This window comes from Sabethes cyaneus, chromosome 3 (assembly GCF_943734655.1).
Source record: "Sabethes cyaneus chromosome 3, idSabCyanKW18_F2, whole genome shotgun sequence".
Taxonomy (NCBI): Eukaryota; Metazoa; Arthropoda; class Insecta; order Diptera; family Culicidae; genus Sabethes; species Sabethes cyaneus.
Genome location: NC_071355.1, coordinates 14134392 through 14278570, shown reverse-complemented (window position 1 = coordinate 14278570; position 144179 = coordinate 14134392). Strand labels below are relative to the sequence as shown.

General features: G+C 39.3%; 4 protein-coding genes, 1 non-coding gene and 1 pseudogene across 5 annotated transcripts; 1 reads left to right on the top strand and 5 right to left on the bottom strand.

Moving 5' to 3' along the window:
- Positions 1–5060: 5060 nt before the first annotated feature.
- Positions 5061–6889, bottom strand: LOC128739298 (uncharacterized). The gene is made up of 2 exons (XM_053834776.1): positions 6296–6889; positions 5061–5879 (listed from the first exon to the last, which is right to left on the bottom strand). The coding sequence occupies exons 1-2, from the start codon at positions 6887–6889 to the stop codon at positions 5061–5063; spliced, it is 1413 nt and encodes a 470-aa protein (XP_053690751.1).
- Positions 6890–17094: 10205 nt separating this feature from the next.
- Positions 17095–17176, bottom strand: Trnas-aga (transfer RNA serine (anticodon AGA)). The gene has a single exon. It is a non-coding gene; the product is annotated as a tRNA-Ser (tRNA).
- A 63820-nt stretch (positions 17177–80996) lies between these two features.
- On the bottom strand, positions 80997–82098 carry LOC128739297 (trypsin-1-like). The gene is made up of 3 exons (XM_053834775.1): positions 82059–82098; positions 81345–81865; positions 80997–81284 (listed from the first exon to the last, which is right to left on the bottom strand). The coding sequence occupies exons 1-3, from the start codon at positions 82096–82098 to the stop codon at positions 80997–80999; spliced, it is 849 nt and encodes a 282-aa protein (XP_053690750.1).
- A 23603-nt stretch (positions 82099–105701) lies between these two features.
- On the bottom strand, positions 105702–106385 carry LOC128743128 (B2 protein-like). The gene is made up of 3 exons (XM_053839652.1): positions 106252–106385; positions 106037–106183; positions 105702–105969 (listed from the first exon to the last, which is right to left on the bottom strand). The coding sequence occupies exons 1-3, from the start codon at positions 106309–106311 to the stop codon at positions 105757–105759; spliced, it is 420 nt and encodes a 139-aa protein (XP_053695627.1). The 5' UTR covers positions 106312–106385; the 3' UTR covers positions 105702–105756.
- A 5374-nt stretch (positions 106386–111759) lies between these two features.
- Positions 111760–116576, bottom strand: LOC128739296 (uncharacterized; annotated as a pseudogene).
- Positions 116577–122919: 6343 nt separating this feature from the next.
- On the top strand, positions 122920–125016 carry LOC128742917 (juvenile hormone esterase-like). The gene is made up of 4 exons (XM_053839413.1): positions 122920–123187; positions 123254–123514; positions 123576–124615; positions 124670–125016. The coding sequence occupies exons 1-4, from the start codon at positions 122972–122974 to the stop codon at positions 124956–124958; spliced, it is 1806 nt and encodes a 601-aa protein (XP_053695388.1). The 5' UTR covers positions 122920–122971; the 3' UTR covers positions 124959–125016.
- Positions 125017–144179: the final 19163 nt, after the last annotated feature.

Below are 144179 nucleotides of genomic sequence, written 5' to 3'. Positions count from 1 at the left end.
TACGTCAAGTACCAAAACGTTTCCGTGGTAATAACAATAGCAGCATAACTGGTTCTTCAGTCATAATAACATGCTATATTTGGTTCTGTCATGTAACAGAGCGTTTTTTGTACAACTGCAACGATCTCTATTGCTTGGATTTACTCTTGAATTTTGCTTAACTTGTTCTTTTAACGACAAAATCGATCCGGCAATCATGAAAGAGCATTTCATTTTGAATTGCGCAGCGGATAGCTTTCAATGAAACACGCAATATTTAAATACTTTACAGCAGACAACTCGTACACAAGAGTGACAATCTTGATGTAATAAATACCGCTTTTTATCTTGTAGACAAATCAATCAAGCAACCCACCAAGAATTCAAACAGTTTTACCGAAAACATGAAACAATGCTGAAATAATCAATACGCACTTTTCAAATCGTTGTCCAGACAGCTTTTTGCGTTCACATTTAACGTAACAAAAATTAACATTTCCTTTGAAAATCGAAGGTGCGTCAATTTTGACCGGCACGTAAAAACGATCGTCGCGACATTTTTGACACTGGCGGGTGTTATGGGAAACTGTTAATAACTGTCCATTTGTTACGGGGTAGGTTGTAGCACGGGCCCCCATAAAGCCCGTATGATACTGCCCTACGAATTCTCTTGCTATTGGGGATAGACGACGCAAACAAAATCTGGGAGAGCACCTTGTAGGCGGCGTTGACCAGCTTAATGCCGCGGTAGTTACAGCAGTCTAGCCGGTCGCCCTTTTTGTAGATGGGACAGACTACGCCTTCCATCCACTCCTCCGGTAGTTTCTCTTCTTCCCAAATCCTTGAAACTAGCCAGTGAAGTGCCGTTACTAGTGGTTCTTGGTCATTTTTGAACAGTTCTGCCGGGAGTCGGTCCTTTCCGGCGGCTCTATTATTCTTCAGCAAACCGATTTCTCGTCGGATCTCTTCGAGATCGGGAGCTGGTACACTGTTGTCGTTTGTAGGTACTCCGAGGTTAACTTCCATTGCGTCTCCTGCTGCTATATCGCCGTTTCTTTATTTCTTTCTTTTCAAGAAGGGAAAAGCCCGCGGAAGTGGAACTTTGTTCGACGCTCCTTCTTCCGTAGGCACAAAACCTTCATTTTTGCACCAACAGTTTACACCAAATGATACAATTATAAGCAGTTACATAATGAGGACTTAAATTATAACACAAAGTTCCTTATTATCTATGAGTTGATGACTAACACTATACATTTTGCACGTGATTTACTTCAAAGCATGCAGAAAATTATTTTTAAGGACAGAACGGGACAAATGGAAATCAAACACATTAAAACAACGGTTGAAGACGCGAGACATACTCGAGAGAGGCTCGTTTTGGCCATAATTGGTGCGTGAAGCTGGAAGATTGAGAAAGGGGTGAGATCGGAGGGATCGCCGACGGGTATTGATGTTTAGTTGTTGGAGTATATCTGGGCTGTCAATTTGAGAGTTTAGAATATCAGAGATGAACAAAGCCCTAGCAATATCTCGTCGTATAGCTAAAGAGTCAAGCCCGATCAGATTACAGCGGTGTTCATAACTAGGAAGATTTGAAGGGTCATTCCAAGGGAGACGGAGAAGGCGTAAGGCGTATCGAACAAATTTTCGTTGGATAGACTCAATCTGTTGGATGCTGTTATGGTAGTACGGTGCCCATACAACTGCAGCGTATTCTACTATTGACCGCACTAAAGAACAATATAGTGTTTTTAAACATTGGATATTGTTAAAGCTCTTAGTAAATCTAAATAAAAAACCTAGATTTTTCGAGGCTTTGGTAGAAATATAGGCCACATGTTCTTTAAAAGATAATTTTGAATCGAGCAGAATTCCCAAGTCTTTTACACATGTTTCCCTTTTCAAGGATGTTCCAGAGACTTTGTAATCATAGCACACAACTGATTTCTTGCGTGTAAAAGAAATGCACGAACACTTAGAGGCATTCAGTACCATTCTATTCGTTGTGCACCAGTCGGCGAAATTATCCAGCTGCGCTTGCAGAAAATCAGTGTCTGTTATTTCTGATAACGGCAAAGAGTTTAAAATCATCGGCATACGATGATTTCATGCATTTCAAAGCAAAATTGATATCGTTCAAGTAGAGGAGGAATATATACGGGCCTAGATGACTGCCTTGGGGCACACCAGACGTGACGGGGAATGGCGAAGAGATGATGCTACCTACTTTGACAGACATGAAACGTTCAGTGAGGTAAGACTTAAGCCAACAAAGCATATTACCGCTCACTCCCAGTTGCTGAAGTTTGGCGACTGCAATCTGATGATTTATTTTATCAAAAGCTGCTGAAAAATCGGTGTAGACTGCGTCAACTTGAAGATGTTTTTGCAACGAGGGGGCTATAAAGGATGTGTAAGACACCAAATTGGTACAGGTTGAACGCTTGGGCATAAAACCGTGTTGAGTATTATCGATGTAGCCGGAAAAATTAAACGATAGGAACTCGAGAACTATAAGCTCGAAAAGCTTCCCACCTGCACAAAGCGAAGCAATCCCACGGTAATTGGCTACGTTCTGCTTTGAACCTTTTTTGTGAATCGGAAATACGTACGACGACTTCCAGATGGTAGGGAAAACACCCGAAAGCATGGACGTATTGAAAATTTTTGCCAACGGGCTGCATAAAGTAGAGCAACATTTTTTTAAAATTATTGATGGAATGCCGTCGGGGCCAGGGTTCGATGAGCTCTTCAAGGTAGAGCAAGCATTCAGGATAATCTGGGTTGAGATGGCAGGGTAGGATCCAATAGCTGCCTTGTCTGGAACATTTGAGATGGCACGCGAAACTTGCTGACTGCTAAGTGTCTCATGAGAGAAAACTGCACTAAACTGAGTACGAAATAATTCACATATGTCCGAAGCAGTGGACGCTTCCGCATCACCGAGCATCATGGTAGTGGGTAAACCTGATTCATTTCTTTGCTCGTTAACATAATGCCAGAACTTTTTGGGGTTACTACGTAGACATTGTTGCATACGGTTTTGATACGAGTGGAACAGTTTCTTGTTCAGTCGTTTATAACGAGTGTTGAGGGAAATATAACGACATTTGAATTGATAAGTACCATGTTTCGAGAATCTCCTTAGAGCCATCCGTTTAGCAGATTTATAACTTTTGAAAGTGCAGGTAGACCATGGGGGATGTGAGGGTTTGCAGAATAGTCTCTTTGGAGTAAACTGATCGATAGCATATAGAAGAATGTTTGTGAAATTTTGGACCGCTAAGTTAGTATCCGTATTCTCTAGTATTGAGCACCAGTTCACGTCTAACAAAAATTGGTTCATTTTTATAAAATCGGTCTTGCGAAAATCATACGATTGACGATACGAATCATACGTTGAGGTGTTCATCGAAGAACTGCTTCCACCTGTCGACCACCTCGCACTCGTTTGTGATTAGATCCCCTCCCTCGTCCCTACACATGTCAGGATTTGGGCCTTGCGAGTTTGGTTCACCTTCTCGTTAAACTTGCGGGTATCATTAGTCCGGAATAGTTGTTCAAGCTCCTCACGATCTGTCCTCCTTCTGGCGCTTTTTCCTTCTCAGGATCGTGGTCAACTCATTCCTCGCTCGTCGATACTTGGCCAAATTCTCTCTCGTGGATATGCTCAGATAGTTTTCCCAAGCTTTTTTTTCTCTCTATCGCTTCTTGGCATTCCCCGTCAAACCAATCATTTCGTGCACTCGAGGTTTCTACACCTATCACCGCGGTTGCGGCCTCTTTTTCGAGGGTCGACGCATCTAGCTTACCAGAGGAAGGCAGAGCTTCATCCAGTACGCGCGCGTAGTTTTCGGCAGTTCGCGGATTGTCTAGTTGCCGAATGTTTAGTCGAGGAGGACGACTTTGTCGCGAGGTATAAACCGTCGATAGTTTTGAGCGCACATATACTGCTACTAGGTAGTGGTCCGAGAATATCCGCACTCGTTAGGGAGCGTACGTTGGTGATGTTCGAGAAAAACTGGCCCTCGATGAGAATATGATCGATTTGGTTCAAGGTTCGTTGGTCAGGTGATCTCCAGGTGGCCTTGTTGATATCTTTGTGAGGAAAGAAGGTGCTTTTGATCACCAAGCCTGGTTTTAACCCAAGTACATTGGCACAAAACTTTTGTACATTGCTAAGATTTGGTTTGTTGGGCAAATTCCCATAGTTGATCCGAAAAGTATTTAGTCTTCCCATTTTCGCACACCAAAATCGGCGGCAAGACAATTGGAAAGACTTGCAACAATAAAAATACTCGTATACTAGCTTGTGTAGCTTCTGTGCAGCGTAAGCAAAAAAGCGTCTGTTCAGCACAGAAGTATAACGCTAACTTACAACAAATCGATCACTTTACTTCAAGTTTACAACAAAAGTGATATGTATTGCTGTATTGATAAATTGATTGATGTAAATGTATTGTATTGATAAACTTCTAGGTTAGGTTTTTTGATACCCTTCATGAATTCCATAACTGACAACACTATTATAACCATAGCAACCACACTTGTTGATTATAGTCACGTGTAAACTGGTATATTGAGCATCATCGCGTTGTAGAAATTTTATAATTTTGTGTTCAGAATGGAGGATGAAAGCTTATCTAACCAACCACAATCGAAAATTCAGCGGAAACCTCGAAAGATCAATACCAGTTGGACTGAGGAACAAATCAGAAAACTAATTGAATCCGTCGAAAAAGAGCCGCTGTTGTGGGACGCATCGTTGGTAGAATATCGGAGCAAAGTGAAGCGTGATTCAACTTGGAAAATGATCTCCGAAAGTATTTTCGATGGTTCCATTGATCCAAATGATTTAAATAATAAGTGGCAGAGCCTACGCTCGCAATTTAAAGATTATTCTAATAAATTAAAGAAGAAAAAGAGTGGACAAGGTTCAAATGAAAATGTAAAAATAAACTGGAGATATTTCGACCAAATGAAATTTATTGAAGCTGGTGAAGGAATGCCGTCGTCTGTTTCTACAATTTCAAACATTTGGGTATGTGTTTTGGACTTATATTCTATTGTAAACTATTTTAAATAAATTTATATTGCCATGGAACTTCTCCATCTGTAACGAAGTAATTTTCAAACTCTTCTCTGATTCGTTTGGCATCATTCGGCACGTTAGATGGAGGAATTCTGTTCATCTCGATCATGCTTCCCTCTGGTGTTTCGTTTCTCCATGAACCTTGATTTATTGTCCCATCGCTATTTTCTGTATCGAATGTTCCAGCAGGTGCATAAAGAGTTCTCGATTCATTTCTGCACATTATGAAATTGTGTAAAGCACAGATACTTAGGGTCACGAATTTCACGTTTTCAATACTCAAAGCTAGTGGTTTTCTTAGTACTCGAAACCGGGCAGACAGAATTCCAAAAGCATTCTCAACTACTCGACGAGCTCGAGATAATCGATAATTGAAAACTCTTTGTGTACCGTTCAAATTGCGAAACGGATAAGGTTTCATCAAATAATGCTTCATCGAGAAAGCATCATCCGCAACGATCACATATGGTACTGGTACGTTTCTATTGGGCAGTGCAGTTTCCTTGGGTACATTAAGCGATTTTTCCTCAAGAGCCTTTGACAGAGTGCATCTGTTAAAAACACCACCATCTGAAATGCGACCTTGGCAGCCTACATCTATATATGTAAATTTATAAGCTGCATCGGCCAACGCCATCAACACTATGCTATTTGTGCCCTTGTAATTATAGTATAAACTTCCACACTTTGGTGGTGCTTGCATTACTATGTGCTTGCCATCCAATGCCCCTAAGCAGTTTGGGCAGTTCCAAAGTTTGTTGAACTCTTCAGCTTTTTCTTCCCACTCAGCAGAAGTTGCAGGTATCTAAAATAAAAGCATTTTTTTCATTTCTCAGAATTTCGAAGATAATCCGATATCCGATCCGAGTACAACAATGGAAACTTCGGAAGCACCGTCGAAACGGAAGAAATCAAGTACGTTGGAAAGATCTTCAGTGGACAGGTCAGAGGCGATTAACACTGCATTGAATGCACTATCAAGGTTACAAGACGAATCGCAAATTTTTGGCGATTTCATTGCAAGTGCACTACGTGAACTTCCTACTACAGAAAATCAGCAAGAATTGAAACGAATTCTAACTCGAGCTGTGGTTAACTATCAAGACGCACATGCACAAGTTGTGACTGCAACTTACGTGATTTCACCATCCGAAGTGCCAATCATTGCAACGCAAGATGATATGTTCGTACAAAGTGGAGTATGTCAATAAATATACTTACACTCATAAAGTCGTCTTTTAGTACATTAAATATAGCTCTGCATACTTCTGGAATTATGGTCGAAACAGTGTTCGATGGAATCCGGAATAAGTACATAAGAGATTTATAACTATCGCCAGTTGCCAAAAATCGGAGAGTTAAACATAATCTTTCTTCAGGTGAAATGCTTTTTCGCAAAATCGTGTCTTGTTTTCGTATGTATGGTGCGACTCGTTGCAGCAAATAATTGAAATCCTCAGATGATAATCGAACAAAATTTCTATATAGACGAGGGTCTTCTTGTTGAATTTCTCTATAGAGTGTTTGCATAAAGCCTCTTTCACTTCTTTTCAGGATAAATTCACGAACCCAAATCTTGCGCTTCTGTTTCAATTTCCTTTGATTTCTTTTTTCTTCTAAACTTTCCAATTCTTCCAGTTCGCAATGAAAAATTATGGCTGCAGCCAACCTGGTTACACGAGCCATGATTGGTAACTGAAGCCCGTAGTTCATGTTTTCTTGCCACATAGAAAAACATTGTGCCATATTGATTTCTGCCACTCGGTCTGATTTGAATTCCATATGACTGCCATATGATATGGCAAAATCGGCCATAGTGTTATATGACAGTGTTCTGCCACCAAAAATGTGGCATTCGTGGCAATCTAGTGTGACTGCCATATTTTTTTCTGCCATATTTTCACCAATTTTGCCATACCAAAATATGGCAGTTTGCCATGTAGTCTGACCCCGGCTTTAGGCTAATTTTTTTTTTGCATTAGAACGTATATTGTTTATTATGACCATGGATTAAAATTCTCTATATTGCGGATGAAATATAGTAGCAGAAGTATAGCCCGACGTAAAGTTTTGCGGTATTGAATTTTGTTTTGATAATAAGATTTGATTTTTTTTTTTTAGTGTAATAATGTGCTCTGTTCAAGAAATTTTTATGAGAATATTTCTCAACCTTTTTATTAATTTTCAATCTATACCCGTTATGATTATTGTCGATTCCTCCGAATTTCGGTTTATCGACAATGCTGAAATCTGTATGAATGTTTTCTTGGATGCTTCAAACTGCGTTTCGCGTCTAAATTTTGTTTTCTTCTAGCATCTAAAATCCTGTCGATATGCAGTATGGACCATACTTTTGAAGCGGTTTATCCAACCATGTAAAAAAGATATCCCATAATTAAGATTTTCTTCGTCAACTTAAAGATAAAATTACTGCATTCAAAAACAAATATGCACCGCAACAAAAGAACATTTAATAAAAATATTGCCTTTTCTCTGCATAATAATTTAATCCATGAATTCAGTGTCCTGATAAACACAATTTTTGAAAATTTTAATTTCGTATCGGTATTCACTGGACGAAAAGAAAACACTCGAACTAAAATTTCATTTTACAAAACTATTATTTGGATTATTTGAACATACAAACTTAAATCTTGGTGAGATATTGAAAAATCTCTAGCAAAATATCTACATTGACAATATCCTAAATGACAGCTTTTTTCTACCTTTTCCTTAGGAGCTTATTTCATGAATATTTCAGCAGTAAGTCGAAAACTAGCACAGGGTCGAAGACTAGATTTCTTACCCTATAGGGATGCGAAATTATAATCAATTGATTAACTAATTAATTAATCAACGAAGCAAAGCACATTTTATGTATCTGGTATGATGACTTATTACGATGCTGTTTGACTAGTGGCAGCCTTTGTGGCAAATAAAGCCTGCGGTTAAATTAAACGGATACTGATAATCTTCTCTCTTCGAAAGACATAATATCGATACATTGTTTAACTTAAACATCGCTTTGATTTTGTTTGAAAAAGTAGCAAAAGTCTAACATATATAAATAGTATACTTTATCGAATTTTTCAAGGTTTTTTTTTTTTTTTAAATAAAATATTAATACTAAAGATTTATAAACTTCAAAAAATTAAAGAATTATGATATAATTATAAAAACTATGGCCGGCATAGTACAGCATCAAATATAGCATAGGCCGTGTGCGATCCGATGCACGATGTGAAAGTATGCATTATGCTGTCAATATAACCGAAAGAGCGATAAAAAGTTATCTGCTATAGCTTAACACACATAGTTCAATAACAAAAAAAAGTGTTTGAATGTTTTTTAGGCTTAGAAATGACTAATCCAATTCCGAGTGATAATTTTATGCAATTAAAACGGTGCAATGGATTGATTTACACGAATTACTATTGCAAGAGTGATTTCATTTTCAAACACAAAGTTTGTATTACTTTCAGTTGCATAACGCTGATCTATTTTATTTTTTGTATGCTGCATAAGATATTTTAGGTTATTTCATATATTTTGTAGGTGCTTTCTTAATCCAAAATTTATTTTTTTTTCCCATCTCCAGAAATACATATATATAAAAAAAAGACATTTTGAGTGTGTGCTTAAATGTAACTTTCATGCACTGATACTTTTATTTTATTTTTTTTAAGAGGATGCCATATTTTTTTTATTTTTATTAACAAAACTCATAGTCAAAAAAATTTCTGTTTCTTCTTTCTGGTTTTCATTTACTGAGAAAAAAAAGATATTTAACGACAATGTATCTCTATATAACAGACAAAGAAAAAGAATGTATGACAAACCGAAGCAAACTATTCTTTATGTACAGGCTACTGTATTTTGACAAAAACAAAGATAAAAGGGAACAAAATCGCTATCAACAATTGATATGCATAAAGTGACTACCTGACACAAGAGAATTGGGAAAATGTAATGAGATACAAAGAGAAAGAAAAAAAAGATAATAAAAAAATAATCGGTTCAAAAAAATGACATGAAAGACAATGCAAACGTTTACAAACGGCAAATTATGATAAAGGACGTCGAAAGGAAAAATAAAAGATATAAGGTATGCGAACAAGGGGAATTGATTGACCTATATTATGAACAAAAATAAATGTTATACGGAAAAATTGACATCGACAAAAAGGGGGAAACAAAAAGGATGGTTCATAATAACCAAAACTAAGTATTTAAAAGACGACTGAATAACAAAAATATACAAAACGTATTATGAGGGATATTAAAAGACATGCATGCACAAAAGATGAAAAATGAAAATGATTATGGTAATGACGAAAATGATGGTGATAATGACGAAAATAATAACGGAAATAATGAAAATGGTATATGCTGATAATAATGACGACAATAATGATGATGAAAAAAAAAGGAAAAAGGTATAAGAGACAAGTAAAAGACAACGAGAAAATAAAAATGAAAGATTAGTACAAACTGACATAAGAAGGGAAGTTGGCATTCAACGAAGATATAATCAACGAGGATAATTAGAAAGGATAAAAAGCGTGACAGACAAAGTTAAAAAAAAGACGGGGAAAAAATCGAATTAAAAATACAAGGAAGGATGAAACGAGGTATAGAGACAGTGTCTCAGACGATTATACAAAGTTATTAAAAAGCATGGACATACTCGACATAGGGACTCGAAGATAAGAATTCTACCATTCTTATAGATAGTGATCTAGATAGATTGTGGGAGAATGATGATCATTTACAAAACAATCTACACTATCAGACCGACAAAGGGCTTTAAAATAAACATGACATAAAAAAAACAATATTGAGGACCTTGGAGCGAAGAATTTGGACACGGAAGCTAGGGGAGTTACAGAAAGTAAGAAAGCGGAGATAAATGCAAAATGGAACCAAACACATGGAGTAACAGTGTTGTGGTAAATGACGAAAATTAGTTAAGAAACTTAAAAGGAAATTCAAGTAGCAGGCATGACACATTGGTAAAACCAGACACGGGGTATAGAAAAATAAAACACATTTAAACTGAGTAAAATTGACATAATGGACATTGTGAGTGAAACGTTATTTGACAAAGAAAAGATCGACAAAAATATTAAAAACGCGTATGACTAAAAAAATGAAATGTATTATGACTTTACTGAAATCAATGATAATAATGAAGGGAATGAAATATGACGATGACGACAATAATATGATGCTAAGAAAGAGGAAAAAGTTAAAAAAGAAGCATATGAAAGGCTACAAAAAGGTAAAACAAAAAGGGTGATATCACGCATGTTAGAGACGAAATAAGACTGTATAATTCAATGGACATGCAGGACGCATTTGGGAAAAACTTGACAAAAAAAAAAAGGGAATATAGAAACAATGCCACAGACGATAAAAAAAAAAAATTATGGACTCAAGAAAATTATAAGCAATGGAGAAGTATAAAAGGCGAAGACCTGAGAATCGAATAAAAGTTATATAAATGACAAGGCGTTGAAAGTAGAGGTTAAAATGACGAGAAGAAAATTAGAAAACGAAAAATGGTAATGAAGGGGTACATACATCACAAATAAATAAGATTTCCTAAAGACAATGATGAATAGACTTTTATATTGCCAGCTGGATCATCGAAAGAATAATTGTTAGTTAGTAGAACCTTCGAGAGAGCGGAAATAGTGAAAAAAATAAAGAAAACATGAAAAAATACTGATTATTTTCGGAAAAGTGAAGATAAGGTTGTAGGGATTGGCCATCCCGCCTGTATGAATGGACGAGTGAGTGGAGGAGCGACAATTTTCTTTTTTTTTATTCTTTTCAGAAAACCTGCAATGGTAGGCGTACCATTTTTCAATCGAAGGGGGGAGAGGAATATGCAGTTACCTGCATATCTGGTTAAAGGGAAGGAAGCGACTCGCGCGGCAATCGACAAAAAAAAGGGACTATCAAAAGGACGACAAATAGACTGGAGATGTTACATCGGGAATCACTAGGCAACAATTTAAACAATCGAAGTATCGCGAATTAAAAAAAAGGAAAAAACGTGTGGCATGGTAATTCATTTCTTTTTCTTTCTTTCTTTTATAATCTCCTCAGAAAACCAGGGAGGAAGCACCACCATCGGGAGACCTCTAAAGTACCTTTAAAGACCACCCAATTTTATTTTTTTGTTTCTCTTTCTTACCAATGTATTTTACTTTAATTCCCTATTGGGTCATTATCAACAAGAAAAAAAAAGAGAGGACATTGATTTTAATTACATTCAGATTTTTTTTGCTAGACTTAGTAGATGAAAAAAAAAAGAAGAAACTAGTTAGATGAGTTCATTGGGTGTAGCCGGTCTTTAAAGGGTTAAACTTATTATATAATTTACCATTTAGAAAAATTAGAAAAACTGTGACAACAGCAGTAGGGTTATCAGCTTAGATTCTTTTCTTGTATTTGAAACAAATAATCAGACCTATTAGCGTCGGAAGGATCGGAGGATGTGCTGTATCCAGGCACCAACGAGCTCACAGTTATGGAGCTACACATATACATTGCCAAGATAGCAACGAACTTCAAAACCCCGCTCGACTCTTGTTTACCCGCGCGTGAGCCAAGAAAAGTCTGATCGTAATTGAGACAACGACAACACAAACGACGGAAAACTTCCAGAAAATGGAGAAAATCGGAAAAGGTACATAAGGTGTCGTGTACAGATGTCGTAATAATTTTTCTGGTAAATTAGTTACCATGATAAGCCAAGAAATACAGTCTACTGCCATTCGTGAAAACTCGTGGCTGAAGGAATTGCTGCGCCCGGACATAGTTTCGCTTCAGGGTGTTCTGATGGAGGAAAATAGATTTTAATTGGTATTTGAGTTCCTATCAATAGATTGGAAAAAGTACATGGACTCATTGCCAGCGAACTTACCAACGCAGGTTAAGTGCGTTGAAGCTGATTAAGTAGGGGCGGATGCAAAGCCACTCATTCCTGATTATAAAATTTATGGCCTGCCTCATAGGAAAAATAGATCGTCTTGTACAAACGGAGTTTGTCGAGGACCACTATGCAGGTGGAAGAACTCCAAAAAGCAAGCGAGCACTGTATGTCGCTACATTTTTATTACCAGCTATGTCGCCGCGATCGCAGGATGACGAGTCGTAATAAAAAAAGAGAAAGGGCGGATAAGACCCTAATAAGTTATAGGCTAATGGCATCCTGCCAAGCGTAGTCACAGGATGAGGGAGCGACGGAATAAAAAGACGTTAGCTATCAGGAATAAATTATCGCTCTGCGTAGGAGGATAAGGAATCGAAAAGGCGACGCGAGGCGCTGAGCGTGAGAAGCAGCTGATAATTATTCCACCAGCGGTGAACGGGCATCTGGATATTATCACGTTGAGTTACGATCGCCCGTTTGGGTGATCGTTTTCGGGGAATCAACGAAGGCAGCGAGGACCAAGGCGAACACGACTAGGCGAGTTAGGTTCTTTTCTTTCCTATTTCAGGAATTTAGGGTTTTCCTTTTTATTTTTATTAGAATTAGGTTTTGATAGGCTAGGGTATTTTTAAGTAGATCGTGTAGAAAATAGGGAAATATATTTAGTCAGTCGGGTTTCAACCCACAACGAGAACAGTCGTGTTTTTTCTTCAAAAAAATACTGTATCACAAACCTTTTCTTATTTTATTTATTTTTGGATCCCCGCACAGGGATGGAAGATGACTTTAACCTCGACAGCATGTCGCTGGAAGGAGGACTCTCGGCTTCATCCCTGATCCTGAATTCACCAACAGGGAATGCGGAGAGTGACGCGGATAACCTTCCCGATCCAGCGACGCCACCTGAAGTCAAGCGGCAACCTGAGACTTCCGGAGTTGTGACCAAGCGTCTCTCCAATTCTGCGATGGCAGAAGTGGTATCGTAGCAAAGGCTACTCAAAGGAGGAAGCGGAAAAACTTGCCTTTCTGTCGGCCGGCCAGCCTAACCAGCGGGACCTGGTCGTTACAAAAAGGCAACGATCCGCTGATACGGCATCGCCGAACATCAGCAACAAAGGTCCCACTAAAAAGAGACCACGCAGTTGAGCTTGCGCGGGTCCTTCGACACCAAAACCATCCTCCGGGTGCACCTACAGGGAAATGGTGCATGCTTTCAGTGTAGCCATAACTACGGCTGGTTATCCCGTTTCCCTGCTCACTACGGATCAGCTCCAGACTGTCCGCGCCGTTCTTCTGGATCAAATAGCTGACCAGGATACTCCAGACATTAGACCCAAGTTCAGGAGCTGCCAGTTCAAGAACGGCTACTTGATAATGGCTTGCTCTGACCAGAACACGGTCAAATGGCTGGAGTAAACGGCATCTACTCTCGTCCCGGGGGAAGGAGCACAACTACGGGCCCACGACACGAAGGACCTGCCGAAGGCTCACACCTTCATAGGGTATTTCCAGGACAGTGTCGGCACCAAGGACGAGAAAATCTTGAGATTCCTCCAGAATCAACGCAAGCGTGGCAGATACGCCGTCGCATTGTGCGTGGAAAGACCATGGAACTGTTGAAGGAGGTTGACCAAAAGTCGGCAAGTCAGATCGCTGAGCAGCGCTTTATGCTAAATTTTATGTTCGGCAAAGCAAGCATGCGACAGGTTGGCAGAGGTCTGATCAACACAGGCGCAACAGTCTCTGCTGCAAAGTCGAGGAAGGTATGAGCGGAACTCCCTTCTGGGAGTGCCCCGCCACCACCAAGACAATGCAATCCTGCAACGGTAAGACGTAGTCCTACGGCAATAAAATATGATTGTTCAAAACATTTTATTACTGTAAACTTTTTTTCATGAACACACTGAGAGCATCATTTTTTCGTCATTTAAAGCTTGTATGCGGAAAGTGACCGATATTTCTCGAGTAATTTTTCAAATAGACCTATGTGACAATGAGAGATTCTCTTCGTGTCCCCTCTCTTCCGCTTTTTACGGCGATCCTAATGCATTTTAACACATCAGTTTTGCATGAATCGGTTGCCGGAGTCACTAGTTAGCTAAATGGTTTAAAAGTTTTCTTTTCTATGCATTTATGTAGCCGTTAAAAGCGGAAGAGAGGAGACGCAAAGAGAATATCTCATTGTCACATAGGTCTATTTGAAAAATTACTCGAGATTTAAGCATATTTTTGGAAGCAAAATATTGTGTGTTGCCAAAAAACGGATACTTTTGTTGCCAAAATCGAGGCATGCCAAATTCGAAATCCCACTGTACACCATAGCAAGGATCTCAGCTGCATTCATCATGATCACCAGTATATTTGTTTTTCTCATCTCCAGCTCTGAAAGCTCTTACAGGGGTTTATGTTTCAGGGGCAAAGTTTTCGAACGGTAACAACATAATCGATCGTCTGTAACTGTTATATTTCTCAACGCAAGCAATAAATGTACCTACATGATCTGATATGAGGTTTGTACAGATCGCGACAAAGTGTTTGTTGCTTACAACTGCTGATGCCAATGAATCTAAGGTAAGGTAGTGTAATATGCCCCCCTTAAGAATAAATGGATATATCTCAAACAGGTTTCCCAAGAATAACGCTACAATTACGAATATATGTTACTTTTTGAGCTGAAAATCAATTGCAACTGTTTACTTCCTTTAATATTGCGGAATAAAAATGCTAGGAATTATTTAAGAACAGCGTCAAAAAATTTGGGTTTCTCGCTTGTGCTGGCAATAAGCCCCAGCTGCAGTATAATATGCTCCACGTTGTGTTTCGATTACTTTTGAAATTGATATGCCTATACTATTTTGTTGAAAGTTAAACTTGTTTAGCTATTCTCAAACCATTGTGTTTTCACATAAAATAAACCTAGTTTCGGTCTCCTGCGTTAACTTTTCTTTTTTGAATGGGGCATATTATACTGCAGCTGAGGCATATTGCCCCGCCTAGTTAAGCAACTTGTAATTTGGACGTGGTAGATGAATTATTCCTAGCACTTTCATTCTACATTACTAACTGAGGCTAATAGTGGTAATAGACTTTCACTCATATCTATTTATTAGTATTTATAGCCAAATTTGCAATAGAGTATATTGCACCATCGCAAGTGGGGCATATTGGCCACATTCGACATGTTGGGAAAAATATTAAATAATTACATAAACATAGCGTTTTCACCTGGTTTTCGCCTGAGATAATACGATACGAAGATAATACGGAAACGACGCAAAAAATTACATCGGAAGCTGTTAGAAGACAAATTTATTTTTCTTTTGGTTTAACAGCTAGTGACAATTGTCAAACTTGCATAGCAGGCTGGTTTCATCGTTTTTAAGGTTTCTCGTTAGTTTTGCAGTTTAATTTGTGCTAGTTTAGGAATAAACGAACTGGGGCGTAATGCCCACCTGTGCCACATTATACACATGTCCCCTAAATGTGATCGCTCTTATGTTCTTGATTGCTAGAAGTGATTTTTTCAATCCCTGCTTCTGGCTGATTCCGACGATTGCAGAGAATGCGATTATGGTCGCAAGGTTTTTGAATTGGATCGCGATTTTCCAGTGAAAATCAGTGCAGTGTGAATACAGGTGTAATCACGAATGAAACTTAAATTATGTAAAATACATATGATCTCAATTTTCTTGTTTAACGGCATTGTCCACTAGAGAGTAACGCATGTTTCTCTTCCTTTATTCGACCTTTAATGCACGGAGTGCAGTTGCAATAATTATAAATTATTTTTGAGGGTGTTAATAGAATCCCCGAATCAACGAGTATGGAAACTAGAAAATGACAATTTGGCAGTACCTTATGAGAACGTGCCAATTTTCAACCAAATCGGTGAAGTCGATTCCAAAACCAATTTTTTTTGTCTTTTTATAATTTTTCCATCTCAAACAGAAAGTCACGCACAAGTCGCTGCGCTGCCCCTGACGAGATTCACTGCCCAGGCGCTGAACGAAGCGGCAACCGAGCATCTTCACCCCTACTTCGACTGGCTGGCGCGGTCGGTGGATGGGCCGCCTACTTTGACCATGCGCCCCTGGTTGGGATTGTTCATTTCTTACTCTCACGCTTACGCTGCTGCCAATGTGACCACACGAATACCTGTTCTGATGAGGTGAGTTGATAATGTCGAACAGCTGCTAGCTACCACGCCTTCCAACTATTATTTCCGTTTCGCTTGTAGTATGGCGTCGCTCGGCAGCAGCGCCGGTGTGACATGCGTGCAACGGGTGCCGACACCGTACGGTTCATCTGCTGCGAAGCGTGCGCTCCTGGTCGATGGATTCGATGAATCCGCGTGGCTTAGCTAAGAGGCGTGAACCTAGGGTACCCCAGTGGACACAACCCTTGAACAGGCGGCGGCGATGGCAGCTAGGCACCGGTAAGCACGTTCCGACAGTCCCAGTCTAGCTAATGGTTGGTCTCGGGTGGGCGGAAAAAGAGGCTGGTTTCGTTATCATTCGTACGCGTGGCACCTCTTTGCACCCTTCTTCGATTTTCGGTTGGTTGCGCTTTGGCTCGTTGGGTTTCTACGGGTGGGTGCCGAAAAAGCTCGAGGGTCTCTCGTGCGACTATCTGCCCTCCGGGAGGTCCAAAAGCAGTGAATAACCACTCATTTACCGCCTCGCACACGCTCTGTCTAGGCCGCGGCGATATGACGTGACTCAACATGTCGTCGTACTAGACAGAGGATGCCATGAATCGGAGAAGCGAAGATCTTTTTCTAGCCGGCTACTGGCAGCAGCAACCCGTGTGCGATGTGATGGCTTCGGCTTTCCGAGAGTTTCAAGACTTCCCCGGCGCGGTGTGAGCTCGTTCATTCGCGCCACATTTCCTTCTTTCCTATTAGTTTCGTGGATACGTTTTGTGAGACATTTTGTTTTTAACGATTAGATTTCGTAACCGTTTTCGAGTTTTGATCCGATCTCGGAAGGTAGTCAAAAAGAAACAGCTTCCGCCTCCTGGCTTTCGATTTGCTGTAATCGAACAACGCTACAACAAAAAAAAGATAGTTTCCTATTTTCGCAGCCGGTAGGATTCGAACCTACGCTCCCAGAGGGAATCTGATTTCTAGTCAGACGCCTTAACCGCTCGGCCACGACTGCCGGGTGCTTAAGCCGCTCGGTAAAGTCGGTTTTGTTTTTGACTGGTGGACCGGCTATGCTGCTCTTCGTGGTACGACAAAGTAAGCCGCTTAACTTTCGAGTAAGTTGATTGAAACTGTTGTGCCTTATTGGTGCGTCCTAGTAGCGTTCGTAATTGGAGCAGAGAAGAGTGGTTTTGGTTGTTGTCAGTCTAAAATAGCCAACAATTATCATAAACAGTGACCAAGTTGCTTTTGTAATTCAATTTGCTACATTTTCTAAAAATGGCACATGCATTCTACCCTGTAGTGTCCGGCTTCCCAATATGCCGACTGTATGCATTTAATTTGAATTGTAAATATTTATACCTAAAATGGAAAAAATGAATTGAAAATATCGAAATCATTTATCATTTTGCTTCAAGCTACAACAAAAATTGGGTTATTTCGGATTGTTTGGTAAATCTTTAGAATTGCAATAGAATTGTTTGGAATTTGTCTACTTGGATTCGTACAAACAAGTACTTCAAATTACCTAATGGGAGATATTTGCAGTTGCAACAATGCTAGATGTTTAAAAATTGTAGAATAGTTTTACTATCGAGGTTTAGCATGTTTTTGTTACGAGACTGATATTTTTAGGGGGTTTTATGCTCAAAATTTGAAAAAGGTGCATGTAAAAATTGTTTATTTTTATCGAAAATCGGAACAAATTAATTGCTTTAGTTACACAAAAACATTTTCGATAAAACTCAGAGACGAAACCACCAATAAAAATAATCTACTGCTGAACAAAGTGAGTAATTTGTGCTCTTTGACAGGAATTAAGCGTTTGATATTTGATTTTGACATTTTCGTTTTTCAAAGCATGCAGCATCCAATGATAAGCAAAGGACCGTAGTTGAGCTATGTTATTGTTGGCTCTTTCCTTTCTTTTAGAAAATTCTATGTAAGTATGTACCGTTCTGATTCAAACTTAGAACAGTCTCAAACTTCGAACACTTCAGAATAAAATGCTCGTTAGTATCGCTAATTTGATAAAATATTATACTTATTGTACACCGCCGTTTTCGTTAGAATGTCCTCTATCCGGTGAGATATGACATTGAACTGTACGACTCCTTGTAAGAAATCAGCAGGCGCTGGAAAAAAGTGAGAACTCAGATTTTAATTTCGTTCGCATACTCTTAGCGTTTCGTGCAAAAGTAGCTATTTTTTCCCAAGTTTAGAACATTTACCTTCGTACTTCGCGATTATTAGGTAAGTGGATATATATGTACTAAAGCATAGTTAAAATACAGTATTTCATGCATTATTTCAAAGATATGAGATAAATAAAAAGTGTTCGAAGTTTGAATCATGTTTTGAGGTGTGATTCAAACTTCGAACACCCACGAATAATATCCGGTTTTTCCTGATTTTCCTTCGGGAAAATGAATTATCTGCATTGTAAAGCTGTATAAAGTTAACTTGCTTTAGATATGGTACATAGAGTTTGAAAATATTAGCAATTGACTACAGAAGCATGGATTGAAACTAATTATTGTGTGAAAATTTTAAATCATACTGTTAGGTGGTTAGAAAAAGGATGAAATTTCACTTATTTAAGTTGAATGACACTAAAAGCATTAATACTTTTCAAAGAAATACAAGTGTTCGATGTCCATGAAAGTGTTCGAAGTTTGAATCAAACCCGAACAACAGTTTTTTAGTGTTTTCAATGTAAATTAGCATTTTATCCTCATTTTGAAAATTTTAACACGAAAATAATTAAATTGTCATGCAATTAAACCATTTATGGGAGTAGAATAAAGATGTTTTCAAACATTTTTCTTTGAAGAAAGTTTCAGCATAGCTTAAGTGTTCGAAGTTTGAATCAGAACGGTATGTACGATTGCTCCTAATGTAATGGCATCGATCATTACTGTACAAGAACTTAATTCTACTTTAATTAATTTAGCTATTTTTACCGTTCAATTAGGTACTACTTTCAATTTTTTTCAGTGTGGACAGTTACGGATTGCACAATTATCGTTAAAAAATCCACGTCCAGTGTCCGAGTGCCATGTAATCGACCATCACGGATTTAGACCAAATTTTGCCAGATTGTTCGTTATCAGTCAGAGACTAAAAATCCAAAATTTGGTGCCGATCGGACATTTCCTCGACTAATGGGAGCACCTCCATTTTTAAGGAAAATGCCCATTTTTGTCAAAACCGCTTATTTTCTTTTGCTTAAAACTGCGGAAATATTAGGTTTAGAAAGACACTATTTTCACATTTTCAAAGAAAATTACCCAAAGAGTTCGAAAAAAATATTATTTTTGAGCACCAGTGCTGCCAAATATTTTTAAACTCAATTTGAAAACTAAATTTACATTTTTCTCTTAATGAAGACAATTTGATCTCAAAAATTTTAACTTCATCGTGTTTTGTAGATTTTTTTACATAAGAATCATTTATCGCCCTGAGGTAATCGTTTTCGATCCCGAGATACAGCGTTTTAAAGCAAAAAACCCCTCATTTTTAATGTAAAACTAAGTGCAAAATAACTTTTTCTTGAAGCAGTGATTCTCTACGCAATGTAAAACTATTTTGCCATATCGGGAAAGCATTTATACAATGTATAACAGTTTTTCTTAACAGTGTTGCCAGATTTTCAGTTTTTCGTTTGATTTATAGTACTAAATGTGGAAATATTGCTTCAAAAGGTGTAAAATGAACGTTAGTTGTTTGATTATAGCCTCGTAAACTGTTTTTCATCTCAATAATAGACATGAGTTCTTTCCTTACTTGTTTATTGCGTTTATTGTTGCTGTGAGACTAATAATAATTAATGTAACTAATCATGCCGGAAACTGAAAAGTTGGCAACACTGTTAAGAAAGGCAGGAAGGAGGATGCTATCGACATTGAAGGTGATGTTTATTTTTGGACAGACTCGACGACAGTGCTGCGCTGGTTACAGGCTGTACCGGCTATATGGACGACATTTTTTGCCAATCGAGTGGCAAAAATACAAAATATCACGGAAGGTTGATTTTGGAAACATGTTCTAGGTACTCGAAATCCTGCGAATAAGACGTCACGCGGTATATTTCCGGAAAGCATAATTGAAAACCGCGTTTGGTGGGAAGGTCCGGAGTGGCTGGCCTTAGGCGTTGATAAATAGCCAGTACAACAATTCAATAGAAGCAGATCAGGGGTGTAAACGGCCGGCAGTTGGGGCAGTTGGCGCTTGCAACTTGCAACTTCAACGATTGGTATTGATTCGGCAAACGGCATATTGCCAGTGGTTTATTAAAAATTTTCGGGTTAAGTATCAAATTGGTCGATTCGTACCGGCAAGAATAACGGCATTGACGACAGCAGAATTACGTACGGCAGAGTTGACAGTGACCTGACTCGTTCAACAAAAAACTTTCAGTAAGGAATACCTAAAATTGCTCCATGCAGGACCTCAACTTTTGTTAAGTAGCGTTAGGGAAAAATTCTGGCCGCTCGGAGGACGGAACGTGGTAAAACAAATAATCCATCAGTGTCTGCGTCAGTTTATGGCAGAACTTCCGGCTTCTCGTGTTACAGCAGCTCAGGCGTTTTCAACAACTGGCGTCGATTACTTCGGCCCAATATACATTCGTCCGGACTATCGTCGAACGACAGTGAAGGCATGTGTGTCTGTGTTCGTCTACTTCACCATAAAGGCCGTGCACTTGGAGCTAGTCGGAAGCTTATCTACGGCATGTTTTATTCAAGCGCTGCGTAGGTTTCTGACAAAGCCAGGTTTCTGTTCCAGTATTCACTTTGATAATGGAACTAATTTTGTTGGGGCCAGGAATCAGCTATAGGAGCTTATGGAAAATCTCAAAAGCAAACATCATCACGACGTGGTGGCAAGGGAGTGTGCCAAGGATAACATCCAATGGCACTTTATTCCGCCAGGTGCACCTCACTTCGGAGGATTGTGGGAGGCAGCTGTGCGTTCCGCAAAACATCATCTGCGAAGAGCATTAGGGGACATACCTGTTTCGTACAACTTTGTCTCAGGTGGAAGCCTGTCTCAACTATCGACTCTTGACCTAGAACCACTAACTCCAGGACACTTCCTAGTGGGTGATTCTCTCCCAGCGGTTCCGGATACGGATTTTACTAATGTACCAACGAACAGGCTCAACCATTGGCAGGCAGTGCAGAAGAAGGTGCAAGATTTCGGGCGAAGATGGCGTGTCGAATATTTAACTCAACTTCAAGGACGATCCAAACGTTGGCAACCACCTGTAGCAGTTGAACCAAGTAAACTAGTAGTTATCCAAGAGGATAATGTGCCTCCGATTCGGAGGTGCACGGGGCGCATCCAACACACTCATCCAGCAGCTGACGGAGTCGTGAGAGTAGTTACACTCAAGACAGCAAAGGGAGGCAAACTGCTTGGAAAAATTATCTAAATATTGCCACTACAGAGAACCTGGCCAAATACCGACGAGCTAGGAACCAGTTGACCACGATCCTGAGGAGAAAAAAGCGCCAAAAGGAGGACAGAGATCGTGAAGAATTAGAGCAACTATTCCGAGCTAATGACACGCGCAAGTTGTACGAGAAGGTGAACCAAACTCGGAAGGGCTACACACCGAAACCAGACATGTGTAGGGACGAGGGAGGGAAGCTAATCACAAATGAGCGCGAGGTGGTCGACAGATGGAAGCAGTTCTTCGATGAGCACCTCAATGGCGAAGTCGCAGAAGGAAGCGGAACGGAAATTAACCTAGGAGCGTCCATGGAAGATAGTAATGACCTAGTGCCTGATCTCCAAGAAGTCAAACGAGAAATCAGGCTGCTGAAGATGCTCGCAAAGGCTCTACACTGGGTTATTTCAAGGATTTGGGAGGAGGAAAAGCTCCCGGAGGAATGGATGGAAGGAGTGGTTTGTCGCATGTACAAAAAGGGTGATCGGCTAGACTGCTGCTACTATCGCGGTATTACGCTGGTAAACGCCGTCTACAAGGTACTCTCCTAACTCCTATTACGCAGGTAGTCACCGACAGCACAAGGTTTCTTAGGGAATTATCAGGCGGGTTTCATGGGGGTTTGCGCAACGACGGACCAAATTTTTACTATCCGACAGACCTCGCAGAAATGTCGGCAGTACAACGTGCTTACGCATCACATCTTTATTGATTTCAAAGCAGCATACGATACAGTCGATCGAGACAAGCTATGGTAGATAATGCTCGAACACGGTTTTCCGGGACAAACTGACGCGACAGATCAGAGCTACATTGGATCGAGTGATGTGTTTCGTACGCATCTCTGGGACACTCTCGAGTCCCTTCGAGACGCGGCGAGGGTTGAGACCAGGTGACGGTTTATCCTGCATGCTGTTCAACATCGCTCTTGAGGGGGTGATCCGATGAGCGGGCATCGAAACGAGAGGCTTGATTTCTACCAAGGGTAGCCAACTTCTAGGCTATGTAGATGACTTCGACATCATAGCCAGGAACTTTGCGACGGCGGAGACAATCTACGCTAGACTGAAAGCGGATTCTAGGAGATTTGGAGTAAAAATAAATGCGTCGAAGACCAAATACATGAAAGGAAGAGGCTCAAAGGAAACAAACGTGCGTCTCCCACGGACGGTAACCGTTGAAAGCGACGAACTAGATGTGGTTGAGGAGTTGAGTATTTGAGGAGTATTTGGGATCGCTGGTGACCGCGGACAACAACACTAGTAAGGAGATCCAGCGGCGCATCCAAGCGGGAAATCGGGCCTACTTTGCCCTTCGTAAAACGCTACGATCAGGAAGCATACGCCGTCGCACGAAGCTAACAATGTACAAAATCCTTATTAGACCGGTAGTTCTTTATGGACTTGAAGCCATGTCGCTGCTAACGGACGACATACGCGCCCTTGCCGTGTTCGAGCGGAAAGTGTTGCGGACGGTATTTGGCGGAGTACAAACTGAAAGCGGAGAGTGGCGGAGGCGTATGAATCACGAGCTACAGGGACTGCTTGGGGAGACTCCCATCGTACATCTAGCGAAAGTTAGCATGCTACGGTGGGCCGGACACGTCGTAAGGATGCCGGACGACAGTGCGACGAAAATAGTTCTCTTCAACAACCTCACCGGCACCAGGAACAGAGGGCCCAACGTGCACAATGACTCGACAAGGTCGAAAGCGATTTGCGACATCTGAGACGACTAGGAAATTGGCGACGAGTGGCCCAAGACCGAGTTGAATGGAGACGAGTGCTTGAAACAGCACGAGCCGCCCCGGCTCTATGCTGCTGAAGAAGAAGAAAGAAGAAGAAGATGGCAAAGGGAGTTTTTCAGCGACCTGTGGAACAAATTTGTCAGTTACCGGTTGCAACAGTGACTGAGGACGGAGTTCCACAAATTTAATAGTATTTCAGAAATTTTCAATTTCTGCAAGGCTCGGAATGTTTGATTGTAACCTTACTATCCGAATGACCCTCGTTGTCAGTAGCGTGTTATCAGCATTAATCGTTCAACGAATAGGCTTTTTGATTTTCCCGCGCTCGATAGGCGATAAGGAGTAAATTTACATCCATTTTGGAATCATCATCATTATTATATCTCGAATCAACTGATCAGTTATACCACATTTTTTTGTATCCTCTATAATTATAATTAGATATTAAAAATGAAGTTATTAGTCGTTAGTTGTTTCGGATTTCACCGCCACATCGGAATTTCGGATAGTTCCGATGAAACTACCAGTGCACCCTTAAACAAAGGGTTTGTCCATAAACGCTTCATAGCTAATTTCAATGAAGAGATACAGCTATAATACATTACGCTGTAATGCAGTATTGTAATGAAATGTTGTTGAATATGTAGCTGTATCAAATTCTTACGAGACGTAATTTATGAATAACAATTCTTTAATAGCACGAAAATACGATTATAATCTTTTTGTTCTACCAAGCTCAATAAGATAGAGCTTCCTGTCAAACAATCATAAGAAATCATAAGATTAGCTGAATTATATCTACTCTGCCTTTTCAGAGTCATTTAACATCGTTTGTGAATCTCCAGAATGTGACCAAACTGTTTGCTCCCTCATAAGCCATGTTAATGGATTTTCTGTTTGGGTCCTCTTGGCTTAGTCCTGTTCGGTTTTATTTCAAAGCTTTACCGATATAAATGTTATGTAATTGAACTGTAAATGTTCTGTAGTACATCTAAAAAATGTATTAAGATATGAAGTTTTGTTCTAAAACACTTTATTTATATTAGGTCACACTTGCCCCGGGTGCTCTGAGGTGCCGGCCTTATTTCGACCCATTTATTTAATGCCGTTTCTCAAATTAATCAAATAGTTTTCAGGTGTAACTTGTTAATACACTCATTATGTTTACCTACTGTCAGAAAAACATGTACTTTTACGTAAAACCAGTGGCCAAAATATCATTTATAGAACGGTGCGTCAAACTTACAACGCAAATTGCAAATGACACCCACATTAAAAGTTCAATTTTGGTGTTTTGAAAGCCAATTATAACTTTTATTTTAATGTATGCGTTAGAGTTGCATCTTTCATTTCTAGAAAGGTTCAGTTGGAGAAAATTAGGTTGAAGTGAGTTAGGAGCTCCGTTCCCACTTACTCCGTATTCCCACTTGGCCCACTTGGTACCTTTATCAAATGAGCTCAACATATTTAAAAAAAAATATAAGAAACCGACAGGGTTTAACAGTCGCTTTTTGCACGATTTATTAAAAAATTTGTAACCTTTCTTTTACGTAAATACACTTGCATACACATACTTGGCTCAATCCCAGTTGGTCTCCAAGTGCGACGCTGGTTAACCAAACCAGTACTCGCATGTTCGACTTGGAACTCGACAATTTTAAAAAATATCCACCACTCTAGCTCGGCTGGTGGCACCCTATGCGCGAAATAAAAATAAGAGTCTTGAACTTTCCAGAAAAGAATAAGCGCATAAGAATTAAACCACATCGGAGAAGCTTTAAAATTCGTTATTTATTCTTGGAATTGCTGTACATTCCGAAGAAACGCAAAGTTCTATCAGATGTGTCCAAATAGACATGAAATCTGAAAAAGTGCAAAACGTACCTATTCGTTTTTGCCAATAAAACAATTTACACTAAGGATTAATTTTTGATCAGAATAACATACATCCAATTAAAATGGAAATTCATATTCAGAAAATTCAGAAATTCAAAACTTACCACACAATTTTAGTCTTATATTGTATTATAAACTATAAGGAATGCACTCTACAAAAATCTACATGCTTTAATATCTTTGAAAACGTAATGAACACTCACTTATTTCAATTAAACACAAGCAGCAGATTAAAAGGAAGTACTCAGCACCCAACACCCAACATTGACTCAGCTAAATGTAATAACTTGCGCCACTAATCCCTGAATAGTCTTTATTTAACCACAAAAAAAACTGTTGCTTAAGCTGCTGTTTATTATTCGTATGTCAAAGGAAATGAATTAAAATCTGGCCATATTCCACAACAGTGACGAAACACAACATCCATAAAAATTAGGAAACAGTAACCAGCTCCGTTGCATGCAACCGTTGCACCGACCGCACCGACGCGACCGGGGTTCCTCCGATAGTTGCAAACTACCAGCCCGCCTGCAAGCACGTCTTCCAATGCTTAGCTCTTGGTTAGGTGCATCTCTTTTGTAGCGCTCAGTTGCCGCACGTAGTTCGGCTGTCTGTCTGTGGTGCTGCAGTAAAACCGTTTGTCCGGGAAGGGATTCTCGGCACCGACTACGGCCGATTCTTAGTTCCGACCCGGGGGCATCGGAGCGATAGTTTTGACCGGATAGTTTTCTACTAGCAGACCTCGTTGCAACTGCGTTCCAATAACCAAGCAGGAGGTAGTTCGGCTATAGTAAATACAAAAACTATCACTGAAGGGATCCTATGCCGTCGGAGGAGGAGAAACTAACCGTTACCAAACTAAAACCACGCTTTCAAAACTAAATAAATAAATAAAGCTTCGCTGCGGGGCCGAATGGAGGCCCCCGGTTCGGTCGCTTTTGTTGGCGAGAGAGAATATTATATTTCTGCAAAATTCAAACCAGGAGGTCAGGAATAGCGGAAATCACTCCGTCGCCGTCGTCGTCGTCGTTGCACGGAACACGATCCGTGAATGGAGAACTGAAACCTGCTGGAATCGGGCGGTTACCGTAAGCTCGAGCTCGAGAACTCACCGCACAGCGGCAGTCGAGACGAAGCCAACGTTTTCACAAGAGGCCAGCATGCCACTTGACTGAGCTCCACCGACCGAGGCGCAGACAAATGCCCACAACCTGATCTTTTTGTCATTCAATCGGTGTGGAGTGCATTCGTAGGTGCCTGCCATAAGTTGTGGAACCGCGATGGAAACGGCAAAAGCCCCCGTACCTAAGGAATCAGGTCGGGAGTGCAATATCGGAGCCAACTTTTTCACCGGATAGCATCACTGCAACAGGTGGGATTGGCCACCAATAGCGCACCTCCCATTAGCCGGAACGCGACCGCTTTGGGTGGTCCGGTTTGATGGCATTAGCATCAGCGTAGCATAAAGATTTGACTGAATAGAGCAGAGCTTTTTTACGAGCGATGACTGATGCGCCACAAAAGATAGTAAATGCTATTATGATAATGATGAGCCCTTAGTTTGAACGGAAAAGTGAATCTATGAGATATTTAATTAAAAAAGGAAAATGTGATAAACTAGTTTTTTTACACAATCCTTGAACTATGCTGTGAGTCTGCAATATTTTTGGTTAAATTTATACAGAATCCTTTTGCATTTATAAATCAATAGCTGAGAGCCCGATCTTACTCGGGGAGCCTTTGTCTCACAGCCACTTGAACATCGGTTATTGTTACCGAAATAGTTATAATGCAAAAATACAACGCTTGTTCCTCTTTCGGACGTTCCTCCCCATTTGCCAGGTCCACCTCTTTTATCCACCCGGCCACCTGCACATCTGTTTTCTTTATGGAAATCCCTATAGAACCCTATAAAGAAAGAAAAACAAAGCCATTTTTCCTATTTGCACCTTCCGCTTTTAACAATGGTCACCCCACCCAAAGGAAATAAATAGTTTTGTTATTGTACTTTTCTAAACACAGCTTTTTATTGATTTATTGGTGTAGTATTACATGCTATCCTAATAAAAAAAAGTAGAAGGTGCAACAGTGTTTCTTCCATGGATACAACAAACCTGTCATTCCTTTCATCTCACTTCAAGACAAAACTTGTTTGTAAACAATGTTTTTAGTTTCACCACCAGGAGCAAGTATGCACAAATCATTAGCTGAGCCCACTCTGGAGCATGCCAGAAAAAGTTTACCATGGGAAAAACGTGATGTTCTCAGATGAACTCCACGCTGTTTGAATGATTACCCCTGTGACTCAAACAGAGTATCGGCTAACAACAATTAGCACTAATGATCGAACACTTTTTATACAGGTCACTTTGATTCGATGCATAATTACACTTGACAAATCTACAGCTGCGAGCATTGCACTCTAGTGTTTCGTATTCTGATTTTTTCTATTGCACGGATGAATTGTTACAGTCATATAGGCGTTACTCCCCCTTCTCGTCAGCAACCTCCGGTCATCAGCTCCTCCGTTAGCCCTACCGTCACTTATGGGAGAACCGTCTAAACATTTCGGTCCCCCTATTGCCAACCCCTTCAGTGCTGATTCTCTTATGTCAAGGAACATGTGTGCCAAGTTCGATGAAGAACGGTCAAGCCGTTTTGGAGTTATGGCCTCCCCCCTTTTAGGGATCCTCCCCACCCATTGCGAATGTCCCTTCCTTTTTTTTGTTGACCCCCCAGTGCTGATTCTCTTATGTCAAGGAACATATGTGCCAAGTTTGATGAAGAACGGTCAAGGCGTTTCGGAGTTAAGGCCTCCCCCCTGTTAGGGACCTTCCTCTACCTATTAGGGAACCTCCACCCCCTTTATGTTGACCCCCCAGTTCTGATTTTCTTATGTCAAGGAACATGTGTACCAATTTTGATGAAGAACGGTCAAGGCGTTTCGGAGTTATGGCTTTCCCCCTATTAGGGACCCTCCCCCACCTATTGGGGAACCTCCTCCCCCTTTTTGTTGACCCCCCAGTACCGATTCTCTTATGTCAAGGAACATGTGTGCCAAGTTTGATGAAGAACGGTCAAGGCATTTCGGAGTTAAGCCCCCCCCCCCTGTTATGAACCCTGTTATGAATGTTTGTATGTTCCACCATAACTCCAGAACGACTTGACTGATATCCACCAAACTTGGCACACATGTTCCATCATATAAGAGAATCAGCACTAGGGGGTTGACAAAAGAGGGGGGGTTTTGTCAACCCCCTAGTGCTGATTCTGTTATATGATGGAACATGTGTGCCAAGTTTGGTGGATATCGGTCAAGTCGTTCTGGATTTATTTATTTATTTATTTATTTATTGGTTCAAATCCATCCGACCTGCTAGGTCTCCATGGAAGATTGGTTTTGGACGGGGAAAAGCCAAATAGAAGCCATCCTCTTGTAGGCATAAAAACCCCGTCATCTTTTAATTATGTACAAATTCAAATTACAAATAGCACATTACATATCACTTATCAAATAAACATGTCCATGGTCAAATAATAATAACAATAATTGAATATTAACTAGATATAGCAAATTGCAGTCATTTATAAAATTCTACTGTTAACTACCTTATTATAAAAAGTTTTTGCAGATTCACCGAATTCAAACAAGTGTTCCACCAAGGAAAACGCACGGATACAAGCAGCGATAGGTTCGTTGAATCCAAATACAGTACGGTGCGACTGAGGTTGCAGTAATCCCGCGGAACGGAGAGAACGTTGAGGAGCACGAAAACCAAGCATCGAAAGAATGTTCGGAGAATCGATTTCTTCGTTGAGCACTTTAGCGACAAATACAGCCTGCTGAATTTTCCTGCGTCGTTCTAAGGTATCAAGACCGATGAGGCGACACCGATCAGGATACGACGGAAGGTTCACAGGATCACGCCAAGGAAGATCACGTAGTGCTAATCGAATGAATCTCTTCTGCACTCGTTCAACTCTCAGGGTCCAGGCAAGTTGATAAGAAGACCAAACAAGGCATGCATTTTCCAGTTGCGGTCTCACCAGAGAGCAATACAGAGCTTTCAAACAGTATGGATCTTTAAAATCCCTTCCAATTTTGGAAATAAAACCGAGCTGCCGGGTCGCTTTGGAAATGACAGTCGAGCGATTAACGTTAAAACTGAGCTTAGGGTCCAGAACAACGCCCAATCGTTGACCTTATCGGCTCTCTTGAGTACATGACCATCAATGTTGTACTCGAACAATATTGGGCTGACAGTTCGGTGGAATGTCATAACCTGACACTTTGTCGTGCTTACGATGAGCCAGTTCTTACGACACCAGTCAACGAAAATATCCAGCAGCTTTTGCAAATAACAGCAGTCTTCGGTGGACCGAATGGCAAGATATAATTTTAAATCGTCCGCGTACATTAATTTACATCCATTGCCCAAAAGTAAAGTTACGTCGTTGAAGTACAACGAAAAGAGCAGAGGGCCCATGTTACTACCCTGAGGTACACCCGATTTGTTGACGAATGCGGAGGAAAAACATGAGTTAAGCTGTACACGTAGCGTTCGATCGCTTAAGTAGGAACTCAGCCACTCCACGAAATGTTCCGATGCACCGAGCCGGGAGAGTTTCCGTAAAAGTATTCGATGATCAATGCGGTCAAACGCAGCCTTCAGATCGGTGTAAACTACGTCGATTTGGGATTTCTGCTCCATAAGCGAGATGCACGTCGACGTAAAATGCAAAAGATTAGTGCAAACGGATCGTCCTGGCATAAATCCATGCTGATCGAATGAAATGTAGCTTTTCGTATGAGCAAGAACAACAGCGCTTACAATTATTTCAAAAACCTTACACGATGCGGAGAGGCTAGTTTACCACGATAATTTCTAACATTTTGCCGGTCGCCGCTTTTGAATACTGGGAACATGTAAGATTGCTTCCAGATCGCCGGAAATTTTCTTTGATCGAACGATTTATTAAATATACAACATAACGGTTCAGCCAAAACATCTGCGCAGCGGCGGTAAACAATTGCTGGAATCCCATCTGGACCAGCAGAGAACGAGGATTTTAGTTTTTTTGCGGCGAGAACGATCATATCCGTCGTGATTTCAAATGTGCTCAGATCAACCAAATTAAGCGGTACAGATTCTGAGGCAATCTCAGCTTCTAAATCAGAGGTGGAACATGCAAACATACTCACGCTCACTTTTATATATATAGATTTTTCTGTGTTATGACGACTCATTGCTCCCTAAACCTTCAGAAGGCGATGAAAATATGACTAAAATACGTATAAAAGACAACAAAGAGACGACCAGAAGACTGCGGTAAGATGACAATAATGTGATGATAAGATGACGGAATAGTCATAAAAAGATTGCCAAAATGCGATGAAAAGTTGACGAAAAGACGACACAAATCCAATAAAAATAACGTGAAAATACAATGAAAAGACGCCAAAACAGTGACAAAAACCGCAGAGTTACGTTTAAAATGTGTTTTGTATGACACAAACGATAAAACATGCAAGAAGTATGACGAATAGATGGCGAATATACTTCAAAAAGACGAGAAAACTGCTACGAAAAGACAACTAAAAGACAATATTTTTTTATCTTGACCACAAACACGACGAAAGATGATATAAAGATGACAAAAAACGTTGATAAGACGGCAAAATGTCAATGAAAAGACGCTATTTTAGCAATAAAAACAAACAAGAAGCTGTCGAAAACAAGCGACCAAAAATGCTAAAAACAACGAAAATATAAGAAAACCCGAATTAATCCACCTAGCGGCGTGACCTAGCCTTTCTACTGCCACAATAATCATTATTTAATTTCTCAGGAACATCTATGTATAATTAACTTGACTATATTTTTAAATGTCCGTTCCGTATTCCTGAAAATTCTTATTTGCCAGTAAAATTACCAACGTATTGCGTAGAATAATTAAATTTTCTTTCCTTGGGTGCGTAAATACTTGTAATACCTTATTTAGTTTTATAATCGGTCGGCCTTAACTTTCGGGCTTCAGAGCCACATACGAAACTTGTTTTGAATTGACAATATGAAATATGTGGTTATAACAGATTTTTTGATAATTAATTAATACCATGCGTTCAAAAGTGAGCATCTTTGAAAAACAAGAGTTCAGAAAAATTATTATTATGCTTCGCTTTTGAAGACAAAGGATATCGACAACAAAATGATTAATCTCAAAATTTTACTATTAGTTTGCTTGGCTTCAATTTTGCAATATATTTGAATTAGAAAAAATAACTGAATAGAGCATTAGATATGAAAAAGAGAAATTGAACTTTTTCTTAGCTGGCGCTCCTTCAGATAATTATTTTGCATGAAAATCAAAACTTAAGCTTCTTTTGAATGTACTTTCATGAAAAGATAGTCATTAGCTTGATCGCATCGTTTTTACAATGTTAGAGGGTTAGGAAAACAAGATGAGGTCGAAAAATAGTGCAAGCTGCGCCTTAAACATGCTTGAGAATGGGAAATATGATCGATATGATTTCCAGTGCTTGTCATTTTTGATTTATTTGTTCAAACATGATACATGGCATAAGACATCTGTCCTTTAAAATGTCATTAACGAAAACAAATCCTAAAAAATTACTACCGTGCAAAGTTTACTTCCTATTTTTCATATAACATTTCTAAGCTCCAGTATCTATTGATTAAAAAGAGCGTCTATTGATGCGTAAAATTTGTTTGAAATTTGTATAAATTTATTTGGAAAACTCATTAGTATTTTTAATCCTATACACCACTATACCTACATGCTTAAATTAACTGCTTCTTTTCGCTGTTTGCTTTTCGTGTACAATTGTGAGTAACAGCAAGTGAACAAAATGACAATTGAAATCTGAAATCAAAGAAAAGAAATAGCTTTTCGATTAAATCCCACTATTTAATATTTATTTGCAACAGATACGTAGTTCGTCTACGACGTGCAGGCTTCATCAGTGTCTTATTTCAAAGCGTATACGTATTTGTCACAAATAAATATTAAATTGTGGAATTTAGTCGGTAAAAGTTTTTTCTTTTCTTTGATTTCAAATTTCGTATTCCACTAAGAGGCTTCAAAAACTTCAGACAATTGATTCACAAAAGTGAGAAACATCTTTTCTTGAATTTCAATGCAAATTTAAAAATTGCAAATTGTCATCCCAAATAACTATTTGAGTTTTATTACACTCCTATGATGGCATTCAAGACCAACATTGGTCATGAAAACCACCACAAGAGTACAATCAAACTCACATTGTTGCTTGGGACCACATACACACACACATACATACATACATACATACATATATACATACATACATACATACATACATACATACACACATACATACATACATACACACATACATACATACATACATACATACATACATACATACATACATACATACATACATACATACACACATACACACATACATCAAACACATTGACTACAATCAACATTTGTTTTGATTTCACGCGTTTTAACGGTTTAATATACGGTGCTTAAGTGTTAAAGTTTAAATAACTTTTGAATGAACCGTCCGATTTTTAATAACTCGGTTTCGTTTGATAGATCTCAGCAGTAATTTTCAAATAATAATAAAATGTGTGATGTTTTTCATTGAATTAATGTTTATATGTTTCAAAAATATGTTTTAAATACTATTTTTTCACATTTCTTTATGTAACTTTCAAACTACAAGCCCAATCGTCATGAAATTTGAAAGTTAAGGGTTTGCAAGGCTCCTCTTTCATATGCAATCAATTTTGTTCAAATCGGTTAAGGGACCTATGAGATAATGAAGTCCCATATTTTTCATATTTTTATACATAACTTTTGAACTAAAAGTCCGATCGGTATGAAATTCAATAGCGACCAATGGGACACCTAGACCTTTCATTTGACACTAAGAACATTAAAATCGGTCCAGCCATCTCCGAGAAAAGTGAGTGAGATTAAAAGCGTCACATACACACACACACACACACATACACACACACACACACACACACAGAAAATGCTCAGTTTTCGAAACTAAGTCGAATGGTATATGACATTCGGCCCGCAGGACCTTCTTTCCATTTCCGGTTTTCCAAGTGATTTCTATACCTTTATACTATATATTTATATAGTAGAAAGGCAAAAAGGTGGCCATGAAAAGCCAACAAAAGTATGACATAGAAATGACAAAGAGGCGACGACGAGAAAATGCAACAAAGAGATGACAAAAAACAGACGAAAAGCAACGATAAGATGACGATAAGAGACGACGAAAGAGCGACAAAAAGACAGTAAATAAGCAACAAAAAGACAACTTGAAACTGTGTATTCTTGAAAGAGAAATTATACTCTTAATAAAGAACATTATAGCGTAAAAAACTAATCTGTCAAAATGGGCGTCTGAACCTGGAGCAAATTGAAAAAAATATGAATTTTTAAACGAAAATTAAGCACTGTCCAATATTTTGAAAACTCTCACATGAATAATCAGTGAAGTCACACAACAATGAAGATGTCAGGACCTACTGAATTTTAATAGGACGGTACCGGTGATGATGCATCAGTGGTAGATTTGTATGTAACTAGATAAATTTGGTTCGATTGTCTTTTGTCGGAAGTGGTGCGGGTTTCTAGAGTTGTTCTAGAGGTCCGTGTCTTTGTTTGAAAAATGTTAAAGGGTTGAAGCAGTTAAAGCATATTTTTTATAAGCGTAAGTAACGATAAAGTAATGTTAAAGAATAAAAATTCTGTAGACACTTTACGCATGGTTCTGTCGTACAGTTCCCGTTAAATTTTTAAAATCAATTTATACTGATACATGACTGCCGTACTTTAAAAATATTATGTTCAATGGAAGTATTTGTATTCTCCAGCACAAACAACACAACAACTTCGTTGACGTTTTCTTTCTTTATACTAGAATGGTTATCTTGCAAAATCTTGCTGTCCTTGCGTGATTCAAACAATTCTTACTCAAGCGCAACTTGTCTTTTTCAAAAATACAATAAGTATAGATGAACTTATCGCCCTCTTGGAAAAATGTTCTTTGTCTTGTGTAAGAAATGTTACTCTAATAGGAGCTTTCTGGTTTATTTAGATAAAACCATTGAAAAACTGGCGAACAAGGCTGTTTTGATTACTTTTGAAGTTGTAGACAATCACATATGGGCGTTTATAAATATGATGTAATGCAGTACCATAAGTAATTCTTATCTTTAAAAATAAATGTTTGGACATATAAAAGGTTTTTTGCTGCAATTTGTTAAAAATGTGGTAACTGAAATTATTCAACTTTTAATATGAATTAAATTTTTCAATAATCTAGCAAAAATCACCGACGCGTTAAAATTTTCTAACTTTCATGTCACAAAACATCGATAAACTGAGCATGGTTTGAAAAATTTCTCATTAATGCGCAACAAAACAGCTACTTTTATTATCATATTTATTTTCACTTTTCATTTCTATCCATTTTGGAAAAGAAATATCTCTGGATGCTTTTGGTCAATAGAAAAAAATTTAAGGCTGTGGAAAGTGTATAATGTCTTGCAAGTGTTCTTTGAAAAGAGAACCATAAAACCATCAACACTTGTGGTGGTTTTCTTTTAGTTGCAAGCGACTCTTGGAAGTCATTATAAATAGATAGCGATAAAAATTACAAGTTTTAAAAGGACCGTCGGAAATATTCTTGAGAACTTTCTTTAGTGTGGGCCTCCAAAGTTTTATAAGGGTTTTATGGTTGTTTTATCGTAGTTTTGTAGAAATGCTGGAAACCTCTTCAAGTGCACCTTAAAATTGAATTTGTTACTTGGGTCATGAATATACAGCGAAAAGACAACGAAATAATGACGAAGAAGTGAAGACCAGTTAGCGAAAAGACGAGAAGCGGTCGACGAAACTATGCAGCCCACCCTCTCCTCACCTTTCCGTTCTTTCCCCTCTTTCATCAAAAAATTTTCATTTCTTTCTCTACCGTCCCTTCATCGATTGTAGAACCACCGTTTCAAAAAAATATTGTGTGACCACATTTCAAGCTCAAGGCTAAAAACATGAGATTAGTATAGACAAAAGGCGAATGACGAAAGTCGAGAGTACGCGTCCTTGAATAATTTAGGGAAAATTTGAAAGTTGTCATTAACTGATTTGATTCAAATAAGTATTAATTTCCTTCAAATAAGTAAAATCGAAATACGTTCATAACACACTGACTTTAAAATATCAATCAAGATAAAACATTTTCACATGTTGTGCAAGATATATCTAGGCGGAATGAAATTTGGCTTATCCGTGTTAAAAGGAACTCTAGTATATCAGAAAACTATACATATCGAAATCTGTGTGCACTTTTAAGCAAAAATAATAAGCCCTTCAATCAAGCTAACCTTTAAATGGAGCATAAATTTCGGTTAAACTTTAATTTAAACCAAAAATTTGATTAAATTTTGCCTCTTTCTTAGCTTAATGCAGAATTGTGACACTTTCTTCTGTTATAAAAACAAATAGTAAAACTGTGGATTTTTCTTCAGCAAAACCTGACATATCACTGTGTCCAAGTTGGTTTTGGTACCTACTTATGCCATTGCAAATCATTTTAAAAGTTTTTGTCACCCCCCCCCCCTTGGAAATCGACTTGAAAGAACGGTGGGCAAAAAAATAATTTGTAGGATATGAGTTAATTTTTTTTTAAATCAATTGTCTGTGGGCTCTAAGGCTACAGCCTGAAAAGCTTGTAAAATGCGTGTACGAGTTGAGTTAACGCTTCTAGCATGAAATAGAAATGGAAATTCAAACAGCGGAATTTGTTTCGTAGACTTTTGTAAGGAAATTAACAACGTATATATTAAAAGCAAGAATAGATTTGGTTTTCACGTTTAAACTTAGAATAAAAATGCCTAAAATCCATATTTTTTTTGCTCGATTAAAAAATTCTCTTCGTTTTTTTTTCGACCCCCCCCCCCCCTTCAGTGGCCCAACACCGCACAGTGGTCCAAACAGCGAAGTACGTGATCGTGTGATATTGCGCCAAAACGTGAAGTTTCTCGCATATAGTGACTTTAGGAGCATTTCTTGGTATAACAAGCCCTTTCTTGTGAGAGAAATCTTTGGGCGATTAATTCCCATAAAAGTGAGATACGAAATTTATTTACTCGTATATTCGAGAAACAGGTTTTGGTGCTTTCGGCAAAGTTGTAGTAAATATCAATACAAACAACTTTTTCAAAGACACCATGCTTGTATCTCATCATGGAAATTGTCTATGAAGCGTTATTCGTGGACAAATCCTTCAAAACAGTTTTTAAACCCTGGCTTATTCTGGTCAACTTTTATGTGTTCATAGTGTTCTAGAAAGTTGTTTATCTTGCTAAAATCAACGTTTTTGTAGAACATTATTATACGCGATTTTCTGTAGTTTCGGAGATTTTGAGCATTTTTGATGAAAAATAGTACTGCTTTGAGCTTAAATATTTCCCAAGGTGGCAAATGGTGGCAGATCAAACGACTTTTGCCCCCCTTGGGTAATATTTAAGCTCAAAAAAATACTATTTTTCACCATAAATGCTCAAAATCTTCGAAACTTTAGAAAATAACATATAATAATGTTCTACAGAAACGTTGATTTTAGCAAGATAAACAACTTTCTAGAACACTATGAACACGTAAAAATAGACCAGAATAAGCCAGAGTTTAAAAACTGTTTTGTAAGGTTTGTCCACGAATAACGCTTCATAGACAATTTCTATGAAGAGATACAAGTATGGTGTCTTTGACAAAGTTGTTTGGATTGATATTTAATACAACTTTGCCGAAAGTACCAAACCTGTATCTCTAATATACGAGAAAATAAATTTCGTACCTCAGTTTAAAGGGAATTAATCAACCAAAGATTTCTCTCACAAGAAGGGTCTTGTTATTCCAAGAAATGTTCCTAAAGACACTATATGCGAAAAACTTCACGTTTCGGCGCGATATCAAACGATCACGTGTTTCGCTGTTTGTACCACTGTGCACCGGAGGGACAAAAACTTTTTTAAATATTTGTAATGGCCTTACTATTTGATTCATCTCAATACAAATCAAACTAATCAGAGAGCAGTCAAACGCTGCCTATTAGTTAGGCCATTACAAATATTTTATAAAGTTTTTGTCCTTCCGGTGTTGGGCCACTGAAGGGGGGGGAGGGGGCGGGGGCTAAAAAAACAAAGAGATTTTTTTAATCGAGAAAAAAATATTGATTTTAGGCATTTTTATTTAAAGTTTAAACGCGAAAACCAAATCTATTCTTGTTTTTAAAATATACGTTATTATTTTCCATGCAAAAATCTACAAAAAAAAGACACAAACGAAAGAAAAAGTTTCGGAATTCGTTGTTCGAATTTCCATTTTTGTTTCGTGCTGGAAGCATTAACTCAACTCGTACACTCCTTTTTGAGTTTTTCAGGCTGTAGAACCCACAGACAATTGATTTTATGAAAAAAAAAATTAACTCATACCCTACAAATTATTTTTTTATTACCCGATTTTTCAAGCCAATTTCCAAGGAGGAGGTGACAAAAACTTTAAAAATGATTTGGAATAGCCTTATTTATTAAATATGTACTTAATTTCGTAACTAACAATTAACAATAACAAATTGTCGGAAATTGCGTGGAACTGGCGTGGAATTGCAAATAAAAATGCTAGAAAATCCTAAAAGTCTGTCTAGAAGAGCTTCATTCATTCACTCAGGTGCAGAAGTATATTCGAACCATTCGATTCGAACCGAGCGCGCCAGCCGCCAGCCAGTCAATTACATTCAACAAAAGTAAAGCAAAGTTTGCACCGAACCTTGTACCGAAGTTGCCGCCACACACACGCCGGCCAACACATCCAGCGTGCAAGCATGCGCGCCCAAGCGCACCGCATCGCACACGTGTGCGACTGCGAGTCAAATCGCCCAGCAAGCGAACCGAGCGAGCAACCGAGCAAGCGAGCACCAACCAACCCAGCAGGCGAGTCCATCTGCTTACCTACCAACCTACAGATATTCATCGTCGTCAAGTTCGGTTCGTATACAGCGGCGGCGCGCATCGTCACTCGACGAGCACCTTTCAGTATGCGCGGTACGGACCAGGCGCACACGCGCCGCAGGAGTAGTGCCACCAGTTTGGTTCGCGCGCGCCATTCGAATAAAACGGGTTTCGCGCGTAAATTCCACAATCTACTAGCAGGATCGCAGGAACACGCGCAGGTAGGGCCTGGCCGGGGCGCGCGCGTTGCCCTTCATATACACTACATCGGTGTCTGACTTGCAGGAAAAGAGAGCATATTCGTCGTCACGTTTTCGTCACGTCATAAGATTCTCTTTTCCACTAGGGGCGCAGCTGTGCAGGAGCCGTTTCGGTGGGACTACAAACGAACAAGCTTCCGACGGGGTGGGTTTCTTAAATATCGCTACCATCCAATATACTCACTGGTGGCATGGTAGAAGAGGCAATATTTTTCTATTCCACCGCAGAGCCGTGGCGGGCTTTCAAGTTCAATATCACCAGGTAAGCGGGTGATGTAGGCAGGGGAGTTACATAAGAGCCCGTGTTAGTTGGTTGGGGTGGGCTCTGAGCTTCGGAATCAGTTCGAGGTCGCGTTCAAGGAAACAGTAGCCTCGACTTCAGGGTTACGTCAAAGTCATCAATGGTCGTCTCGGCGCGCCGCGGCTGTGACGCGTCGGTTGGCCATGAGCTACTTCTTGACCATCCGATTGCGGTAATCTGGGCGAATTTGGTGATTTTTTTTATTTCACTTTCGTTTTCTTGTTCCTACCGTCGGGTAGACACTGACCAGGCCGCCATAACCGGCGAGGAGCACCCGTTATGGGTCGTTTGCACTTTTACAATGACATGGCAATGTCCTTGGATGGAAAACGGTCGTCCATACCGGGGCCGGATGCGTATCGGAGGTGAACCGGCGCAGAGGGCAGTCAACTTTGGTCTCTCTCTACTGCTGCTGCTGCTGCTGCTGCTGCCTGCCTGCCGAGGTACGCTTCGCATTTTGTGTACGTAGATTATAGCGTACAGATACGGTCCATGCCTACAGCGCTGCCGGTTGGCTGTTTCGTGTAAACTCGGCTCAGGAGGTTTGTTGATTCAATACGACCGCTCGGAGTCTACTGTTTTGTTGATGGTGTACATTGCTAGCCGCATTCAGCAGGGGTAGATGTTTAAATGTTGTTGTATAACATTTGTATTGTTACGCTTAGGTTAATTTTTGCGTTTTAGTTGCTCAACAATTCCATGAGAAAAGATATTTAGGGAAAAGTATATTGAAACAGTGATTCAAGGCGAATAAGGCCATTGCAAATTATTTTTAAAGCTTTTGTCAACCCTCTCACCCTTTGAAATTAGCTTGAAAAATCGGGGGGCAACAAAATAGTTTGTAGGATATGAGTCAATTTTTTTTTATAAAATCAATTGTCTGAGGGCTCTACAGTCTGAAAAACTCGAAGAATTAGTGTAAGAGTTGAGTTAACGCTTCTAGCACGAACCAGAAATGGTAATTCGAACAACGGAATTTTCGAAAATTGTCCAAAACTTTTTTCCCTCGTTTTGGTTTTTTTTCGCAGGTTTTTGCATAGAAATGCGAGTCACCTATGTTGCCAAAATCAAGACCCTTTTTTGATATGAAAAAGTTGAATGTAAATGCGTTAGAAATTGAATTGGCATCTGGGAACTACGCAGAATCTACTTAGCTACTCAATAGAGTATTACCGGGTATGGCCGTGTGGAGGCGCTAGACAGGAGCTTAGGCGGGAAAAACTATATTGGTCGCTTTCTCGCTTGCCCATAATATTTGAGAACGAAATAATTTAACATAAAACTGAAAGTATTTTATATGGCAGAAAACATCGTCGTTAGCACCAACGCTAATATTGTCCTTCTAGAAAATTAACAAATCTTTCTTTGCAATGATCAAATTACCCAGCATAATTAGAAAGAATAATTAGTTTTAGTCATGTTTTAGACAAAAAGAGTGAATGCATGCATCTTTCCTTAAAAAAATGCGATGCAATAATGCGCAGATTTAGGCACAGATTTTTTATTCATGTTTCAAATTCTGCGCAGTAAAGTATCCTACGAAAAAATCGCAAAAGAATACGCAACCTCACCCAAATGGCTGAGGTATAGAGGCATGAAAATTCAAGTAGAATCTTTAACTTGCATTGATTGGAATCCTGTGCTGTGTCTCGAGGTCCGAACCTACGAGCGCCAATTCATGAAACCATGTCTTCTAGTTTTTTAATGTCCAACCTCATGTGGCAGTCAGAGAGTGGGGAAGTGGTTTCTATATGAAAACACAATTTTTAGTATTAGTCTAAAGTGTAATGTTCAGTATGCAGAAAACCCAATTCAATTCGCCCTCACGTTATCGAAAATAAAATACCGTCTGCCGGGGTGAGATTGTGCCAAAAAAGCATGCCTTTTCGTTCTTTAGCTTGTTACACACACAATTTAGCAATTAAATTGACTCAAAGCCTGTCAATATATACTTCAATGTTCAGTTAACACTTGCCGTAGAGATGGTTTAGTTACAATGGATTCTGATTATATTATAAGTATATGAACTTTGGCACAATCTCACCCCTTCTAGGGGGTGACATTGTGCCAAAAACATAACATCATGTTAAATACTTATAAAACAACGTAGAACAAGCATCTTTGTACAATACACATAAATAATATTGTGAAACAGTTCGTATTGGGCCGTCCATGAGCTACGTGGACTATTAGAGATTGGGGGTCGGCCAAAAATAACGAAAATTACAAATCAATACCTGAAAAAATGAGTTTCTGTTTGAATTATCCTTATGGACTCAAAAACTACTGAACCGATCGGCGGGAAAATTTGTATACATAGATTTTTGGGGCCGGGTTCTTATGATGGTTCCAGACCTCTCTCTCCTCTGGAAGGGGAGCCCCATACAAATGAAATATAAATTTCTGCATAACTTGAGAACTAATCAAGCAAATGGAACCAAATTTGGCATGTTGTGATTTTTGGAGGTAAGGTTTTTTTCTATGATGGTTCGAGACCACTCCTCCCTCTGGAAAAAACGAAGAAGAAACGAGGTGGGCGAAAAATCTTAGAGGACTTATCTATTTGATCATTTCAAAAGGTTAATCATGTAGAATTCGTTCAAGAACATGCAGACACAAGACAGGTGATTGCAAACTCCCTTGAAAACAGTCAGTGTATATAAGGTATAACAAATTTCGCTTATTTTGAAGAGTTTATTCTGACCCTTCTAAACAAAAGTTAAATTACAATGAAACATGCCTTTTTAAGCAAGTTTTATTAATGATCAACAAATATTAAAAGATAAACAGAAATTTACTTCTATTTTTTACGTCTGGTAGTCATATTCAGCTGTTTCTTTGGGGGTTCATTCTCCTTATTGTGACCTTCTTTCGTTGCCGTACGGCCACCAGGATGAATTTTCAATTTCTTCGGACGTTTTGGTGTGATGTTCTGACCCTCGTTCTTCCGCTTTTCGTACTCATGGATCTCTTCAGCCGTAATACTGGATACAGCAGGGATGTCGAACTTCTTTCGTCTCTTCCGTGTTCCACCCTCCAAGACAACTACTCGCTTCGAATTCAAAAACCCCTTGAAACTGTCTTCGATGGCAACAGGAGAACTGGATACAGCATTGATACTTTTCAGCAGAGGTTCTACGCTGGTTGGATAAATGCCACATTTCTTAAATCCGGCCTGGAGATTGACTTTTTGGTTCTCCTTAAGGCTATCTAAGAGTTTCTGAAGCAAGAGTGGGAAATCTGCCTTTTGGAGGGTCGATGCAGAAGAGTTATTTTGTTCTTTATAAGCCCGCAAAAGTTTTCTCCAGTTACGTTTCATTGTCCCAAAGAATGCTTCATCGAGTGGCTGTGTGAGGTGGGTCGAATTCGGGGGAAGACACGTGAAGATTATATTGTTCGATTCGCATAGTTGAAGCTCACGTGGCGAGAAGTGAGAACTAACATTATCCCCAATCAGAACTTTTTTCCCGTCCAGTTTCTTTAGGAGGGGGAGCATATGAAATTCAAACCAGTTTACGAAAGTCGCTCCATCGAACCATCCACTTTTCGAGTTGTTATATCTTGCTCCAGGCGGCCCGTTCTCAACCCAGGTGTTCCAAAGCTTAGCTGATTTGTAAACCACGTGGGGAGGGTGCAGGTCCCCTGCCGCACTACCTGACATCATTAGTGAAATACTGCTTTTTGACGTGTTCAAAATATTTCCCGGATATTTAACACCTCTTTGCACAATACACTTCCGAGCACCAGGATCGTCTGTCAGGTTCGTCTCATCATAATTGATGATGTTTTGTGGGGGAATATCGGCTGTCACATTTCTTAAATTATTAATGTAATTCGTCAAGATTTCCGGTGTAATAGCTGCCCGACTTTTTTTAATATTAGGAACGAAGCGTACAGAAAGGTCGGAATGCCGATTAAGGAACGATTTAGCCCAATCTGGGCCAGGATAGTTGTCTTTGAAGCGATCAATGGTTCTGCCGACCTTAACGAGGTAGTCCTTGACAATATGCCGTAAATCTTCCTCGTTCACAGGAAATCCCGTGTCACACATAGCTACCAAGCATTTCACAAAAATGTCTTCTTCCTCTGGTGAGAATATAGTTTGACCACCGAACAGTTTGTTACGATTACCGTGAAGCTTGTTAAAAATGGTGCTCCTTGGAATTCCGAACTTTTCGGCCGCTTCCCGGTGAGTCATACCATTTTTGATTGCCTTAAGACACAAATCCAACTTGTCCTTGGGGTAATTTTGGTAAGACCGTGACCCAGGAATGCGCCTATGTTTGCGAACCATTCTCTGTAAGTTAAATGATAGTTTTAATTAATATAATTAATATAGTACTTAGCAGACTTACGACGCTGTTTGCTCTAAAAAAGATAATACAATGTAATCTGTCAAAATATTGTGCTCGCTTGTAAGCCATACGAGTGTATTAGTGTACGCCGGCGTATTTTTGTTGTGCGTATGAATTCCATACACTGGGTGGCTCATTATAGCTTGGCACAATCTCGCCCCAGTGAAGCGCGGAAAGTGCATAACATAGGAAAATGTTTTTTTTCGTAAACAAAAGCCAACTAACGCATAATAACCTTTCACTACATTATAAATGAATACTTTATATACATTCAGAATAGCAAGTTGATGCGATTTCATATTTGAGTTTGTTTATATGGGACATTTTTTGGTAACGTTTTTTTCGAGTATTTTGACCCTGAACTTTGAAACACTATTTACGCCAAATCGTTCGTTAATATTATCTGTGTTCCTTTCCAAGTTATTAATTAATATGTTATGTTTCAAATCATCTTGAATTTGAGTCCCCAATTTTCATGGTTTTAATATATTTTCTTAAAGAAACATTTTCGGTTTTTGGCACAATTTCACCCCCGTGGCCCAATGTCACCCCGGATGGCGGTATTTAAAGTGAGGCAATCAAAATGATAACAATATTCCTTTGCCACCCGGACAGCACAAGAAGGTCGGATCATGGATTTAATTATGGTAGGGCAGATGCTCCAGTAATGGAGGGATTATGTCAAGGGGTAGCATTTAAAGACAATTAGAATGCTCAACTTACCAGTTTCAATTGAACTATATGATAATATTGTGCACCATAATGTTGGCTTTAAATACATGTCAAAATTATACCATTCTGTTGGTTAATATATCTAAAATATTGCTTTTCCTGACGTTAGTCTGTTACGTTCGCGTCGCCACTGTTACGGTTCGCGTTCGGAGGTGACCGAAATGATGAATGTAGAACACGACCCGTACATTAAACAAATTAAAACTTAACTTTATTGAAATATAACGAGGTACAATTGTGCGAGTCTCATTTTCGCGGTAAAACGGAACAGGAATATGAACGTCCTGTTGTCAGCACTGGCGAGCATCAACTGATGACAGCTGTCACTGTGACCAGAGAGCTTGGCCGTAACGATGTTACAAATGTCGATGTCTCCGACAATAATGATGTAGGGATGTCCACGTCTCCAACATAGTCTGTGCTCCTAAATTAGTGGTAATGTTCCTCTAATAGTGGAAAATTTGCCTATAATAGTGGAATATTGTTTACCGCCCTTAGTAACGCTTGCAGTGAGCATGGCAGCAGGTGGATAACATCGCAGGCTTGTTAAAATGCTACGAATTGTTACGAATTTCTTAGCCAATTGCACATTACTGATCTGTGCAAAATGAATTTGCAGTTACTGTACCAACATCCTAAATTTTAACTACAAGTACCTTAGATAAAACTGTTAACAAATATATATTTAACAATAGAGAAATAAAATTCTCTCGAAATTATTCTAAAATCCGCCAAAATTGTTGAATGTTTCGAGTTTCCACTATTACTGGTACATCTACTCTAATGGCTAATGTCGGATTTTTTGGTGTGCTTCCAGCGTATAAAGACATAAACAGCATGACAGGAGTATTTATTTTCACTTTTTGGGTGCGCAGAATTAGAAGCAAACATGCGCAGAATCAGGAACATGGGCAAGAAAGTGCGCAGAATTAGGTACCGTGGATAAGTTGACAAAACGAAAAATATACTCAATTGGTGGTCGACTTATAATTCCTATATTTTTTACCAGATACTATAGACCGTAGCACTACACGTTGCTGCTATTCACGTTGTTAATTTAAATCCAGAATAGCGGAAGAATCATAAAAATGCCTTAACTGCGCAGAATATGGTACGTTCACGGTACTTTCAGTTACACTTTTGGCTCTGTCTCCACTTATTTTCAATCGATTTTTGTGCAACTAGTTTTATTAGAACCACATTAGATTGGCCTTTAATAACAAAATATACTGGTAAATTATGGTTCCATTTTCCCGGAGATATTCCAGATCGCGGTGGGATTTTTTTGACGTCATAAGTAGCAGATGAAATAAAACTAGAATTCTGCTTAATTGACTGCGCAAAAGATATCCATTTTATTTGTAGTCACTAATAATGACTTTTACACTATCCTGTAGAACACTGGCTTATGCCCCACACTTCGGAACATCCGTTGTCGGTTCTACCGGAACTCAAAAGTGGTCATTTGGAATTGTCTTCGAAAATATGGCATAGGAAAATTAAATCTTTTTCGAACCTCCTCCTTGCCAATGGCCGCCCCCAACCTTTTTTCCTATTTGCTAGTTTTACATTTGTTACCGGTCCGGAAATTCATGTAATGCCATAGAAACAAACGTTTGAAACCCTTTTTTTCAAACCAAACAATTTTGTAGTGTGAAAATGTCCAGATCGGTTCAGAATACATCCAAATATCCACTAAAGAGCTCGTGTTGAAAAATCCTGTTATTTGATATTCATGGAAATAAACAACTTTGCATACTTAGTTATTCGAAAATTGGTCTGGACTAACTTTTGGAAAGGGCTTAATATTTTTTCTTATTTCTATTATAAAAAATAGCACTCTAAAATTAGGCCATTGCAAAACACTTCAAAAGTTATTGTTGTCGTGACCCTAATTAATTCGAACTTAAATAAACGTCTGTCGTTCTCAACAATATTCAACTGAATGAACTATCAATCCCTCTCTCGCTCTATACATTTGCAAGAACCGAATTTTCCCGCGTCTATTTCTTTCGTTCTCTTCTTCCTATGTAACCCAAAGGCATTGCACTTCTTCCGTGCCATTTGCTCATCATCCTTTTCGTGTGCTTTTTCGCCACACGAGCTGAGCGAATGATATTTGCTGCGTTGTGAGCAATATGTTAATGCACGCTAAAATGGTTTATTACAAAAGGTGGGATTTTCAGCAAATTTATTATTTGCATTTCGCTTACTCAATGGGATATCTCTAATCATTTGCCATAATCCCTACAATTGTAACCCCCCCCCCCCCTTGGAAATTGGCTTGAAAAATCGGGGGGCAAAAAAATAATTTGTAGGATATATGTCAAATTTCTTTTTACAAAATCAATTGTCTGTGGGCTCTACAGTCTGAAAAACTCGAAAAATGAGTCTCCGAGTTGAATTAACGCTTCTAGCACGAAACAGAATAGATAGATAGCAAGAATAGATTCGGTTTTCACGTTTAAACCTTAAATAAAAATTCTTAAAATCCATGTTTTTTTTGCTCGATTAAAAAATTCACTTTGTTTTTTTTTCGCCCCCCCCCCCCCCCCTTCAGTGGCCCAACACCGGAGAGACAAAAACTTTTAAAAATATTTGAAATGGCCTTATAGGACCTACAAAAACATGATCTATGAGTAACTTTTAGAAAATATTCTGAATTTTCAAAAAATACTGAAAGAAATAAAAATTAATTTCTACACTGAGAAAAACGCATTTTAAAAACTAAAAATCGATTTTCCAAAAAAGGTCATCTCAGAAATTGATGAATTTTTTTCTGAAGATAGATAATTACATGGCCTACAATTCTTTCATACATCATAAAACGGGCATACTTATAGGAAAAAAGTTTTTCTAACAAAAACTTTTTTAAGTCCTTTCCGGAAAAAGGTATTCAAGTATTTTCGAAAATTATAGCACCTACAAAAAATGATGCATGAGAGACTTTTAGAAAATCTTCTGAATTTTCATAAAAAATACAAAAAAAAAATAAAAATCATTTCCACACTGAGAAAAAAACAAAAACTTATACCTGTTTATAAGGTACACCGGGGCAAATGGGACCTAAAAATGCATCGTTTGGGTTTATTCCACTGTGTTTTCTATACCTATGATTATTTCAAAATTCTTTCAGTAGTAGTAGTAGTAAAGGAAAGCCACCATCATTTCAAGGACTTGCCAATGTATGTAGGTAGAATTACAGTAGTTCCAAATTTGATTATCAAATGAATTTCACACTAATGCTGTTACAGAAGGGCCAAAAGGGATTGGGCGGACCCACAAGCAGAGGCACTTGTGCGCATTCCGGGGTTGTAAGAGTCGCCTTCCAGCATTAGGATTCTTTGAATGGAATAGAGTTGCATCCTTTGAGTTTCCATAAGTGCTTCCAATAATTAATTTAATTTTTTTCTTCTGGTATCCATGTACAGTATTCAAAATCGTTTTGGCCAAAGTTTTCACTATATAGAAGGAGGTGCTTCATAAGCTAAAACGAAAAAAATTAGTAAAATAAGGTATATTAGGCTTACCTATTAGCAAGGCCGTGTGGCTCCGCAAGCTGCCCAAAACCGCGGTTTTCAGATCAGGCAGCCGGGAACCACCCAGCATCGCACCTCCTAGCTTGGCTACTCAATAGAGCATTACCAGATACGGCCATGTGGAGGCGCTAGGTAGGGGCTTGGGATGGCTAGAGCTATATTGGACGTTCCTCATTTGCCTTCCCCATTTCATACCCATTATTTCAAAATTCTTTCAGCACAGAAACTGTTCAATGGTATCACTTCGATGGATTATTTACGAAAAAGGCCTATCAATTTACATGAAATGAATCTGGAGGAGAATTTTCAAAATTATGGCGATTATGGCTCCATTTACCGGGGCAAGTGGGACCTATTTTCAAATTTGATTAAAAAGCATAAAATAATAGAAAATTATGTAAGTTAATATACAGCAATGTTAAAGCATTGCAAGAAGCAATCAAAAACTATTTTTGTACTAAGGGTTCATTCAAAAATAGCGTAACAAAATCAGAACACAACGGGCGACTTAATAATTTATATAAAACACAGATCGTGAGCAATTACGCTGTAAAGCATTATTGTAATGAAATGTAGTTGAATATGTCGTTGTATCCAATTCTTGCGACCATTGTTTAATAGCTCGAACCATGCCCAATTCGGTAGAGCTATTCATAAGAGATAGTTACGTTATAATAACCACAACACATTATTGTTTCAATTCCAGTTGCAGATTTTCTTAATTATATAAAATTTGACTTTCTAAATTCAATTAACATCGTTTAGGTGTAACCAAACTGTTTGTTCCCTCATAAGCTGTGCTAATGGGTTTCTTTTTTGAGGCCCCTTGGATTAGTCATTTTCGGTTTTATTTTAAAGCTTTACTGGTATAAATATTATGTAATTGAACTGAAAATGTTCGATAGTTCATCTAAAAAATGTATTAAGACAGGAAGCTTTGTGCTGAAACACTTTATTTTTAATAGGTCCCACATGCCCCGGGTGCTTTGAAGTGCCGACCTTATTTTGACCCATTTTTTTTAATGCCGTTTGTCAAATTAAACAACTAGTTTTCGGATGTAATTTGTTAATACACTCATTATGTTTACCTACTGTCAGTAAAACATGTACTTTTACGTAAAGCCTGTGGCCAAAATATCATTTATAGAAACGTGCGTCAAACTTAGAACGCAAATTGAAACTAACGCTCAAATTGAAAGTTCAATTTTGATGTTTGGATTGCCTGTTATAAATAATCTATTATTTTAATACATGCGTTTGAGTTGTATCTTTCATTTCTAGAAAGGTTCGGTTGAAGAAAATGAGCTTGAAAACAGTTATGAGCTCCGTTCCCACTTACCCCGTATTCCCACTTGCCCCAGGGTACCTTACCTTGTTCCCAGGAAGGACTTGAAAAAGTTTTTGTTAGAAAAACTTGTATCCTTTAAATATATTCATTTAGCAATATATGAAAGACTTGTAGGCTATATAAATATCTACCTTCAAAACAAATGTCATCAATTTCAGGGATGTGATTTAAAAAAAGTCGAATTTTAGTTTTTAAAATGCTTTTTTTCTCAGTGTAGAAATGATTTTAATTTTTTTCAGTATTTTTTTATGAAATTTCAGAATATTTTCTAAAAGTCACCCATGGATCATGCTTTTGTAGGTTCCATAATTTTAGAGTGTTATTTTTTATAATAAAAATGAGAAAATTTTTTAAGCCCTTTCCAAAAGTTAGTCCAGACCAATTTTCGAATAACTAAGTATGCAAAGTTGTTTATTTACATGAACTCTTTATACACAAAAAGTTTCATTGAAATCTGAGAGCGTGCTACTAATCCCATGGACGAGTTGGTGTGAAATCCGTCGAGAGATTTTCTTCGGGTCTCCTCTCTTCCACTTTTTTACGGTGATACTAATGCATTGAAAAGAAAATTTTCAAAACATTTGGCTAGCTAGTGACTCCGGCAACCGATTCATGCAAAACTGATGTGTCAAAATGCATTAGTATCGTCGCAAGGGGCTGGCAACCCTATCCCTACCCAATGTGTTTGACAGTAGCCAACATCTACTGCCGGCGTGGGTATTATTTGCAAAAATCTGGCTAAGATTTGAAAATACTACCCATCTGCCAGCATACCAGCTTTGCAGAGTGAAGCGAACAGAACGTATAGCGGTGTCATGCTGTTTCATTTACGCAAATGGTTAGATGTTGACTGCAAAAACATGGCTGCCTAGCAGACCTGTGTATCGTCGTAAACAGCGGAAGAGAGGAGACACGAAGAGAATCTCTCATTGACAGATACGTCGAAATGAAAAAGCACCCGAGAATTGTAAATCACATCAGCGATTATTAATTGTGAAAATTTTAGGATGGCATTATTTTTCGTTTTTGGAATTTTGGCTGTTTGTCGTTAGTTTTTTAGCCATATGCACAATGCTTGTGAGGAACATGTTGCTCGAGCCACAGGCGTTAATCGTAACTTGGGCAAATGAACAAATGAACAATTGAATTGAACATTCAATATAACAATATTGAATGGAACGAAGATGATGCCCCGTACACGGGAAGAAATTTAATCTCCATAATGAGAAAATGACTAACGATTTTAGGAATCTACATAGTGTATCTTCTATGAAAATACATCATGAATAATAATCGTGATGGCTTTTTGAGGTACAACCAAGGATGGTTCGATCACTTTGACTCAATTTTGATTCATTTGACAGTACCGTCTCAGCCGAGCCAAATAAGACAATGTTATGTATGGGACATTTGTAGAACTAGTTCTAAACTACAATTTTTCCGAACAGAGTTTTGCTGTATCTTTTGTAGTTACGGTGCTACAACGCTAGTAACTCATCAGTGATTAAATGAACGTTCATTTAGTCACTAATAAGATACTAGCATTGTAGCGCCGTAACTACAAAAGATACAGCAAAACTTTATTCAGCAAAATTATAGATAATAACTTGTTCTACAAATGTACCGTACATAACTTTGTTATATTTGGCCCCGTTAAGACGGTACTGTCAAATGAATCAAAATTGAGTCAAAGTGATCGAACCATCCCTGGGTACAACACTACACAAGAGTGCATGAATTATTATTATTCATGATTTTTCGATGCCTGATATGGCGGTACTGTCATGAATTCATCTCATTTCAAACTTTATGATTTCATGATTTTATTCAGGGAACCGGAATCTGAGTTTTCGAAAAAAGTTTCCAAATATCGTCAATCATTAGAAGGATATTTGACGAGGTCTACACTAATGAGGGAGGGCATTAGTGTGGGTGTTTCCAGTATCTTAGATGGAAGGTTAAAATGATTTTATAATATGACGAAGGAATCTTTCTTCTCTTGTTGGTTTCAGTCGACTTTCTCTCAATTAGCTAGAAGAAACGTGGTGGAAATATATCTCTATAGAATTGCATGAGATAAAATTTCGTCTCTTTCAATTTAGAGATTCTGATATGCTCATCAAACGAACATTATTCAAGATTTATAAATTAGCCTATCTGCTTGTTATATAAAGTATATGTATTATATAACAAAATCAGTTTAGTAAGTTATAAGATAGTTGTGAAAAAAAAATGACTAAATGTATTCACATATTCGAAATTTGTACTACCCTTCTATAATCAATTTTTTAGAAGAAAGCATGAATAACAACTCCCAAATAAATTTAAATCTAATTGAAAACTGCCAAATCATACACCGAAACACTGGCTGTACCTTCCACTAGAGGCAGACAACAACCTTCCCCCCACCCTCTGTGGCTGTGCTCACACTGTGCGGTGAATTCATCCGTCCGATCTACACTACAACGAAAAAGGGTGTGGCAGCGCCGGAGAGAGTCAGCTGCGATTTGCTGCCCCGAACCATTCATCTTTGACGCCCCGCCGGTCGTCCGCTATTGGTCGTAGGAGGAAACCTTTGCATTTTAATGTGCTACGCTCGGTGGCGGTGGTGGCGGCAACGAGGACGGCTAGCTGGCTACAGTGGATGAGTTGAAGCACCGGAGTGGGCTGAAACTGTGCCGCTTTGCCTATGCATGCAGGCTTGAATGCATGCAGGCACGGATGTTCGAATATAATAATAAACTTGCTACAATTTTAACATTCATTATCGGTAGTTAGTTTACGCCGATTGCCTAGAAAAATAAATAAATTAATTATAATTATAAATTTAGTTTGCGATAATTCTACGGTGGCATTATAAAAACTCCCGAGATCGCATAACAGCCGAGAAGCCGGTGTGACTAATTGCTGCAGAGCGCATCCCTCGCCATTCACGGCGGAAGCGAGGTTCAGGCAGCGGAAGCGAAGTCATCGTTCGGCTCGCGGATATTTTAAATGCTATTTAGTGGTGGCGGCCGTACGATTCGCGCGCGCTGGGAACGCGTCGGTGGCAATTAATTTTTATTAACGAGCATGCGTTCGGATGCTGTCGCTTCATAGTGGGTATATATTGTACACATTTGACCCGATGATGCTGTGCCTCGATGGCGTGCACACGGAGTGGTGGCAGTGCCGCCAAGCAAGGATACAAGCCATGACCGATTATCACTGCCCGTTGAACACAACGAGCCGGAATGGGATGAATACAATAACAGTTGCTGTTGCTGTTTTCGCATTTCGCGGGTGCATTAAAATAAAATTATTAATTAATGTTTTATTTGTTTTCTGTTTTTCGGCATGATTGCACATTGCGCGGTTGCACTTGCAGCAAATTATGAAGCCTTGGTAGAGTCACGGTGCAGCGAAGAAGTGTACGAGTTCCTTTTGTAGCTCGGGTTGCTTGAAGATTGCATTCTTTTTGAGTGGGAAACAACCAAATTTACAACCGATTTACATTTATTTGCATTCGAATCCACCCGAGAATAAACAGGACCGATGCGCGCGCTATGGGAAAAAAAGGAGGGTGAAGATTCTGGATCCCAACGATTTGCCATCCACCCACTCAGTTCCGAAGAGCAAAAGCGCGAGTGGCATCTTCGCTTTCGAAGAAGACGAACGACGATGACTCATCGAATGCAAGCAAGTGTGCCACACAATCGCCGTTTCGTTGTTCGAGAAGAGGAGTGAAAGTCGCCGGTAAAAACACGCCCAAGTTCGTCGCGCCCATCAAATACGCCTTGAAATTTACGTTCGTAACAGGAGCGCAGGCCAGCGGAGCGGTACACTCGGCCTGAACGCCTCCTTCGCCACGCTGTACGCCAGACAGAGGGCAGAGCGAAGCGTTCGTGGCAGTTTTGCTTTTGCTTCCACCGGCCGGGCCAGGCAGCCAGTCAGTCAGCCAGCCAGTGTCGGCCTGCTGCGTGCTGTGGGCGCTTGCCGTGTTGCCTGTGCGTTCGGTTGGAAGTGTTGTCGATTTGAGTAATCGTTTTGCAACAAAATAGATTCGTTGGTTTTATTCGACTGCGTTTTGTTTCTAGAGATGGTTTTAGTGTCTAATCATAATTAGATTTATTTATAAAAAAATTAATAAATGCCTATAAAATAAAAATGTAACACGTAACATATAACACATATCACAGATTAACACTTCTTCAGTTAAAGAATTTATTTATTTGAGCTATTTTTATAAGTAAGATAAAATTTACACTTAAAATGAAGATTATTTTATCGTACAGATTAGGGTCGAAGGGTCTCGATAACATGAAATTTTCTACGCGTATTGAAATAAAGAGGAAGGAAGAAAGCGTTGACTTCCCATACCAAATGCTTTCCATATAGATAAGGATTTATTTACATTCGTTGAAGGTATCTTCGCCGAAAACGGTTCTCCGGACCCACGGGGATGAGCTAGGTGCATTAAGACCAGAAGTCAGGCTGCAATTAGCTAAGGATGTATCGCCCTATTTCGCTCTCTGTAAATAGATTACAGAGTCTACCAAAAATATTAGTTTAAATAAGGCTTATACAAATTTGAAAAAAAGTTTATGTCATCCCCCCCTTCAAAAATTTTCCAAATTTGAAGGGGCAAAAAAAATAAAGTGAAATATTGTTATGTTGCATTCTTTAGTGATAAGCAGATTTTTTACAGTTCAACGAGTTTACATCTCTAAATTACCCAATATGTGCAAAGTTGAAGTAATTATCCGGTGAGTTTCGTTCAACTTTCCTTCATTAACTTAGCTTTCTGATTCCTGCTACAGGTCATAGGCGACTATTGTGCTTAACCTTTAAATCCTGACGCCGAAAATTGGGATGTTTGAAATCAGACTTAGTATCAGACTCCATTTACTTTAAATTTTATTTCATTTCAATTCAACTTATTTTAAAAGAACCGAATTAAATTAACCCTTTATAAGGCCGTGGCAATTATATTGCCACCAACGAAAAATATTTGTTTTGCGTCTATAATGACATCAATATAATTATAGAAGCAAAATAAAATTTTTTTGTTGGTGGCAATATAGTTGCCACTGCCTTATAAAGGGTTAAGGCATCAATAAACTAAAAAATATATTAGTGAAATTTGGTACCGCTTTTGACGGAGGTATTTCGAAATGCAGTGGGGTTATTTTTTGCTGTCTTAGGTAGAAGATAGATTGAACTAGAAATACAACAAATTAGACTCTCCGGAATATCAGCTTTCAGCGCTTTCCGGGCTCCAATTGTCGTTTTATTCCGTAGTGTTCAAGAACTTACCCTAATCATCAAACATCCCAACATCCAAAATGTCAGGGACGTAAAACTTACAATTTTACCTTACAAATACAATATTTTACCATGCAGAAAGGATGTCACTGAATTGTTCGAAACTTTTCTGACTATTGTCATATTGTGATTATCATTGGGCTCAATGGTGGCCCGACCACAACATCAAATGAAGTCATGTTAAGTTATATTGCTTTTTTAGTGACCTTTATCTTCTTCTACTTTAAAAATGGAACTTTAGTATGGATTATGGAAGTGTGCAAAACTGGAATTAAATTGAAATAACATTTTCATTGCTAGGCAGTCGAAACGGTTTATTTCTCCCAACATTTCAATGATTCGTAAAATCCTGGAGCTTTCGAAAAAAGATCTAATCATTAATGCTGATCTTACAACAGGACATTGTCCGATACGCTATTATCCGAAGCTTAAAAAAAGACTCGGGCACCTGTTATGCCGATGTCCGGGAATTTTTAATTAAAGATCAAGGTTCTTCGACAGAGGGCTATTAGAATAGAACCCATGATATTTGGAGAACAAATTCCACCGCAGTAGTGGACCTTCATCCGAAGTGCATCACCGGCCTGGACAAATGCTATTAGTCAAGCAATGACAATTGCTTCTGACAGTGTTGCGTTTGCATCTTTAATATACAAAGATAAACACGTTCTTTTTGAAAACCAGTAGGAATGGCCTGATATTCATATGACTAAGAGGTTGATCAAGAAACAAGCGGTTTCAAACGTGAATAGTGTCAGAGATATTTTTGTTAAAAAATGTCGGCAGCACAGCACATGAAAAAAAAGCAAAGCCATGCGTATAAACGTCCTTAAGAACTTGACCTTTCTTTATCGATATTTTTTGAAATATTAATATATTAATATATTATATTAATATATATGTATGACCGCATTTCATGGTCAAGACTAAAAACTTGAGATTAGTCTTTCTTTATCGACAGACTTCGCAGCACAGCGTATGCGTTCCAAGTAAAAAAGTTGTAGTGAACTACTAAATTGCCACTTTTACAAGATGATTAGATTTCGATACTATTTCGTGGTTACCAAATTCTGAACTAGTAAGTGACACAGATTTGTATTATTCTTAAATACAAGGTAACTAACCGAGTAACACGCAAGTTTAAAGCAAAATTCAAATGATGGTCAAGTTACACGCGTGTGGCTCTTTAAGGTGATGCTGTGGCACTCCCGTTTGAACTAAAATTTAAGTACTGTACAACTTTTATGTGCTAAATTTGCATTAATATGGAAAAATAAATACTGGTTTCTTCTCCTTTGTTTAGTTATTAAAGGTTTCATGTTATTATTTTTTTCCTGCCCCCCTCCCCCTTGATCAATATTTCGAGACCAGGTCATAAACTTTTTTCCGAATTTGTATAAGCCTAATATAACACTTGAAAATAAAATCGTGTGGTTCAATCGTTACCTAAGACTACAGTTGTAAGATCAGGATTGAAAACCACACACCCTGCACCTTATAGCTTGACCAGGGACCGAAACCTTTACACTTTTTCTATTCCATATGCCAGCTTGCAATGCCATACAAGACTCTTAACCAATACCATCGCACTGTACTGTTTCTGTATCGACAGTGCCTATCTTGTAAGGGTCGAGACTAGCCAGAATATGTACATGATAATAAGCAAACATTTTCATACGTTACCCGACCATTCACACAAAATGTCGTGTAGACATGACATGCATTTGCCGCTTTTTGCCTTCAGTTATGGTTGAAATAGTATGGAGAAGTGATACAGAATAAGATGTATTGGGAACCTTCTTATTTAAAACCGTGTTGTTTGGGTGAAAGCGGTATGTTTGGTTTACGGCCGCAAAGCAGCAAAAGAGAATACAAAAAAAGTGTCTCCAAGACTGGTGACACTTTTTCCCCCATATCGAAGAGTGAACAAAAGTGTTTTCGTTATTCTTGCACAAAGTAAATTGATATATACCAGGTATGTGACCATCGAGGGTTGCATTAGTGTGTGTAGAAAGAAGAAGAAATAGTTCTGAAATATGGTGGAACTTGCATGAAAATTAAAACTAAATTAATTGTAATTAATGAATGCAACTATATTATTCCAGAGAAATATTTGAACATTTACAATGAAATGTAAGGAATATATTTTAAAGTCATTTGCACTTGTAGCCTTCTTTATTATGCGTAAAAAATTTGAGAACATGGGTGACTAACTATTTCGATGTGCAATTGAAAAATGAATTAATGTTTCTAATACTTCTCGATCAATACGGTATACGGTTGCTTAAATTAAAACACGTTCCATCCAACATTTTGCTTGCATGATGCTCTTGAATATCTGCCTTGGATGTCTTCTTTTAAAAATAGTTTTATTCGAATAGATGCTTTTGCTACTGCTTGAAAATCCTTAAGTTGAAGTCACTGTTCCAAGATGATACTTTTTTATCATAAATTTACGCGTCTCAACACTACGTAGAAAACCATAAAAAGTAATCTTAGATTGCTACAAAACGGTCTTAGAAGATAATTAACACTTTAAAAGCTTACCAGAAATCAGACGAAAAATATCGCGGGCGGATAACAATGTTGCTCATGCTGCTTATTGAACAATCATGTCCGAGCATTTAAAAAAAAATCTTTTTTGTTTTACTACTTGTAGGAAAGCGATATAACGACATTTCTTTGACACATCTTGATACCGTTTTGACGAAAAAATTTCCGCTTGCAATTTGGAATGTTGCACTTCATTGTATTCACGAAAATACATACTAGAAATAATGTTCTAAGCATAAACATAAAAACTGTGAGAAAAAAATAGACAAATCTTGCGTATCCAACGATTTTTTTTAAAAATTAACTAATTTTCCATACAAAATGCTCGAAATCTCAGAACTAGTGTAGATGTGTTAGTGCAAAGTGTATATGACAGCTCGCATTGTCATATACCTGGTATATATCAATTTACTTTGATTCTTGCATTTCTTTTCGGTGCTTGTGTACCAATGTGATATATACAGGTGTGGCAATGTTAGTTAAGTGGTGTTAGTGCAATGAAGAAATTTCATCATGGTGTGGGTGGAATCGTAAATCGACCAATCACGATGAAGCGTAACGTCAAACTCCAAAAACAAACCCCATCGTCCGACGCGGTTTGTTTTTGTAGTTTGACGTCGTTTTCTGATTTTTCGCTACTAATACCATCAAATGTCTTAAGTTGCCACACCTTTTTAAACCTCATTGCTTGTGTACCAGTAACATGTCGCAAGACTGGGAGCAAGATAAAATGGTAAATGTCTTCAAATTTTTGTCACCAACCAGTACATTTAACGTCCCTGAGCTTGACTACTCAATTATACGAATTGGAGTATTTCCAGGTATGGCCACATGAAGGCGTTAGGTAGGGGCTTTGGATGGATAGAGCTATGTTAGGTGTTATACCAGACTTTGCCGAGCTCCTACCAACAAAACAAAACAAAGTTTGTTCCAGTACGTTGTGTAGTTTCTGAGAAAAAGGTACATAAAGTTTGTAAATCGTAGTTTTTTAGGAGCGGCGTTTTATTCCGTCGAGGTTGTTCCACGCCGCACTGGAATGCTTATATATATATGATCGTTTTTCGGCCACTTCCTGTGATCGGATCTTTACAAAATTAGCATCAAAATAAGTGAAAAAGACTCCAGAATCAAAATCTGAAATAAAAAAATAATGAGTTTTTCAAAAAATTCAGTTTATGTCCCCTTAAAATCGGCATCATAGCATATCAATCGAAAAAGAAAACAACGCGCTGTACCCGAGTGAAGATTTATTTCAGTTCAATACGTCAAAATATTTTGGTAGTGACGAGTTTATTCACTAGTTTCTATCACGTACTGCATGGTGCTTTCAAGTGCAGGGTCTACTGCACGGAACTCCGTTTCTCTGGAAATGGTCACCAAACTTTCAGAGAACTTCGAGTCGATGTAGCTCTCGAGCCTAGATATTTGCAATCCGAAATCATGAAACCCAACTTTAGTCTTAACTTCGCATACTGTCCACCATTGAAGACTAAAATATTTGCCAAGTGGACATTTTCTAACAATATACCTAGCTAAAATTTTCGCCGTACCTCAAGGCCAGCAAAACGCATATTTTTGTACCAAAAATCTTAAGGCAATCATCTTCTTAACCCCACACTTTTTCCAGCAGAGATAACAAGCTGAAACTTCCAGAAAAGTGTTATTTTAGTTCAACTAAAAAACCGCAGACTTGTGTCCACCTACCAGGGGTAAAGTTACTAGTTTGAGCTTACTGAAAATAAGCAAGACTTGTTATGTTTACAAGGCAGTAATTTTGTTATATGTAACATCTAAGCTTTGTGCAAAAACGAGCTGATACCGAATAGCCGAAACACAAATGGCCGAATTTCAACAGCAGTCACAGAAGGCCGAATCACGAATGGCCGAATCACGAAAGGCCGATTTTTTCGGAATGCCCAAATAACTATTCAATAATAAAACATGAATTGACAAGTCGTTAACAAATAACTTTAATGAAAAAAAAAAACAAAATAAGTAACACAACTATTTACTACAGAGTGTAGATGATAGATAATACTTTGTTCCCCTAAGCGCAAATGGACTTCGTTCATTATAATGTGCGAGATCTATTTACCGTGTTAGTAGCAAATGTTGTCTAGTTGATTCAGGGAGAGACGGCCCACAGTGGGACCATTCTGGAAAAAGACGGTCAAAAGTCTTTTTTCGCTTTTCCTGACGTTTTTGAGTTTAGGTGCCTTCGGGGAAGTTTCTTAAAAAAGTATTCTGCATCTGTTGACATTTTCATACCATTAGATATTAAGGGGATAACATATTTGAAAAAATTAACGTTTTATAGAAACCAGAGAGCATATTCATGTGTTCGGCAAAGTTGTAGATCCTTGAATTTCATTAAGCTTTGCCGAAGGTACTAAGTATCTGCTTCATATGATTTGCGAGATATAATCGACTTTCTGTCGTGACCTCATAAAAACCAGTTTATTAAATTGTCTGCTATATAAACAAGTATTAGTTTGCTTGGGAAAGCACCACAACTACTAAAGCACTCGTTCGCTAATTGCATGAATGAGGCGATGCGATTAGCGAATTTCGTTTTTTAATTGCACGATAGTTGCCAATATTTATTGTAAAACGTGATGCGTTATCACTGCAAAGAACTCTTCACATGCATTCTTACGTACGCTAAATTTTGGGAAGAACATCTAAATTTTTACAAACGAACTAAAAGCTTAATGAATATGTGTTCAATTAGTCAAAGTTTAGCCAAATTTGCATGAATTTGTTTGTAATGTATCTACGTAATGCAGAGATAGAGAGTTTGCATTAGGCAACGCTGCAGTTTTGTTTATAGCAACCACCTGGAAAACCACGTGTAGTTTGACAGATAACTGTTTTTTAGTTGCACGACCGTGCAACTAGCGAACGTGCAATTAAAAGACGGTGCAGTTAGAGGACGTGCAATTAGCGCACGAGTGCTGTATTACAAGCGTTCAAACTGTCAAGTAACAGAGTGGATTTTACTTAGAAGTTTTGCTTTCATTTTTGAAGGTTATTCATCACTCTCGTAAAAGTTTCATAGTTTGTGTAATCAAAATCTTTAAAATGGAGAATAACGATCAAGGTTAATAGAATAAATTTTGGTTATAGAAGGTATTCATTTTGACCTCACTCATTCTAAAAAAATCGCCCCATAGAAACGACATAAATATTGTCCTTCAAAAAACAGAACTCCAACTTTGATTACTGATTTAAAAAATGTTCCGCGTTCCGCCGACTTCAAAGCTAACATATACATAGAATAATTGTTCAAAGTGTCCTCTATAGGTTTTAGCTGCAGTTAGCTAGGTTTTAGCTGCAACTACCTGCAACTCTGGAAGATATTTCAATATTTGTAGATGAACGTCAAGCACTGTTAAACCGTCACATTTCCGTTGATTCTACTATATTATGTAATCTCTGTTAAAAGAAACCACTGTTTATGAAGCTTTGTGCTATTACTGTTCAAAATTAAACTCAAAGCGATTTTAATTTGTATAGCGAGTAAATATTTCTTTAAAAAAATAATAAACTTAATACCGGCTGCCGTTTTTCCCGTTTCTCGGGTTGATAATAATGACGAATAATCAATGATAACGATTTTCCTGCTGGAAATTCTAATTAAAAGGTTTTCAACTTTACCCAACAAAAACAGAACGTCGAACTGCAGACTTTGTCTCAAATTATGCCACGGATAATTATTATTCAGTTTTCCGTTACGGTTGAGAATGGTAAAAAAGGTTTAAGTATTACTTAAATACTAGCTCTGTTCACAGATATAGATTTGTTAGTGCGAAAGTATATTTTGCTTAGAAATGCTTAAACGTCTTCCATAAACATAGCTTTCCAAGCTTTCATGCACTGAAGAAAAACTTTTCGATTACCGAAAGGTTGATCTTCGAGTGTTGCTTAATCTAACACTAGATGGCATTGCTGAATTTACCAAAGTATTTCTAGTACAAATGCCGCTTTCACAAACAACTTTGGTAGTTATATAGACGACGGCAACCCATATAACGATGGAAAACTTTTGCAAAGCTTGCGTAAAAATTTGGCGTTTGGGACATTTTTGCCATTATGTAAATGTTTTGAGACATTTAAGCAAATACTAGCAAATACTCGTTCTTCTTACTCATGGATCTCTTCAGCCGTAATACTGGATCCAGCAGGGATGTCGAACTTCTTTCTTCTCTTCCGTGTTCCACCCTCCAAGACAACTACTCGCTTCGAATTCAAAAACCCCTTGAAACTGTCTTCGATGGCATCAGGAGAACTGGATACAGCATTGATACTTTTCAGCAGAGGTTCTCCGCTGGTTGAGTAAATGCCACATTTCTTAAATCCAGCCTGGAGATTGATTTTTTGGTTCTCCTTAAGGCTATCTAAGAGATTCTGATGCAAAGTGGGAAATCTGCCTTTTGGAGGGTCGATGCAGAAGAATTATTTTGTTCTTTATAAGCCCGCAAAAGTTTTCTCCAGTTACCTCTCATTGTCCCAAAGAATGCTACATCGAGTGGCTGTGTGAGGTGTGTCGAATTCGAAGGAAGACACGTGATAATCTTCAATTGTTCGATTCGCATAGTTGAAGCACATGTGGCGAGAAGTGAGAACTAAGATTATCCCCAATCAGATCTTTTTTCCCGTCCAGTTTCTTTAGGATTGGGAGCATATGACATTCAAAACAGTTTACGAAAGTCGCTCCATCGAAAAATCCACTTTTCGAGTTGTTATATCTTGCTCCAGGTGGCCCGTTCTCAATCCAGGTGTTCGAAAGCTTAGCTGATTTGTAAACCACGTAGGGAGGGTGCAGGTCCCCTGTCGCACTACCTGACATCATTAGTGAAATACTGCTTTTTGACGTGTTTAAAATATTTCCCAGATATTTAACACCTCTTTGCACAATACACTTCCGAGCACCAGGATCGTCTGTCAGGTTCATCTCAACATAATTGATGATGTTTTGTGGGGGAATACCGGCTGTCACATTTCTTAAATTATTAATGTAATTCGTCAAGATCTCAGGTGTAATAGCTGCCCGATTTTTTTTAATATTAGGAACGAAGCGTAGAGAAAGGTCGGAGTGTCGATTGAGGAACGATTTAGCCCAATCTGGGCCAGGATAGTTGTCTTTGAAGCGATCAATGGTTTTGCCAACCTTGACCAGGTAGTCCTTGACAACATGCCGTAAATCTTCCCCGTTCACAGGAAATCCCGTGTCATACAAAGCTACCAAGCATTTCACAAAAATGTCTTCTTCCTCTGGTGAGAATATAGTTTGACCACCGGACAGTTTGTTCCGATTACCGTGAAGCTTGTTAAAAATGGTACTCCTTGGAATTCCGAACTTTTCGGCCGCTTCCCGGTGAGTCATACACCAGTTTTGACTGCCTTTAGACACAAATCCAACTTGTCCTTGGGGTAATTTTGGTAAGAGCGTGATCCAGGAATGCGCCTATGTTTGCGAACCATTCTCTGTAAGTTAAATGATAGTTTTAATTAATATAATTAATATAGTATTTAGCAGACTTACGATGCTGTTTGCTCTAAAAAGGATAATACAATGTAATGTGTCAAAATATTTTGCTCGCTAATAAGCCATACGAGTGTATTAGTGTACGCCGGCGTATTTTTGTTGTTCGTATGAATTCCATACACTGGGTGGCTCATTATAGCTTGGCACAATCTTGCCCCAGTGAAGCGGGGGACATTTTTGGCAACGTTTTTTTCGAGTATTTTTGACCCTGAACTTTGAAACACTATTTACGCCAAATCGTTCGTTTAGATTATCTGTGTTCCTTTCCAAATTATTAATTGATATGTCATGTTTCAAATCATTTTGAATTTGAGTCCCCAATTTTCATGGTTTTAAAATATTTTCTTAAAGAAACATTTTCGGTTTTTGGCACAATCTCATCCCGGATGGCGGTATGTATTTTTAAAATGTTCAAGCATATGACTACATTTTAATCACTATATTTGGAAATTTTAGTCAGCAACATCATTATTTAACATTCTTAGCAAAAATTGACGAAAATTTGTTGCAAAATTGTGTTACCTCTTTATCCTCTATACCTTTATACCTCTTTTGATCTGTCGATCCGCCCTAGTTCCCCTCTGGACCGTTCTGCATTCTGCTTCTCATCCAGTATCGGTTGTTCGGTTACAGTTGAATTATGTTCCAAAGATGTTACAAGAGTAACAAGTAAGGTGGTATAAAAAAGGTTTCTTTCCCCACCATTTGGATTAAATCGGGGTTTTGACGGTTGTTTTATTAATTTTTCACGTGTTAACATATCAGTAAGTAAACAAATTGCTCCGTGAAAATATAATTTTCGTCCCACGGTATTTGAAAGGAAAATTAGGTATCAGTTAGTGATTGTACTAGAAGGTGCGTAACATCAATAGACAGAGATGGAACGATCACTTTGACTTAATTCACATTCATTTGACAGTACCGTCTCAGCCAAGCAAAAGTTGACAAAATTATATATGGTACATTTCTACATTTGTAGAACTAGTTATTATCTACAATTTTGCTGAATGAAGTTTTGCTGTATCTATTAACTGTAACTGTAGTTACGTTAAGTGAACGTTTACTTAGCTATTAGTGTAGCACTGTAGTACCGTAAATACAAAAGATATAGCTTTTTTCACAAAAATTCTAGAACTAGTTCTTCAATCGTCCCATATATAACTTTTTCAAATTCTGCTTGGCTGAGACGGTAATGTCAAATGAATGTGAATTGAGTCAAAGTGATTGTGCCATCCCTGTCAAATAGTTAATAGAAATAGTTTATAGAGCTAAGGCACGTAACTGTTTTAAGACCTACAAAGAGCAAAAATGTCCTAAGTGCAGCAAACTTTAAGCAGACTCCGTGAGCATTCGAGCACATAAGCTGTATGATGAAGTCTTAAGCTAAAAGAAAATATACATCGTTATGGGTGACGAAACATATGTTAAGCTGGACTACAATAGATTGCTGGACTATTGTTTATGTGATCCTTACGGATATATGAAAAGTCAGCCCGTGCATGAAAAAGTTAATAAAAATATCAAATGTCTGGAATGAATGATGCAATTCGGTTTGGATTTCGAAAAATTAAATAACTCAAATGCATAGGAATACTTACTTTGTAAGTTATATTGTTGAAAATGACAATTAGTCAACAAAGAGTGTTTAATATTAATGATATGCACACCAAAATCGAACTATATTGTATGCAAAGTATGCCGAACCGCCGAACCGTCCAGTTTGTCCCTGAACTGATTTAAAGCAGTCAATACCTATATTTTTGGGTGATTGATTTCGACCAGCGAATCAATCTTCCGGAAAACAATATATCCTACAACCCTCAGTAATGGTTCAACCATCGAAGTATTCAAACCGATAGTGCTATGCTTTTACAAAACTTACTCCTGCTTTCGCTGTGTTTAACAAACACTCCCTCCAATGCTGTTTGGAATCCGAAGTCCGAATTCCGTTTGTTTGGTGGAGTTCGAGTGGAACCCGGTGAACTTCCTTTCACCGTGCTGATTGCACTGACTAGACAGTACGGTCTGGAACCGGTAGCGTTCGGTGGTTCAATCCTGTCCGACCGATGGATTCTAACGGCTGCCCATTCCGTCTATGGGCATACCTACCGGCCGGGAGGATTCGAAGTTATTGCCGGCCAGTATGACTTGCTGCTGTGGGAACCCAGCAGGCAATCTCGATTCGTACGGAAAGTGATTGCACATCCGGACTATCGGAACCAGGTTATCGGTTTGCACGATGTGGCCCTTTTGTTGTTGATGGATCCGCTGGAGTTTACTGAGTTCGTGCAGCCAGTGGCAGTTGATTTGAGTGATGTTTACCCGAGTGGGGTGGCTACCGTCGTTGGGTACGGAACGATTTTACTGAATGGAAAGGACGCCAGTTTTTTGACGGTAATTCTGTTGAAATGTTATTACAAAATGGGTTACTCTGACAGGCGTTAGTTTTTTCTATTAGAAATTGTCCGTCAACGTTCTGACAGTGGAAACTTGTGCTAGTAGACATCCATCGTGGAATCCCAGCGTTATGTGTACTGATCCCGGTTCATGTGATGGCGATTCTGGAACTGCGCTTGTTGAGTGGCGAAGCGACAGATGGGTTCAGGTAGGTCTGGTATCCTTCGGCCAGCAATGTGTCTTCTATGGAACTCCAACGTATCATACCCGCATGTCTAAGTATGTTCGCTGGATTAATCAAACTTTGCTTGCGACCGAAATTAACTCGTCGGATGGAGCTGGCAGAAATGGCGCATGGCGCCACTTAGTGGGAGCATCGATACTGATAATTTGTTATCAATGTTTGCTATTATCAATAAAGGTTTAATTTATTCAATCAATTCTAGTATCACTATTCATCATTGTCAGCTTCATTCCGGGCACCGTCGAACACAGGCGGGTAAATCGTTCCCATCAATCCAATTTGCATCTTTCCCACTGACCCAGCGAGGCACCTCCGAAAGCCTGAATCCCTATTCAAATTTCATAATAATTTGCATACAAGCGCCAGTATGTTTTCGGGGTACCCGAAAATCCGGCACGTTTTCTTCTGTCCCGGTCACATCACTCACTCGTTCGCATCGTTTCGGTACACGAGTCGGTATCTCGCTTCTCAGTCTCTCGCGTTCGCACTCGCACTCACGGTCCGCTTGCTCGCTCGCTCGCTGCTTATCTCGGCCGATCCGATTGATATCTTTTTCCCTTTCGCCCATCCACCTGTGACCGTCCGTCATCAGCTGTACCAGCACACTCAGCGTACTTGCAGGCACACCATGTGTACTACCGAGGGCACCACCCGGCAGGCCTGCGCTCCTGGTTGGGCGAATTCGAGTTCGAACATGTGGTCGTCGAAAGAATCCCGAGTTCCGTCCGGTTCACGACTCATATTATCTAGTAGGTACCGACCGCATCGCCATCGCCGTCGCCCGCCACACACATCGGCGTAATGGTTCGCTCCGGTCGGTCGGTACTACGTACGGGTACGGTGTCCACATTGGCAACAGAGGCGACCGGTCGTTCGCAGTAGGCATTTGCTGTCAGACGGTCGCACCAAGCAGTCGCTCGCTCGCTAGCTGGTTCGCAGCGTTGCGTTCGCCTTGAGCACGGCTTGCTTTGCGTTCGTCGGTGGACGGAATGTATTTCTGGTACCTACATACATCACTGGGTGACGTTTACTGGCGGGTGATAGGCGGTGAAATGCCACCCTTTTCTAATATACAATATACAAGACAAATTATTTCTTTATTTTTTGTATTCCTTAATTTTGTGTTAATTAACATTTTAATTATAATGAACCAAAATAAATTAAAAGTGAACTTATGAAAAACGAAAATTGAATGAACTAGGAAAAACTGCTTGCAAACAATGAAAAATAATTAACCGGATAGGTCTCAACTGTAAATATAAAGTCGATAAAAAATGAAAAAGTATGGCAAAACTGCAATAAAACTAAATTGGACGTGGATTGGACTAAATTGAAACTGGAACTGAACTGCTACTGAGTTGAAACTAAACTAAAACATTTAAAACTGTACTGAAATTAAACTGAAACTAAACAGAAACTGAGTTTAAACTAAAATTGAACTAAATTGAAACTAAATACCTACAAACAGAAGAAGCTCTACGGCTGTAAGTGGTGCCCGCGACCCGCATTGTCAATGTAGAGAAAATCAAATAAAGATACAAACTAGTCGCTAAAAATTTAACTGAAAATAAGCTAGAGATCTGTTACTAATTGGAGACTAAGGTAAATTTCAATTAAACCTGACTAGGGAAATCAATTCTGGACTGCAATTTCAATACTAAATTTGTGCTCAATTTGAACACAAATTTGAAACCATACCTAGACTTCGTCTCTTTAACGAAGGGGTCGTCAGAGTCCATTTATGGCAGTCAACTTGGCACCGAATATCACCCTTCCCTTCCCTTCTACAGTGTACCAACATACTCCCATAGATTCGGCAAACCATCCCAGAAATATTAAATTAGTTCAACTAACCTGCTAGCCGTAATAAGATCTTGCAACTTGAAGCATTAAACATAGCATTCTATAAGTTCTATTACTTTTTCGGTCATTAGTTACACTAAATACTGAGATTAGTGATCAATTAATATTCATCACTTTATGTTTTCACTTTTTCGCCATCAGTTTTTCATTAATTTTTTTCAGCCATTTCTGTCGTCAATTCATTCAAACTTAACTTGAGGCACAAAAAACTTTAATTTACCACCCGAACAGTTCTTTAGAGAGATATTCTAATCATTTTGCTCAAATTATTCACTTGAATTGATAGGAAAAACTTCACTTCGTTTCGATTGCAATTCCGAATCCGCGACCGTCGTTGTTGTACGTTGCCAAGGGAACGGACGTTTATAGGGAGTGATGACAACGTAAACATTTGATCATGAAATTGACCAATTATTTTAAGGTCGTAGAGTGTCGATAATATATTTATAAAATTCACTGATAATAAAATTCACCGTAAACAACATTTTATGTGATAGAATTACTCTCGGATCTAGTTTAACAGCAAAAATAGATTCGCGATTCTACGTTTCATAATTGTACATAACAGATTATTACCTACTACTAGCAACTCTAGTTTCAACAAAACGATAGTGGCAACAAGTGCTGAAATCAGTAAAAAAGCAACTGGACTCTGCCGACCTTCACCTTAAACAAGCTGATTACACGATCTTACACGGGGCCATCTGTTATTGCAACAAAAATTCTCATAATTCAAGAAACAAAACCTTTTTTCTTCATATGATTCTGTTTACTCCCTTTGTCAGTTCCCCTTCTGTTGTCCCTCGGCCACTTGTATGTCTGTCTTCTTCTCGATAATCCCTATAAAGCAAGATTAAGCCGTTAATGGCCACACTATTCCTTCTTTCAGAAATCCAGCAACTTGTACAACTGCTATCGCTCCAAATGCAAGAGAAATGCACTCTTTTACCTATTTAAACCTTTCGCTCCCTTGTAACAGACCGTCTCCGTCATTTGTCAACCCCCCTGCGCTGATTCTTTTATGTAAAAAAAACATGTCTGTCAAACGACGTTTGATAATGAACCGTCCAGACGTTCCGGAGTTATGGCGGAACATATATTCATGCTCAGGATCCTAGTCCCCCCTCCTGTTGACCCCCCTCCACCCCTTTGTTAGGACCCCTCCCCTTTTCTCAATTCCTCAATGCGGATTCCCTACTGGCATGGAACATGTTTGCCAAGTTTGGTAGAGAACGGTCAAGACGTTCTGGAGTTATGGCGAAACACACAAACATACAAACATGCTCACGCTCCACAGTGTGTCTTTTGTTTTCATTTTATCATTTATGGTCTTCAGCACTTTTGTTCGTATGAATATCCTCCTTGATCTAAAACTGTCAAAAGTTAGTCATCGCTTACTATAATGAAAATAAAAAAATAAGTTTTTTGTGTTAGGAAATGTAGACATAGTTTCTTTGGCAAAGTTGTAAATATTGTAAAAGCAACCAATTTGGGACGATTCAAATATGACGTCCACCAAATTTCTGCTTTTTTAAACCCCCCTCCCCCTCTGTCCAATTGTGTCACAAAACTCTACCTCCCCCCATCCCCTTTGGACGTCACACAACCTCAAAATAAAAATGAAAAGCGTGTTGAAAGTAAAAAGTGGTTAATAAAAATAGCTTAACCTTTTAAGAGTTAGTGTATGATTAAGAAAAATATAGAAAATAACAATTAATAACAAATAATAACTGCGAACAAAGGCTCTAACAACATTCAATTGCAAATTGTTACAAATCAATGCAGAAATGAAGCTTTGGTTTCAATTAAAGTAGCACGGCTCCGCTTCAAAACAAGCTTCAATCTGCGTCGGCGAAGCAGGTTTCACTACATCGTGACGATAGCTTTTAGAGTTCATTGTACTTTTCTATCCAATATTTAGTAAAAAGATAGAAAATTTGATTGCAAATGAACTGAAATTGATTTACATATATCCTTCAATGTAACGCGTGGTCTATCTAGTTAACATTGACAAATTGTGCCTGACTTTCAAGCGTCGTCAGCTGAAACAATAAGTTCGAAGATCGAAATAAATCGATGAGTGATGAATGACTGAGAAACATATTTTTGTTGTCTTTTGATGAAAATGCAGTTTTTTTCGACGGATGTCACATTTGCCTAGACCCCCTCCCCCCCCCTTTGTCACAACCTGTCACAAAATTGACACCCCCCTCCCCCCCATGTGCAATGGACGTCATTATTGAATGATCCCTTTTGCTGAAGAATTTAAACGCCTATCTTTATCGAGTGCAGAACTATAGAGCATATTATTTAAAACTGCTTTAAAAATTGGTTTTTCATACTTAGCTTATGTCGGTTGCATTTTACAGGAATATATGATGACAGGCGATTATTGAAAGACTCAAAATACACGTTTTTGCAGAAGATTGTAAATCTCTTGGACCTTTCCTTACAAAGTTATCGCTTTTGGCTCGTGAAGTTAAGGAAAAATAAAGCTTAAATAAGCAATAACTTTGTAAGGAAAGGTCCTAGAGCTTCGCAGCTTTCTGCAAAAACATGTGTTTTAAGTCTTTCAATAAACGTCTAGAACCATCTACTCTTGTAAAATGCAACCAACATACGCTAAATATAGAAAACTTATTTTTTAGAAATTTCCAAAGAAAATGCTCTATAGCTCTGTGCTCGATAGAGATAGAAATGTTATTTCTTTAGCAAAATTGTTTATCTTTATATTTTCTATAACTTTGCCGAAGAAACCATGTGTCTATCTACGAACACAAAAAATGGACGTGTATCGAGCCTATGGCGAATGCGAAACACATAAAACGTATGCTTGCCGTACTTTTGCTTGGTTGGTTGGGGACAAGCAGAACCCATACAAGTTTATAGTGCTCGACTTAAGCTTCAAGATGAAGTGCCGATTTCATAAATCCGCTTGCCCCATTTTACCCCATGGGCGCGGGAATCTATGGAAATTTGAGACTAGAATTTGCGATAATTCAGCAAGTAAAAGTCCAAGAGATTTGCGGTCTTCTGCAAAAACGTGTATTTTGAGAGCTTCAACAATTGCCTAGAATATTGTATTCTTGTAAAATGTAACTGAAAAAAGCTAAGTATGAAAAACCAATTTTTAAAGAAGTTTCAAAGAATATGCCCTACAGTTTAGCACTCGATAAAGATAGAAGTTTAAATTCTTCAGCAAAGTTGCTTGTTTTTACAATATTTACAACTTTGCCGAAGAAACTATGTCTATATTTCGTAACACAACAAGGTTATTTTTTTTATTTTCATTAAAGTTTGCGATTCAGATTTGAATATTGATTTGGACTTGAATTTGAGCTGAAATTTTTTTGCAATTTGAATTGAATTCATAATTCAGCATTCATGTGAACTTAAATTTAACACGAATTTGGACTTTGTTGAGGACTCAATTCAAAATTTGAATTGTTCGGTTCTTCCAATGTTCGTTCTTCACAAAAACACATTTACTCCCTAGTAACTTGACCAGTATAAGTCAATATCAAAAATGATAAAAAATCAAAATTTGCATTTGGACTAAAATCTAGGTTCAATTTTAGACTCAAAATTGCACATACCTATATTTGGAGTTAAATTAGAAATATAATTTCGACTTGAATTAGGATTCAAATCGTGACAAGAAACTAAATTTAACCGTAATTTAAACTCAAATCTGAACTCATATCTGGACTTGAACATCTGGACATTCGAATTTGGACTCATATTTAGGTCTAATTTTAAACTGAAATTTTGGCTCGATTTTAGTTTAAATTTTTTTGTTCAAATTTGGACTGAAGCAAAGTAGAACTAAAAACACAACTGGCACTGAACTAAGCAGATTCGCAACTGATCTGAAGCTAGTTGGAAACCAAGCTAGAGCTTAATTGAAGCTGAATAGCGTACTCACATCTGAACTTCAATTTGGGTTGCAAATTTCGACTGAAGTTGAACTCAACAAAACATTTGGCACCCAACTTGGATTTAAATTTAATTTTAAATATAGACTTGAATTTGAACTTGAATTTTGGTTGCAGTCTGGACTCAAATTTGAAGATTTTATATTCCTTAGACTTGAATTTGGATCAAATTCCAAGCTCAGATTCAAACTCAATTTTAAACTTCGATTCGAGGTTAAATTTAGACAAATGCAATTCAGATTTGAATTCCAATGCCTAATTCTTAACTTTAAATTCAAAATTGAACTTGAAATCTCTGCACTGGAGTTGCGACTCAAACTTGATTGCAATTTTGACTTAAATTTAAATTCTAATCCGGACTTACATTTGATTATTCTAGACTCAAATATAAACCGAAATCTAGACGCAAATTTGGACTCAGATCCGGACTCAAATTTGAACTTAAATTTGAACTGAATTTCGAACTTTAATTTGACCTCAAACTCAGACTCAATTTTGGACACGAATTTAGACGTACAGTCAAAATCAGCATCAGTACGTGCGACTTAATCAATTTAGCATTACAATTTAGACTTCTATCTAGATGCTAGTATAGATTCTAGCGTGGGTGGTGATGATGATGATGATGATGATGATGATGATGATGATGATGATGATGATGATGATGATGATGATGATGATGATGATGATGATGATGATGATGATGATGATGATGATGATGATGATGATGATGATGATGATGATGATGATGATGATGATGATGATGATGATGATGATGATGATGATGATGATGATGATGATGAGGATGATGATGATGATGATGATGATGATGATGATGATGATGATGATGATGATGATGATGATGATCATGATGATCATGATGATGATGATGATGATGATGATGATGATGATGATGATGATGATGATGATGATGATGATGATGATGATGATGATGATGATGATGATGATGATGATGATGATGATGATGATGATGATGATGATGATGATGATGATGATGATGATGATGATGATGATGATGATGAGAGGAAAAATGGAACATAGATTGAATTTGTAAATGAGCTTTGCGTGAAGAAGTGGCAGCACACCTTGGGTGTTCGCGGTAGTCGACAGAAGCTTCAAACCATAGAGTTGCACCCGCCTCCCAATTCTCGAGTGCGCAGTATTTCACAACTGCGGACTCATATTAAGATTTGTTTATTGTTTATTTTAAGCACTTATTTGACCTTTTTGGGTCTCAATGAAACTTAGAAGTGGGGAAAAGCCCACTTCAGGTCGACCCTCAAATGCCCGTCAAAACCCCATTACCTTTTAACACTTTAACACCATTACAAATCACAATATTACAAATCGTTATCAGGCATATACACTACATACAATTACAATATTAATATACCACAAATTTAAAACATTTACGCATTCTTAACTTAGCGTCTTACAGTATTTGCCTTAGTCTATTCTTAAAAGTAACACTTGGTAAATCGTCAAATAATTCGAATACGGACATTAAAATCGTTTCCGGATAGTATGTTTGGAGCATCTATTTCCCCAGTTCATAGTTTCCCACGAAAATAGCTTGAAAAATATTTTGCCTCTTTACCAGAGTGTGTCGATTCCCAGCAGTCGGTAACGCTCAGCATAAGATGGCAAATGGTTGGGGTTTTGCCACGGTAGAAACCTTACAGCGAAACGTAGGAACCTGGCCTGTACTGATTCAATCCGGTTATTCCAAATTTTGGTGTAGGAACTCCATACTATGACCGACGCCTCCGGAATGGAACGGACCAGTGAGAAGTACAATGATTGCAAGCAAAACGGGTCAGTGAACTCCCTGGCTATCCTCATAACAAAACCAAATGTGTGTTCCCTGTGACCCTTTCGAGCGTTTCTCCAGATACTGTATAGTTAGACAATATTGGGTTTTTCTTACGTGTGAAAGAAATCGGAAAACATTTTGATACACTAATGGTCAATAAGTTTCGCAAGCACCAGTTAGAGAAAGTGTTCAAGGATCGTTGTCGTTCAATGCAGTCCGTCAGAGTTCGGATGACAAGAAATAATTTCAGATCATCAGCGTAAATGAGTGTACAGTCTGGCGGGATAATAAAGCACACATCGTTGAAGAATAAAGAGAACATCGTGTCGTCGTGCGGTCGTCGAGATAAGATGCTTTCAGTAATTTGTTATTTTTGTTAACACTGGTCCTATCAAAACATTTATCTACTGAAAAAAAATCAGCAATCAGCACTCATCACCCGTTTCGCAACTGATTATTTCCTCCGTAGCAATCCAACCGCTGCAAAAATCCACATCACGAAAGGTGCATCCTTTAATGAAATTACTGGCACCGTTTTCCGCCCGTACCTCCATTCGGTAGCACTTGTAGGAGTTGTCATCGGACCCGGTTCCGGGGATGGTGGGAGCTACAAGCGTCAGACTGGGATTGAACATTTTCAGACCATGATGCTGAATCAGCACCAGCTCGGTGGTACATTCCTCGGTTTCCGCGGTACTATCGCAGTCTTGCCAGCTCACTTCGGAAGAGCAGAAGCTGCAGCTTAATGCGTGGTCTTCTTGAATAAATATTGTTTTCGTTTGAGGTAGTTGAAGGTAAATATGGTATTAAACTTACACTGCTTCGGTTGAATAACCAGAAGAATCCATATAATCTGAAGCAATTTTAACTGACGAATCATAGTTTGAATTGATTGCCAATGTCTGTACTGATGGATCACTTTGCTGTGAAGTCTTTATGGAATGTGCTTGATGAGCTTATAAATAGCAGAAAGGAATAAGTTGCCAGAGCTTACGAGGAGATTTTTTTTTCATTGGTCAGATATTGACTGTGAATCACGTTTATTGATATTTCAAACCGAAATCGGAGCACGTTCCACGCATCGTAAATTGTCGTTTTCCTCAGAATCATCTGTACGGTAATTTACAAGCTCGGAAAGCCAGCCAAACCGCAATCACAAGCAGAGGTTCTGAAGGTAAAATGAATAGCTTAGCTAGTTTCGTTATTTGTTCTTCCCAAAACCAAAAAAACGGGTTTTTGAGGAAACATGCACCTTCCATAGCCATATTGGCATCATTTTGCCCCAAAATCAATTTTAAAAAGGGTTTATTTTCAAGCGAATTATATTTGAAAAATTGTATATTGAAAACAATGGAGTATTTCAAACAGTCTTTTACATAAGTTATAGTTCATTACATAAGTTAAAGTAGAATTAAATGAAATTTCCTCATAACTTTCTTGTAGAACTTACGGTTGTGGTTGTTCATTTGGAACTGATTTTATCTATTTTTTTCGGCAATTTGCCTACACGTTCATTATACCCACAGTTCCACTGCAAGACCGAGACGAAGACACCGTACAGAACAATCGCTTGCGACGGTTCTCGACTCTGCTGTGACTGACTGAACCGTATTTGCGTTTCTGTTCAGAGCAAGCACCGCGTTCGTATTTCATCCGACCAAACCTAGACATTATCGGCATTAGCTGACTGGTTGGCTGGCTGGCTGGCGGCCTGTTCCTTCGTTCTTGGTGTGTCGATTTTGATTTTACTGGAAAATGAATCATCCCACGAAGTGCCGTCGCGCGACCGGCGAACCGTTCGGGAATAGCCACCGAAAACCGTACTCCGATTGGCTTTTGCAGTACGCTACGAGACCAAGTAGGCGGTGTCCCGACTCCCGGGCGGCCGGCCGTGCGATCCCGAACTACGAGGGAGACCTGCTGCGGTTCATGCACTACTGCCACCGATAACGCTCATTTTCGAGAAGTCTACCGTCACTCGGACCACTGTGTGGTATCACGAGATGAGACTACACTCAGGGCTACTTACTAGACTGACCGGAGGAACCGCCGAAATTCGCCCGAACTGGCCGCACACACACAGCCGGTTCCGGCACCTACACGCACTTCTGCGGTTCTGTTACAATCTGGAGGGGATGAATTTCACTTCTCTCTTTTACTAAGGACCAAATGACTGCCGACAACCGAAACCGACATCTCGTAGGCGATGACCACCGGCTGCGCCCTCTAGCGGCGCAGCAGAGCTATCAGTGCAAGCAAGCGAAGGGTCAACAAACCTGCCGAGATCAAACCGGCTCACTTCCGGCCGGGCAGCCATTGAAAACGGCAAAACTCTTTTACTTGAACTTCGCGAACCGGGGACGACTAGCAAAGCAGCAGACATCGTAGGAAGCCATTCGCAGAACTGCTCAAAAACAAAAACCCACGCCTACCTGGGTAACGTCTTTTCTCGCAAGAATGAGTGAAGTTTATTTCATGGAAGTCAAAAGTTGAAAATCTTCCTAGTAAGTAGCAATAATTTTATCCATTTGATTACTGTAAATTGTTATTTTGGTTTTCAATTTGTCCACATATTGAGCCTTTATTCATAAAGAAAGTTATTCTTTCGTGGCGCACGGTGCGAAGCACCGCCCGCCTTATCGATAACAAATCTTGAGGCAGTAGAATCTGTCTCGGCCCCTGTTCACAGCGGGTTTACTTGGTTTGAAAGAGAGATTTCGCACAGCCACGCACACAGCAGCAGCCGTACAGTCCGTCTTCGATTGTCGTCGTCGCCCTCGTTCGTTTGCCTGACCTGCGTGGTAGCTGGTAGATAGGTAGGCGGCCAACTTACAATGCAGGCAGCAAGCAAGCAAGCGGTTCGTCCGAGTTCTACCAGCTTTGCCGGCTGCGATCCTAGCTTTGCTACCCCAGCGAGCGATGTCGAAATTGGCCCCTGCGCTCGGTCTTTTCAGTTGCCAGTGGTCATGGTTTTCTGGCACCTGGCAGGGATGGCAGGCCCCCTGAAGCGTCTTGTAGAGTGAGTAATGAATACGTCTTGTCTCCGTTGTGCACGTTGGGCGTTCGCTACGGAGGTGTTTCGGTTTCAGTTTATCGATATTTATATGTGCGAGGCGATGTGTGATTACCTCGGTTGAGTGGAATTACTCCTAGGGATTCGAATTCCAGTCTCATTTAATTCGCTACATGCCGTCGTTTCGGATCCGGTTCCCTGATTTTCGTTCAACTTATTTAACTACTTGTTATCACTCTCTGAATGCAATGATTCTCATCTCGTCTAGTCCAAGGTGAGTCTTGACTAACCTTGGTCTAGTCTTGAGAGAATAAAGATTACACCGAATGTCCAAAAATCCACAAAAAATAGGTATTTTACTGAAACTTAACATTGTTGTGAGTACACTAAAGTCGCTTTTTACGCGTTTTTTACGCGACTATTTTTACACGAATTTCGGAATTTACGTGGTTTTTTACGCGAATTTCGGAATTTACGCGGTTTTTTTGACGCGATTTTCGGAATTTACGCGGTTTTTTTTACGCAAATTTCGGAATTTACGCGATTTTCGGAATTTACGCGGATGTGCTCAAAACGTCTATTTTTTCGCGTAGTGTTGAAATTCACAAAGTTTTTTTACGCGGAATTTTGGAATTTACGCGGTTTTTTACGCGGTTTTCGGAATTTACGCGGTTTTATTTACGCGAATTTAGGAATTTACGCGGTTTTGATTTACGCGGGACGTATCCTTCACGTAAAAAGCGACTTGAGTGTATTCTCAATCCAGTTAAAAAAGCAATTATTTCTTATTTACAACATTTAGCTTATTAAAATTTCTCCTAAAAACGCGTGATAATTTTTTTTACTTTTATCTACTAAGGCCATTACAAATATTTAAAAAAGTTTTTGTCCTTCCGGTGTTGGGCCACTGAAGTGGGGGGCAAAAAAAACAAAGAGAATTTTCAATCGAGCAAAAAAATAGTTCGAGTTCGAAAACAGACACTGAGGAAGCCTGCAAGTCGTAGGCGAAATACGTATCTGTCATTGAATAAAATACACATAGTAGAATTAAATTGGATAAGTTTTCTTATTTTTTATTTTTAGGTAAAAAATATGGATTTTATGCATTTTTGCTTAAAGTTTAAACGTGAAAACCAAATCTATTCTTGCTTTTAACAAATACGTTATTATTTTTCATGCAAAAATCTACGAACAAAAAGACAAAAACGAAAGAAATTTTTTTTGGCCGAGTTTCGGAAATTCCACTGTTTGAACTTCCATTTCTATTTCGTGCTAGAAGCGTTAACTCAACTCGAACACTCATTTTTCGAGTTTTTCAGGCCGTAGAGCCCACAGACAATTGATTTTATAAAAAAAATTAACTCATATCCTATAAATTATTTTTTTGCCCCCAGATTTTTCAAGCCAATTTCCAAGGGGGGGTGACAAAAACTTTGAAAATGCTTTGCAATGGCCTAAATTGAAGCTTTGGTACTACATTTCGTTCCTTGGCGTGAAACTGTTCTCTTTTTATTTCGTTGCAATTTAATGTTAAGGTGAAACGGTTCTGAATCCAACATGGCCGGATCGATGGCACCCGTATACTCACATGGACACCATTTTTTCGGCCATGTTGGGATTCAGTACCGGTTCACCTTAAACGAATCGTGTTGTGTATTGAATTAGTATCTGAAAACTGCACGAATTCATACATAGTTCAAAGCACACTAGATCACCGCGTGCGACGGGTACGGTCTCGGTCTGACGCTTATGGAAAACAACAACGAAACAGACTTCTCGTGTTTCTCTAGGTCTAAAATATATTCTTCGGAAGCACTCGCGGATATTTTTAACGTGGCTTTGAGAAAGGCAGTATGAGCAGGTGGCGTCAGCGATTGACCATGAAATTTTGCGGATTGTGAGAAATGATTTCAAGACAAACACAAACCAAGTTGTGCTACAGCCAAAACATACAGTGTTTCACTGGTTCCACTGGAAGGTGTGGAGCGTGCTGAACCGAGTAAAAAAGCATTCTTTCCATTTCCACTAGTTCAAGAGTTGCTACTTGCGGATAAACTTTGTAACGATTCCAAGAGATGGGAATCGGCTGAACTATCACTAGCCTAGTAACCACCCCGACCGGTGTTTCCTAAAATCCGGATCACTGAAAGTGGAGACAAGGCAAGTGTGAACAGAGTCGGAGACGACAAACTAAAACCTCCGATCACGATCCCATCCTATCCTATATCGAACCTACCGCCCATCAATCAACCCCCATCCCGTTCAACAACTGCAGGTTTAACGCTCTCTGTGAGCTTTTCGCCCCCCAGCATAAACACACACGTCAGTTGACGATGCGAAGAATATTTCCGCCATATTAAGGAAACCCGTAGGACGCCATTGCCGAGACTTTTAATTCTGAAGTGGACTGTGAGCGAGTCAAGACGGAAGTACGGAAATAAATCTTTCCGTTCTTTTATTATAAAGGTTCCGCGAGTGCCAAAAGGACGCTGCACTGGTCGTCGTTGACCGCATCCGTTATTCCAACCACCCAGAAGAACCCGTGGGGGAACGGCCACAGATAACCGCCAAGGAGCCGCGTTGCCCAGGAACCGGAGCAGTGTCCATCGCGAGGTGTCCTGAGCCAACGGGATTGGTGGAGAAGGTGAGTCTGACCCGTTCTGTGATCCGAGCCTCTGGCTTTGCGGAAGGTATGATAGGTGGTCGGATACACCCATTAGGGGTGCATTATTGGCTGAACATAGGTTCACCGATCCCTCTTTTGTTTCGTTACAGACCCGCCCTAACCTCATAGCTCTGCCGACGCTATCGAGTGCTACACACAAGAGGGGGTGTTTCACAATAGACCCTAAATAAAACAAAGATACTGGGATTAAACATTGTTTTATTCCCGTAATTGGGCCAATTCACAAAAACCCAGTTACAACTTAAGCAGCTTGACTTTTGCAGAATAATGCATGCAAGCAAAAGTTTAAAAACATTGTTGTCGCTGTTGTCGTTTTTCATACGTGTCAAATTGTGTCCGTCGCACGTGGTAATCTAGGGTGCTCTGCGTAATGTATGAATTCCTGCAGTTTTCAGATCCCAATTTAACACCCAAAACTATACGTTTAAGGGGAAATTAGCAGTCATTAACCCTCCGTTACTCGCGCTGTAGTATTTTGTATCAGCGGTTGAGTCTGTCTGTCTGTCTGTCTGTCTGTCTGTCTGTCTGTCTGTCTGTCTGTCTGTCTGTCTGTCTGTCTGTCTGTCTGTCTGTCTGTCTGTCTGTCTGTCTGTCTGTCTGTCTGTCTGTCTGTCTGTCTGTCTGTCTGTCTGTCTGTCTGTCTGTCTGTCTGTCTGTCTGTCTGTCTGTCTGTCTGTCTGTCTGTCTGTCTGTCTGTCTGTCTGTCTGTCTGTCTGTCTGTCTGTCTGTCTGTCTGTCTGTCTGTCTGTCTGTCTGTCTGTCTGTCTGTCTGTCTGTCTGTCTGTCTGTCTGTCTGTCTGTCTGTCTGTCTGTCTGTCTGTCTGTCTGTCTGTCTGTCTGTCTGTCTGTCTGTCTGTCTGTCTGTCTGTCTGTCTGTCTGTCTGTCTGTCTGTCTGTCTGTCTGTCTGTCTGTCTGTCTGTCTGTCTGTCTGTCTGTCTGTCTGTCTGTCTGTCTGTCTGTCTGTCTGTCTGTCTGTCTGTCTGTCTGTCTGTCTGTCTGTCTGTCTGTCTGTCTGTCTGTCTGTCTGTCTGTCTGTCTGTCTGTCTGTCTGTCTGTCTGTCTGTCTGTCTGTCTGTCTGTCTGTCTGTCTGTCTGTCTGTCTGTCTGTCTGTCTGTCTGTCTGTCTGTCTGTCTGTCTGTCTGTCTGTCTGTCTGTCTGTCTGTCTGTCTGTCTGTCTGTCTGTCTGTCTGTCTGTCTGTCTGTCTGTCTGTCTGTCTGTCTGTCTGTCTGTCTGTCTGTCTGTCTGTCTGTCTGTCTGTCTGTCTGTCTGTCTGTCTGTCTGTCTGTCTGTCTGTCTGTCTGTCTGTCTGTCTGTCTGTCTGTCTGTCTGTCTGTCTGTCTGTCTGTCTGTCTGTCTGTCTGTCTGTCTGTCTGTCTGTCTGTCTGTCTGTCTGTCTGTCTGTCTGTCTGTCTGTCTGTCTGTCTGTCTGTCTGTCTGTCTGTCTGTCTGTCTGTCTGTCTGTCTGTCTGTCTGTCTGTCTGTCTGTCTGTCTGTCTGTCTGTCTGTCTGTCTGTCTGTCTGTCTGTCTGTCTGTCTGTCTGTCTGTCTGTCTGTCTGTCTGTCTGTCTGTCTGTCTGTCTGTCTGTCTGTCTGTCTGTCTGTCTGTCTGTCTGTCTGTCTGTCTGTCTGTCTGTCTGTCTGTCTGTCTGTCTGTCTGTCTGTCTGTCTGTCTGTCTGTCTGTCTGTCTGTCTGTCTGTCTGTCTGTCTGTCTGTCTGTCTGTCTGTCTGTCTGTCTGTCTGTCTGTCTGTCTGTCAGTCTGTCTGTCTGTCTGTCTGTCTGTCTGTCTGTCTGTCTGTCTGTCTGTCTGTCTGTCTGTCTGTCTGTCTGTCTGTCTGTCTGTCTGTCTGTCTGTCTGTCTGTCTGTCTGTCTGTCTGTCTGTCTGTCTGTCTGTCTGTTTTGTTTTGTTTTATGATATAGAGCTATGGTTTCTTCGGAAAAGTTGTAGATAATGTTATTGCAAAAATATTTGCTGAAGATACCATTTTTCTAAAAATCACAGTTTTTGGGATATTAGGCGTCATATTTGACAGACCCCTAAAAATCAATTTTATCAGAATATTTTTAAAACTATACAATTTAGACTACAACAATGTTCTACAGAAATGTGAATATCATAAAAATACTTCATTTTGCAGAAGACCGCGAACCTGTGTCTTCAACTCGGACTAAGTTATTGGCAGATTTAGTGTAAAAAATGGCACATTTTGTGCTCGTATAGGCTGAAAAGGTGCAAAATGTGGCAATTGAAATATATAAAAACTGAAAGTACGTTTGAAACTGTCAATAGTCGACAGTCAAAACTCAACAATAAAAATCATAAGTACAAAGTCGAAAGTCAAAAGCCGGAAGTTTAAAGAAAAAAATCGAAAGTCGAAAACTGATAATCAAAGGTTTAAAATCAAAAGTCAAAGCTCACAAGTCGATCGTAAAAAATTAAAACATAATCAAACCCGAAGTTCAAAGTTCAAACTGCAAGGCTGAAGGTCCAAACTTTCAAGTCGAAAGTGAAAAATCAAAAGTCAAATATAAAGTCGGAAGTTGAAAATTGAAGTCAAATGTAGAATAACGTCTGTCATAAATCAAAAATTAAAAGTCGAAAGTCAAAAGTCCTTCAATTCAATCAAAAAATATATCAAAATATTGTACACGTTTTTGTAATGAAAAACTAAAAAATTTTATTCTATTTGAAAATAACATACAACAATTTGTTAATAGTCAATAAATAGCATAGTCTTAAACTATAGACAAAAACAAGATCCTATCGTTTCTACCGAGCTCATCTCATGTTCTCCTTAATCCAATCGACGTAGGTCGCTACGGTAGTGAAAACCGCCGGTTTCTGTTCCATACCGCACGGGATCGCACCCCAAGAAGCAACACCAACCAGTACCGGCTTTTCGCGCTTGCTATCGAACTTCGCCAGTGGGCCACCGGAATCGCCAGAACACACGCTGCGCGAGCCATCCTCCGGTCCGGCACAGGTATTCGAAAGAGCATCCGGGTTACCTTCCTCGAACCAAAACTTGTAGCACGTTTTAAAGTCCACTATCGGTAGGGTTGCTTTCTAAAATACAATTCAAACAAGTTTAATGTTCCCAGTTCCAGTTTTTGGGATTTGATTTACTCTCAGTTTATCCGGATACATCGGTCGTTCCGTTGTGGACGTCGAGCCCCATCCGGTGGCGATGCAATCGCCGGTGAACTGCTCGTATTGTTTCGGCAAAGCAATTGGTGCAACCATTTCATTCAACTCGAAAGGTTTATTAACTTGAATTATACCAATATCGAAGGGACAAACACCACCGCAGTAGCTCCGATGAGTGACGTATTTTGCAGCCTTCCTACGTTGCTCGCTGCTTTCGTACCGGGTAGTGTCATATTCTCCGGCAACCACTTCGATCCAGCCACGTTTCGTGTATCGAACCCGGCAGTGAGCGGCCGTTAGCACCCAGTTTCGGTTCAACAGTGACCCACCACAGAAATGAATCGGAGATCGAGATATGTTCGGGCCGAGATTCCACTGAAGGGATATTTGATATGGGAACTCGTGACGCTTAGCCACCGTTCCGCCAATGATTTTGTCATCGACCGTCGTTTTGTTCGTATCGGCATGTGCTGCAATATTCACGTTAAGCTTTCTGACTTCTGTTCTTATTCAGATTAATGCTTACCATTCCATCGCATGCAACATGCAACAAATAATATAACGGTTTTCGCGAACGGTGTCATTCCCGTGGAACCTTCTCTGCCGTGTGTCTCACTACCAAGTACTTTGAATAGTTTACGCTAAACTGCTCCGTTAGAGCTGCATCGAGTCCTATTTATAAGCTATGCAAACCTGGAGCCAGAACCAGTACTGCACTGCTGCATCGTCCCATTTATCACAGCTAGGTGTTATGGATCCCGCTGGAATACCGTACGGTTCGGCTTTGAACCAATAGACGACGGTGTGTTGTACAGCCGCGTAAACTCGGACCAACCCAACTCTCACTATTTCGCTCTCCTACGGCGACTAGGCTCTAATAACATTCCCAAGGTTTTCCACCAGTGCAGTAGTGGCACCAGTTCCAACTGATTTCGGTCTCGGAGGAAAAAGAAAATCGCGAAGAAAATCGTTGCTCTGCTGTTAGGTATCGAGTGAAAGCAGTAGGAGAAATGGCATTGGTGGGGATCGTGATTCCACGTGAGGTGGAAATCTGCCCCACTGCACATGGCTGCCCGGTTGAAACCTCCCATTCGGTATGGCCGTTTGGTAGCCGCGTGAGGTGAAAAACCGCACCAGACTTGCGGAACACACTGTCTTGGCGGAGTTGCTAAAAACCTGACACCGGTCGTCCCTATCTGTTATGCCGCGAAACGTTGGAGCATCCTCCTGCCAGCCATGGTCTGCTGCTAACTGGGGGCGATTTACGAAATCTCGAGAAAAATAAGGAACGAACGTAGCTGTCTCCCTGCGGTCTAGACTGCAGTTTGCCTGGTAGGTGGAGCTCGACTGTGGATTATCCCCTTCAAATCCGACTGAATCCCGAGGTGCCACAAAACGTACCGAAACAAAACAAATCACGGTGCGAACCAAACGAAACGAAACAGCTGTCGTGCCAGCAATGACAGTTTCTCATAAATTCCAAAAACTTTCGCACAACAAATGACGGAACACGCAAATAAAAAAAAAAATCATAGTAACCGTTGCGTAATTATGCTGTTTCAGTTTTCTACATTTTCTTCAAAAATTTCAGCGTGCATCACAGGAACGGAGAACTTCGTGGGAGAAACTCGCTCGCCGAACGACCTTGCGCTGCCCAGAGGCTGAATGTGGAAGCGTCTTCCTTCGTTGTTTGGGTTGTTGGCGCTCCGCTCGCTCACTCGCCTGGGATGGTGGTGGGTGCGGTGCGGTGGGAGCTGCGGGAGCGCACGCAGCAGTTGCGGTGCGACCGACCGACGATGGCCTGCTGCGGCTTCCAAGGTAGGTAAGTTGGTAGGTAGGTATAAATAACCAGACAGCTGCGAACAAGCGCGCTCACGAAAGAACAGCACAAGCGGAACACTTCCGACCGGCCGGCGATTGCGCGTGTGTGGTCAGGGCCCTGGTCGATTCGGTTAGTGTATCAGGCACTAACGAGTAGAAATATTGACGGTTCGGGATGGGTGTTGAAGTGCGAAAACATGTAGGATGCTGAAGAAAAAACTTAAAAATCCGTTAAATTGCTTGGATGAGTGTTACGCGCTTCTGCCTGGTTCCATGACGAGCAAACAAACATCAAAAAGTTTAATTTTTATTCCGTTGAATTGATAACATTGCCACCGTAGTATCAATATTCACTGTCATTGCGATATCTGCATCACTGATAAGGGAATAGTTATATTAAGTAGGAGTGCCTCTTTAGTAAATGTAGCATAGAACTTAAAAATTGGGAGCAAAGTAGGTTTATCTTCTTGAATTGGTTGGCAGTGAACGAGCATCTTGCTTGCAAAAGTTAGTAGTCGAAATATTATAAATTAATATTAATTTATCCCTATTTCTGACGCTGGAGTTTATTGACTTTTCCGCTTTACGATCTTACGATTACGATCTGAGCAGGAGAAGTGGGTAGATGGAAGGAATCATGTACCTAAGAATTCCAGTCGGTCGCAGTCGCAGAGCAAACTCGAAGTAGACAGACGCCGCGCGACTTTTTCTCAAAAAGAAGATCGAAGTAGACCATCAGTGCAAACAATCTAGTAATCAAACCGTCACAGTGCCTATCGAACAAAATTGCTGCCATTTGCAGCGTTTGAGATGGACTTCAATTTTTCAACACTCAACTTTAGATCTTAAAGTAAAAACAAAACTTGTGCTCAATGCATTCTTGCTAAAATTTTCGGGGTGCTGGCTTGGTTATTGAGTGGCAGTGCTGCTAAAGCTACGAAATTTTTCATTGCCATAATTTAGTGTAAACGGGTACTGTATTTAAACTGTCAAATATTTTCCGTTTTCACGAAAAGTTAACACTATTTAATTTTAGTGGATTAACCCGTCGTGACCAGGCTCGCAAGAGCCTAGATGCGAGCTTAAGAATATTTCAAGTGCATTTTTTTCATATCCAAGAGAACTGCGAAGGGTTCCATTTCTACCTCACAGAGAGCGGCTAAAGTGTGTTTCAAAGAATAGTTACTGTGATTCGAGTATTCGATGTACGCTTCGGCCAAAAAATACACAACTCGTTGTTTGATGTTGAATCTATAAGAGAGCTGGCAGTGTACTGCATCGTGGGAAATAGATTCAATGAAATTGCCATGAAAACATGCTCGCTCCAGCGCGAATTGTTTACAATTGCGGACAACATATTTAAAAAGTTCGCGGTATTGTATACATTTGTGAAAATGAAAAGGTACAATACTGATAAATTTTTCGTAAAACTTTTGTGAATAATCGTAAACCGATTGTGCATGTCATAAAACAGTGGTAAGTGCATGACTTGGAAGAAAAAAAGAAAGGAGTTTAGGTATATAGCTTAAAAAGATATGTTATGGGGCAACATTCGGTAGTTTCTGCTGAGCATGGTTTAATGAAAGAACCTCCCACTGATATCCCTCCAAAAAAAGAAGAAACATCCATCGAGCTAGACACAAATCAATATATTACAAACCGTGGTTCAATGGGCAACAGAGTGTAATCTACCGCTTAACTTCTTTTCTTTTCGAAAACATGTGTAAGAAACGTCCTGGGACCAATCGAAAAAACACTTTATATTCAACAGTCAACGGCAGTTATTCCTATGCAGTAAAAGTTTAAGCACCAGTTTAGAAGAATTTATTTTGGCGAAATTCGTAGTAAACTTGCAAACGCAAACGACGTTCAATCCTCGACATAAACGTCCCGTCAGTAAAACGGGTCAGTAAACTTCTTGGTAGGTGGTTTAACTATGTATGGTGATAGACTAATCTCAAGATTTTTTAGTCTTGACCTTGGAATGCCCTGGAGGGTGTTGTGGGTTCGAATCCGGTTATAATCTCAGATTACAGCTTGGTTCGACTCATGCACCTTCCAGCATTGGACAAAAGGTAGGAGTCAAAATGACTACTTGTCAAGCATAGCTACCAATACCCCCCCCCCTTCCTTTCCGCTCTTCCCCCTCCTTCACCAAAAAATTTTCATTTCTTTCCCCTATAGTCCCTTCATCAATTGTAGAACCATCGTTTCAAAAAAATATATGTATGGTGATTTATGATATTTTGGACATTTTTGGCAAAATCTAATGGAAATGTCCAACACAGCGTATGCGTAACGCTTATTTGAAATACATAAATTACCCTACACCATCGTTGATAGAAGTTTTTGGAGCATCTTAGTAGAATACGAAACCAGAAATTAAAGAAAAGTATAAACTTATTTTAAATAAAATTCCACTATTGACATTTAATCACGACAGATACGTATTTCGCTTACGACTTGCAGGCTTCCTCAGTGTCTGTTTTCGAACTGAGTTCATAGTAGAGAACATATTAGAATTAAATTGGATAAGTTTTCTTCATTTGACGTAGGACTACGTCTTTCAGGAAGGTAGCTGGTATAGGGTGTCATTCCAAAAAATCTTTCTCGAAAAGTGGTCAGGTTTTGAACGCTAATAGCTTAGTGGTTTCCCGAAAGATTTTCAATATTCTTACACCAATCGATTGGAAAATCTTCTAAGAATTGGCCCAAACGAAGAAAAGTATGGATTCTTGATGTTGAACTATTAAAAAATTGAAAATAATGAACCTATGTTTTACCAAAATTCTCGCTTCGTGATTGGTTGGAAGATTCTTTACGATGATCTAAACCTATGCCAATTTGATATCTGTGCTTGGGAAGTAAGCCAAAACAAGTGACGAAGTTTCCTCATTTCAACAAGATTTCTTAACATCGTGATTAAACCTAGTTTAATTTGATGTCTGTGTAAGGGAAGTGTGCCAGAAAAAATGATACAAGCTCGTTGTCCCAACAGATCGCAAATTCTTTACTGCGAGACAATTAAACCTAGGCGAAGCAAGCAGGCAAGCAATAGTTGGTGTTCTTGATTTCGTAAAATTGTTTCCAAATGCACATAAAAATAACTCTGAAATCTTTTGAGGATTGAACGTGTGCAACGTTACTACTTCGATAAATGTTACATACAACGCATGTAGCACTGTAGCATGTATATATGTTGCATATAGCACGTATACATGTGGGACGAGAGCCTACTCTATCCATTTTACATACATAAAGAATCGAATGATTACAAGCATGAATACATGCTACTATCACTACAAAGAGACATACGTAGTGCTGCGTCACCTATATATGCGGTCGTGTCTTGTACACAACCCCTCTGATTTTTTGATTTTCGGAACACTGTGCGTCGTATGTTCGAATCTCGGCTGGGAGATGCTGCTATAGAGTCAGTAGGATCGTTGCTTTTTGAGTACTTTTAGCCATCAAATATTTCTTGTGTTATCGCGAAAGGCTAAAACTATTTATTTACTGGGTTAACCTGTCGTGACCAGGCTTGACACATGAGCAAAAGTTTATGCGAGCTTGAAAATATTTGAAGTACATTATTTCATATCCAAGAGAGCTGCAAAGTGTTCCATTTTTACCTCACAGAGGGCGACCAAATTGTTTTTCAAAGGATGGTTACTGAAATTACAATTGCAGACAACGTATTTTCCAAGTTCGTGGCATTGTATTCATTTGTGAAAATGAAAACGTTCGATTCAGCTATTTAACTTAAAAAGACATGTTATGGGGCAACATCCAGAAGTTGCTGCTGAGCATGGACTAATGAAGAAAAAGCTTACTGATACCCCACCGAAAAAAACAGAAACTTCTGTCGAGCTAGACACAAATCCTTACATTACGAACCTGGTTCAATGCAAACGGTGTGTAATTTACCACTTAATTTTTTCTTCGGAAACGTGTAAGAAACGTGCTGGGACCAATCGAAAAAGCTCTTAATATTCGACAGTCAACAAGAGCCGTTATGCCTATCTACATTAGAAGTTTAGGCGACAGTTTGCAAGAATTTATTTCTGGGGAAATTCGTGGTAAAAGTTCAGTTTATTGCTAGTGGAAAGATCATGGTGCGAACACTGGCAATGCTTGAGAGAACGGATCGCAACACTGAAGATCGCAATATCCTAGCACGAAAAATAATGGATATTCTTTAAGTTTAAGTTGTATATACCTTCACTATCGACAATGGTCCCAAGTTTACAAAAGCCGCAAAAATTCTACGTTCAGAACAGGAAGTTTCGCTAAATTCTGAAGAAACATTAGAATAAGATGATTTGAACTCCTCAGTTGATAGTCAAACAGAATGGTAATCAACGAATAATGCATGATTTCATGTTTAATAAGCAGGAATAAAAGCATAACAGTCACAGCATGCTTTGATCCACTTGCGTCAGTTTTTTCAAGACTATAATTCGTTGTTGTTTTGTTAATTCACTTGCTCGTTCAATTCAACTGTTTAAGACGTCTGTACTGGACTATCTGAAATTTTACGGGAGTGAGGATAGTTTCGGAAATGAACTTTCAGTTTCCAATAGTGATGCAGTATTGAAGGATAATGATGAGTACTCGAAGTTTGAACCGCCCGGTAAGCATTTCCCAGAAATGACATCCATATATATATATATATATGTATATATATATATATATATATATATATATATATATATATATATATATATATATATATATATATATATATATATATATATATATATATATATATATATATATATATATATATATATATATAACATCTGTTAACGACCGATCATCGAAACTATTTATTTATGAGTCAGGGAAGTGCGTTAGAAAAAGTGATAAGCCTCCTCAATTCAGTAACATTTCTTAAGACCGCGATAAACCTAGTGCAATTTGATGTCTTGAAAGTGAATAGCTGTGAAAAAGTTAGCGACCAACCCTATCTTTCACCCGATTGTATCCATCCATTACGTTAAGTCCAATTTTGTCAGCTCCAGGTGGGATTTAACAAGAGGGTACGATGCTAACTATCAAACCACTCGAGAATCATCCCTCAAAAAGGCTATAAGTCTCACAGTAAACCAGTAAACTTGCGAATCGGCACTTGAAACAGAATGTGGTAGCCAAGAAACGTGCTAAGCGTCTCTACAAGCAATTCAACGGATGTATTTTGATGGACGATGAAACTGAAAATGGGGGTCAGGCAGCTTTCCGGTCAAAATTTTGACGTAGGACTACGTCTTACCGCAAGTTTTGAGATAGGGTGTCATTCCAAAAAATCGAAAAATGCGAGCGTCACGAAAAATGATAGGTTTTGAGCACTAATAGCTCGGCGGTTTTCCGATCGATTTTCAATATTCTTACACCAATCTATTGGAAAATCTTCTAAGAATTAGCCCAAATGAAGAAAAGTATGGATTCTTGATGTTGAACTATTGAAAAATTGAAAATAATGAACCTATGTTTTACCAGAATTCTCGCTTCGTGTTTGGTTGTTGAAAATGACGTCATCAAAGTAGAAACGCGTTTTCACGCTTCGACTTATAATTCAGTCAATTTTCAGTAGATTTCCAAGATATTTACACCAATTGATCGGAAAATCGATTGAAAATATTGAAAATACAGACTACTATTTCAAAACTATTGATTTTCAATGCGCGTCATTGAAAAATTGAACTATTTTCATATGTTTGCCTTCCCTCGTCAGTGCTTCCTTATGATTGTATTTAATTAGTGATGTCCAAAATTTTCAATTATTCGATTACCGATTAATCGGTGAGCGTTGTCTGTACTAATCGATTAATTCAACTGTTCGTGTCAGTGGTGGTCGATTACAAATATTCGAATATTTCTTTGATTAATTCGATTAATCGAACGATTATGATCGATTTTCGAGCATTATTCGGGCATTATTCGTACTCATTGAACTATTCGATTAATTCAACTACTCCTGTTGGCAGTGTTCGATTAAAAATTATTCGAATATTCCATGTGTTATTCGATTAGTTGAATTAATCGAACGATTATCGGACATCACTATATTTAATTTACGCCCATAGAATCCGATCGAAAACTGTTGAGCTTCAGCTGTTACTGCTTCGCACGGATAAGGCAACGAAGATATGCAAATTCACCAAGCGAGGTGTTGGAGCTGGTGGAGCACTCGTTTCGTTGCCGTGAAGGAATATCTGGCTACTGAAGTTCTGGAGTTGGCAGGAAATATGCTGCTCGCGACAATAAAAGGATCAGAATGAGGCTTTTGCTACACACACATGCAAGACATCTGTTGGGCACACATTGCATATTTTCCTATTCAATGCAGCAAAAACGTGTCGGATAAAATTATCACTTTTTCTCAAATTATTCATCATTTTAAAGCAATTAATAGCTAAAGTAACCGACAAATGTTCCCTGAAATATATACTGACATTTGGTAACTAGGGTTTCGGTGAATTCGCGTTAAATCGGTGTCCCAAATATACTGTTTTTTGAAGCAGTATACGGCATAGGCCAAGTTGAAAGTAACGGAATATAAAATTGGTTTTAGCATAATAAATTGCTTTCTTAGCCGAAGGCAACTGCTGGTTATTGATATTTGTTTAGTTTTATCCCACTAATATAGGTCATAGTTACATTTTTGATCATTGCTCCCGCGTCTTAGCTTATTTGTTGAAAATAATTGTTTTATTTACTAAACAGATATACAGTGAGGAAATTTCGTTTAAACGCATGGTCAATTTTGGCTGACATGATATAATAACCAAAAAGGAATATGTCAATACAACACTATGCGACTGGTAATTGAGAGCAGATTTTGTGCATATATTGATTTGGTTTGAATGCTACTCTTGACTCCGATAAGATAACATATTTCATGTTGTTTTGGAAAATTCGTTTAAACGCATACTAATAAAAATGGCCTTAGTCGTGTCTAAGAGGACAAATCCTTAGTTAGTTGTCATTTTAGTATACTGTGATTGCATAGGTAAGCAAAACATAAACTGATAGTTTTATTTTGTTGAACAGAAGACAAAATGGCGAAACGAACGTGTTTAAGCGAATCAAAGCAAAAACTGACCCGTGAATTGAAGGATGTGGAATCAAACAACCGTGAAATAGCAAAGAGAATAAACCGATACGAAGTGTCAATTCGAAATCTAGTCAAGAAATGTGAAAAATATGGTGTAAAGAAGTGTACCAAGGGGAACGCCAAAATAAAAGTTCGCGACCGAAATCGAACAGCGCAGCTGGGCGAAACAGGAAGGTATTCTGCTGCAGAAATAGAGGAGGAACTGAGCCTCTCGATTACAAACAAGAGAATTGCACAGATATTGCAAGAAAGTAGATACTTAAAGTACAAAAAAAGGCCAAAAAAAAACTAATCTTACTTCAACTCATATCCAAGCTAGGCTGTAATTCGCGGAAAAGCACATGTCGTGGAAAAGAGAATGGAGCAGTGTAATTTTTGCGGTCGAAAAGATGGTGCCAACTGCTTGGCTTACTACTGGAGTGATTTGAGAAAGTAATCAGAAGTCAAACTGAGAATAAACAATGGTGGTGGAATGGGTTATGGTTTGGGTTTGGGCTGCATTTTCGTAAACTGAAAACCCCCTATTATGATGATTTCAACAACGATGAATTCCGAAAAGTGTGTAGAATTGTAGGAAGAGGTCTTTGTGCCATTTGCCGAGAATATTATGGCAGAAGATTTCATTTTCCAGCAAGATAACGTAGCCATCACGTTGGTAAGAGAACTTTGCAATGATTTGACGAGCGAGAAATCAATGTTTTGAAATGGCCTGCACGTAGCCCAGACCCTGTACCCTATGGGGCATTCTAGTGTGGCTTCTTTACTAAGGTGAAAGGCAGTTTGGAATAATACGGGAGCTCGAAGCTGCAGTTGGGGAATCTTGGAGATTCATTCCTGTTGCTACGCTGCAAAAGCCTATAAAATTCGATGCCGAACAGGATTTTCAAAACAATTCGAAATAACGGAAAGGAAACGAAATATTAACTGTTGTTAACTGTTGAAATATTAATCACATCCTTGTTTGAACCAATAAAATCTACGTTTATACGAATTTCCTTTATTAAAACCCATTTTTGTACTTTTCTTAACTCTCGAAGGACTTAAAATTGAAATCGGCTTTGCTGCATATTACAAATTAAGACTGCCACCATCTGATATTGTTATGGTTTGTTTATAATATGTTGTTTTGTTAAAACATTAAAATATTACCATGCGTTTGAACGAATTTTCCTCACTGTATTACCTTGCCATATGTATAAAGCAATTTGTAATTTCTGTTTTAAATGAAGAAAATAAATCATTTAAAAAATCTTGCTCTTCCCTGCCCGTGTGTTTTATATGGAGCTGTCACTTTTGCCTGCCCAACAGATCTCCAATACATATGCACTCTGCAAACACCCTATTATCGTCACTTGCAGCTGGCCATCTGCAACAACGACGAGTTGAACAAATTGCTGTCTGATGTCACCACTGCTCAGAGAAGTGTCTTTCCGAACATCCAAGCTGTTTTGTTGCTGCCCAAGAAGATGGAAAAGAAGGCTTAAATTTCCAACACATCACGTTGACAAAATGTTCTTTTAAGGACAAAACATAATGTTCATGAAGATTCGAGGAATTTTCGCTCACTAATTTTAATTCTATTTAATTCGATTGATTCTAGTTGTTCGCTTCTTGTCAAATAATTTTAACCGATCACCTCTCGCGCTTCAGTTCGCTTGTTGCTGCTGGTTGAGTTGGTTGTCTCGGAAGGTAACAAAGCAGCCAATAAATATTCCAGCTCCAAGTAAATGTAGTCGGTCAAGCGTCAAAATGCATAAAACCATGGATTTAATAAAATGAAATAGTTTTAGTAACATCTTTTGCATCTTCATATAAGAATTTGTTCGTTCTTCAAAGAACGGTTTTCAGTAATTGATGAAACCTAGGAAACTTGGAACTTAGGGCTTCTCACTCGGTTTTCTTTAGTAACACAAATTTATCCATCACCAATGCTACAGTAATAATACGTAGCGTAATTTTTCTTCGGCAGCAAAAGGCCAACGGCTCACTGGTAACTTTGCTCTTTTGTTCAAACTGAAATTGAAATGCTCTATTTTATTTTACGTACATGATAGAATGAAGGACGATGAAAAATAGGTGTGGCCGATTCTTGTCGCATGCTCTGGTACATATCACGTGGTAAGCCGGCGAACAGCATTATTCATACGCTAGCTGAGTTACTGCCAACACAACTTAAAAAAAACGGAACTAGGGATCGAAAGCTGAGGGGGAAGATATCGAGGTGTATTAATTCCAATCCTGGCATCTCCAGTCGGGCATAACCAAAAGATACGATGCCCACTATCAATCCACGCGGAATATCTTCGCTCGAGAAAGCTATAGGTCTTACAGTAAACCAGTAAACATCCGAATCGCCACTTGAAGCGGCATTTCTACGAGCCAGTTAAGACGAAATTCGACGGATGTATTTTGATGGACGGCGAAACCTACCTGAAAATAGGTTTTAAACAGCTTACCGGTCAAAAATTTTACATTGCAACTGGGCGTGGCGATGTATCAGGTAAGTATAAGTTCGTGCTTGCTGACAAATTTCCAAAGAAGACCATGATTTGGCAAAGAATAGGTATGTAGCTGTTGATCGAAGCGGTGCTAACATGGTATGCAGCTAATATTGTCCATTTCGTGTTAAAAAAGATGAACCCTCGAAATTGTCTGGATCTTGGACCAATTGAAACATTTTAGGCAATTGCAAACAATGACTGCAACAACGAAGCGGAGGGACAGTCAACAGTGCTAAAGAAATGCGTTCAAAGTGAAAGATACATGCTGCTTCAGACACATCTTTCAACTGTGCAGGGTGTTATGAAAAAAGTTCAAGATTTTATCAGAAGCAGAGAAATGCAATAATATAATACCGTGCAACTGAAACTACCACAATCCAGTCATTTATGGTTTTTAGCGCCTCATCAGTGCCGAATTATAGGTTGTTCTATGCGTCCTGGTTAACTTTTAGCCAGGCTTTATGTTGAATTCAAAGAACCAAGTGGACACAAACGTTCTTAGACATGTTCAGATTGTCTCGAAATATGAGAAAACTCGATAAGTTTGGTTACTTAAGACCAACTTAGTTATAAATCAGATAGGTAGCTGTCTGCGAATACTGTCGGGGATTCCTCGGTAGCTGAAAACAGCAGAAATGTTGAACCGGTCCCGGAATGTTGACAACATTTAACGTACCATGCTAGCCAGAAAAAGTGGGGTTTGATAGGCTGAGTTTAAAGATAACTAACAGCTGACTTATGAAGCCAGATCGACGCTTTCGATAAATTAGTGAGCTCAAGATTGTCTATACAAAGAGGCTGGATTGGTTTACCAATTTTTAAGGATATATGGAAAATTACCTAAAAAGTTGAAAATTAATTGGATACAATGAGAGCCCTTCTTTAACACTGCAGTTTATATAAAATAACACACCGAAGCAGCCGGAAGAAAATGCACCAGCATTAGGTTGTCCGCACTTAGGCAAAATAATCCTATGCTTCATCGCGACATGAACGGATTTCGTATGCTGCACATCATCGTGCACCCGAACCGGGCTCGACCAGTTTCCCATCAAAGCCATTCATCCGAAAACTAGTTGGATGCCATTGGGAAAATTCGCCCGTTATCTGCACGTCTATGATCGGAGTGTGCAGAAAAAAAGCCAGCGAAGAGAAAACTGCATCCATTTGAAGAGCACACTCTGGCCCGGCCACTCCGACGGTGCATCGGCGGTGATGCTCCACTGACTGACCAAACTAGTTGCAATTCGTCTGATGCTTTGGTATATCTTCTCTTCCTCCTTCTAGCCTTATCAAATGTTTTCCCCACTCAGGTATGGACCCGATTCATAGAGACGAGAGCATAGCTCTTCTCGTCCGAATGGATGCTGCTGCCGGGCTGCCGCGCAGAAAGCACCGACGTTGCAGATATTGGCGAGCCTCTAGAGCAGCAGTTCGCAACGGTGCCAAGCAAGCACCGTATGAGAAAATGAAAAACTTGCGCTAAGCCCGAGTCTCGTACCGGCAGCCCGAGCCACGGCGGCGGCGGATGATGGGAAGTGGTTCCGCTTCGGAGCCAGCCGCGGTCACGGTTTGATGATGAGTGAGGAGGAAGTAGCAGAAAGTGCAAGAGCTCAAAAAAGCAGAAAAAAAGCCTAACCATAGAACTCAGCCGTGGGGCCTGCTCTCTTGGTACAATTTCAGAAAATGTGCAGCTGAAACAAACAACAGATGGTTGTTCCGTTTTTGTGCCAAAATATAGTTGAAAACAAAACCGGAGAGCGTCCTCCTGAATGGGGCTGGGGCTTAAACAGAACGGCAGGTTTGAAATTATTCGGTAGTCTGTCTGGAATATAGTTGCCGAACGGGACGTTCGTTAAATTTTAAAATAGCGAGCAAGCTGAATGCTTTAATGTAAAAAGACATAAAATAATGCTTTTCTCAGGTTCTTTGAATTACTCGCTGAATTTATATGTTGTTGCTTCCATGATCCGTAGTAACGAGTTGGAAGTAACCAAAGTCATCAATAAATTATTTGTTATTTAGTTCTTAAGTTCAATTACGAATCGTTTTAAATTTTGCAGAGATAATTTCCAAAGTTTAATTTCTATTTGGACATTAACCAAAAATATTTTCGGTAAAAGAATAATCCATTAGTCGTTGAAGTTTAAACTTAGTCATTATTGTTTTTTCCAAAAAAATTAAATAAATGTGGTTAAACCAACATTTTATTTCAAACTTATTCTACCGCTTCTAGCATTAAGAATGCAATAAATATATGTTCATTTCTGAACTTGTTGAGTGTCTATGCTACTGTGCATAATTGCTCAATAAAAAATTTTACGACCAATTAGGCTCGAACCAAAAGACTGAGCTACATATGTAACAAACGAATCTTAAACAAACTTTGCCCGTGTCGATTTGAGAACGAAAGTAACAGACACTAGGAGGCTGCTTCCAACTTATGCACTACCTAGTTGAACCCGAGCGGCACCAGGCGAAAAGAGACGCAACTAACCAGCCAGTCTCTGCCGATGGCGCTGGCGCTGGGCTGCAGAACACAGAACAGGAGGACTGGATGGTGGCAAGATTGCATTGTCTCTCGCCGCAGTTGCGCGCTGTCCCGGGATTCAAGGAAGTTAAGAACTTCTTAGCTTTCTTAGCTGGCGTGTCGCTCGGTTGGCAGAAGAAAAGGAGAACATGGCGTGGCGGCCGACGGCCGGCGGACGGTGGCGTTGTTGGTCTGTTGTTGCAAACAGCAAAACCATCCATTTCCATTTTCTGCTCTTTCCAATAGTTTTGCTGCCAAGAAAACATGCGAATGCATTCGGTTTTTGTTTGCAGTTGGGTAAGATGCAGTTTTGCCCTTCTGTGGCGGAGACGGTAGGCGATAACGTTGGAATGGGTCGAAGGAACGAAACTATCGGATGTGGCACCAGTTTTTTGCGCAAAAGAGTGCAGAATGAGGCCGGAAAGACACGACACACTACTCACTGCTAGCAAGGAATTTTTTAAGTGTTAGTGTGGTGAATGAAACTGAACTGTCATTACTCACATTTAAAGATAATAAATTATTGCACTTCAAAGTGAAACTTTCACAAACTTTATCGCAAAATCAAAAACAAACGGCCCGATGATTAGACTATTAAAACACACACTACTAAGAGACATTGTTCAATTCTTCCAACTTAGTACGGTTTCAATTCTTCATATCGCTATTATTGTATAACAACACTTGTCATCTCAAGAACAACTTGAATTATATGTAATACAATTTCTCCAAACCTCCAAGAAATATAATACAGATAAACCAAAACTTAGGTGCCACATTTCGTTTATGAAACTTGATTTGTGAACCAATTCTTGCCGTATCGAGAATTCCTCTCTACTGAACTTAATCCTGGGCTACTCGTCTAGCACGCTGGGCCTCTCTATTCCTGGTGCCGGTGAGGTTCTTGAAGAGAACGGATTTCACTACACAGTCGTCCGGTATCCTTGCGACGTGGCCGGCCCACCATAGTCTCCCAACTTTTGCCAGGTGTACGATGGGAATCTCTCCAAGTAATGCCTGTAGCTCGTGATTCATGCGCCTCCGTTTGTACTCCGCCAAAAATATTCTGCAACACCTTTCGTCCAAATACGGCTAGTGCACGTATGTTCTCCGTAAGCAAAGTTATAGTCTAAAGTCTGTAGATGACTACAATTTCGATTAGCGTTTTGTACATCATCAGCTTTGTGCGGCAGCCTACGCTAGATTGAGTAGGTCCTGCGGAAGGAAAAGTGGCCAGACTTTCAGTTTGAATGCGTCGTTGAATCTGCTTACTCATATTGTTGTCGGCGATGACCAGAGATCCCATGTATACGAACTCATCAACCATAAGTTCCTAAATCATAAGCTTATCGCCGTCAATAGTTACCGTCCGTAGGAGGTGTACGGTGATATCTCTAGACCGCTTCCTACCATATATTTGGTTTTCGACGCATTGATTTGTATCCCAATCCTCCTAGCCTCTAAGTAGGTCCAAAGGACCTACTCTTTAGAAGGTTTTCATAACCTCTTTAAGAATCAGGTTATCACAATCTGCAGAAAGCAGAATAAAACCGGTTTTGTTTTTCGCTGCTTGACAGCCACCGCCATAATTTAATGATGCTTTTCGCTACAAAGCTATAAAGCATACAACAGCTTGCTCTGATAAAATGCTAAATCAGTCCGCCAACTTTGTTAACTCGAATGTACAGCCGTGAGCAGATAAGTTAAGTTTTACTGCTAGATCATCAATTTTCAGCAGTCTGCGTTGGTTTGTAGCATATGCGCATTAAATTATATTGAGCAAATTGATCATGATGATATGACCTACGACAGCGGTTCCCAGCCTTTTTTTTGTCCGCGAACTCCCGATACGATATTTTACAAAAGAATGTACCCCCTGTAAAAAAACTCAATTCATATGATTTTATGTGTAACATTTTGTTGAAAAACATTATCCAAAAGAGGTTATCAGAAACTCTCGTCACCAATTTCCTATGAGTCTCACTCTAGCTCTGGTGACCATCCAGAGGTGCCCAATTTCGCCGTCGCAAGTCGGTTTCGATTTGGTAAAGCTATCTTGGGTCCCTCTGTTGCTAGTGCTGGTGGGGTTGTTGAACTTTTTTACTTCGCACTGTTGTTCGGCATCATTTGACGCATTTAATTTTAGCCCAATCCTTTTAAACTCCGCTCACAGTCTGCCATAGCTCCGCCATCACAAAGTTCCTGGCTATAACATCAAAGTCATCTGCAAAGCCTAGGAGGGGCTACCGTTGCTAAAAATTGTGCCTCTCGTTTCGATGTCCGCTCTTTGGTTCACACCATCAAGAGTGATGTTGAAAAGCACACATGATAAGCCGTCACCTTGTCTCAACATTTGCCACAACTCGGAGGGACTCGAGAGTGCCCCCGGGATGCGCACAAAAATCATCACTCAGTCCAATGTAGCTTTGATCAATCGCGATAGTTTATGTGGAAAATCAGGTTCGTGCATCTGCCATAGCTGGGCCCGACCGGCTGTATCGTATGCTGCTTTAAAGTCAATAAAAATGTGATACTTGGTCATGTTGTGCCCCTGACATTTCTGGAAGTTATGTCCGATGCTAAAAATTTGGTCCGTGAGCAATTTTATGATAAACTCCGTAAAACCCCAACTGGCAGCTATTTTCAATATTTATTTTTAATGTCTCTGCTATCTGTGTGCTTCCTCGCACGAAAGAACGTACAGTTTTTTACTTAAAACGTGAGCATCTGCTTAAATTCTTTATCGATCTTTTCAAAGTATGCCCGATCAACTTTCATTTATGCTCCCGAATTCCTGTTTGTACTTGGCGCCGGTGACATCAGCGATGGAAGCTCTGATTTGAGCGTCAAACATTTCGAAGACCCACAAAGGCACCACCGATCCATTTGTTTGGTGTCTTGGTAAACTTCCCCCTGCTCATCCAGTTGTATAGCTATTACGAAATTGGAGGGATTATTAGTGTTGATTTAACAACGTTGACCATGAGACATGCTGCCTTGGAGCTATCGGAGCAATCAGTCTTGTTCTTTATATCAGATCGCAGTTGAGACAGTATGCCGTCGGTCAAGTCACAGTCCTATCATTGCTGCATTGTCAAAGGGTATCAGAGTAATCCACAGTTCGACTTCAATGGTTACAATTAAGAATGTGCTTCAGGTGCATTCAAGATTTACTCTTTGAAATCAATAAACAGGCCCTGGAAGTCCTGGAATCCTGGATTTTCTCTCAACAGTTAATACGGAGCGTCGTGATATGATCCACGCACGATCGGCCAACACGAAATGTAACTAGCTGCCAGCAGAGAGTAGTGTCAATTTTCTTCTGGGTCCAATTAAGACCTTGCAGAGTATTTTGAAAGTGGCACAAAGCAACATGCTGCTGTAGCAGTAAGCACACTTTAGTCAGCTGATGCACATTTGTACCGATAATACTATCGTGCTTTGCTGGACTTCATACTTATTATTGCACCGTAAGAATTAGAATTTTTAGAATTTTTCTCCAGTTTCACATCGTTGACGAGCTATTATCTTAGCCCACTCTTGGTGCCCTCTCAATGCTCACTTTCGCATATCTCCGCTCATCGATCGTCCTCAATATTTCATCTGAAATTCTGCCGGTGAATGTAGCAATGACTAGAAACTAATTCTTATCTTAATTGCACTGGTTTGACATCTCTCATCTCACACATTAAATTAAATGGTCCGTCATTACTGCCAAATTTTTCGCGAACCCCCTATAACTGAACCCCCTTTTGGGAACCGCTGACCTACGATATTGACCTGTCATAGGTGGATTAAATCAACCCTCACTATCGGAATTTTGTTATTTTAGACAACTGGTTATTTCAACAAAATAAATATATTCAGTTAATCAATTGAGCAAATTTCTAGCTAAAACAATTTAGTTGCTTCCTGTGACAGGAAAACCGATTGATAATAACTTTCTTTCTGCAAAACAGTGTGAATTGATGAACTTTTGTTTGCACTAAAACAAAATACAAGAATATGACCTCGCATAAAAAATTATTTCGATGCTAAACTCCAATATTGTTCATAATAGCAGCAATAAATCTTATTGGTCGGCGTGTTACTGTTTTAATCTTCAAATAAGTTTAAATAAGTAAAATAGGTTGTATTTCTCTTGCATTTGACTAGGGTTGGGATACCGGGAGTACCGGAACCGGGAATATCGGTATTACCGGCTAATTTTCCAGTACCGAAATACCGGAACTGGCACACGAGAATACCGGTACTTTCGGTACTGATCAATTATGCAATTTTTCTAACATTCGTCCATAAAATCGAAGATGAGTAACAATTTCAAAATGATTTCCTAAACTACGCGCAATATTTTGATGAAATGAGCAGATGAGTTACTACAACAATTTAAAACCAGTAACGAGATTGAGGAAATTGTTGAGCGTTAGCTATGGGACTGAAGATGACTAGCCGGTCCTGAAGGAAAAATATGAATGGACATCAGACGCTTGAGGCAGTTCCAGCTTTAAGGAGTTCGATTAGACCTGTACACCAAAATACTCTGCGAAATGAATTCATTTCATCGAAACTCAAGAATTGAAGAGCGAGTATTGGAATATGCTTTTCGGTGCCCTGAGTACAGTTTGTCGTTTAGCGATAGATTCTAAGAAAGCATTCTCTGTGCCTAGCAATTTTGTTACTAAGATTCATTTCCACATGGTAGACATCGCAGTAAGCAGTGCGTGTGGTCGGCAGCAAAATTTTTCGCTGTCAAATTTTTGATACAATTTGTGAAAAACTTATTCAATAAAGCGGATTTTTGGTGCCGTACGATCGTCAATCGATAATCAAGCTAATGAAGAGTTGTTCCGTGACCGGCCGACAGCAGCAGATATAGAAAAAGTGCCTTGAAAGTAGTGAGTTAGTGACAAACAAATTACCCTACTAGCACGGTTGTTACAAAGTAGTTGTGGTAACCGAATTATGACTAATTTCAGTCGTAATCCGGTTGCTTCAACTAAATGGACCTAAAGTGTGCTACTTGGGTATGCTGACGGAGTTGCTGGCGGCGACCAAATTGCTCGTCTACATTTACGCTCGACTTTTGTGGTTTATGATGACCTGCCGCGGGAGCTCCCAAAACCTTGCTTTCGAAGAGGTCTTAAAAGTGTCGCAAATTCAATAAAAAATGCTGTTCAGTGAGGAAATCTAATAGAACGGGCGAAGAAATAAATTCCGGTGAGATGGTTTTATAACTTCACTTATTATCTGTTTGCTTTTCTTTCATTCACATATTTTATTATTCTTAAATTTTGATTCTTTGGAGTAACTAATTAAAATGATTCTTTATATATTCTGTATGTGAGAAGATATCTACTTTCAGAGAGCGAAATAAGGCGCTATAACCTTGCTCTATTACAGTCTGGCTTGTGGTTAATGCCATAAGTTCATCCCTGAGGGTCCGAAGTAGCAATTAAGAGCGACCAAAGGCGCTATAATCTAGGTGTATACCAAGGGCAAGTAAGTAAATGTACTTGTCCCATCCCCGAGGGTCCGGAGTATTAATGAACCTTTACTAGCCAAATACTCTCCACGAAAATCAAAACTTAATCAACTTAATTATTAATCAGAAGCGGTTGGTACGAAACGTCCCCGTTTCTTCTACCCTTGTAGATTCAGAAATGTATCTATGTATGAATAACTTATTCACACTAGATTCATTTGAATGAATCGTCAATACTGCGTCAATCCTTCACAGTTGGCCTGACCGATTTAACATTTGCAAGATATCTCGGATGTTTCGTAAATGTCAATACTGACAAGAAAATAATTTGAAATATTTTTCTATGATTAGAAATAAATAAAATTATTTCCAGCAATCCTTTATTGTGACTGTGATGGTATTAATAAGAATAAGAATAAGATTCACTTCCACATGGTAGACGGTACGTTGAATATTCTGTGCATCTTAAAGTTGAATTTTTGCAAGAATCTCCTTTAGCAGCATACAACCGGGGGTAGTGTTGTATCAAGAACGTCGCCAATTAGTTGAGCGTCTCGAAACACGAAAGTCGGCTTCAGCCTGGTCGTTGGGCCCCTCTATTCCTTGTGTCAATGGGGCTTAGGAAGAGAACAAATTTCCGTCCACAGTCATCCGTCATCCTTGCGACGCACCGTGGGATGAAACCCAAATCTAGGTGGACAAAAGTAATTACGCGAAAATCGTTAGTCCCAGGTATATATTATGTTCGGAGTAAATTTGTTATTTTAACTTTTGCTTTTTTTTGGTGTATATGACATTAGGGTGACCATCATAGTAAGCGAGTACAAAACAAACTTTTTTTATGGCTTAAGTCAGCTGAATAAAATGTTCAGCAAACTTGAAGAACATTAAATTTTAAGTAACATTGCTAAAGAAATAAAAGTTCCATCTCTTATGGTTGATGGGCTCAAGCTATTTGAAGTTTGTTGGTCGGGGTGGACCTAAAAAATCAGTTTTTTCTTTATATTTTCTTTCGTGTTTATTTCTCACAAATCACGCCTTCTGAGCACCTTCACACGCATGGAAAACGCATATTTTGTTTGAAGAAATCAAGTTGCTATCTCCTTCGGTTCCGAAGCTACAGGCATTTTTTCTAAAAAAAATATGTTTTTTCAAATGCCAATAACGTAAAAACTGCTCAAAAGCAGCAAACCAAATTTTGTGTAGATATTTAGTAATGTAGAGGCCTCCAAAATTAATTGAGATCACATTTCTCCAGGTCGATCCTTTTTTGCTAGACCGTATTGAATATTGAAGTAAAAATATCGTTTTATTTACCAAAATCACAATTTTTTCTTAAATAGAATGGATTAAAAAACGAAAATAAGTCTAAATGATTGTATTTATCCTAATCAAGTATAATTAATAATAGTATAACTTCTGAGGGCGATTTAAGTTTCATGAAAACTGGAATACGCTAAAACTGGAATAATGTTTGTTATTAACAAATCTGAGTACTGTCGCATCATACTCACTAAAACAATAGTTGTTATCTCTCGAAAACTTTCGCGTATGTCTTTCTCTAACTTGCCTATATATCTTGGTAATTGCTTCTTGTGCTTCTTCTGACATCATCCCAATCGGTAATATCAGAGAATCAGCCTTGAAATCAGCTACAGTGGAGCCATGCATCGAAATTTTGTGCCTTGATGACTGAGGGGTTCACTATTTCGAGGTACTTAAAGTGTACTTCTCATTTTTTAACAATTTTCAACCAATCAAGTACAAAAGTTTCAATATTTGAAGACCACGTGTCAGTAGTAGCCCGGTTTCAACGAGAATTACTGTTCTATTTTGGGCGACCACAGTTAATTAATGTTACAGCATTCACATCCCCTAAGATAAAAGGTTTTTTAGCTAAAAAAAAAACCAGAACCACTTTCAAAGGCTGCGTACAGATTAGTAAGATAAAAACAAGCATTTAGATTTATTTTCGTTTTTTTAATCCATTCTATTTACGTATAAATTGTGATTTTGGTTAGTAAAACGGTAATTTTTACTTCAATATTCAATACGGTCTAGCAAAAAGGGCCGACCTGGAGCGATGTGATCTCAATTAATTTCGGACGTTAATATATTACTAAACATTTATACAAAATTTGATTTGTTGCTTTTGAGCAGTTTTTACGTTATTGACATTTGAAAAAAAAAACATATATTTTTTAAGAAAAAATGCCTGTAGCTTCGTAACCGAAGGAGATAGCAACTTGATTCCTTCAAACAAAATGTGCGTTTTCCATGCGTGTAATAGTGCTCAGAAGCCATGAATTGTGAGAAATAAACACGAAAGAAAATATAAAGAAAACCCAGCTAGCATTTTCATATGTATAAATAAGGTAAAAATCAGCATTACGTACAGATAAACATTCTAAATAAACCGTATATCATGCGCAAAATTGGCATATCCGTGCTATTTTGGAGGCGATATACGTGATTACGAATAATTTTGAGCGTTACGACTATATAAGTATTTATATACGACAATATCCGATTAAGCGCGAGTTGCTCCGTACTACTGTACGATTTTGTGCTGTAAATCGAATGTATGTCAGTTATTATCATTATATCCGACAGAAAATCAACTTAATCCCACTTTATCCAGCTTTAGTTACGATTTCGAGTTTGTTAGGAGATATTTACGATAGTTTTCGTACATTGATATACGAGTTGGTGCTAGCTGGGAAAATGGACCTAGGTCCACCCCGACCAAAAAACTTTAAATAGCTCGAGCCCACCAATCATAAGAGATAGAACTTTAATTTCTCCGGCAAAGTTACTTAGAATTTAATGTTCTTAAACTTTGCTGAACATTTTATTCAGCTACTTAAGCCATAAAAAAGTTTATGTTTTGCACTCGCTTACTGTGATGGTCACCCTAATGTCATATACCTAGGACTAACGATTTTAGCGTAATTGCTTTTGTCCACCTAGATTTGGGTTTCATCCCACAGTGCGACGTGGCCGGCCACCGTAGTCTTCCGACTTTACCCACGTGTACGTTGGGAATCTCTTCAATTTTTGCAACCGCTAAGTCTATTAAGACTATGAATATACGTTTTTACAAGGGCCCTAATCTCATAGTCAGCTCACTTAAATTTTTTAGATGAGTGAGAGTACAAATGAGATGGTGATGCAAGATGCGGTGCTGTGGAGTGACTTTGTTTCGTTTCCGTTATAGGTATTTTCATAGAGAAAACCGGTGCATAATTAGTTGTGTGTCAGAATGGGGAGTTGACTGGGAAGATGCCTTCAGAGGGCGGGACGAGGTACGTTGAGTATGAATGTATAATACGCCATAACTCCGGAACGCCTGGATGGCTTCTCATGTTTGACATAAAAGAATCAGCGCAGGGAGGTTGACAAAAAAGGGGACCGGTCTTTTACAAGGGGGGAGGAAGGTTCAAATGGATAAAGGTGTGCATTTCTCTTTCATTTGGAACGGTAGCATTTGTACAAATGGCTAGATTTCTGAAAGGGAGAATTTGGTGGCCATTAACAAGGGAGGGTTCAAAGCGTAAAAAAGGTTTTGCGTCGATGGGAAAACAATAGAAGGGAAACTGACAAAAGTGATAGACATATTCAAATGAAGAAAAAGAGTTTTGTTTCTTGCATTATTTTGTGACAATAACAGATGTACAAGTGACTGAGGGACAAAGGGGCCCCGAATAAGATCGCTCCAGTCGTTCCAGAGGTAATGATTAAAACCGCAATAAAACCTTTATAAAATTCAAATGAAACCAAGTGGCTTTAAAATTGTCACTTGGGAAGTGAGATTGCTACGCAAGCTGAGCACTCTTAAATACCATCCTTCCCAACCATCCTAAGGACTGCGTTCTATACGAGGGAATCGAAACTATGGATCTTTTCGATCTGTGGTCAGTGTCGATTAGCAGCCTGGTCAACGACAACGGCATTCAACACTCGTAAGATCAATTCATCCATCATTTCTAGCGCCAGCTCCAATAGTCATCCTACGCAAATCAGACAAACGTATCAGTCCGTGTGTGTGGAGATGGGGCTGAACAATGCACTGGTAGGTGACAGGCTCCGAAGGATGACATGCAGGTCCGTTTCTACCTCAGTGCTATCAACTACGATAGCAGATGAAGCAACTGAAGGCTCCTTTGTACAATCTGCTCAAGAAGGACGTTTGCTGGTGCTGAATCAAAGCCTGCCAGCAGTCGGTGGACGAATTCTAATTCATTTTACTGTCATATGTACGATCCGTCAAAGAAGGTCATCGTCGCAGCAGATGCATCAATGTATGGTCTTGGCGCTGTCATCATACAGCGTTTCCCAACCGGTGAGATGGAGGCAATCGCTCAGTCCAAGAAATACAAAATCGTTTTTTTCCAAATTTGGGTCTCCCACTCTTGTCAGTGAGCAACAACCTTGCTATGTTGATTCCCCAATACCAAGAAATATGTATGCTAAGTTTGGTGGTGAACGGTTTAGGCGTTCTGGAGCTATGGCCGAACGTACATTACATACTCACGTTCATTTTTTTTAAAATACTTTTTTTTAGACCAATTGCCATATAAATACAAATCAAATATTACAATTTGGTGAGTGGTTGAAGTGCGGGTTAAAATTTTAGAACAACCCCACCACGCAAATATTGTCATGGTGATGAATATTAACATATACACAAATTGAGCAACCTGTTTTTCACACATCGAAAGGAACAATTGCCAATTAAACTTGAATAAAATAATTGCCTTTATTCGCAACGTATTTCTCAGTATTATTAGCATCAGTCGTCACGAAGAATAATAACAGTGCAATTGTATTCATTACGGCAAAAGCCGTTTTTTTAAACCAGTTCAAATAAAATAATTTTGTTTTGAAATGAACTTTTATTTTTATGTTAAAACAATAAAAAACGTTAACAATTCACACTGTTAAAATAATTTAGCCTTATTTTTCTGATAGCACATAAACATGTCGAATGCCGTATCACATGGATTGGTTCGCCGTGCGTTGCACTTTTCCACCACTGCTTTTGCCTGTTCTTCATCCACCACTTTGGTTAAAAATTTAATCAACTTATCCTTCTGCACCTCGCCTTTCTCGTTCATTAGTCGTAGCCGTTGGAAGAAACACTGCACGTAACACTGTAAACAATAAATAATTATAGCCCGGTTTAGTCAAGCTAAGTTTTGCGTTTTGATGGAGACAGACCTTGGTCGGTTGATCAGGGGAGGCGATCTGCTCACCACTTTGCACCTTTTTGGCCGAGGATTCGGTTATGCCGCTTGCTTCGATGCAGTGCAGTTTATAACCTTCGATATCTGGAAGTTTGGTAATATCTTGCTGGTGCGATGGTGACTGAAAACCAAGGATGATACAGATTAGCATGAGCGAATAGCTCATTTGACTGATCTTTCGTAACAAACCGCAAAATTGATCAGCAAAACCGCAACACTGGAGATTGATATAAGCGCGAATGATCTCATCTTGCTTCGTTTGCTGAATTAATTCGAATAATACTTTCAAGTTCAACTAAGCTGATCTGAGCAACTGCACGCTACGAACGCTACTGCGAGGCATTCGCAGTTTAGTGATTCTGACACCTCCAGACTGAAATGCTACTAGGGTGGTGCCGCAAGCTTTTCGTTTCGATCACAGTTTGTTTTAAGATTACAACCTTCTTAATGGCTTATCTCGCTAGAGCGGCTTCATATCGGTGCATCAAGGCAACCGGAGCGGAAACAACAACATCAACAACGACGGAGGCGTCAAAACAAACCATTAGAGAGCGGCTTTTATGAGCAAATTATTGTTAAACTTTATGAGCCTATAAAAGCATACGTCCCCCCCCCCCCCCCTTCCGTCTTCTGTTGCGCCGACATGTACCGTGGCCCTCATTTTAACTGTCAAAAAAGAGCGCCAATGTCAAACTACCTCCAGCGAAGCATCCTCTTCTAGTGGTTTTATTGCACCTAAATGGCTTTTTTGATGACCGACATTCAATATACCCACTTGCGGGTTTATTGTGTTGTGTGCGACGCGCTTTAACCTATCACTTGTGGGGCATCCATCGATCTGGGTCTGGGTTTAGAATCCGTGGCGGCGATGACGGCAACCGCAACCGGAGGGGCTATAATTTTTATGTTTTAGTCTTGGCTACGATCAATCGTATGAATTTAATATTCTTTTTATCTCTTATTTTTATTGTATAAAACAGTAAGTATTAATCCACTCTTCTATGAATGCTTATATTTAAATCGATTTGTTATTCGTTTCGTATTCTGATAAAATCTCAATAAAAAGAATTCTTATCAAAAAAGTTACGTTTGTTTTTCCAAAACTGAATGTGTATTTATGTGAAAAATAGCCTCTATCTTATGACTACTTTTTAGACATCCATGAAAAAGTTAGTATGCTCTATTTTAGTTTAAAATTTGCTAACTGTAGGTAGCATGTACACTTAACATTTAAACTTGTTTAAGCTGTTTTCATAAAAATTTGCACAAATGATTGATTTTAATTCTAAATTTTTGTTACCACGGGCAACTGGTGGTGGTGGTGGTGGTAGTGGCATCCATCGAAGTAATCGCGCCTGTGGTGACATAAAAATTCTTTTCATTTCTTTTTCACAATCCAAACTATCAAGTTCATTGTTTAATAAAAATCCTAGTCCTAGGCCGTCTAGTTATTTTAATTTTCCCGAAAGTGTTATTCTCCAGCAGAATCGGCATCAGGCGGAACAAAACGCTAGTCTCATGGCCATGATAAAACGTTTCAGCAATCAAGAAGCACCGACCCGACCAGCGAGTAGCCCGAACTTCATGATCGAATCGTGTACGTCCAATATCCGTGAGTTTTGCTCCTACTCCGAGAATGGCTGTGTGTTCGGCCGATGGTTCCAGAAATACGAAGACCTTTTTATGAAGGACGGCACTAAACTGGACGATGTCCGTCTCCTACTGCAAAATCTCATTGAGGACCACCTTTGTTGCGAACCCATTCGTCAATTTTGAACTTGAAATTTTTTAATTGAATTTTCGTTTATAAATCTAATATTGGCCTCAAGAATTAGCTTACTGGCATAGGAACAAAGACGCCAAGGAGCATCTTTCAATTTATTACTTGAGCGTCATTTAGAATCGTTATTTAGTGTGTCAATTTAGAAGTTGTAACCAAATAAAAACCCACAACCGGTGCACGGAACACAGCTGACCCTTCAGGTCATAAAAGTTGAATCATAACTCAGGAATGCAGTTAGTTTGTTTTAACCGAACGTTCACATAATGTTAGAAAAGAAAAGCAAAATAGATAATGATTCAGACGCATCGGCGCAGTCAACCAGCTTTCCTAACTGGATTCGGCTGACGAATTAGAATGAGTTCTAAATGCGATAATTAGCCCGCGTACGGCGTTAGAGTCTAGTGCATAAGGTGAAGTGAAATGAAAGAGAATTTAGGCAACCATTTCTAGAAGATATAGATTTCACAGACGAATTTTTACCCACCAAATGAGCGGATAAAGAGAATTGAAAAGACCAACCCGAAGCGAAGCGAATATATTGTCAATGCAGATAAAATTCATAATACGAGGACGGGTTGCCACAACCTAGGGTTGCCAAGTCTGAAAATTACAAAAACCGGCCGGTCGGTCCGGCCTTCCAAAAGAAGAGGGGGGACGGGGGTTAGTGGCGTAAAAAAGTGCGTTATTTGTCGCAGAGAGTAATTGAAATATCGGTAGCAACAAGCCAAAATTGGTTGAAATTTTTACCCAAAATTTCAGTTTGTACACTTTCAGTGCCTTTTGAGTACTTTCAATCATTTACAGGTAGAATCGTTTAAGAGTTTATATTACCGCTAGAAGCAAAGTATTGTCACTGCAAAACTGGCTATCTTCAATGTTCCACTGCTCAGGATTGCTAATAAATTTATCAGAAAATCTAGCAAATCAGGCAAAAAGTACAAATCCGGCTTTATATGTCGGAAAACCGGCCTTTTTGCCGGATTGACCGGCCACCGGCTTTGCAAGTAAAAGCCGGTCGGGCCGGCCAAAAACCGGTTACTTGGCAACCCTACCCCAACCGCCCCAACTGACATTTGACTTGCGAAGTTATTTGCACTGTAGAAAATTTCTGGTGAGTTTGGCTTGAGAGTTAGTGATAATATTGTTTTTAAACAAAATGGCATCGTATGAATCGAATTTCGAATATTTTGCATAAAAAACAATATTGTCATACATATTTGCAAAAGTAAATGAAGCTAACTAAGTCTACCTTACAATCAAACTTGATTGTAAAAATTAAAGTAATGTGAAAAATTATCCCATTATTTTCTCAGTGTACAAAGCTTTTGTTGATGACTGGTCCATTTGCAGTTGACAGCTGGAATAGTTTTTTTCGTAGCACAAATCTGGAGTTGCCGCTGAAGTAGAATAATCTTTTTTCGAATTATCGAAGTATTAATGGGAATAACAATGAAAAATATAAAATAAATGGACCGGTAAGCGTAGATTTTCCTATTGCAAGTTGCAACATAATAATTATTTGAAGTTTGTTTTCAGCTCAGAGGAAGACGAATATATGCAGGAGGAACATCTTATTGAGGACGATTCCCAAGAAGCAATCGAAGACAATGCACAGTGGTTCAATCAGCGAAATACGTGATCGTTTGATATAGCGCCGAAACGTGAAGTTTTTCGCATATAGTACCTTTAGGAACATTTCATGGTATAACAAGCCCCTTCTTGTGAGAAACATCTTTGGGTGATTAATTCCATTAAAAGTGAGATACGAAATTTATTTTGTCGTATATTCGAGATACAGGTTTGGTACTTTCGGCAAAGTTGTAGTAAATATCAATGCAAAAAACTTTGTCAAAGTCACCATACTTGTATCTCTTCATGGAAATTGTCTATGAAGCGTTATTCGTGGACGAACCCTTCAAAACAGTTTTTAAACCCTGACTTATTCTGATCATCCTTTACGTGTTCATAGTGTTCTAGAAAGTTGTTTATCTTGCTAAAATCAACGTTTTTGTAGAACATTATTATACGCGATTTTCTGCAGTTTCGGAGATTTTGAGCATTTTTGATGAAAAATAGTACTACTTTGAGCATAAATATTTCCCAAGGTGGCAAATGGTGGCAGATCAAACAACTCCTACTTGAAAGTACAACAAAAAACCTTTAAAAGCAAGTATCCCTTGGCTGTATCTGTTTGTATCCCCAATAGTTATAGTTGTTTTAAAAATCCATCTCAATCATATTTATAGAACAATTAAAATGTACTTCGGATGCAATAAATGCCATTTTGTTTACGTTGACAATCTCTTTCTAACAAGTTGAGTTATCAGCAAATTTTGCGCCTAGTTTCGAGTCGAAAATGAATGTAGACTCAAAATTATTTGACGAAATTAATAAGAGAGAAGCTTTCAAATGACTAAGTTAAGTCTATTTTGTTCTATACCTTGGATTGGTGTCTTTTCAAAAGATTACACTCTTAATGGGCTGGTACTGAATGGCCGAAACACAAATGGTCGAATCACGAATGGCCGAAATCCAAAAGGCCGAATTTCAGCAACAGTCTCAGAAGGCCGAATTTTCTCGGAATGACTAAATAACTATTTTATTAGAAAACACGAATTGACAAGCAGTTAACAATTAACTTTACTCAAACCAAAAATAAAATAAGCAACACATCGTTATGTTGTACTTTTAAGTAAGGGCTGTTTGATTTGCCACCATTTGCCACTTTGGGAAATATTTATGCTCAAAGAAATACTATTTTTTATCAAAAAAGCTCGAAATCTCCGAAACTGCAGAGAATCGCGTATAATAATGTTCTACAAAAACGTTGATTTTAGCAAGATAAACAACTTTCTAGAACACTATGAACACGTAAAAGTTGACCGGAACAAGTCAGGGTTTAAAAACTGTTTTGAAGGGTTTGTTTTCGAATAACGCTTCATAGACAATTTCTATGAAGAGATACAAGTATGGTGTCTTTGACAAAGTTGTTTGTATTGATATTTACTACAAATTTGCCGAAAGTACCAAACCTGTATCTCGAATATACGACAAAATAAATTTCGTATCTCACTTTTAATGGAATTAATCACCCAAAGATGTTTCTCACAAGAAGGGGCTTGTTATACCATGAAATGTTCCTAAAGGTACTATATGCGAAAAACTTCACGTTTCGGCGCTATATCAAACGATCACGTATTTCGCTTTTTAGACCACTGTGCAATGGAATCGCTTGCAATTTTGATGAAGATAGTGTAAACTTTGATTACACAAACGAGTACGGATGCGCTGTAAATCATGTGTTCTGTTTGAAGGCAACATTTTATGAGAAACACTTCCGGAATCAGCTGCGTCTGAAAAGTTTTTCTGTGGAAAATATTTTTGGTAACACTTTAGAGCAAATTCTTCGGTGCATCTGGAAAACAGCAATGCCACAAATCAACCGAAAAGTTATATTCATTGATGATATCCCTATCTGGTGTGAAAACCTGATTTTAACGACATGGATGATTTTGTGACGCTACAGGATCAAACGAAAAAAAGTTTACAATGTATCCGCAATCACAAATCGAATTTTGCAGACTTGGAGGGAACGGCCCATTAAAGTATTTGTTTATGTGTACTCTGTGAGCGTGGAGACGAATGCTCAGTACCAAAAAATGTTGCGTACACTTATTACACCACAAAATCCAGATCGTTCAGGGGCTCATTCAGCCCAGGATAATGCAGCTCTTGCGCATGACTTACGTAAAAACCACCTCGATATCGAAGGGCACTATAGTTCTTGGCTATTATGGGCAAACTTAATTAACTCGTCACCAGCACATGAACAAGATCAGTTAAAAAAAGCTAGTTCTCCCCCATTGGAATTGGCGAAGTAGTTTAGATAGGCTGCAGAATCGGAATCGGCAAGGCTACAAGCGGTACATCGAGGAATGATCGTAGCAAATGTAGTGAACGACGGGAGGATGAAAGAAATATCTGCAATTGAAAAGGACGTATCTTCAGCGCTGTCAATATTAGAATCAGTTTCTACGAGATTAAGTGCAATGAGAGCAAGAGGAGCGACTGGTTCGGAATGGTTTTCAGCACTGGAGACGACTGTACGACCTGAAGAGAGTGAACTCAGGCAAGTATTGTCCGCTAAAGTAACGGATTGAGAAGATATTGACCATATTTAAGCAAAACATTGTTTTCGATAAATTTTCTCTTTATTTTAACTTCTCAAAAAAAATTGAATAAAATAAAATAATAGTCTATTTTTTTAATGACTGACTTCAAGCAAACCTCAACTTCGGCGGATCTTGTTCAAGGTCTTTCTCGGGCAGGAAAGTCCCTCCTGCATAGTAGCCACAATGCTCAAAAAGCGATTTAGCTGGATAAACCTGAAAATGGTTCATAGCATTGCAAACCTCATGCAATATGGGAGCAGATTCTCGGTGATGTCTACGCAAAAACTTTTTTATCAGGCGAAAAACTACTTACTTACTTAATCAGCTCCAGGCCGTGGTTTCCTCTGCTGTACGAAGAAGTCGTCTCCATTCTACTCGGTCCATGGCCGCAATTCGCCAGCCACGTAGTCTACGTAGGGTCCGCAGGTCGCCTTCCACTTGATCGATCCATCTTGCTCGCTGCGCGCCCCGCCGTCTCGTTCCAGTCGGATCGTTATTGAGAACTTTTTTAACCGGGCAGTCGTCCGACATCCTCACGACATGCCCAGCCCATCGCAGGCGACCGATTTTTGCGGTGGCAGCGATGGGTGGTTCCCTAAGCAGCTGATGCAATTCATGGTTCATTCGCCTCCTCCACGTTCCGTCTTCCATCTGCACTCCGCCGTAGATGGTGCGCAACACCTTCCGTTCGAAAACACTAAGGGCGCGTTGGTCCTCCACGAGCATAGTCCATGTCTCATGGCCGTAAAGGACTACCGGTCTAATCAGCGTCTTGTAGATTGTTAACTTCGTGCGGTGGCGAATTTTGTTCGATCGCAGCGTCCTACGGAGTCCAAAGTAGGCACGATTTCCTGCCATAATGCGTCTTTGTATTTCTCTGCTGGTGTCGTTGTCTGCGGTAACCAGTGAGCCCAGATACACGAACTCTTCTACCACCTCGATTTCATCACCGTCTAAATGAATCCGGGGATGGAGGTCAGCATTCACTTCTCTAGAACCTCTTCCTTTCATGTATTTTGTTTTCGATACATTAATGACAAGTCCTATCCGTTTGGCTTCAGCTTTCAGTCCGATGTACGTTTCCGCCATCCTCTCAAAGGTACGTGTAATGATGTCAACGTCGTCAGCGAAACCAAGAAGCTGGACGGACTTCGTGAATATCGTGCCACTCGTGTCTATACCCGCTCTTCTTATCACACCCTCCAAAGCGATGTTAAACAGCAAACATGAAAGCCCATCACCTTGCCGTAACCCTCTTCGAGATCCAAAGGGACTCGAGACTGCCCCTGATACTCGAACAACACACATTACTCGATCCATCGTCGCCTTGACCAATCGCGTTAGTTTATCCGGAAATCCGTAGTAGTGCATAATCTGCCATAGCTGATCTCGATCGATCGTGTCGTACGCCGATTTGAAGTCGATGAATAAATGATGCGTGGGCACGTTGTATTCGCGACATTTCTGCAACACTTGCCGAAGCGCGAAAATCTGGTCCGTGGTGGCACGGGCACCCATGAATCCCGCTTGATATTGCCCCACGAACTCCTTTGCAAATGGTGATAGTCGACGACATAAAAGTTGGGAGAGTACCTTGTAGGCGGCGTTCAACAGTGTGATTGCGCGGTAATTGCAACAATCCAACTTGTCGCCCTTTTTGTAGATCGGACACACGATGCCTTCCGTCCACTCCTCCGGTAGTAGCTCATCCTCCCAAATCTTGACAATGATCCAGTGCAGCGCTCTAGCCAGTGCGTCACCACCGTATTTCAGCAGCTCGCCGGGTAGCTGATCAGCCCCAGCCGCTTTATTGTTCTTCAGCCGACCGATCTCTTCTGCTACCTCCTGGAGGTCAGGGGCTGGTATTCTGTCGTCTTCTGCACGTGCTCCAAGATCTATTGCCATATCGTCACCTCCATGTTCAGCTACATCGCCGTTAAGGTGCTCGTCATAATACTGCTTCCACCTCTCGATCACCTCACGTTCGTTCGTGAGAAGATTACCGTCTGAGTCTCGACACATATCGGCCTGCGGCACATGGCCTTTGCGCGAGCGGTTTAACTTCTCGTAGAACCTCCGTTTATCGTTAGCACGGTACAGTTCTTCCATCGCCTCGCGATCCCGATCTTCCTGTTGGCGCTTTTTCCTCCGGAAGACTGAGTTTTGCCTGTTCCGTGCTTGTTTATATCGATCCACATTCGCCCTCGTACGGTATTGCAGCATCCTCGCACGTGCTGCATTCTTCTCCTGCACTAATTGCTCGCATTCGCCGTCGAACCAATCGTTTCTTCGGTTCGGATTCATTGTACCTAGTGCCGCTAGTGCAGTGCTACCGATGGCGGTCTTAATGCCTTTCCAACCATCTTCAAGAGTTGCTGCGCCAAGTTGCTCTTCCGTTGGTAGCGCTGCTTCCAGCTGCCACGCGTATTCCTGGGCAACTCCGGTGACTCGTAGCTGCTCGATGTTGGGTCGCGGCGTACGACTTCGACGCGTGTTATGCACCGTCGAGAGTTTTGAGCGCATGCAAACTGCAACTAGGAAATGATCCGAATCTATATTCGCACTGCGGTAGGTGCGAACGTTTATAACATCAGAGAAGAATTTACCGTCGATTAGAACATGGTCAATTTGGTTTTCTATTCGATGGTCTGGTGATCTCCAGGTGGACTTGTGGATATCTTTGCGAGGGAAGAAGGTACTTCGGACTACCATACCACGGGAAGCTGCAAAATTTACGCATCGTTGGCCGTTGTCGTTCGTTGCGGCATGCAGGCTGTTTGGCCCGATTACCGGTCTATATATAGCTTCCCGTCCTACCTGCGCGTTCATGTCACCGATTACGATTTTCACGTCCCGTCGCGGACAGCCATCATACACCTGCTCCAGCTGCGCGTAGAACGCCTCCTTCTCGTCATCGGGTCTCCCTTCGTGTGGGCAATGCACATTGATGATACTGTAATTGAAGAAACGGCCATTGCCCTTAATCCTCAACTTGCACATCCTTGCGTTGATCGGTTGCCAACCAATCACACGCTGGCGCATCTTTCCCAGTACTATAAAGCCGGTTCCCAGCTCGTTGGTGGTGCCACAGCTCTGGTAGAAAGTAGCCGCTCGATGCCCGCTTTTCCATACCTTCTGTCCTGTCCAGCAAAGTTCCTGCAGTGCTACGACTTCGAAGTTTCGGGGATGTAATTCATCATATATTATCCTATCGCAACCCGGGAAGCCGAGCGATTTGCAATTCCATGTCCCGAGTTTCCAATCGTAGTCCTTATTTCGTCGCGTGGGTCGACGCCGATTGTTCCGATCCCTATTTTCTTCTTCGTTGTTGGTAACTTTTAGTTTTCCAGGGCGGCTTGTTGGGCCTGCCCCTAACCCCCTGTCTCGCCGGAGGACCATCGTGCACAGCACTGTTTAGTGTCCCTGCTGGCATAAGGACGAGTATAATAATCAGCCGCCCCTAACATGGAGAACAGACGCTGTTTGAGCCGCACCTCCTTGGTGAACAGACGCTCGTGTTTGACGAAGCATTTCCTCTACCGCCATGCTATGGTTACCGCGCCAGTATTCGCGTCGCACCTCCTCACTTCGCTATTGTCAGATTGACAACATTGCCCAGGCTACGCCGCATTTGGTATCATATGACTCGTGGAGGCGTGAGGCGGGAGCTTGTGAGGACCAGAGCTGTGTTTGACGCTCCTTCCGCGAAAAACTACTTCTATAGGATTAAAAAAAGGACAATAAGGGGGAAGAAAAATCGGTATTATGCCTACAGAACGAAGGTACCGAATTATGTTGCGGTCACAATGGATTTTGGCGCCATCCATTACCCATACAGAATGGAATCCTGGATACTGTTGAACAGATGGATTTTCCAGAGCAAATTTTTTGCAGCAATCAAAAAAATTTGCCCTGTTAAAGGTACCGTTCGTCCAAAAGCTCTCCACAATCCCATTCATCCCCAAAAAACACAGAAAAGACACTCGTGGTTTTCTGCAAAATTCTCCACGAACGATAACTTTTTTCCCCACAACTCCGTATCCTTTTTTTCGCAGCATTTCGCGGTTGTCAAAGGCCACTTCGTCAGGGAAAACGGGATTGTAGATATCCCAAGGGATTGACAGCATTTCCCTGATAAACCTGATTATTTCATCATCGCGAATTTGTATCGCTCGTCTTTCGATGGTTTTCCACGATAATCCAGCTTCATGTAGGATCACACAAATGGAAGATACGCTGATGGTTTGATGGAAGTTCAATTGAAATTTCTGCTTAGCCTCATCGAGAAAAAGTACAGGCTCCTTTCGATACAATTCGACTAGCCAGCCACGCATTTCCCTACTAAATCATTTATATACTTGCTGGCGCAGTTTTCGAGAATAAAATCCGTTTCTCTCGTACTTATTTATCCGTTCGCAAATAGTCGAATATGACTAATTGTAAATGGTTGCTAAATCTTTTCTTGGTATACCTAAGAAATAGTACTCATACAAAGCATGGTATACCATATTTGGATTTGCATGTTTACGTCGTACGCTGCTAATAATAATGTTTTCCATATTTATCCCAGCAAATATCCCAAAAATACCAAAGATCCGAAAATTCTACGATAAATCCTGTTAGTGAGAAGAAATAACATAAACAATAAATGAAGCAGTTTGTTTGACATTGACAGATAATTCGCATCAGCAAAGTCGCTAGCGGCTTGAGCTCCGACTCCTGATTTGTGCTGCGAAGACAATATCATATAGGGGACATGTGTATAATGTGGGCAATACGCCCTAGTTCGTTTATTCGCAAACTAGCATAAATTAAAATGCAAAACTAACGAGAAACCTTAAACACGAATCAGCCTACTATGCAAGTTTGACAGTTGTCACTACCTGTCAAATCAAAAGAAAAATAAATTTGTCTTCTAACAGCTTCCGATGTAATTTTTTGCGTCGTTTCCGTAAGCTCTCTTGTGGTTAAAATCTGTAAATATAAGGTTGTTACGATTTGATTGCGTGATGTGAAATTCTAAAACATTATCTCAGGTGAAAACTAGGTGCAAAACGCTTAGTTTATGTAATTACTAGCTGACCCGACAAACTTCGTACTGCCATAAATTAAACTGTGTTGCACATAAATCGTGAATCTCGGATGACCTTTGTCATAATCTCGAGTTTTGCAAGTTTCTGAGGAGTTCATGGGTGTTTTAATATACAAGTTTTCCTCACAGTAGAGTAGAAAACAACTCCCCCCATTGCTTAGCCCGATAAAATAAAGCGGCTAGCATTTAAATATTCGTCATCATTACGAACCATTTCGCCGAATACCATTTTGCGGAACACCAATTCTTGGTTGACCATAACGCGGAATATAGAATTTCGCAGGATACCATTTCGCGAAAAACCTTACGCGAGATGTACCATTTCACGGAAAATCTTTTCGTAGAAAGTACCATTTCGCAGGGGTGACCCAACTGAAGGAAAGCAATAGAGGTCAACAGATCTAGAAAAATAAATAAACCTAGATAGAGGTGATCTCTACGGGGGCTGCCCTCCGCAGTGGCCGGCGCTTCCGACGGCAGGTCGCTGGCAACACTCGCGGCCTGTGGCCGTCTCGCGCTGAATTATCTAATGTTACTATTGATAGTTTTTGATGGTCTTGTTATTGATTAATGTTGAATTGAATTGAATGTATTTCGAATATAGGCTTCAAGCCCTTTACCCATTCTTAAATCTATACAAGTAATAATGACTATAAATCTAATTTTACAGGTTACAAAAGTTACAAAAATTACAAGTCATAAAATAAATAGTCTAGAGTTAACGTAATTGTCCTCTGAAGTATAAACTAAGTCTATGCCTAATCACATCCGAGCTCATGCCAATGGTTATAATATGCTGCAGTGCATTGAAGGCATTCATGAAGCGAGAAGTAGGTTCGTGCTGCGAATAATTTCTGGACCGAAAAGGCGGCTCAAAGGTCCTGCGTTGTCGGAGTGTGACTGCACTATCGTTAAATATTAACCGACTGCTCAGAGGTTGGCTGTTTGTTCGTTCTGAGAGGATGTTCAAAAAGAATACTATGTCGGCTATTTTATGTCTCGAGTGGACCGTATCAATATCCACCAGAGAACACAGATCGTGATACGGTGGAAGCTGTTCTCCGTTCCATCTAAGATTCCTGAGAGCGAATCTTACAAACCTTTTCTGGATGCCTTCGATGCGCTAGATGTGCGTTATATACTGAGGACGCCAAATAATGCTCGCAAAATCGAGTTTACTTCTGACAAGGCCTTTGTAGATCGAAAGTACTGCGTAAGGGTCGTCGAGATCACGGCCAAAAATGTTTTATGAAAAAGTCTAAAATATCTCGAGTTCGATTATTTTTTGATTTACGCAAAAATTTCTGTTCTACTTGTATGAGAGTCGTTATCCCCCTACCACAGAGGTAGGGCTGTCGGTATTGGGGGCTTTTGGTGAAAACCGGTATTTCGGTATTGGCGTAGAAAATACCGGTATTGGCAGATTATTCGAAATCAATAGAAATATCGATGTTTTTCAGTAAATCTTTTTATTTTGAAACATTAGCATCAGTATTGTTGCTTAGCAAAATAGAATTGAAGCAGATATAATACACTTAGCGATTTAATTCCCTTACTATAGAACGAATTTTATTGCCAACATTTCCAACAATTGAAAAAATTTCCGCTTTCATCGATGTCTAACGGCTCTAAGCCCATCAGGAACTTTCCTTTCATTTCGTCAAATTTATAGTAGGGAGACCCGCCTTTAATTATTTACAAAATATCTTGCATTGTCGCTTCCAGCATAATTAATGCCTCGGTCTCCTACAGCCTTTCAACAATTTTTTCTCCATCCCCAAACCGGAACTCCTGCAGAACGTCATCCTCTTCATCATCGTTCACAAATACCTTTTCTTCTCTGTTATCAATCCCATTATTCAAAGATAGTGGGATGCAAATTTCATCTCCTTGTGTAATCAATGTATCACTCGAAAGACTTGAAAAATATTCCAAATTCTTTCCTGGCAGATCCTTTGTTGGCAAGAATGCTCAAAACGCGCAAAGATCCCCGTATTCTGATCAGAGCCCGGCATCGTCGAAACAAATAAATGAAGCTAACTTTCCCTTACATTCGTTTCATATATGAAGCGACTTGTTTCATTTGTTGAACAGAACGTTTCGAGCAAGCTTCAGCTGATGCTACTGACTGTGTCAAATGATGACGATTGACAGTCATGCACGATTTGTCGATGTTGAGTAGATTAATGTAGGAAATGTTACTCAAAATCAATTCAATTGCATTAAAAGTCTAGGCTGACCTTTTTCTGAATATTTGATAGAGAAATACAAATGAAACTTTAAAACCGGTCGTCATGATAAAGTGAAAATCGTTTCAATGACGCTGATTGAAGCCAGTTTTGAAACAAAGCGGCGCTGCTTCTGTTAAAACTGAAGCTTCATTACCTCATTGTTGAATAACAATTTACCAGTGTTGGGTACCACTAATTCACTAACCGAGCAATCGCGAAACGCTAATTAGGCTTCATAATTTATATTCAGACTAACCGAATTGTTGCTGATCCGTAATTCTAAATGAAGTGCCGCTGGTAACTTTGAAATTAATAAACGGTAGAGCATTTTATCCATTATTATAGGTTTTGATCTAAGTTTTATTAAGAAAGTAATAATTTGTACAGTGATAGATTACAATGCAAGTTGTTGTGATATGTTCAAAAATAAACTGGCTGTTAATTTGCAGTTTGCGATTAGTGATTAGCGAAATTTCCTCAATTATCGAGCAAATTGAATTGGTTAGCGTATTAGCGAATTAGCGGTGCCCAACACTGCAATTTACTATTATAAGTGACGTTTCTGGGCCCTGATATTGTTTCCTAAATTTGTTATTTGAGAGCTTCGAATAATTTGGTGGCTTTTGAATATCAAGTTGTTCAAAAATAAATTGAAACGCGACGACTGGCTCATACAATGAATCATTTTTACAGCAAAGTTGGTCTACTGTGCCTTAAACGGGTTCAAGAGCTAAAATAATTTGACCCACAATTGCACTCTCTTCATTTTTAGTAGTCGAAGAATCTCGTCGGCATTAACACCAAGTTGTTTTTCTGAGAGTTTTATAATCTTTTATCAAATTTAGTTCTTATTCGAATAAGGAGTTGGAAAAAAACAAGGAGATTAGAAAATACCGGAAATACCGGTTTTTTGCCTTTCTAAAACCGGTATTTCGGTATCTAAAAATTGGCCGGTATTACCGGTTTCGGTACTACCGGTACTACCGGTTAGACAGCCCTACACAGAGGTGAAGGGTCTCAAACCATCATTAAAAAAAATCCTGCCTTCAAAACCCCCCACATGCCAAATTTGTTCCATTTGCTTGATTACTTCTCGAGTTATGAGGAAATTTGTATTTCATTTGTATGAGAGCCCCCCTCTTAAAAAGGGAGAGGGGTCCTAATTCATCATAGAAAAAATTCATGCCTCCAAAAACACCCACATGTTCCATTTGATTAATTAGTTCTCGAGTTATGAGGAAATTTGTATTTCATTTGTATAGGAGCCCCCCCTCCTAAAGTGAAGAGAGGTCTCAATTCACCATAGAAAAAATTCTTGTCTCCAAAAAGCGCACATGTAAAATTTTGTTCCATATGCTTGATTAGTTCTCAAGTTATGCAGAAATGTGTGTTTCATTTGTATGGGAGCCCCCCTCTTAGTGGGGCGAGGGGTCTCTAACCATCATAAGAACCTTCCCTGGCCCAAAAAAACCCTACATGCAAATTTTCACGCTGATCGGTTCAGTAGTTTTCGATTCTAAAAGGAACATAGGTACAGACAGACAGAAATCCATTTTTATAGGTATAGATTTCCAGTAAAACTTCCAGTCCAAATCACTATAAATTTTAGTACAATTTCAAATCAAATTTCCAATTCAATGTGAAATAAAGGTCAAATTCTTTAAGGTCAAATTGATCCAAATTCAAGTCTAATTTTATGCCCTAGGTCAAGTACGATTTCAATTTTAATTTCTGGTACCGTGAAAGCACCTAATTCCGATCACCTAAGGCATGATTCATCTTTGAGTCCTCACTGACAAATATAGCTTTGATATTTATTTACACGGTATGTGTCTTTAGCAAGTATTTTCAATTATGTTTCATGGAAAAATACTAAAATACCTAAACTATTTACCGAAAGTTAAAAAAATGCATCAAAGTAAGATGTATCAGTGCACCTAATTCCGATCATCAATTATAAGGGGAGATTCTAATTCCGATCACGGCATGATGAGCTGTTAAAGTATAAATCTATTGTCAACTCGTACCGAATGGATCTGAAATGTATTGCATTTATGTAGTTTGACGACAATCCCCCTAACAGTCATCTTCTGCTTGCGTTAATGCTCATTATTATCATTAGCTTGATATTCATAAAATTTGTGTACCGTCATCCGGGGATACTTGCAACACTTTTGAACTTTGACTTAGTATAACTTTCGAAGTATATCGTTTAGGTCCAAATGTATGTAGCCAAAACTTGTATAGTGGTCAGTACTTTTGATTTATGATTTTAAGAAAAAATATAAACTAAATGAATCTGTAGAATGAACCGAAAATAGGGGTGTTGGGGTGTTACAAGAGATACTGGAGGCGTTTTTTGTTTCCCAATTTTGTCTATCGCCTTTTTAAAGTTATTCGGTGAAAATGCAGCATGTCGGTGAACTCCAAATTGCCGTTTCAAGGCACGTGGAATTTTTCACAATTTTAATTTTTCTGGAGATGGTGGTAGACAAATTAACATCGTACAGATGCAAACTTACTTTGTACATACTGTCTATTACGATAATTTCTCTTTTTACAAGTGCTACAAGCCGCGCCATATTGGAAGTAACAACACGAATTCATCGTTTCTTCTCCAAGTTCAAAATATAAACAAAGCTCAAAGTTGCTATTTGTTAGCTTATATGATGCACTTATTGTGTACAGGAACCAAACAATAAAAAATAATTCCATGTCAATGGACTGACGCAACTTTGCACATCAATTTTTCCTACTCTGAAAGTGAAATTACTTTCCAATCGTATAAAAACAAGCAAAATAATGATGTAATGGATTAAACTTAACTAAACAATAGGTAAACATCCCTTCTTTAAAATGGCATTGGGTACAAATGGTTATGTTAACAAACAAATGCGTTAGAGCTGTCAAAAGCGCGATGCGCCAAAGTGTTGCAAGTATCCCCGGATGACGGCACTTCGTTTTTGTCGGTTATTTCTGCGTTTGAATGATATTTTGATTCCTTGATCCTGTCCATGTCAAAAATCAAGTATGATGAATATTCACCAATTTCAAGTCTAATTTTAAGTATAATTCCAAGTTTAAGTTCAACTGCAAATTAAATATAACTTGCATCTAACTGCAATTCTACTACAGCAATGCATTTGCATACAACAAATACTTTTCAACTATGGAGCTTGAATTGCCTAGATGCCTGGCTGCAGGCGGTCAGTTTGATGCAAACAATAAAATTAAGCAAATCATTGAGTAGAATTGCCCGTCAGTACCCGTGAGCATCTCGCACCTCCCGAGCATGTAACCAGCGCACACACACGTTGCACCAACCATGTCCATTGTCGTCGAATAGCTTGTTGCCCTTATCATTTAACGGTGCCGGGTCGGTCTTTACCAGAGGGAATCGAGATGCACTTGACTTGCACTGACTGACATGCACTGATGTGCTAGAATTTCCTATACATAATCTCCTAGTCTCTAGTCTAGTCTAGTAGCAATGATGAATGTGCACGCTTTCGTTCAATTTATAATTCAAACGAAACTAGCGAGCGAGCGACAAAATTGTACGCGGAACAACAATGAATGCCGCGTGCCGCTATCAAATAGTTCCCAGTTCTGGTGTAGGATTGGCCCTGCGATGAGTGTCATAGTTTCGATCGTTGTTTGGAGTACTATACTAAGTCTAACGACTGCAGGGGTCGGACAACAACCAGAAGAGAATCCGTGTCGTGTAGAGTTTGACGATGGATCCGCTGGAGTGGGTGTTCTAAATCGGACGTTCAATGGCTTAGCCTATTGTGAATATCTGGGAATAAGGTACGCAGAGCCACCGGTTGGATCGTTACGTTTTCAAGTGTGTAGTTGAAGCTTGTGGATAGATTTCGAGAAAAAAAAACGAAAAAAAGTTTTTCTGTTTTAGGCTCCCGTTATTCGAGCTCCGAATAGTACCGAGCAATATGGCAAAGTTGGAAACATTTGTGCCCAACTGGATACTCTTGTGGCGGCTCTTTACGTACACGGAGATGAAGACTGTTTATTTCTGAACGTCTACAGCCCGTTGATACCATCTAGGAATGAAACTATGAAGAAGTTTCCCGTAATGGTGTACATTCACGGGGGAAGTTACGCGATTTGGTCTCCTCAAACGGATATGTTTGGCGTTGACTTGCTGATAGAAAACGTAATAATCAAATGAACTGTCTCTTAGAGTAGAATAACTAGCAAACTGTAACATTCTTCAGGAAATATTGGTAGTTTCGTTCAACTACCGATTGTTTGTTCTAGGGTTCCTTCACTATCCGGAGTACAATATAAGTGGCAATTTTGGACTCAAGGATCAGTTGGTTGCTTTGCAATGGGTGCAGCAGTACATTGAACCTTTCGGAGGTGACCCAAATAATGTCACAGTTCTCGGACAGAGCGTAGGAGCACATTCCGTCACCTATTACTTGTATCTGGAACAGTTCAGTGGGTTGTTTCATCGAGCGATTGCAATGTCCGGATCGTTACTAGCGCCTTCGGCGATGATATACAGGCCGGATGATTTCACACCAAAATACTTGAAGGCCGTTAATATTTCTTCAAAAGAACAATTGATGAGCGTTCCCTTTGCAGACCTATTTCTGTTCCACCCGAAGGCCAGGAGGTTTGTATTCGCAACAATTGGTCTTCCAATCTTCCTGCCGACAGTCGAACAGGAGGACAGTGAGGATGCGCTTGTGACGAAACCTGTCCACGAGTTGATTCTGGGGGAGCCGGTCAATCAGGTGCCGCTGATGATCGGAATGACCGCCTGTGAGTTCACTCCCTACTTCAGTAGTGCGTTCTATTTTGAAGCCGACGAAAACTTTCCCAACCACGATGGTGAAGGTCATGAATCGTTAAGGCTGGTGCTAGAATTAGTGCGAAAAGCCGCTAAACTTGCGCAGAAGCTGGACCCGAACGGGGTTGGTTGGCACTTTTATGGGAAGTTGAGTGACTTAGTGAACATGTACTATCCGGTGAAAAAGCTTTTGTGGACGTTGCGGGGAAGTGATTCTTATCAGGATCCAATCTACTACTATCGATTCGAGTTTGATGGAAAGTTTGGGAAGTACAAAAACAGGTTCTATAAAGGTAGTTTGGATGTGAGTTATCACGGAGCTACGCACGGCGATGATTTGGGATATTTATTTTCTCCGTATAATTTAAAAGAAGCATTGATCAATCGTAGTGATTTTATGGTGGAATGGGAGGTAAGCGAGAGAAATGTGGAACGTATTAGTAACTTCATTAAATATGGGTTTGTATAAAATCTCTAACAACTTCGTTCACTGGCTAATAGTTTCGGTTTTAGGACTCCAACTAAGGTCAGCCAAAGCAGTAGTGATAAGAGCCCTTGGGAGTCGTTCAATGGCAATAACTCCGAAGCTCAGTACCTGAATATTGATAAGCAAGTCGAGATGAGAGCGGATGACGATAGTTCCAATTACATTTTCCAAGTTTGGGATAGAGCTTATAACTGTTTGTTCTATTCTAATTGCACACCGACGCGGAAACTACTGGATAGAATCAATCGACAACTTAATAGTAACACTAGTGAAACGAATCTGATGAGTATATTCAACGACGAGAACGTAGTGTAGGTTTACGCATCGGCGATTATGAACCTTACAATGTTTCATTTGATGAGAAAAATATATATCAAAGTCTATAATCAGAAAAATTCTAAAAACTGTTTAAATTGTTGTTGCAAATTTGTTCTATAAAAGCCTTGATTCTGTGCCAGAAAATTATTTGAACTTATGCAAATTTAAAGGAATGGTTTTTTTTTGTTTAAAGCTGTGAAAAAATGCTACATTGATGGTAAAGTGGAGTCAGTTTTTTACGTAGGTAGGGTAATGTCGTTAGCGTCGGGTCACTATTATGGTCGGGCCGCCACGATTTTTTTCACTTTTAGTAACTCGTGATATCTATGTACAAGCATTGTAAAACTTCTTATTGTGACAGCTAACTTTTCATGATATTGTGAGTTTCAATCGTCTATTCAAAATACGCTTACTGAATCCAGTGATGTGAATTTTACAGAAAATATTTTCCAGGCGCAGTGAACTTTTCTCCAAGGAATGATTCATGAAACGATGCATGAAATGATTCATGCTCCATATGAAGACTATAGAAAAATGCCGTCCAGTGAGGTTTTTGGGGTAAGGGTAAAGCGAAATACCACAAAAGCGCTTATTGTGAAGGTTGGGCCACTTGTGTAGTCATGGTTGGGCCACCATAATTTTAAACGCAGAAGCATAATATTCGCTAGAGAACATCAGTCAAGTGGAATTTGATGAGAACAAGCAGAATTAATACGATAAAAACCTAGACTGTTGTTGTTTTTTCATTGTAGTAGCACACTTCGTAAAAGGTGATTGTAGTAATATTGATTTTATAAGATCGCCAAAATTTTGCAAAAAAGGTAAATTAAAAATAAGGTATTTGCACTTATATGGGTCGTTTTTCATGGAATTTATTTTTTTCGTGTCTCTATATAGATTTTCAATATGTATTTCTTGAATTTTCAGCGGTGGCCCAACCTGTACAACATGGCCGACTGTGACAACAGTTTTTGCCTTCACGTAAATGTCTATAACTTTATTATGTTTCAAGTAATCAGTTCAGAATTTTCCAAAAATGTACCTTAGTCTTAGACCTTTGCAACGATGTATTTAGATTTCCGAAATTCATTTTGACACGGAAGTTATGGACAAACGTTAAAAAGTGGCCCAACCACGACGACAATTCCCTATCTTATGGGACAGTAAGGGTGTATAATTAAAATCTGAAAATGTGTTCTTAATGAAAACTGGTCTGGTTCTTAATGTAACAACTCGTAAAATCTTTTCCATGAAATACCATTTTCTCTTTTCCGTGTTGTATTTTTCGTTTTCCGTTTCCTTTTTGTTGTTTTCTATATTCCTGCATTGCTTTTTGTTTTTCTGTTTTCCTGTTCATCTGTTTTTCGGTTGTTTTTTTATCGGATTTTTTTTGGTTTTTCAATTCTTAGTTTTTCTAATTTTCTGTTCTGTTTTTCAACTTGTTCTGTTTTACTGTTAATCTATGGAATTGTTTTCTGTTCTTTGGTATTTATTATATTCTATCTTTCTTGTTTTCCTATTTTTCTGTTTTTTTTTGCTTTTACTCGGCTGTTTTGTGTGATTCTGCTTCTCTGGTTTACAGTTTTTCACTTTAACTCGTTTTGCTTTTCTGCTTCTCTGAGTATTAGTTTTTCAGCTCTGCTGATTTGCTTTTTTTGTTTTATTTTTATTTTTTATTTTTCTGTTTTGTGTATGCTATTTTGCTGTCGTACTGTTTTTTTTTGTTTTTAATAATTTTTCGTTCTTCAGTTTTTCTGCTTCTCTGTTTGTCTGCTTTTTTGATCTTTAATTTCTGTGTTCCTGTTTTTTTCTTGTTTTTCAGTTTCTGGTTTTGATTTTTGTCTTTGTTTTTCCTGCTTTCCTGGTATTTGTTTTCAGTTTTTTTGGGTTTTCTAATTTTCATCATTTTTGTTTTTTTATTTTCCTTGGTTTTTTTGGTTTTTCGTATATCTGATTTTTAACTTTTTTTTGTTGTTTTACTTTTAAATTTTTCTTTTTCTATATTTTTCTGTAGGGTCATTACAAATATTCCATAAAATTTTTGTTCTTCCGGTGTTGTGCTACTGAAGGGGGGGGGGGGGGAGTGGAGCGTAAAAAACAAAGAGATTTTTTTAATTGAGCAAAAAAAATATGGCTTTTAGGCATTTTTACTCAAAGTATAAACGTGAAAATTAAATCTATTCTTGTTTTTCATATACCTATACGTTATTATATTCCATGAAAAAATCTACGAAAAAGGACAAAAACGAAAGATAATTTTTTTAGTCGATTTTCGGAAATTCTATAGTTTGGATTTCCATTTCTGTTTCATGCTAGAAGCGTTATTTCAACTCATACATTCAGTTTTCGAGTTTTTTAGGCTGTAGAATCCACAGACAATTGATTTTATAAAAAAAAAATTAACTCGTATCCTACAAACTATTTTTTTTCCGTCCGATTTCTCAAGCCAATTTCCAAGGAGGGGGGGGGGATGCGGCGCGACAAAAACTTTAAAAATAATTTGCAATGGCCTAATTGGCGTTTCTTCTAGGGGAGTGTCGTCGTGGTTGGGCCACGTTTTGGAATTCGCCCATAACTTTCGTTTCAAAAGGAATTTTGGAAATCTAAATACATCGTTGCAAAGGTCTAAGAATAAGGTATATTTCCGGAAAGTTTTGAACTGATTGCTTGAAAAATAAAAAAGTTATAGGCATTTACGTGAAGACAAAAAATGTTGTCATAGTCGGGCCATGTTGTACAGCTTGGGCCACCGCAGAAAATCTAAGACATACGTATTGAAATTCTATATAGAGGCATGAAAAGAATGAATTCCGTGAACAACGGCTCATATATGCACAAATACCCTATTTTCAATTGCATTCTTGCGAAATTTTGGCGATCTTGTAAAATCAGTATTGCTACAATTGCCTTTTCCGAATTGTACAACTACAATGAAATAAGAACAAAAATCTAAGTATTTATCGTATTAATTTTGCTTCATTTCATCACATTTTACGTGACTGACATTCTCTAGCGATTATTGCGCTTCTGCGCTTAAAATTATGGTGGCCCAACCATGACTACTCAAGTGACCCGACCTGTACAAATAGCGCTTTTCTAGTATTTCACCTTAGCCTTCCCAAACACCTTACTGGAGGAGATTTTTCTATAGTCTACGTGTGCAGCACAACACACTTCATACATTTTCAAAATTTATCTCGATAATTGCATTTCATGAATTGTTTCCTGAAGAAAAGTTCATTGCGCGTGGAAAACTTTTTTTGGAAGATTTAGTCACTGAATTCAGTACGGGTGTTTTGAATACACGATTGAAACTCACATTATTGTGAAAAGTTAGCTATCACAGTAAGAAATTTTACAATGATTGTATCATAGATATCATGAGTTACTAAAACTGTAAAATCGTGATGGCCCGACCATAACAGTGGCCCGACGATAACGACAATACCCTATAATTTTTTAGTTTTCAGTTTTTCGGTTTTTACATTTTCTGTTTTTCCTATTTTTCTATTTTTTAATTTTCTTTGCTCTTCAGTTTTCGGTTTTTCTGAGCAACTGTTTCATATGCTTTTGGTTTTTTGTTTCTGACTTTCTTCTGACTTTCTTCTGTTTTCCTGTTTTTTAGTTTTTCTGTTTTTGTTCTGTTTCTGTTCTCCTGTTTTTTAATATTTTTATTTTCTATTTTTTCTGTTTTACTGTTTTTCTATCTCACATGTTTTTTCTGTTTTGCAGTGGACTCTCGGAAAAGTTAATCGATTGGGGAATGGGTCGATTAACTTTTCCGAAATATTAACTTTTCCGAGTAGTCTGAAAAATCATCGAAAATGATAAATGCAACTGCGAAAAATGCATTCCGGGATATTTGGAAGTTGTAATGGAAAGAAATATCGAGCAAGACCTCTATGAAATAATACTTAGTTGCTTTCAGTAAGTTTAAAATAGTCGGTAACACTAGTTTACTTTTGTTTTTTCGTAGTCTGCGCTTAGATAATGTTCGTGCTTATTTTAGTTCCTTGCTGTTCCTTCTTTTGCATTTAAAATTCAATCTGAGTTGGCGCTTTTCCAGTATGTTATCAATAATCCTGAAGTAACTATGTGCCCGTATTGAGCTATTGTTGCAACTGTCTGGTACAAGAATTTAATTTAATCACAGTTATGACTTTGTATGAAACTGTGGAAAGGCGACAATAAACCGAAAAATGAGAAATAAAGATAAAAGGTAAACACACGTATGTGGACGAACGCTTTAAAAACCAATAAATTCAAACTCTCAGAAAAGTTAAGGCAAAAATTAACTTTTTAGAGCGTTGCATGGGAGCTGATATTCGCTTAACTTATCTGAACAATTAACTTTTCAGAGAGTTAACTCTTCCGAGAGTCCACTGTATTACTTTTTCTCGGTTCCTCTTTTATTTGTTAATCAGCTTCTCTGCTTTCCAGTTTATCGGTTTTTCTATTTTTCTATTTTTTTTGTTTTGTTTTTCTGCTTCTCTGAGTTTCAGTTTATAGTTTTATGTTTTGTTTTATTTTGTTTTTCTGTTTTTTTATTTTGCTGTTTTTCCTGTTTTCCCGTTTTTCTGTTTTATTTGTAGTTTTTGTTCTTCAGTTCTTCTGCTTCACTGTTTTCCTAGTTTTCTGATTTTCAGTTTCTCAGATTTTCTGTTTTTGTATTCCTATTTTTCTGTTTATGTTTTTCCTGCTTTCCTATTTTGCTGTTTTGTGCTGTATTTACTTTTTCTGTTCTTCTATTTGTCTTTTTACTTTATTTTGCTGCTCTTTCACTTATTTTTATTTTTCAGTTTTACTGGCTTTTGTATTCTTGGTTTGCTATTTTTCTATTTTTTTGTCTTTCTGCTTCTCTAGGTTCAGTTTTTCAAATTTCCTGTTCTTGATTTTTGTTGTTTTTTTTTTGTTTGTTTGTCTGTTCTTCTGCTTTTCAGTTTTTTAGTTTTCCTGTTTCTTTAGTTTTGCATTTGTCTGTTTCCCTTTTCTCCTTTTCTTTTTGTTTTTCTGCTCTCTGGTTTTTGATTCTACATTTTTTCTGTTTCATTGTTTTTCTATCTTTCTGTTTTCGTTAATTTGGTTCTCTGCTTTTTGGTTTTCTGTTTTCAGATGACCAGTTTTTCAGCTTCCTTTTTTTTGTTTTTCTCTTGCAATTTTTTAGCTTTTTCGTTTTTCTATATTTCTGTTTCACTGTTGTTTACTTAGTTTTTCTGTTTCTTTTTGTTTTTCTGCTTTTTCTATTTTCTGTTTTCCCGTTTTGGTTTTTTTCTGCTCTGCGGTATTTCTATTTTCGGTTTTAATGTTTTTCTGTTTTACTAATTTTCTGTTTTCTTTTTTTTTGTTTTCTGTTCTTCTTTTTGTTTTCTGTATTCTTTTTTTCCGTTTTCTATTTTTCTGTTTTCTGATTTCTGTTTTCTGTTTTCTGTTTTCTGTTTTCTGTTTTCTGTTTTCTGTTTTCTGTTTTCTGTTTTCTGTTTTCTGTTTTCTGTTTTCTGTTTTCTGTTTTCTGTTTTCTGTTTTCTGTTTTCTGTTTTCTGTTTTCTGTTTTCTGTTTTCTGTTTTCTGTTTTCTGTTTTCTGTTTTCTGTTTTCTGTTTTCTGTTTTCTGTTTTCTGTTTTCTGTTTTCTGTTTTCTGTTTTCTGTTTTCTGTTTTCTGTTTTCTGTTTTCTGTTTTCTGTTTTCTGTTTTCTGTTTTCTGTTTTCTGTTTTCTGTTTTCTGTTTTCTGTTTTCTGTTTTCTGTTTTCTGTTTTCTGTTTTCTGTTTTCTGTTTTCTGTTTTCTGTTTTCTGTTGTTGAATGTGAAACTTAAAAATTGCTTACGTTTTACATCATTCGTTATATTCTGAGACTTATCCCTTATGAGAAAACAACTTGATATTCTTTTCTCATAGGTATAATTGTTATCACGCTTAGGCTGACTTAAATGCATTTTAATCGGGCATATCCCTCCACCCGCCCGGCTTTCCCGACCCTTGGCAATTTTCGACAACCACGCAGCACACGTGCACCGGGATCTTTCGGGTGCATCCGAAGAACGGAGGTGCAGAATCACCTTCCACTCAACATGCTTCTCTGTTAAAAACAGAGTTTCGAATAAATTATCGAAAATTTCTTCCAATTTGCTTATACACCACTCATCAACGGCGGCAGCATCTGCACTCCGTACGCACTCGACGGGAAACTTCACACGAACCCTCCTCCCATGCCAGTGCAAGCACTGGCACTGGTTCTGAAGCCATACGTGCTCTACCTTCTTCTATTCTCTATCCGGTTGCTTTTGCTTTCATTCCAGCATACTCACAAAACCAATGCTGCCGACTGGCAGCTCTAAAAGCACTTATTTCTAGTTATGCTATATTAATACGATTACCGGAAGTAGAAAAAACCGAAAAAAAAGTCTACCCTTTCTACCTCCTTTTCAGTTCACTCGCTCGGTTCGAGCAACGGACGACTTTCCCTTCCTGCATGCTACCAATCATGGCATGCTGCTAGCAAGGTTTGAAAATTAAAAGTTTTTCGAAGGGGTAGTACGGTTTTTGTTTTTCTCTTTGCGTCTGCCTGCCTTGTTTTATTTTTCGACAACCCAAAAAGTAAGTCCTTTCGGAAAGGAAAAAACGTACCTTCCGGTGAAGCTTCTCTCCTGGCCGTACACATGTGGATCGATAAAAAATTCCCACGGAATGGAATTTCTCACCCTTTTTGTTGTTCTTTTTTCCGCAAGAAGGCGAACGAAGGGATGATTTTTAAAGATCAATAAAACGGTTTTCGGTATCTAAAATGGTAATCTCATCGATAAAAGTCGAACTCGATCCGTTCGTCGTTTGCGTTGGACTTTTTTTATCTATTTTACAATATCTATTCTCCCGAGATATGCGACCCTAGGCCAGCGGCGAGGAAAAGATAAAAGTGAATCTTCTTTTTCTTCCGCCTCAGCCTCGCTGCAATGCATCGTAAGCGCTCTCTCCGCCGGGCCACGTGTGTGAGTGCGTGCGTGCGTGGCTGGCTGACTGGCTGGCTGGTTGGGCTTATTTTGCGGCCGGCAAAAGACTGCAGCTCAGATGAAGTGGCTTTCGATGAACGATTGCTTTCTCGAATGTATGAGCCTCTGCTAGCTGGCAGAGAGCTGGAGAAAAATAAAAATTGAAGAAAAAAAGAGGGAGGCGAAAAGTTGCATTTTTTAATACCGAAGAAGGGGAGGAACTGTTTTGTGTGCGTTTCTTTTCGGAGGAGATGCATTTTCTAACCTCGTTTGCTAGGTGCTAGGCACCATCAGGGGAATGCGCATTGATCGCTCCTACGGAATGGTAAACCGGAAAGCATCGCATTTTTTAAGCCTCATCATTTGTATTATGTCTTCTGAAGAAGAAATGGCCCTTTAGTGACCTGTGAAATATGTGATTAAAACCGACTATTACTAATCAGATTGCTTTAATTCTTTTCAAAGCTCAATTATAAAGCATGATTAAGTCCAAAGCCAATAAATCTGCCAACCTTCATCGACTCTAATGGAAATAAATTCACTTCAATTCATAAAATTTATGATAAAATTGTGGTACTTCATTTTGGCGATAGCAGCGTTCCCAGTGATTAGATATGCAAACTTTTGGCAGATTTTTTTTGTTTGTAAACAGGTCCGCTTGGTGTATGTTTTTCACAGATTAAAATTAACTTGGTTACTAAATATTCATCTTGCAGCAGGAAATAATAAAAATAATTGTGCACAACCCCTTCGAAAATCCATCAGCGACAACTTAGGAGCTGGCTGGATTATATTTAAACTACTGTAACGCGAAGGATTAAAGGGTACAAGGAAACTCTTACGCCTGCAAACCAAGTGCAAACCATGCATCGGAGTGGAATCCTTTATCGACAACTGCAGTTGAAGATCATTAAGAAAGTCAAGATTGATCTCAACTTCTCGGATCATGATTTGGCGCAAAAATTGAAGGCTGACCGCTGTACTGTGGCAGCTAATCTATTTCCGGGGAAATTGCATAGATAGTCATAACCTACATACAATTACAAACATACACGTCTAGATAAATACTAGATATATAAATAAATACAATTACAGAAATATAAATTTCCCAAACTTAACCAAGTATATCACAATGGTATATTATATAATTGAATTGATCTGACATATGGTGATGCTTACAGTAAAGTTGTTCATACTACACCAGTCCGTGAGTTGGTCTTGTAGCTGTTTGTAGTCCTTTGCAGATCGTACAACTAAGATTTTTTTCCAATCATCCGCTAATAGTGGTTTGCATTCCGGCGTCTTCGTCAGCAGCTCGTGCTGTTTCAAGCAATCGTCTCCATTTCACTCGATCTTGGACCACTCGCGTTACCAATTTCCCAGTCCTCTCAGAAATCGCAAATCGCTTTCGACCTGGTCGAGTCATCTTGCGCACGTTGAGCCCCACTGTTCCTGGTGCCGGTGGTGTTGTTGAAGAGACCAGTTTTTTTGTCGCATTGTCTTCCGGCATTCGTACGAGGTGTCCGGCTCACCATAGCCTACTGACTTTTGGCAGATGTACGATGGATATTTCTCCAAGCAGTGCCTAAAGCTCCTGATTCATACATTTTCGCTACTCTCCGCTTTCAGCTTGTGCTTCACCAAATTTCGTTCGCAGTACCTTTTACTCGAACACGGCAAGGGCGCGTTTGTCCACCAGGAGCAGCGTCACGGCTTTATGTTGCTGTATGTATGTTGCTTTGAAATCAATAAAGATGTGATGCGTGGGCGCGTTGAACTCCCGACATTTCTGCAAGATCTGTCGGATGGTGAGTGACCCTCGTGAGCCCGCCTGGTAAGTCCCTACGAAACCCTGTGCTATCGAGGACAGCCGGTGTAACAGCATCTGGGAGAGTACCTTGCAGTTGGCGTTTACTAGCGTTATGGCTCGCCAGTTGCAGCAGTCGAGCCGATCATGATTTTTGCAGATGGGACAAACCACCTTTCATCCATTCCTCTGGTAGCTTCTCCTCTTCTCAAATTTTGGGAATAGCCCAGTGTAGAGCCGTTGCGGTCCTTACCAGCGGTTTTGCTGGGCAACCCGATTTTTTGTTTGGCTTCTTGGATATCATGTACTAGGACATTACTATCATGGGCATTCCTAGGATAACTTCCGCTCTGTAACTTCACCATTGATGTGTTCATCGAAGAACTGCTTCCGCCGTTGCCGCCCACCTCGGGCTCGTTTGTGAGCGCGTTCCGGCGAGATAACGAAATAAACGTGATTGATGTAAATGATGAAAGGTAGTGGTCCTAAATTACTTCCCCGTGGGACGCTGGACCGGTTGCAGAAACTAAACGATTCGGTACAGCCTAGCTTTACTGAAAGGCTGCGGTTAATCAGATATGTCTTGAGCCAGCAGACGATCACTGTTTCAAATTCTGTTTGGCTAAAGTGGTTTGGCAAAGCTAGCATTTTCATCTATTTATATAAGAGGCTTATGTCTGTACCGAAAACCAGGTCTCTGACAGGACGTCATAAGAGGCTTATCGGTAACTAAAAACTGGTCCCTGACAGGACGTTATGCTTTCGTAGCAATGGATTGTATTCTCAGTCACCTCACTGGTCGACTGCTGGACTGCTCGATTGCTCAACTGCTTAACTGAACTGCTCGACTGAGCTCGATTGCTCGATTCAACTACTCGGCTAGACTACTCGATTTGATTGCTCGACTCAACTGACAGCTTGATTCAACAGCTCGACCGGACTGCTCTACTTAGCCACTCTTCCCGACAGCTCGATTTAATTACTCGATTCAACTGCTCGACTGAGCCGCTTGACCCAACTGCTCGACTAGACTGCTCAACTCAACTGCTCGACTAGACTACTCGATTCAACTGCGCGACTCGACTACTCGATTCAACTGATCGACTTGACTACTCGACTTAACTGCTCGACTGCATTGCTCGACCCAACTGCTCGACTCGACTGCTCGGTTCAACTGCCCAACTCGACTGCTCGACTCAACTGCTCGGCTGAGCTGCTTGACTGAACAGCTTGATTTAACTACTCAGCTAGACTGCTCGATTCGACAGCTTGACTTAACTGCATACTGCATGATTCAACTGCTCGACTGGACTACTCGACTCAACTGCTCGACTGGATTACTAGACTCGACTACTCGACTCGACTACTCGACTCGACTGCTCGACTCGACTACTCGACTCAACTGCTCGAATAAACCGTTCGATTGGACTGCTGGTCTCAACTGCTCAAACGACTGCTCGACTTAACTGCTCGAATGAACTGCTCGACTCGACTGCACGATTGAACTGCTCCACTCAACTGTTCAACTAAACCGCTTAATCCGACTGCTTGACTAAACCATTCTATTCAACGGCTCGACTCAAGTGCTCGACTAGACTGCTCGATTTGATTGTTCAACATGACTGTTCGACTCGACTGCTCGACCCAACTGCTTGACTCGATTGCTTGATTCGACTGCTCGACTCGCTTGCTCAACTCGATTGCTTGTCGCGATATCATATAGTGGGTGTTAAATCAGACCGGACCAAGTCGCAAAAGTTCAAAAAATGAGTTAGTGATAGCAAACGATCAAGAATTTTCTAAGCAACATTCTACTCTAATCAGACTACATAAATGTTGCAAACAGCCAGAAGTTTTTATTCAGTTAAATAAAATCCAATACGACCATAAAAACTATGTTTCAGTTTGCGGCTATGACTCTTTTATGTACAACATCTTAGAGCTATATTACGCAATATAAGAACTCTAAGAACTAATACAAACATTAAACATCTTCGCAAACACTGGCGAATGGAATGTATCCGTAATTTTCGAAATTCTGAACAGACATTTATATTTTTCGAACCGTAAGATTCGGGTTCAACTAGTATGTATATAAAAGGTAAAAATCAGCTTTACGTAATAAAATATACATGTACAATAATATCCGATAATATCCGATTCAGCGCGACTCGCTTCATGCTGCTGTACAATTTTGTGCTGAAAATCGTATGTATGTCGTTTATTATCATTATACAGGGTGCTCCACCTTTTATGTCGGTATGTAAACGCTGTATAACTTTCATATTTACCAACCGATTTCTTTCATTAGATATGTTTTGGAAACGCCACAATTTTGCCGACAGACCGTCAACGTCGCTTAGAATTAGGCCAAACAGTCGCTCGAATGGTTGACGCTGAGCCTAATTTTTGGAATACAATTTTGATGACTGACGAGGCCAATTTCAACCGAGGCCAATTTTTTAAAAAAAAGAACCTATCTCTTTCGACTACAAGCTTTTAGATACAAGCATTGGAAGGACTAACTGCATTAAAGATCTAGGTGTGCTATTAGATAGCAAACTATCGTTCCAGCAGCATATTTCATATGTAATCGGGAAATCATCTCGTTGCTTGGGATTCATAATGAGAGTGTCTAGGAATTTTACGGACATTTACTGCCTGAAATCACTCTACTGTTCACTCGTTCGTTCAGTTCTTGAATATTGCTCGGTAATTTGGAACCCTCATTACCTTAATGGAGTACACAGGATTGAAGCTGTCCAACGAAGATTTGTTCGATATGCTCTTCGGCGGTTACCCTGGAATAATCCACACCAGCTATCAAGTTACGAAAGTCGTGCACAGCTTATAGGCCTTGACTCACTGCAAGTGAGGCGTAACCTTTCACGTGCTACGCTGATTGCCGATCTGCTAACCAATCACATCGATTGCCCTTCGCTTCTCGGCGAATTAAATATCAACGTCCGCTCTCGAGCTCTTCGCGATAGTGCCTTCTTCAGATTGCCTGTTCGACGTACTAATTACGGAACCCACGGTGCTGTCATCGGTCTGCAGCAAACCTTTAATAGAGTTTCTTCTGGATTCGACTATCACATTCCACGTTCTAGAATTAAAGTGAATATTTGAAGTATTTTGGGAACGGAGAATCCTCACGAGATTCGCGAAACGCCCTTGCATGACCGGAAAATAACCGTGTGGGCCGGGATTTGCGCCAAAACCATTATTGGTTCATAATTTTTCAAAGAAAATGAAGCTGTCGATGGAAATCGATATCGGTGGATGTTGGCTCATTATGTCTGCCCACGAATGCCCAAAAAAGGTCTAGAAGGTTACTGGTTTCAACAGGACGGTGCACCATGCCACACTGCGAATTCAACAATCTAATTTCTGCAACGAAAATTTCCGATGCGTCTGGTGTCAAAAAGAGGCGATATTGACTGGCCACCCAGATCACCTGATTTAACCCCCCCCCCCCCGCCGGACTTCTTTTTGTGAGGTTATCTGAAAAGCAAGGTTTACGCCAACCAGCCACAAACTATTGACGAGCTCAAGGCAAATATTCGTACGGAAATCGACGCTCTAGCACCCGAAATGCTCAAAATAGTAATGGAAAACGCGGAAAAAAGGAGTCAATTTGTAATTTCTAATAGAGGTGGTCACTTAATTGATATTGTTTTCAAAAACTAAACCAAGAAAATTTTAAGGAACCAAAATAAATAAAAATGCATAACTAATAGAAATCGGTTGTTTTGACGTAGGACTACGTCTTTGTTTACTATACTGGGACTGGGTAGCACTTTGTAAAAACGAAAAATAGAAGTGTAACGTTTGAATGAAATATTTCAAACGCTAATAGCTACTATACTACTGAACGAAACATAATAGTTAATATGTCGTTGGATAGATAAAATGTCCAGCAATTTTATAGTAACATATTAATAATAATTTTTTATACGCTAAATAGTGAAAATGTGTGTAAAGTTTTAAGGTCGAATTTTCCCATACATTTCCCTTGTGATCGCCTAGCTTCACAGGCACGGACGACAATTAGATACACCAAAGGATTTGGACCCAAATGATAATCTTTGAGACAACTTTGTAAGCCACACCCCTTTTCCAATCGGTGTCAGCTATTGACAGCAACACCGACCCCGAAGACAAGCGGAATCAGCGGGCAATGGCCAACGCGAATCCCACACGATGCACTTTACGTTACATTTTGCATTATCCCCATCGCAGACATGCGAAATTGTTCGATTGCTTGCTCAATCAGTGTAGGACAATCATTTAAGCAGCAGCAGCCGATATGGTTTCCTCCACCACCTACACTAGCTTACAAGTAGCAGCGACAGTGCCAGTGACTATAAAATGGTACACTTGGTTCGTCGCCTGCTCATTTATCGCACGATCGCACTGACGGACGGTCAGTATTTATCATCCACGGCTATTGGTGGCGAAACCAACGGCATTTGGCGGCAACACCGACAGCAATTGGAGGTAAAAACGATGGCATTTTGGCGGCAACACCGGCAATTGGATGCAAATCCAAAGACTTTTGCGGCAATTAATGGCGATTCGAGGCATACCCGATGGCATTTTGGCGGCAGTTTCAATGGCAATTATCGCAAACCAACACTGAAGGCAAATGGAAACGGATCGACTGACGGGCAGCAAATTCAGCAGCAGGCCATTGTGGTCTTAAACAGTTCTTATAAGAGCTATAGTAATCGAAGAATGGAAAGATTTTTCTACACCTTCTAAATGGTTAACGTTCCATTCGGATACTTATTTGAGCAGCAGCAGCAGCCGATCTGGTTTCTCCCACACCTACACTAGCTTACAAGTAGCAACAGCAGTGCCAGTGACTATAAAATAGCCGTCTGCTCATTTATCGCACGATCGCACTGACGGACGGTCAATATTTTGATAAAACTAATCCATTTCTACTTTACAGTAATTTGGTATTTCCTATCACTCCTGTATTAGCGGGCAACCATCATCCTAGAGTCTAAAGGACCGAATAGCGACATCCATCTATATATTGGCAACAGTAATTATAGTACTAATTTTTAAGAAGTGCTATCAGCTCAAACATAGTTCTTTTCAGGGCCACCAAACAATTTCAAACGGTTTTTTTAAAACCACTATTGATTCAATGAAGAATTAAATCAGATTATTTCGCTCTTCTTTTACAAATAAACACTCAAACAATGATACTCACAGATACTCAAATATGCATATGCCATAAATGCAGTTTGCATTAGTCTTTGATCTAATGATCAGACATAAAGTTTTACTTCATCGATTAAAACATGTTATCAATGTAATGAGTATTATATGACACAGTCCTACGTCACCCTTTCGTACAACCCTTAGGGCTGTATACCTTGTAGTTTTTTCTTAAAGTTATTCAATGTTTTCATACCGACATAAAAGATGGAGCACCCTGTATACGACAGAAAATCAACTTGGGTCCACTTTACCAAGCTTTACTTAGTGCTAGCTGGGTGGTATGTGTGATTCAGTGAAATGAATCAAAATTGAGTTAAAGTGATCGTACCACGCCTACAAGGGAAAGGTATTTTATGGTGGGTAAAACAGAATATTAAATTTTTGTGAATATTTCTCGTACAAAAATCTTTTTCAAAGACTATAAGTCAAAACATCAACATATGCGTCACAAACAAATTATTGTTGTTAATGTTGATAGATGATAGGTTTCGCGCGTAACTTGTCAAAAAATTCTAAGGTACAAAGGGACCATCCATAAATTACATCACGCTTATAGGGAGAGGAGGGGGTGGTTAATGCAGTTGTGTGACGCCACATGAAAAAAATTTCAAATGGAAAATTTATTCGAGGAATTGTAATTTAGCTTTCATTTTAAGAGACGTATACGTATAATTAGCGTACTGAAGCATTTTTACACAAATAGTTAAATTTTTTGAATGACAACTTTTTATTTTAACCACACATGTGCGAACAGGACTCACTTATTCTTCTAGAATTTACAGAGCATGATTGGGTACACCACTGAGGAGCTCCTTGCAGGGCCGGCGCAAGCCCATTTGTAGCTACACGCAAACCCTTAAAATGGCGCCCCCAAAATTTAGTCGTAAAAAGTAAGTAAGATTTATATGGATGCGTCGAGACACTCAACGAATTGACGATGAATATCCCAGGAACGAGTACAGTGGAGAGAACTTCTTGATACGGCAGGAGCGATCTTGGCACTTCTTCCAAAAGGACCGAGAATACAGAGTTCCCACGCATCATTAGTTCGTTGACTTCAAAGCCGCATATGATATGATCTTCAAAACATCCAGTCAATTCGTCTGCTGAGCTGATGACATGGATATTATCGGCAGAACATTTGTGGCGGTGGTTGAACAGTACATCAGACTAAAGCACGAAGCAGAAAAGATTGGGTTAAAAGCGTTTAAGCCATAGTAAATGCTGGCCGGTAGAATCGAGGCCGACCGACGCCGCTTGGGCAGTAATGTAACGATCGACGACGATGAGTTAGAGGTAGTCGATTAATTTGTCTACCTTGGCTTACTGGTAACGACAATACAAAGTGCATCCTGATACAAGACGCTTATTAGACCAGTTGTTGTCTACGAGCGTGAAACGTGGATAATGCTTGAGGACGACCTGCGAGTGCTCGGGGGGCGTGGGCACATAAATGATCAAGTAGGTAAGCCCTCTTAGGATACACGTCCTCCCTACTTCTCTCCCTTGTTAACCCTAGAAACGCTACAGGCTATATAAAGGCTCCCCATTGACTACGAACTCATTTTTAGTTATTTCAGACCTCTCCGGGTTATTTTCGTTCATATTTTTTGTATGATGCGTTGTTTTGGCCGACCCCTGCCCCTAATAGTCCACTCAGTTCATGGATGGCCCCATATGAACTACTTTATACTGATATTTATGTGTATTGCTTATACACATGCAAATGCTCATTGTTTAGGTATTTACCTTAACTTTATGCTTTTGGTACAATGTCACCCCCTAGAAGGGGTGAGATTGTGCCAAAGTTCATGCACTTTCAGTGAAATTAGGTTTCATTGTAACTAACTCTACGGTTATCTCTACGGTAGTTGTTAATTGAACAATTTAGCAAATATGGACAGGTTATAAATCAACTTAGTTCCTAAATTCTGTTTATACTGAGCTAAAGTACAAAAACATATGCTTTTTTGGTCCAATCTCGCCCCGGATGATAGTATTTTTTATTGGAGCGTTGGGGGAGGGGATGTAAGAATGTGGGACAAGCAGGAGGAGTAGTTAAATTTGTTCAAAATTTGCGTGACGTACTAAATGGATGTCGCTTTAATTGCGTCAGGCTGTATGTGAATTTTCACGGTGTGCTGATTCGGCACCAAAGTAAATAGTTCGATTTCCGTCGAGCGACATTAATTGTCTTTGGCACGTACTACAGTTTTTTCATGGCCACCCGAAATCCATTATGCCGACGGAAGTGAAGTAGGATCTTACATCACGAGTCTCCATTCAGCACAGTGGGCATCAATCTCTTTGCAGCGGAATCAAGGTTGACATCGTCCAATCACCATTTTTAAAACTTATCTTGGCGAATATATTATTGATACTTTCGCCATGATGGTTGACCAAATCTACCTCCCTTTTTAGACAACACACCAAAAAATCAAAAATAATCGCGGACAAGACCTTGTAAGTAAGAATTTTAACTATTGAGTCTTGTCCGCAATAATTTTAGACATTGAAGTATTGAACCACTTATTGTAACATAAACAGTTTTTTCTGAAGTAAATTTTCCAAGAAAAATGATATCTGAAAGCAGTTTTCCACAAAATTCGTCACGGTGGTGGCAGAAAAATTTACAAAATTTTAGAAAAGCTTTATAACCTCGAATAACGAAAAGTTTTGTTCGCAGTTACTTTCCCAAAAGATCGACGACTTTAATCCCTCGAAGCTGAACTGAAACTGTTTTGCTAAGACACCAGACATCAATTGCATACCTCGTCGTTACAGCCGACAACGGTGACGCAACGAGGGCTGCTTGGGCTTGCACCGTCGTCGGGCGGTTCAATGTCAACCAGTTGCAATTGTTTTGCACTGTTGCTGTGCTGCAACGGCAACAAGCAGTATCAAGTAGGTAGGTACTTTCGTTTCGCTCGTTGAGTGTTCGTTCGTTTTCCCTGAGTGCATAAAAAACCTCCGAGAGAGCCTCCGACCGAAGTGATTCTAGCAGCTAAGAAAAGCTTCGGTTTTATCGCTATGAGCTGTTGGGGAAGATTTACTCATTTCCCGTCTCGAATAGTTTTCCCTACCGCAACCCAATCAACCCTTCCGGGCTCTAGCCGGTCGTTGTCTCTGTACTAGTAAAACTGCTGCCTCGGCACCTCCACGAGAGAAAAGCACAAACTAGTCTGCCCCGCTTCGGTACCGCTCGGAGACCGTCCAAGGCCAACCGGGTTCAGCCAGCACGACATCGTACCGTGTCGTAGCAACGCCGGTCCCCCACCATGGTGGCTTGTGCTGCTGAGCTGGGGCCAGTTTGCCCCCCACCAAGAAATGCACTTTTCCTCCGGTCGGAATGAGGGTTTGCTGCGAGAATATCTCGAAATGCATCCACCGAATCATGAGGCTCTGTTGCAAATTTTTATCTATCGAACTAGCCGAACGGCTAGAAAAGCTCGCACCGAGGCTGCAAAGCGTGCGGAAAAGCGACGATGCACAAAGAGCGCCCTATGCCAGGCCGTGGGAGACTTGCTGGCGATAGTTTTCTAGGATTTGCTGTTTCGTGTCGAGATGACGATGGGAGGGGGGGGGGAGGGGGGGCGACATGGAAAATCGATGCAAAATGAGATTGGCCTAGGGACAGAGGAGAGAGGCGTGAGAATAAGTTGTCATAGTATGAAACTAGATGAAAGATATCCACATCGAAGCTGGTTGCTTGGCTGAGATTGCAGGTTGTTGTTGCTGGTGCGTGGATTTTTCATCGTTGCTTTTAGCGCTGTTGTTATTCTACACAGAGAATGCAATATCGGTTAAGGTTTGTTGGTGGAAATAATAAATAGCTTAAAAATATAACGGATATCGATGAAGAAGCCCGAAAATTTGTGCATGGATTATTACGGTAATAAAATTAAATGTCACATAATAAACTGGCAATTTTTACCAACGAAATAATTTCAAGACCTGTGTTCGACATAATCGTTCAATTGAGGTGAATAACGATTTTTTGTTCTGTATAAATAGATAAGCGGTTTATGACATTCAAAACCAAATTATTGTACCCACAACAAGAAATCAGCAAATTTTTCCATTCAAGGCACCGAAGATCAAACCGTAGATGAGTTCAAATCTGAATTAACAGTATTACAGAAGTGTTTCCTTTACCCAACTAATTTCAGCGGAGCAAAAGCAACAAATTCGGTAAATAGGGAGAATTCGCCTGCAATTTACCTGGTATTTTCATTTTACCCGAAGTCAGGTAAACCGTTTAAGCGTTTTAGAAAGAAGCGTACATGTAAGGTTTTTTTTTTCATTTAACGAAGTTCAAATGATCATTACAAAGAATTTCGATCATAAATTTGTTAATTTTCTAGACGGACAATCGTAGCGTTGGTGCTAACAACGATGTTTTCTGCCATATAAAATACTTTCAATATCACGTTAAATTATTTCGCTCTCAAATATTATGGCCCGTTTGTCAATAATGGCGTAATATTCAATAGACAGTTATAAAAAAATAACGCAATGATCATAGTTATGCACAACGTTAAAAAATACTTATATAAAGAAAAATGCGCAGAGTTCGGAGCTGCGCTGTATTAGGAGCGGTTACGGTACACACTCGCAAAAACTGGTCGCAGTGCATGAAAAAATAAGAGCAAGAGTCCGTAGGAGATACTCATGCCGGCGTGTTCGTTAGAACTAAAACGCGTGTGTGAGAAAATTAGACCAGACGAGCGCGGGCTTGCAACACTGGAAATCAGTATGGGCGTAAGACCGGCACCTAATTTTGGCACCAGTCAGTTTACAACCGCGAAATGAAAAGCAATAATGTCCAATATGTCGCTATTGATTATGGTTGGATTCGCCTAATCAGTTCCGAATATACGATGAAAGTTAAATCATGTACTTGAGCCTCAATGACTGAGTAAGTTCCGTATCCACCGACAAAGTGGCCAGTTCTTTAACTTGAAGACGCATGATGGGTTATATGACCTCAAGTTACACCAAGATACAACAATTAGTTCAATAGACGTCTATCTACAATATAGCTGGGTTAACTTTGACTAGATCTAAACATGTCTTGGATACTTTTGAAGAAATAGCTTGGTGACCGGACAATAGTTGTATATACGGTATATAAGAGGTACCCGTAACAGCCGTAATATTGAATAACATCTGTTTTCTCTGTAAAAGACCAGAG

Bases quoted from the DNA above. Each gene is read 5' to 3' on its own strand.
- LOC128739298 (XM_053834776.1), bottom strand. From the start codon at position 6,889: ATGGCCGATTTTGCCATATCATATGGCAGTCATATGGAATTCAAATCA. The intron at 5,880-6,295 runs GTAAGTATATTT...CTTTTATTTTAG, and splicing joins TAAAAGACGACTTTATGAGT to ATACCTGCAACTTCTGCTGA.
- LOC128739297 (XM_053834775.1), bottom strand. From the start codon at position 82,098: ATGGGACGATGCAGCAGTGCAGTACTGGTTCTGGCTCCAG. The intron at 81,866-82,058 runs GTTTGCATAGCT...GAATAAGAACAG, and splicing joins AGTACTGGTTCTGGCTCCAG to AAGTCAGAAAGCTTAACGTG. The intron at 81,285-81,344 runs GTAAATCAAATC...ATTGTATTTTAG, and splicing joins TGTATCCGGATAAACTGAGA to AAAGCAACCCTACCGATAGT.
- LOC128743128 (XM_053839652.1), bottom strand. From the start codon at position 106,311: ATGAGATCATTCGCGCTTATATCAATCTCCAGTGTTGCGGTTTTGCTG. The intron at 106,184-106,251 runs GTTTGTTACGAA...CTTGGTTTTCAG, and splicing joins TTTTGCTGATCAATTTTGCG to TCACCATCGCACCAGCAAGA. The intron at 105,970-106,036 runs GTCTGTCTCCAT...TATTGTTTACAG, and splicing joins CCCCTGATCAACCGACCAAG to TGTTACGTGCAGTGTTTCTT.
- LOC128742917 (XM_053839413.1), top strand. From the start codon at position 122,972: ATGAGTGTCATAGTTTCGATCGTTGTTTGGAGTACTATACTAAGTCTA. The intron at 123,188-123,253 runs GTGTGTAGTTGA...TTTCTGTTTTAG, and splicing joins TTGGATCGTTACGTTTTCAA to GCTCCCGTTATTCGAGCTCC. The intron at 124,616-124,669 runs GTTTGTATAAAA...TTTCGGTTTTAG, and splicing joins AGTAACTTCATTAAATATGG to GACTCCAACTAAGGTCAGCC.